The sequence below is a fragment of the Lontra canadensis genome, unplaced genomic scaffold, assembly GCF_010015895.1.
Source record: "Lontra canadensis isolate GAN:19392208 unplaced genomic scaffold, GSC_riverotter_1.0 scaffold38, whole genome shotgun sequence".
NCBI lineage: Eukaryota > Metazoa > Chordata > Mammalia > Carnivora > Mustelidae > Lontra > Lontra canadensis.
In genome coordinates, this window is record NW_022631032.1 from 3,840,277 (window position 1) to 3,970,433 (window position 130,157).

At 39.1% G+C, this 130,157-nt stretch overlaps 1 protein-coding gene across 1 annotated transcript; it reads left to right on the forward strand.

Moving 5' to 3' along the window:
- The first annotated feature begins 16,841 nt into the window (after positions 1-16,841).
- On the forward strand, positions 16,842-111,782 carry OSBPL11 (oxysterol binding protein like 11). The gene is made up of 13 exons (XM_032869437.1): positions 16,842-17,316; positions 50,600-50,668; positions 62,039-62,214; positions 63,058-63,137; positions 64,703-64,879; positions 67,900-68,101; positions 72,614-72,759; positions 79,242-79,382; positions 86,293-86,791; positions 89,821-90,007; positions 99,341-99,523; positions 106,349-106,502; positions 110,103-111,782. The coding sequence occupies exons 1-13, from the start codon at positions 17,120-17,122 to the stop codon at positions 110,166-110,168; spliced, it is 2,277 nt and encodes a 758-aa protein (XP_032725328.1). The 5' UTR covers positions 16,842-17,119; the 3' UTR covers positions 110,169-111,782.
- Positions 111,783-130,157: the final 18,375 nt, after the last annotated feature.

Consider the following 130,157-nt stretch of genomic DNA (forward strand, 5'->3'; position numbering starts at 1 on the left):
CTGGACACTGAATCTGCCAGTGCCTTGACCTTGGACTTCTAGGCTCCAGAACAGTGAGAAATAAGTGTTGTTTAAGCCACCTGGTTTATATTATTTTATCAGAGCAGCCTAAATGGATTATGACAGCTCTCATGGATACACTTGGGAAGAGAAGGCACAAGTGATGGAAATGTGATATATTTTTCCTAGGAAGGCTTGCACCTAATGAGGAATCTGGTGAGAAAGGGGAGAAATCTGGCTAAGTGGAAAAGACTTTCAGAGCAATGCAACACATGAAGCTGATGGTCCAGGCAGCATTCAGGAAGTGGTGTTCTGCCAGTTGACCACCATTGCTACTGTTGGCTGGCTGTTAAGCATTGTTCCTAGAAGGTCATTGACTTATAACAAGGCCCTCCACTTTCCCCCACTCTGTGGCAGCTCTCTTACTAGTGGTCCTTTAATCATCAAAAAACTGAAACCCTAGAGGTGCCTGGGTGACTCAGTTAAGTGTCTGACTCTTGGTATTTCAACTCAGGTCATGATGTCAGGGTTCTGGGACTGGAGCCCCATGTTGAGCCCTGCATTGGTCTCCATGCTCAGCAGGGAGTCTGCTTGAGGATTCTCTTTCCTTTTCTTCTACCCCTCCCCCGGCTCGCATGTTTGAGTTCTCTTTCTCTAAAATAAATAAATAAATCTTAAAAGAAAAGAACTGAAACCCTTACAAGGTTGAGGTCAGATTTGTTTGGGGGTCACACCTTCCTTAGGTTTTGTATCGACCCCATCTCTCACAGATTGGTGTTAATTCTCTGCCTAAGCCCTACAGGGATGACGAATTCCCAGTATCATCCTTATAGACTCATTTTAGGGTTCCCCATACTTTCATAGACAAGTATATACCCCAGTATCCCTGACCTAAAGCTGAGCTCGGTTTTCTTGGTTCAACTCTAATAGACAAGAAGTCAGTTGTGATATTAGAGTTAGAACATCACAGACTATGGAACTCAAGACTGGCATAGAAGCTTTTGAGCATTGGACTAGAATAGAACTGTCTGCAAAGCTTATATATATATATCTATAGATATAGATATATATATATAACCTGCAAAGCAGGTTAGTATATATAGATTTGGTAATGCCTAGTTCTCCTGATTAGTTAGATAATTAAAAAATTCTCTCACCTGAGAAAACAGAAGATTCTTAAGAAGTATCTTAAAACCATAGTGGGGCGATCCATGTTTGACTGTTTCAAATGACTACCAGCCCATATATAAAGAAGATATCTTTTTCTTTTAAGATTTATTTTTAAGTCATCTCTATACCCAACATGGTCTCAAACCCACAATCCTGAGATCAAGTGTTGCACGCTGCACCAACTGAGCCAGCCAGATGCCCCAGAAGATACCTTTTTCTCTAATCTGCAGAAGAGAAAAATCTTGGGAAAGGACAAAGGCATGCTCAAAGCAGATTTAGCCAAAGAGATTTTAATCCACTTGCAACTATGTTCTCATGGACAGGTCACTCTAAAACCCTCCCTTCTCGTATCCTTTTTTTCTCTCGACTGATGGAGAAGAGAAGATCCCAGTCCTCTTGCCTGTGTTCCAGTTGTCTGCCTCTCATATCTCCACATATTTGGGATATTCGGGACGGCAGAGTCTGTACTGTTTCAGCTCAACCACGGCTTTGTTGGATGAGTATTTAAAATTAAGGCTGCTAGGCCATAGGGTAGGGAAAGGCTTATAGCCTACAGCCACAGGATTTCAGCCAATCTCTAAAAACGTCCTTCTGAAATAGGTGGAGAAATACAAACCAGGTGAGAATGGAGATTATCTGCCACACCGGAGTTCTGATTGATTGGATCCATGTGAATCCAGAAAGCAGACTCGACTCGGGCTCAGTCCTGGTCAAAATTTTGCCCATGACTTAAATGAGCACAACAGTGACAACCTGATGAATCTGCAGCTGACATGACGCCAGAGGAGACGTGAATAGAGAGGATATCAGAATCCGAATCCAAAGAGAGCTCAGCAGCCTGGAGCAATGGGGAGAACCTGGCGGGATGAAGGTGGACAAGAGAAAAAAAGCCAGTTTGAGTACTCACCCAGGTACTAGGTGAGAGGATGGGCTTCTCATAGGGTACATGTGAAGGATTTAAGACTAGGTTGATATTCAAGAACAGAGAGTTGTGCTAAGATGAATAAGGCTATAATTATAGAAGCATCATATCAACAGTAAGGGAGATGATTGACCTGATCCACTTTATACTAGCATGGCCACATCTACAAATTTACTCCTCCGATTCTAGGCACACCCTGTAAGAAAACAAATATTAGGGTATATACAGGACGGTTAAAGCGCTTGAAATCATGTCTTCAAAGGAATGGTCAAAGGAATTCAATATTTTACCTAGAGCCAAGGATTTTTATCTAAAAGAAAAAATATTGATGGTGACATGATTTCTGTCTTGAAATATGGGGAACTCTGACATATGGATGAAGAATGAAGTTGGGCCATCTGGCAGGGACATTTTGGGAGGAAGGCATCCCTCAGAGAATGACAGAATAGATGATGCCCAAGGCCCCTTCCAGTTCAGAGAGGCCATGCCCTTGTCTTTCTGGCACATCACAGGACCCCTATGTGTCTTATTTCCTCATGTATAAAATGATCTCTGAGCAGAACTCTGATCTCCAAGCTCTCTTTCTGCTTGAACAGACTGTATTTCTGTATCTCTTTTTCTTTGAATTTCCCTCAAGGCTGGGTACAGATGGGAGTTAATGCATACATGTTTCGGGTCCTTGGGTGCCTTCAGTCAGTTAAGTGTCTGTCTTCCACTCAGGTCATGATCCCAGGGTCCTGGGATGGAGCCCCACTTGGGCTCACTGTTCCGTGGGAAGCCTGCTTCTCCCACTGCTTCTGCTTCTGTCCTCTCTCTTGCTCTCTCTCTGTGAAATAAATAAATAAAATCTTTTTAAAAATTAAAAAAAAAAACCAACAACAACCATACTTGTTTCCAGTTTACCTCGTTCCATTAAATGAAAACAATGGGAAAAATGCATGCCACTCCAGGAAAGGCTACGTGAGGAGAGAGAACCTGCTGTTACAGTTGGACAGTGTCCCTCCAAAATTCCTACGTTGAAGTCTTAACCTCCAGTACCTGAGGATGTCTCAGAATGTGAATATATTTGGAGATAGGGTCTTAAAAGACCCTAATTAAGTTGAAATAGATCATATGGGTGGGCTTAATCTAATACGAGTGGTGTGCTTATTAAAACAGAAAATTAGGGGGCACCTGGGTGGCTCAGGGGGTTAAGCCTCTGCCTTTGGCTCAGGTCCTGATCTCAGGGTCCTGGGATTGAGCCCCGCATAGGGCTCTCTGTTCAGCAGGGAGTGGGCTTCCTCCCCTCTGCCTACTTGTGATATCTCTCTCTCCCTGTCTGTCAAATAAATAAATAAAATCTTTAAAAAATAAAAAAGACATTTAGGATGTAGACAGGTCCGTGAAGACATAGAGAGGGGATGGCCATCCACAACCCAAGGAGAGAGGCTTCAGAAGAAACCAACCCTGCCAACACTTTGATCTCAAACTGCTAGCCTCCAGAATTGTAAGAAAATGAATTTCTGTTGTTCAAGCCACCTAGTTCACCATACTTTGTTACAGTAGCCCTAGCAGACTTGTAGACTTGTTATTTTCACATCTCTGCACACATGGCAGGGAGAAGAGGAATGGAAGGTTTTTTTGTTGTTGTTGTTTTGTTTTTTGTTTTATTTAAAGATTTTATTTATTTATTTGACAGACAGAGATCACAAGTAGGCAGCGAGGCAGGCAGAGAGAGAGGAGGAAGCAGGCTCCCTACGGAGCAAAGAGTCCAATGCGGGGCTTGATCCCAGGACACTGGGATCATGACCTGAGCTGAAGGCAGAGGCTTAACCCACTGAACTACCCAGGCGACCCAGGAATGGAAGGTTTTGTTTATGAAAACCTCTTCCAAAAGTGTCAAACTATAGGGGCTTCTGGGTGGCTCAGTTGAGCATCTGACTCTTGATTTTGGCTCAGGTCATGATCTCAGGGTTGAGAGATTAAGTGCTGCATCGGGCTCCATGCTGGTCGTGGAGCCTGCTTAAAATTCTCTCTCCAGGGCGCCTGGGTGGCTCAGTGGGTTAAAGCCTCTGCCTTCGGCTCAGGTCACGATCCCAGGGTGCTGGGATCGAGCCCTGCATCGGGGCTCTCTGCTCAGCGGGGAGCCTGCTTCTCCCTCTCTCTCTGCCTGCTTCTCTGCCTACTTGTGATCTCTCTCTGTCAAATAAATAAATAAAATCTTAAAAAAAAAATTCTCTCTCTTCTTCTCCCTCTGTCCTCCCTCCCGCCCCCACTTGCTTGCTCTCTCTCAAAAAAAAAGACACTACCAGGATTTATCCTTAGATTTCATCCATCCTTCTCAGAAATATGAAGCTTTTTCTTTAGTTGCAGATTTTTGCAATTAGAACAGACTCTAAACCACAGATCCCAAACTGGTGACCCAAACAAGTTGAATGTGGTCACAAACATGCTCTGTTTTGGTCCCCACATATTAAAATTTTTTTTTTGCCATAATGGCAAATAATTAAAACTTGAGGGGCTTTCACGCTAAAGCCCATATTTCTGGCTTCTCTCGGAAAACCGGAAGATTTAGCCTCACCGGGCCTTCCCTGTAATAGTCTGTTGGAGTGAAGTAGTGATCCTCTCTTTAGATGGGAAATGTATTCTCCCCTTACTACAGTCCCCAACTGGACGACTGCATTCATCTACCTGACCCTGTTCAGGATTTGTATCTGTGACTCTTGTCAACTAAAGAGGCCAAAAATCTGTTACTCTTTACCTTGCAGAAGGTCATCACAGAATTTCCGCTCCATAGCAAGAGATATATAATTGTAAGTGTCATACTTTCTTTGACTTCTGTTCAACCAGCAAAGTCGATACCACATTTGGCTCTTTGGATCCTGACCAAAAGTTGAGTGTGAAATTGGGAACATGCTACCATGAGAACAGGTCAGAGAAGCGGGGAAGGCTCAGGCTTAGAAAGACTGGAGACAGGAGATTGGAAGACTAGCTGACCTTGGCCTCAGCAGCCTGGTCAGATGCTCCAAGTAATTACCATCTCGGCCTGCCAACAGTACTGCATTCACAAAGGATAATTTAAATTGCCAAGAACAACAAGGAAATCGATCTTGCTTCCCACTCTCCAGGATCGAAAGCGCACAGAATCACACCTGCATGGCTGAGCACAGTCTCTTGTTGTGCTGCTTTGAGATGTAGTGATGCTGTTGAGCTACAGTCTGAATGAAATGTCTTCACCTGTTCTCTTCCTACACCATTGGAGAAGTTGGTTTAAGATCCGATGAAATTCTAAAACATTTGGAATGGCTCCAAAGAGCTAAAACAGCTTTTGTTGCAAGGGAAAGAGCTATGAACAACTACAGTAGTCATGAAAGGAACAGCTTATGACAAAGACAACATTTCCTCCAAAGATGGAAGGAAAGAGCAGAATGTCCCTTTATTCCGTGTCCGTTGTATTGAGCAACTTTTCACAAGGCTGTATGGTTGTGCCATAACACTTTAAAGATGGTAGCCATGTAGGAGGAAGAGAAGAACTCAGAGACAGTTCACCATGCCTCTTTCTGGGTGAACAGGGATCAGGAAATGGTGAAATACAAATAAATCCCACAAAAATATATCACTTACTTCTCATACAGTGTTGGAGGGAAGATTTCCTTGCTGGAAGTGTCTTTTTGTATCTTATGGCTTGCAAGACCTGGAAGTTGGACCACATGTCAACTTTCTACTTGAAATCCGGCAATGGGAAAGGGAAAATAGGGTTTCCTAAGAACCTAATTCAGAGCAAAGCTGTACTTAGGTCCAAGTAGAAGCTCAGCCTAGAAATAATGGCATTTTATATTACACAACCCAAATCTCATCATGTAACTAATTCCCTTGCTTAAAATTATTCAGTGGTTCCCCTTGTGTCCAAATTTCTTGGTCCAGTCTCTGATCTTTGACTACCTCCCTAGACTCATCTTCTACTATACACCTTTGAGCTCTGACCACCCTGACTCTAAGTTCCTCTTATATCTCTCTTCTGTTTCCTCTTAGGACACATTCTCCCCTCTACCCAGAATACTGCCTCACTGCCTTCAGCTCATCCTTTCCATTTTCAGCATGAAGGTTACTTTTTCTCAAGCAGGCCTTCTCTTATTGCTACATTAGTAAAAAGGCTGCCCACCCTCCCATTTCTTCATGGGCTCCATACTACCTACGACTTGACACTTCTCACTCTTATTTTCAATTTCTTGTTGAATGTCTGGCTTCCTGGTTCTCTGTGTAGGCTTTGAGAGCGGAGACTATGTCTTGGTTATGGTTGTATATTTTGCAATTAGCAGCAGCTGGCACGGAATCCATGTGTAATAAAGATTTGTTCAGTGACTACAGTAAAGGTTTTCAGAGAAGTAAGAACACTCGTGGGCTTTGAAAATCTGAGATCTTCTTAATCTTCTTTCTTCTGGGAAGACCTCATTTCAGCTCAGGAAGATGGGGATCTTTCTTCAACTTAAACTCCCCCAGAAAAGGAGAAACCATAACTCTCTTGATAGTTCATCTTTGGGTTCTATATAAGCAACCTTGAGATAAATCTGACTTAATTCCGTTCCATGGTGTAATCACACATCTCTCTTGTTTACCACACATGTTACCAAACCTCTAGTTCTTTGTCAATAAACTTATCATAAAGAGTTACTTTTTATACTGTTTATTATCACATGACCATGCCTCTTTGTTCCCTGCCCTAACAGACTCAGCCATCCTCTTGCTTCCACCTGGACTACAAGCAACTTGTTTTCATGCAGACACTCTACTCTACTATTTGGTATTTAGAAAAATAAATTACCCTCCATGGAGCACCGGTGGCCAATGTGAGGGAAGATGAGGGGATTTGATCCTTTGATCCTTTGTGAGTGACAATATCACAAATGCCATCATCACAGTTGGCACTGGGGCTGCTGGTGCTGAGGACAAAAGAGAGGCATGAGTCACCTCCCTCGAAAGCCAGCCCAGAAAATAACATCCAGGTGGGCACCTGTTGAATGCAGAGTCCTGGCCTGAATGCTGTGGGAAGATGCCAAGCCAGGAGGGGGAAGGTATTTTGCCTTCTGAAAGGACCCTGTCACTCCTTCAGGCCACAGACATTGACAGAGGCCTACTCTGTGCCAGGTTAGGTGTTAGGGGCGCGGCATTTAGTAATTTTCCCTCCAGGTGCTCACAGTCTGGGGTGGGGATGGGGTTGGAGGACTTCTTATCTAAAAGAAATATTTCCTGGGGCACCTGGGTGGCTCAGTGGGTTAAACCTCTGCCTTCCGCTCAGGTCATGATCCCAGCGTCCTGGGATTGAGCCCCGAATCAGGCTTTCTGCTCAGCGGGGAGCCTGTATCCCCCTCCACCCCCCGCCTGCCTCTCTGCCTACTTGTGATCTCTATCAAATAAGTAAAAATAAAATCTTAAAAAAATAAAAGAAATATTTCCTGTTCTTGTGTTATTAAAGATTCACATTAAAGATGTCACATAAATGCAAACATAACCCCACAGAGACGTTAAGCACAGAACCCACAGGAGCAGATAGTTAGCATCTTGGAAAAAAGACTAGAAAGAGGGCCTAAGACAAAACCATCCAAGAGGCAACCCACCATCCAAGTAGACCACTCCCAGTCCCCCACTGCTGTGGGCCTGTCCTCAGTGGCTCCACGTCCTGGCTCCCCTGGCTTCCTGTTGCAAGTTTTCTCCTACTTCACCGTCCTGAGTCTTCTCTCACAGGTGGGAAAGAGATTGAACCCAGTCCATCTGTACCAGGGTAGAGCAGCAAGGGAACCTTAGGACCCCCTTCCCCCAGGCAGCAAGGCATTTCCTCCCAGTGCCAGTGCTAGACTGCCTGAGGAGCAAACTGTGTGGCTGTTTAGCCCTCCAGGAAAGCACTGTCCCTCCCAAAGATTTCAAGTTTGATACACATCTCCAAACAGTCTTGCATGGAGAAAATTCAAAGTTTGTGAGCTTCTTTTACATTTGTTTCCCAGGCTGGTAATTTTTGGAAGAATAAAGCCACAGATGAGGACTGATTGATTTTTTTTTTTTTTTTTTTAAAGTAAGCTCTATGCTCAGTGTGGGGTTTGAATTCATGACCCTGAGATGGAGAGTCACATGCTCTACAGACTGAGCCAGCCAGGTGCCCTCCTGCTGGTGTTTTTTAATTTGGGATTAGCAGGAGAAGCGGCAGAGGGAGAAGCAGGCTTCCTGCTGAGCGGGGAGCCTGACATGGGTCTCAATCCCAAGACCCTGGGAATCATGGCCTGACCTGAAGGCAGATGCTTAACGACTGAGCTACCCAGGTGCCCCCATCAACATCTTTTTAATGCTTAGAGCCTTGAAGGTGAGACTCCTTCCCAGCCAGGGGCTTTATGGGCACATCTGACGTAAATTACCATCTAGGGGAATTATTATCACAGAAGGAATTCCAAGCCATACAGAAGCAGGGTGACTGGGGAGGCATAGGACACTAAAACATGCACAGTAAGGTAAACTTAACATGGATGGATTCCTTCTTAAGATGCCACTTGCTTTCTAATGATATCCTGGTCTGTGAAATCTGTGGACACTGCTTCTGGGAGATGTTTTATGTAAAGTTTTCTGTGGTCAAATAATGTTGCGAAATATTGCACCTTTTATCTCTGTCATGAAGATTCGGGACGTAGATTAGCAAATTAAATCTTCCAAGCAGGTGTGCAATAAAGGAACTAGTCTAATTTCAAAAAGCAAACAAACAAAAATCAGTGTTTTTCAAATGTGTTTAATCACAGCAGGAAAAATTTTAAATCCTGTAACCCTGAGTAATACCCTGTGATATTGTGTGGCACACAAACGGAAATGTGCTACTCTCATATTTGCTTTCTTTTGGTGATGGGATGGGTTTTTTTTCCCCCAAAGAAACATTTGTTGTATGTCCTGTCGAGTAAATCGCTGTTTTCCTGTCAATTGATTCATTTGATGGGAACAATAAATTTGTATGCTGACCCACGTGAGTTCTCCCCAGAATTCATACCCAGGTGATTTCATGCTAGAGCATTAGCTGGCTTTTCTTTATCTCCTTTCTTACGGCTTGACTCTGCATTTTTTTTTTTTTTTAGAATTTTTTTTCTTTTTAAAGATTTTATTTATTTATTTGACAGATCACAAGCAGGCAGAGAGGCAGGCAGAGAGAGAGGAGGAAGCAGGCTCCCTGCTGAGCAGAGAGCCCAATGCGGGGCTCGATCCCAGGACTCTGAGATCATGACCTGAGCCGAAGGTAGCGGCTTAACCCACTGAGCCACCCAGGCGCCCTTGACTCTGCATTTTTATGGGCTGTTGTCAGCAGAAGACTACCTGTACTAGCTTAAGGAGTCTAAAAATGGACAAGAGGAATTCGTCACTTCAAAGAAACACATATTCTCATTTTATAATACAGTTTTAAGGGCTAATTTTGCTCTGCTGGGTATTTAAGTGAAATACTTGTAGGCTCAACAAGGATTCAGGGGAGAGATGCGAAGAAGGGGAGAAATTCATTTTATCAAAATGTGAGCACAGCGACTAGTCCATTCTCTCCTCCCCACCCTTCCCTCCTGCTCTCAAACAGAAGTTCTGAGTGTGTCTATTTCTTTTACTCCCACTATCAGCTTCGAGCTGGGAAGGGGAGGGTGTCCAGTGAAATGCTTGCTCTCTGGGAGCCCTTCGCAGAGTCACCCCCACTGGAGTAGGAAATTGCTAAAGGATTTCTGCCTGAGCCCCTGAAACTCTGTTTCACCACCGCAGCAGTAGCATCTATTGTGAGTGTGAATATTTTGTCCTCCCAGAATTCTTCCTTTTCCTTCCTCCTCTCCAACCCCTGCCTTTGTTTGTTTGTTTGTTTGTTTGTTTTAATGGTGGGTCTGCAGCCTTATTCTCATAGTGCTCACCATGGGATCCTGGGATTCCGGGATCCCGGGATCAGTACTGCTCTCTACTCTCCTGCTCCCTGCTGCCCTGCACCCAGTTTCTCTGTGGCCTGTTCACAGTGGCAGGCTCACAGAGAAAGCCGGTCTCCGGTGTTTAGGAGACTAAATCACCCTCCCCTCTCCTCAGGTCAGGGTGAGAATAAGAAAATGAAAATAGCCAGCTCAGCATTGACTAGATACCGGCACTGTGCTAACAACTTTCCATGTATTTTCTTATTTCATCCCATTTCCTTTTACACATGAGAAAACGGAGGCTCACCAAGGTAACCTGCCCACAGGCAAACGCACTACATGGCACAGAGCCAAGATTTGAAGGCTGATGCCAAAGTTCATGTTATTGGCCGCTGTAGTAAATTCATTCACTCTTTCGACAAATGTATCAGGCAGTGTTCCAGTGCTAGGGATACAGGAGTGGGGACAAAGAATGAAGGCTTTCCTTATGTGGATTCCACTTCAGTGAGGAGACAGAAAATGCACAGCAAATTTCAGGTGTCATGAGGAAAGTTAAGCAGGGTAACAGGATCAAGAATGGGGGGGAGGGGCGGCTCCTCTGCCCAGACTGAGGGGTCAGGGAAGGCCTCTGTGGGATCCCACTAGAACGGGGACCATATGCTCCTGCATTTTCTCATGGACACCCGCATGCTGGTGATCCCAGCTAATACTTCTGGGGCTCTGTATTTACAGACCCTGACAGATCTCTCTGGATCAGGGTACTTCTAGAGAACTCTATTTCATTGGGAAGACAAAGCTGGCACTCTTCTACAGAAATATGTTGGACTGTGTCTTCAGAAATATGCCAGTTGGTGTGTCTTCCGAGTTGTCCAGGAGAAAGGTGCTCTCACCTTTCAACAAAAGCATTCATTTTACTTGGCAGGTGAACCCCATTCTTCTAATAACAATGGGTAAGAGTTGCCAAGCACTTGCCATGTTATGTGTCAGACGTGAGTCTAAGTGCTTTATATGTGTCATTTCATTTAATGCTGACAACCCCTCGAAAGGGAGATTGTCTGAGCTTTGGCTGCCATAACAAAATACCACAGACTGGGTGGGTTAAACAACAGATTAATTTTCTCACAGTCCTGGAGGCTAGAAGTCCAAGATCAAGGTGCTGGCATGGTTGAGTTCTCTTGAGAACTTTCTTCCTGGCTTGTGGACAGCCTCCTTCTCCCTGTGTCCTTACGTAGTAGAGAGAAAGAGAGGGAGAGGAAGGGTGTGAGCTCTATGATGTCGATTATAAGAGCACTAATTTCATCATGGAGCCTATCTTATCTCCCAACAGCCCCATCTCCAAATGCCATCACACTGGGAATTAGGAATTAAATATACAAACTTCAGGGGAACACAGTTCAATCCATAGCAGAAATGTCATTATTATTGCCATTCTACAAGTAAGGAAATAGATACAAAGAGCTCAGGGAATTTGCCCATGGTCACATGCAGTGGAATTAATATCCAATTATTGTCAGTCTGACATATCAAAAACCATCTTTGTGAGGAAGAAGAAAATGGCACAATATTATCAGCCCTGAACCAAAATCATGAATTCTGAAGGTGCTTAACAACAACAACAACAATAACAACAACAAAATATCAAAGCCCTACAACTTTTAAACCAAGGAACAAGCCTTAAAGGGAAACTTCTTTAAAAAGTCCTGTATCCTGGTATACCATGGGTGTTAAGCTCTTTTTTCTTTTCTTTTTTTGAGAAAAAGCTCTTTTTTCTTTTCTTTTCTTTTTTTTTTTTGAGAAAGAATGTGCACGAAGGGATGGGCAAAGGTGGAAGGAGAGGCAGAATCTTAAGCAGGCTCCACACCCAGCATGGAGCCCAACATGGGGCTTGATTTCATACTGAGATCATGACCTAAGCCACAATCAAGAGTCAGATACTTAACCAACGGAGTCATTCAAGTACCCCTGTGTGTAAAGCTTTTTATTTTTTAATTTTTATTATTTATTATTTTTTTTAAAGACTCTATTTATTTATTTGACAGACAGAGATCACAAGTAGGCAGAAAGGCAGGCAGAGAGAGAGGGGAAGCAGGCTCCCTGCTGAGCAGAGAGCCCGATGTGGGACTCGATCCCAGGACCCTGAGATCATGACCTGAGACAAAGGCAGAGGCTTTAACCCGCTGAGCCACCCAGGCGCCCCTGTGCAAAGCTTTTTAAACTGAATGTTGATAAAATGTTCTTGACCACTGTGCTATGCAGCTTCTTTCCATGTGGAAGGATGCACTGATCCATCATCCAGGTAGAACACTGAGGAATGCACAATAAACTCTTCACAGGGATAAACATATCCTTCTTTGAAGGCTTTCCAAAAAAGTGCATTTGTTTATTTTCTTAGTTTAAATCATATGCTCTCCTTTCTCTTTAGATATTGACTGAAACAGACTCATACCCTACTGTACAACAAAAAAAGTTTTTGCTTTAAAAAAAAAAAAAACAAAATATCCGTCAATCAACTCTCCTGGCTCTGATTTCCATGAACATTGGGTAAACTTCTGATAAAAATTTAACCTGTTGAGTGTCTTGCACAAAAAGTGTAGATACTCAAACCTGAACACTCTGGAATGCATATTTCATTATCAACACTTGTCTTTCCAGTTGCTACACAACATTTGTTGTGCATTTGATTAGCATGGGCTAGTCCCCAAGTCTTATCACCACTGGGAAAAATGAAAAAATAGTTCCTGGGTCTCTAAAATTGAAGATTTTTCCAGACTCCATGTTGTCTCTTGTCCTTGGCTTAGTAAGTTCCTCCTTCACACCTGTCATTGATCCAATGAAGGCATACCTTCACAATACTACTTTTCCTTGATTGGAGTCTGGACGATCACAGTTTCGGGTGGCTTACTTTTACAGCTAGCTGACCTTATTGATTATATAGAGATCTTTATATTGATCAGTACTGTACTCTAAAAGGATAACTCTAGATCCTGTAGCTATTACAATACCATTTTTTTTCAGAGGAGTTTGGAATTTATTCCAAACTTTTCCAAATTTTGGAATTTATTCCAAAAGTAATCAAAGATCTATGGAGGGTCCTGAGTTTCAAAGGGGAATGGCTGGAATTGTGAGGAGGAGACTGGCATTGGAAAGGTCTGTAAAAATATTACTACACCGTTTCAAATTCGATCAACTTTCAGTGCAATAGCCTTCCCACATCCATACAGTTTGGATCCATTTTCTTCCCTATCCCCACTGTTATCACCCTAGTCCAAGCCATTATCACTTCTCACTTCACTTTCTATGAAGTCTCCTAACAAGTCTCCCTGCTTCCTCTTTTTCTCCCATGAAGATCAATCCTCTACATGGTAACTAGAGAATTTCTTTTTTTTTAATTCATTTTTATATAATTCATACACCCTAAATACACCCATTTAAAGTTTACAATTAAGTGGATTTTAATATATTCACAAGATTGTGCAACCACTGCAAGTGTCTTCTTTTATTTTTAAGGGTTTATTTAATTTTATTTACTTTTAAATATTTTATTTATTATATTTGAGAGAGAGAGAGAGAGAGAACAAGCAGGGAGAGGGAGAAGCAGTCTCCCTGCCGAACCAGGAGCCCAATGTGGGGCTCAATCTCAGGACCCTGGGATCATGACCTGAGTCGAAGGCAGACACTTAACCAACTGAGCCGCCCAGGTGCCCCTTAGAGATTTTATTTTTAAGTAATCTCTACACCCAACACGGAGCTTGAATCACAACCCAGAGATCAAGAGTTGCACATTCTACTGACTAAGCCAGCCAGGCACCTGAAAATGTCTATTTTAAAACATTTTAATTATGCCTTAAAAAAACTCATACCTGTTAGCAGTAATTTCCCATTCCTCCTTCCTCCAGGCCCCTGGCAATCATGAATCTACTTTCTGCCTCTATGTATTTGCTGATTCTGGACACTTCATATAAATGAAATCACAGAATATGTGGCTTTTTGTGTCTTGCTTTTGACACGTAGTGTAATGCTTTCAAAGTCTATCTTTGTTGAAGCATGCATCAACATTTCATTTCTTTTTATGACCAAATAATATTCAATTGTATGGACATAACACATTTTACATTTCTACCAGGAGTGTGTGAGGTGCCCAGTTTCTTCACATCCCTCATCAACATTGGTTATTGTCTATCTTTTTTTATAATAGCCATCCTAATGGTTACAAAGAACCATCTCATTGTGGTTTTGATCTGTTTCCTTGATGAATAATAATGTTGAGAATCTCTCCATGTACTTACTGACTTTTGGTATATCATCTTTTTTTTTTTTTTTTAAGATTTTATTTGTTTGACACAGAGAGAGAGAGAGAGCACAAGCAGGGGGAGTGAGAGAGAGAAAAGCAGACTCTCACTGAGCAGAGAGCCTTATGTGGGGTTTGATCATGACCTGGGCTGAATGAAGGCAGACACTTAACCAACTGAGTCACCTAGGCACCGGACTTTTGGTAAATCATCTTTGTAGAAATGTCTATTCAGCTCCTTTGCCCATTTTTTAAAAAATAGGGTCATCTTTTTATTAATGAGTTACAAGAGTGCTTTACATATTGTAAGCACAACTTCCTTCTCAGATATGGTTTGCAAGTATTCTTCTCCCATTCTCTGACTTGTTTTTGATGGTATTGTTTGTAGCACCAATGTTTTTAATTTTTATGAAGCCTAATCTAGCTATTTTTTCCTTCTGTTTTTTATGCTTTGATGTCATCTCAAAGAAGGTTTACCTAACTCCAGTTCATGGAGATATACTCCTCTGTTTTCTTCCAAGAGTTTTATAGTTTCAGCTCCTATATTTATGGCTTTGATCTATTTTGAATTAATTTTTGTGTATGATTGTGGTGGGGGTCCAGTTTCATTCTTTACATAGAATAATACAGCAATATTTGTTGAAACAGCTACAGAGTTCTTTAAAAAGTATAGATCGGATCATAATCCTTCTCTGACTAAAAGTTTTAATAACTTTCCATTGCACTTACAATAAAATCCAGACTTTTCCACCTACTTCTTCACTCTCATTTTATGCCACTCTCACTCTTGCTCACCAGGCTGCAGGGTCTCTCATTTCCCAGAATAAATAAAACTTAAGTTTTTCCTTAGTTTCCTCATCTTTTTTCATTTCTCACTTTTTTTTTTTTAAGATTTTATTTATTTATTTGACAGAGAAATCACAAGCCAGGAGGCAGAGGGAGAGGGAAAAGCAGGCTCCCCACTGAGCAGGGAGCCTATGGCAGGGCTCCATCCTTAGACTCAGGGATCATGAGGTGAGCTGAAGGCAACCACTTAACCAACTGAGCCACTCAGGCGGCCCTCATTTCTTACCTTAAATGTCATCTCCTCATACATGACTTTTCTCAACTTTTCTCCTAAAGCAGATTCTCTATCCCATCCCACTTGTCTCTTATATCACCTCCTGTGATTTTCTTCATAGCTTTATCTATATATATATATATCTACATTTTTACTACTTTAGCTTTTTACTTTTGAGTAATATTTCTTCGCATTTTCCATAGTGTTTTGCATATTGTATACATTTACTTCACAGGTCATGTTGTTAGAAACTAGAGAAACTAGAATTTACAATTAGATGGGATATAAAAAAATCACCTGTCAATTACTCCTACTTTACAGACCCCAAAACCAAAGTCTAAGGAGTGTAGATGAGTTGTCTGGGGTAAAAAGAGTTGATTTTGAGAACTCTAATTTCCACACTGATTTGCCCTATTCCAACGTGATGCCTTTTTTGCAAAATCACCAAAATGAAGGGTTTTTTTGTAATTTCTTACAGAAATACTTTTCTTTTTTTAAAGATTTTATTTATTTATTTGACAGAGATCACAAGTAGGCAGAGAGGTAGGCAGAGAGAGAGAGAGAGAGGAGGAAGCAGGCTCCCCGCTGAGCAGAGAGCCCCATGTGGGGCTCGATCCCAGAATCCTGAGATCATGACCTGAGCCGAAGGCAGCGGCTTTAACCCACTGAGCCACCCAGGCGCCCCAACATTATTTTTCTAAGCCTTCTTTTTAAAAATGGCTGGAATGGGCCTTCAAATGAATGGACAGGACCCGGTTAGGAAGGCCGGAAATCACACTTCACCAGCGCACAACTTCGTACCACTTCTTTGTTTCAGCTCCTTGGCTGTCCCGCCTCCTTCTCCCTCCGTCCTTTCCCATCCTCCGGGTCAACCGCCCAAGCACCCCCTACCCCCGACGCCCCGCCCCCTTCAGGGCCGCATGCCCTGCGCCAAGATGGCGCCAGGCGCTTCTGCTCTGGGGGAAGTGAGCTCACACTACTCCGGAAGGGAAGGCGGGGAAAGAGCAGGAGGGTGGGTGACCCGCCGTGGGGCTGTGGGTGGGGCGGCGGCCGCAGCTGTGGCATTCACGTTTGGGGCTTGAGAGAGGGGGAGGAACTCGCTGGTTCCTGGGAGCCCAGTCGAGGTCCCAGGGCCGGGGGGCGGGGGTGGTTGGAGGAAGTCGCCCCGAGAGGCTCGCCACGAGCCGGAGGAGAGACGGCCCTGGGAGCCGGCGTTCCGCCCCCGGCGGCCTCCTTTCCCGTCCCTCCTCCCGGGCTGCGCGCGGGCGGCCGCGGCTCTGTCTCGGGGGCTGCGGCGGGAACCGTCGAGCAGGCTGCACGGAACCCTCCTTCAGAGGACCCGCTGGAGGAGAAGAGGGAGCGCGGTGGCTCAGGACGTCAGCTCAGAGGTCAGGCCTCGGGTCGCGGTCCGTGGTCCTCCGTCCTTCGCCCAGCCCTCTTGGCTAGAGTCCGCGACCTCCCCACGCTGCTTCAGCCTTTTTTTTTTTTTTTTTTTTGCCTTTTTTTTTTTTTTTTCCCTCAGTATGCCACCAAACCGTGTGGTAGGGTGAGCTTTTTTCCTCCCTGCTTTTGCCGGGAAGGAGATACATATTTAAAGGATCTCTGTCTTCATTGCTGCCCCTGCCCTCTTAAAAGTTTTCCTTTGGTAGGAATGCTTGTAGTCCTCCCGTGGACGATTTGATGATTCCCACTCCAGCCGCGGGCCTGTTTTAGTAACTGGAATCACCTTCAGATCAGATCTTAAAAATTACCTACAAAACTCCACTGCAGAGTTGTTCTCTCCCGTCCAAGAAGGGCAAATGGACTTCGGAGTTAAGATGCAGGGGGGTGAACCAGTGTCAACAATGAAGGTCTCAGAGAGTGAAGGGAAGCTGGAGGGCCTGGCCACAGCGGTGACCCCGAACAAGAACAGCAGCAATAGCAGCTGTGGGGGTGGAATCAGCAGCAGCAGCAGCAGCAGCAGCCGCGGTGGCAGTGCAAAAGGCTGGCAGTACAGGTATGACACTTTCTTCAAGGTGATTTCGTCACGTGGGGGTAACTGGAGTCTACATTTCTGCAGCTGTTGAAAGGTAAAGTAACCCACTGATTTCCGGAAGCAACATCTCAGTTGGACCTAGGATCTCATCTTTCATTAGCAAGGTTTTCATTCATTGATAAGTCCATTCAACAGGTTATTTATTGAAGGCCTTTTGGGGAATACATAAATGTATCCCTCAACTTCCTCTAACATCCCTAGAGTTAATCCCTTCTCTGATTTAATTTTTCTGTACTCAACTTCTGTTTTTGCCCGTGTTGCAATTTGTTCGCAGGCCTGCCTCTCCTGCTAGATTGTGAGGACAGGAACTGCTTAACTCAGCTCTCTCCAAAGGCTCGCACATGCTAGGTGCTCAAAACATTCATAGAATGATTGAATGGAATCATTTAATAAGAATATTCTCACCTCAGTTTGTGACTTAGAAGGGGAACCATGCATAAATAATTTGAATACAGGGGCGGAGGTACAGATGCTCCTGCCTTTGATTCCATACCAGGGAGCCTGAAGATGTTTCAGTTTGAGTTGGTCAGGCCATTTACAAGCTCTGTCTTGTTGAGAAATTCTACATTTGTTAATTTTTATTGATATGAAGAAAAAATTTTATGGAACAGGAGAAGAGTGCTGGAGAAGCAATGGTAGTTTTGTTTTTGTTTTTGATATGTAAAGTAGGGATATAACAAGATCCAAAATCTTTTTAATTGAGATATATTTGACATGTAACTTAATTATATTCACACATACAAATAAGGATTCCTTATTTGCATGTGTTTTGGAAAAGATCACAGTGTATCTAGAGAACATCACTAGATATAGATACATTTTTTTTTTTAAGGATTTAGTTACTTATTTTAGAGAGAGAGCAAGCGTGAGTGAGCACACGTGCCTGTGCAAGAGTGCACCAGGACTGGGCATGCAAAGGGGGAGCAGAGGGAGAGGGAGAGAATCTCAGATAGACTCCCTGCTGAGTATGGAGTTCAACTCCAGGCTCAGTATCACCACCCTGAGATCACAACCAGAGCCGAAATCAAGAGTTGGTCACCTAATTGAATGAGCTGAGCCACCCAGGCACCCCAGTAGTTACAATATTTTTTTATTGTGTTGAGAACTTCTAAGATTTCTCTCTAAGCAGCTTATAAATACACAATATAGTATCTTTTTTTTTTTAAGATTCTATTTATTTATTTATTTATACACAATATAGTATCTTTTTTTTTTTTTAAGATTTTATTTTATTTATTTATTTATTTATTTATTTGACAGAGACACAGCCAGAGAGGGAACAGAAGCAGGGGGAGGGAGAAGCAGGCTCCCCACTCAGCAAGAAGCCCCATGCGGGGCTCAATCCCAGGACTCTGGTATCGTGACCTGAGCCGAAGGCAGATGCTTAATGGCTGAGCCACCAGGCACCCCAAAATACAGTATCATTAATTACAGTCACCATGCCTTACACCCCCAGGACTTATTTTGTAACTGGGAGCTTGTACTTTTTGATTACCTTCACCCAGTTCACAGCCCAACCTTCCACTCTATGCCCCCTCTCTGGCAACCACTGATCTGTCTCTGTGACCTATGAGTTCATTTTTTTTTAATGAGTTCATTTTTATTTTGTTTTGTTTTTTAAGATTCCACATATAAGAGACCATAGAGTATTTGGTTGTTTTTGTCTAACTTACTTCATTTAACATAATGCCCTCAAGGTCCACCCATGTTGTTGCAAATGGCTGGATTTCCCCTTTTTTGTGGCTGAGTAATATTCCATTTTATGTACCACATTTTCTTTTATTTGTTCATCTGTTGTGGACACTTAGGTTGCTTCCATGGCTTAGCTATAGTAAATAATGCTACATTGAACATGGGGGTGCAGACAATCTTTTCAAGTTAATCTTTTCTTTTTTTCAGATAAATATGCAGAAATAGAATTGGCTAGATCACCAGAATCTTTAGAGTGAATGAAATCAGACTATTTTATGGTATTGAAACTAAAGGATTGAATTTTGGTTAACTGACTGCCTGTGTACCTAATTCTAGTCCTTTTCAGCCTTGTGCTGTTTGTAGTTGTGAAATTTTTGTGAAATTCGAAAGGGATTAAAACCAAGATTTTGTAAAGGGTATACATACATCATGAATAATATCCATATATGTGAAATATGCATGACTATATTAGCATACAGAAATGAAGTGTAGAAAATTATAACTTTTTATTGATAAATGACTATTGGGCAATAAAGTATATTAAGTTATTGTGAGATGCTCAGGCTCATTTTTGGAATCGGCATGACCTTTTATTTATTTATTTTTTTAAGACAAACCGTATAAAACTATCAGTTACTTGGTAGGGATATTTTGATACGACTTAAGGAAGCAAAATAAAGTAATATTCCAGGTCAGAAGTCAGTCTTCTGTTATCCTTAGCTTTTTGAAACCCAGTCTCTATTGAATTGAGAAGTGAAACAGGTTTCTTAGTCCTGGAGAAAGTTGTCATAAAACCATACACAAAGTACTTCTGTACTTTGATTCAGAATCGTAATATCCCCTATTTAGAGTATTATTTAATGGTTACATAATTTTCAAATTAAAATCTGTTGGAAACACAAGTGAAAAAGATTATCACGGGAAATGTACCAGCGAAAATGGCAACTGACAATGTAGGACAGTCCAAGAAGATTTGAAAAATTAACATGCAGACTCAGCTATATTACTTCCTAGTACAATAATCAGTCACAATGACCTAAGTCATCCAGGAAAACACTCTGTGTTTAAGGAACTCCTCCCCATGGGTGCAGATATAAATGCTTTTCTGCATTTACATACATGTTTTTATTTTAATGAGGCTTGTCCCAGGCTAATTCTTCAACCTACCCCCTAATCTAATTTGTCCCTTTGTCCTCTAGGACATTGATCAAGCAGTTTCTCTCTTGTCCTGTGTTACTCTCTTTCTGGCTTCTTCCCCTAAGACTGGGTCTCTAGACTTTAAAAACAACAACAATAATAAAATCCAGCCTAATCCTTTCCTCTTGAAAGTCATTTACACTCAGCTTTCTCCTTTTCCTTAATCCTCACTTACCGCTTGACTCAACAGTTGGCTCTATCCTCGCCAAGGATATGAGTGAAAATGATGAGTTTTTTAGATTCATATTCCCATTTATTTCTTTGTAAGTGTATTTGTTACAGCTCTTTTCTTGGTGGTGGTTTTTTTGTTTTTTAAGATTTTATTTTTAAGCAATCTCTGTACCCAACATCGAGCTAGAACTCAAAACCCCTGAGATCAAGAGTTGCATGCTCCACTGATTAAGCCAGCCGAGCGCCTCTCTTTTCTTGACTTGATTACTTTCTTTTGGTTTCTCCTTATCTCAGTTATCTTTGTTTGGCTCTTTTCCTTAAAAGGCTGGTGTGATATTCCATAATCTTCGTAAGCTGTGTGTTTTCTGTTTGTTACTGTGTTCTCTTCCATGGCCTCAGCTATTTCTGGAACTTGGGAGCCAGTATATTCAACTGTACCTGTAATTTGCTACTATCCCGCTTTAAAAATGGAGATTTTTGGTCATGTCTTACTGAGTAGTTGAGATTCAGTAAAGACCCTCTGATTCAGACCCTGGGCTTTGGCTTTGCAAACTTAGACAGTGTAATGTTTTCAAGGTTTATAAATGCTGTAACGTATATCATTACTTCATTCTTTTTTATGGTTGAATAATATTACATTATATGAATATACCACATTTCGCTTATTGATTGATCAGTTGGTGGACATTTGAGTTGTTTCCATTTTGTGGCTATTATGAATAATGCTACTTTGAACATTTGTGTTCAGGTTTTGTGTGGACACGTGTTTTCATTTCTCTCTGGTGTATATCTAGGATGGAATTGCTGGTTCGTATGGTAACTTAATGTTTAACTTTTCGAGGAACTGCCAGACTATTTTCTAAAGGGCTGCACCATTTTACATTCTTGTCAGCAGTGCATTAGGGTTTTAATTTCTTCACATCCTTATGAACACTTGTCTTAGCTATCGTAGTGACTGTGAAATGGTCTCTCATTGTGGCTTTGAATTACATTTTCCTGCTGTCTAAAAACATTGAGCATCTCTCCTGTACTTGCTGGTCATTTGTATATCTTCTTTGGTTATCTTCTTTGGAGAAATGCCTATTAGATCCTTTGCCCATTTTTAAGTTGGATTATTTATCTTTTTATTATTGAGTTGTAAGAGTTTTTTATGTATTCTGGATACATTTCCTTATCAGATATATGATTTGCAAATATTTTCTCCTATTCTGTGGAATACTTTTTCACTTTTTTCATGATATTGTTTACAGCACAAAAACTTCTACTATTCATGAAGCCCAATCATTTTTTTAAATTTTTTTGCTTATACTTGGTGTCACATCTAAGAACCATTGCTAAGTCTGGGACTGCAAAGGTTAATGCATATGTTTTTGTCTAAGAGTTTATATTTACACTTACATTTAGGTCTCTGATCCATTTTGAGTTACTTTTTTAATGATTTTATATATACATACATATGTATATATTTTTTTAAAGATTTTATTTATTTGACAGAGAGATAGGGAAAGAGCACAAGTAGGCAGAGTGGCAGGCATAGGGAGAGGGAGAAGCAAGCTCTCCGATGTGGGCTCAATTCCAGGACCCTGGGATCAAGACCGGAGCCAAAGGCAGATGCTTAAACCGACTAAGCCACCCAGGTGCCCATGGTCAATTATGTTTCTTTGTGAAGTGTCTACTTATATGTTTTATTCATTTTTCTGTTTTTTCTCAATATTTTTCTTATTAATATACTTGAAGCATATTTTAAAATATTACATGTCAATTAATATTTTTAATTTTTAATACCAATAGTACTTTAAAGATATTTTGTTGCCTTTTTCTTTTTTTAAACAGGTAAAAGAAGTACATACAGTGAAATGCTTACCTTGCATACTTGTCCTCTCTGCCTAGTTTTCCTCCCTGGAGTCAATATCTTTTACTGATTTCTTCACTATAGTTCCAGAGAAATTTATGTTAGTTCTTTATATAATAAACATATATAACATATTCAATTTTGTATAGTTAAATTACTTGCTAAACTTGGTACAAAGATTTTCCTAGCTGTGTTTTTAATTTTTACATGTTTTCAGGCATATAGAAAACTTTTATCACTTCTACCTTTTTTCCTTTCACTTCGAGTTATAGTAAGTTATTAATTATTTAATTTTTTAAGTACTTTCCATGCCCAGTGTAGGGCTTGTACTCACAATCCCGAGATCAAGGGTTGCATGTTCTACCAACTGAGCCCATAGAAATTTTTTTTTTTTTAAGATTTTATTTATTTATTTATTTGAGAGAATGAGCGTGCATGCATGTGTGCTCATGAGCTAGTGTAGAGAAGGGCGGAGAGGGAGAAGCAGACTCCCAGATAAGCAGGGGAACTCAATGCAGGGCTTGATTTCAGGACCCTGGGATCCTGGCCTGAGCCAAAGGCAGATGCTTAACTAAGGATTGAGCCACCCAGGCGCCTGAAAGTTTGTTGTGTTGTTTTTTTAAAGATTATTTATTTATTTATTTATTTGACAGAGATCACAAGTAGGCAGAGAGGCAGGCAGAGAGAGAGGGGGAAGCAGGCTCCCTGCCGGGCAGAGAGCCTGATCTGGGGCTTGATCCAAGGACCCTGGGATCATGACCTGAGCTGAAGGCAGAGGCTTTAACCCACTTAGCCACCCAGGCGCTCTTGAAAGTTATTTTTTATAAATACTTATTTTTTGTGTGGTTTTAAAATGATTTGGTAACTATATATTTATTTTGAAATATGTGAGATCGTGTATTACCTACTTTTACGTTACAAATTACCCCAAAATTTAGTGTGTTGAAACAGCAACATTTTTAATCCCACAATGTTGTGAAGCTTAGGTGGGTCCACTAGTTCTGGGTCTTTCAGAAGGCTACAGTCCTCTTGAGGCTCAACTGGGAGGAATTTGCTTCCTGGCTTACCTCGTGGCTCTTGGCACAATGCAGTTCCTTTGACCTGTTGGCCAAAGACCTCAGTTCCTCATAAACTGACCGCCAGCCACCTCCTTTGTTCCTGGCTGCATGGGCCTCTCCACAGAGCCATCTTACTACTTGGCAGCATGTTCACCAGAGAGAGGAAGTGAGAAAGCAAGAGAATGCTATCAAGTGGAAGTCAGTCTTTTGTAACTTAACCATGGAAGTAAAGTCCTGTCACTTCTCACTGTTCATTAGGTGGCTCAGTTGGTTGAGTGACTGCCTTCAGGAGTCCTGGGATCAAATCCCGCCCGCATCGGGCTCCCTGCTCAACTGGGGATTGGTGGTCTGCTTCTGCCTCTGATCTCCCCTTTCTCATGCTCACTCGCCCTCATTCTTTCTCTCAAATAAATAAATAAATAAAATCTTTATTAAAAAAAAAAGTGGTAAAGGTCAGCCCACACACGGGTGTGAAAACCGGCAGGGTAGGGATTGCTAGGATCCGGCTAAGAAGGTGCCTATTACAGATGTTAGTATAAATAGACTCTAGATTGTCATCTTCTGTTGAGATAGATTTAACAAGTAGGCAGTTGGACATTTGTTTCTAAAGCTGAGGGTTTGGGACTGAAACTGATTGTCTAGAAATAAGAGGAGCTACTGGGTGATCTGCTGGAATGATCTAGACATGAGATAATACAGAAAAGGTGTTAGTAGGCTGGAAAGGAAGGAAACTGTTAAAGAAGGAAACTGAGGAAGGTTGACAGACTTTGGTGATTGGTTGGAGGGTTGTAGTGAGGGAAGGGAGTAAAAATTGGCATCAGTCATCCAGATTTGAATCTTTGAGAAATCCACAGGAGAAACAGATTTGGGGAGTCAAATGATGCATTTGATTTTAGGTATGTTGAGCTAAAGTTGCCAGAATGCTTAAGTTACATATCTAGCTAGACCTTAGAGATGAGGGGCATTAGGAAGGTAGATAATTGCCTTTATAGTATCCAGAGTGTTTTCACTTCTGTTGTCTCATTTAACCCTCACAACAACTCTTAGAGGAAGGCAGAACATTGTTATCCCCATTTTACAGTTGGAGGTCAAAATGAATTGGCCAAGGCTACGTAGCTAGTAAGTGGAAGAACTTTTGTTTCTAAGTGGTTATTTGCATAGAGGTATTTAAAGTGGATAAACTCTCTAAAGGAATGAATAAAAATTATTATTTTTTTAAAGATTTGATTTATTTGAGAGTGCCTGAGTGGTTCAGTCAGTTGGGTGTCTTGCCTTGGGCTCAGGGTCCTGGGATCAAGTCCCGCATTGGGCTTCCTGCTTCTCGGGAGGCCTGCTTCTCCCTTCTGCCTCTGCCTACTGCTCCGCCTACTTACGCTCTCTAGCTCTCTGTCAAATAAACAAATAAAATCTTTAAAAAAAAAAAAAGGAAAGAAAAAAATCCTTTTATTTATTTGAGAGAGAGTGAGCAGGAGCTGTGGGGGACAAAGGGGGTGGGAGAAGCAGACTTCCTGCTAAGCAGAGAGGCTGATTCTGGGCTCAGTCCCAGGACCCTGGATCATGACCTGAGCTGAAGGCAGACATTTAACCCAGGTGTTCCATTAGTAATTATTATTACCGTTAAAAGATTTTTATTGAGAGAGAAAGAGCTTGAGAGCGTGTGTGTGCAAGTGGGGGAGGAGCAGAGAGAATCTCAAGCAACTCTGTGCTGAGCAGGGCTAGATCCCATGACCCTCAGACCATGACCTGAGCCAAAATCAAGAGTCGGGTGCTTAACTGACTGAGCCACGCTGGTGCCCCCAAGGAATGAAGAATTACTGATAAATTGTTTAGAAATTGTGGTTTCATCATTTGCTAGTGTTCTAACTCAGGTAGCAGATATTTTTGAGCCTCTACCATGTGTGAAGCCCTGTTAATTCCAAATTAATGTATACATTCATAACAGTGAAAAGTAAGGACTCCCAAGGCTTATCTGGGGAGGAATCTGAACAGGAATCATAAAGAGAAGAGAGGTGCCTGGCTAGCTCAGTTGGTAGAGCATGCCACTCTTGATCTTGGGGTTGTGAATTCAAGACCTGTACTGATGTAGAGATTACCTAAAAATAAAATCTTCCAAAGAAAAACAAAAAAAAGGAAAAAAAAGAAGAGCCTCAGCTGCATTTGCAACTTATATCATGATGACCCTTTTAAAAACCAAAGCTGAGAAGTAAATTTATTAGATTAGCCTTAAATATTCTTCTTTCCAAAATAATTTATATTCGTATGTTGTGGTCCTTGCTCACCGTTTAAAGGGAAAATAGATTTCTTAATTTTGGATTTTTCTTTCTTTCTTCATAATGTTTAAAGTGTATAAAATGTGCTTATTTCCATTGTTTTCATATTCTTCATGTCAGCTTTTAGAAAAATTTACAAATCTGCAAATATGCCACTTGTTTATTGAAATGAGAACTACCCAGAGGAGGAACTGAATAGCACATTGGGGTATATAACAAGCTTGCTTTTCTTATTTTGGGTTCCATGCTGGCTAAGCACCATTAACAAACAGGCAGATCCACTTTCCTCATTACCAAATAATTATGGGTTTCATTAAATGGGTAGAAGTCTACAAATACATAGTTTAGAAATAATTTTTACGGTCAGACCTGGTGTCTACCAGTATGAATATCTATTACAAGGAAGAATACCTGTTTGCAAATGGGGAAAGGAGATCTGCCTAAATACAACGTAACATTTACTGTCTTCAAGGCTTGACCACTTCTTTTGAGTTTGATTTGAAGAAGTTGTGAATATTTGCTTTTTTTCTCTGTAGGGGTTAAAGGTAAGTTGAATGTATATTTCTGTACCCTAGTTTTTGTTTGCTTCATCTGAAATTGGCTATCAATGCTAGCAAAAATAAGGGAAAGGCAACTTAGAGGCATGTATAAAATATTGTTCCAAAAATCTAGTGAGTACTCTACCAAACCTTGAGGGAAAAGGTTTGGCTTATAATGGAATACTCTTAATTTCTTAGTGTTGTATATTTTTCCTCTGTAGATCTAAATACAGTCCATTTGTTACATAGAACTTGTAGTGAATCAAAACTATACAAATAGGTTAATGTTAGGACATGCAAATTGGTCTTTTTAATCCTTTTCAAATAAATTGCATAATCTAGGTTCCAGAAGAAATGTCCATCAAATAGATTTGTTGGAAATTATGTCTTTTTAAACTCTTCTGTTTTTGCTTTTGAAAATAGTGGAGAATATTCTTGATGTAAATTATACCGTTGCAGAGAGGGAAGATCTTGGTTTCCTTTGTTTGAGGGAACATCTTCCCTAGCTGAGAATCTTCCCTTATACTGATCTTGCTTAATAAAATGATTGTGTCCAGACTTACTCAGGTTTAAGTTAAAACCAAATTGCCCGATTTAATAATTACTCTTTTGGCATTACCATCGGGGTTTAGAACAACTTAGTTTGGTGGTAAAAGAAATGATTCTCTTTTGGGTTTATTAGGTCTTGTAACAAAGCATGATTTCCCACTCCGAGTTTCCCTGTATTTGAGTTTTGGCTGTCTTTGCCATTTACTTCCGTTGCTGTTCTTGAGGTTGGTGGGAAGGGCCCTGGAGGGAAGAAACAGAAGTCTGTGGTTGCTGCCGGTTGCAGCTGGAAAACCTAGTCAAGGATGGTAGGGGGAGAGAATGAAAAGAAAGAGGGAAAATAGGGAAAGAAAAAAGGACAGACAGAGCAAAGAGATAGAGACAGGGGGAGAGGGAGAAGGTGGGAGGAAGCAAATGAGAATGGTATAAATGGTGAGATGGAACCAGTAGTTGCTTCTAAGACAGCTTTCTTATCCTTGATAGAGGCCTTTTTAAAGTGGTGCCTGAGCCTGTACCATCATTTCTAGAAATTTTTTTTAAAGATTTTTTTAAATTTATTTATACGACAGGCAGAGATTACAGGTAGGCAGAGAGGCAGGCAGAGAGAGAGGGAGAAGCAGGCTACCTGCTGAGCAGAGAGCCCAGTGTGGGGCTCGATCCCAGGACCCTGGGATCATGACCCAAGCCGAAGGCAGAGGCTTTAACCCACTGAGCCACCCAGGCGCCCCTGTACCATCATTTCTACAAAGAAAACTTCTTTATCATTTTGAAGATGTTTCACATATTTGTAACATAAATGAAAAGCATATTTTTTTAATGTAATTTTTTGGAATAGGTAGTGTGTTCAGTTTATTAAAAAAATATTTAGAAGGTGAAAAATATTTTCCCATCCTCTACTGGTTCAGGTAGGTCTCCTACCTAAAAATGGCTTCTTGCGTGGGTTTAAAAAAAAGAGTGGGTTTAAAAAAAAAAAAAAGATTTATTTATTCATTTTTATTATTTATTTATTTATTTATTTGAGTCAGGGAGGGAGAGGGAGAGAATTGGGGGAGGGTTAGAAGGAAAGAGAATCTTAAGCAGACTCCAGGCTGGGCTCAGTCTCATAACCCCAAGATCATGACCTGAGCTGAAACCAAGAGTTGGGTGTTTAACTGACTGCACCATCCAGGTATCCCTCCAGAGATTTAAAGAATTAAGCAAATACATGTTTGCCGCACTTTTAGTTTTACCACAGACGTATTTTGCTCTATGTATTAGTTCAGTTTGCCATAACAGAATATTTTGCACTGGCTGGCTTAACACAGATTTGAGAGGGAGGGAGGATACAAGAGAAAAGGGCACTAATCCCCTCATAGAGGGCCCCAGACTTGTACACATGTCATCTTGCAAGCATATAAATGTATTTGTGAGAAAAATGCCCAGTGGTGGTATTATTGAGTTAGTTTGTTTTTGATAGTTATTGTCAGATTTCTCTTCTTTGGGGTATACAGTGCTAATGCCTGAGTGCTTACCTTCCGTCAGCCTTGTCAGGGTAACATATTAATTAGAATGGAGAGAATGTAAAAGTTTGTTATGTTGAAAATGGTATTTCAGTGTAGTTTTAATTTGCTTCTATCTTATGAGTGAGGTTTTAGCTACAGTTTTGAATGAGATTTTACCCTGTTTTGCCATCATGGTATTTTTAAAATAACTAATTTTGAATATTCTGTATTAGTGTAATACTGATGTCTTAATTTTTTTTTTAATTTTATTTATTTATTTGTCAGAGAGAGAGAGCACGCGCGCGCACACACAAGCAGGCAGAGTAGCAGGCAGAGGCAGAGAGAGAGGGGCAGGCTCCCTGCTGAGCAAGGAACCTGATGTGGGACTTGATCCCAGGACCCTGGGATCATGACCTGAGCTGAAGGCAATGGCTTAACCAACTAAACCACCCAGGCGTCCCTTAAATTTTTTTTTGTTACTGTTAGATTCTTATTAATTCGGAGAGATGCTTTTTTTTTTTTTAAACTATTTATTTATTTATTTATCAGGGGTGGGGAGCACACAAGCAGGAGGGAGTGGCATGCAGAGGAAAAGCAGGCTTCCCACCAAACAGGACCCTGGATCATGTTCTGAGCCAAAGGCCATTCTTAACTGACTGAGCCACCCAGGTGTCCCAGAAAGATATGCTTTCATCCTAGAATATACAATTATATTTTAAAGTAATATTTAAAAACTTTTACAGAAGTTTGTAGCTATATAAGTTGTGGAATCTCTTGATTATATAGATATTTATAATTAGGAGGTGATCTGTTTCCTAGCAATAGGGAGTTTGAAGGTGTGTGTGTGTGTGTGTGTGTGTGTGTGTGTGTGTATTGCTACCAAACTGTTACTTAAAAGATCAAGAGACTGGGATGCCTGGGTGGCTCAGTCGGTTAAGCCACTGCCTTCGGCTCAGGTCATGATCTAGGGTCCTGGGATCGAGTACCGCATTGGACTCCTTGCTTGGTAGGGAGCCTGCTTCCCCCCACCTGCCTCTCTGCCTACTTGTGATCTGTCAAATAAATAAATAAAATCTTTAAAAAAAAATTGAGATTTTTCTTTTATTTAAATAAAAAAATGAGCCTTTTTATTTTCTGCATTTTTAAAAATAATATATATAGGTACTTTGAGGGGGGTAGCTTGAGTGTTTGAATTTGTTGTTACTTAGATCATAAATATGAAATTTTCCAAAGAAGAATTAACTCTTTTTATTCCATTAATAAATGAAGGAAAGCAAACATTGATTGTTGTATCTTGTGTGGTTGTCCCTCTTTTTTTTTTTTGTTTATTCAAATATGAAGGAAGAAAAATGCTTTTGTTTTTCTTTTTACTTTCAATTTAGAAAGAATTAGTCCAAAGGAAGAAAACATTTCTTTATACTCATTTCTTGAATTATGCTATTACAGACAAGAATGTTACTCTTGAGTGTATTTGGGAGCTAAGTATGGTTTAAAACCGGAGAGAGAGAAAAAAATAAAATAAAACCAGAGAGAGATACATGCCAAAAGGGAATGAGAGAATAGATGTAGATAGTGAGGGTGGCAGTGAGACTTCCAGTACCTCAATATTCTCTAGGTCTGTGGTGTCTTGGTCTTACTGAAATGGCTATTGTGAAGACCTTTTAGAAGTATATGAGGGATAAGTATCACTATGTGAGTAAGTTATGGTACCAGAAAAAGTTTTCTACTTAAAAAATTTTTAATTATAAATGCAATGTTGCTCTTATTTGCAAATTTTACTTTTGAAATAACAATTTCCTATTGAGAAAAACCTTTAGAGTTTCAAGAGATGAGTGATGCACACACATTTAGGTTAAGGGTTATGTAACACATGAGAAAACTGAGGCCCAGAGAGATTGATTTGACCAAGGTCACTCATGGCAGTAGTCCGTGGGAAAATCAGAACTAGATCCTGTATATCTTTTTTGAGTTTATTCCACAGTATAACATTACCTTGCACTTAAGTTTTAGAAACTTAATTTTGAACATAAGAGGTATTGAAAAGCCTACTAGTAACATCTGAAAGTCCTGTTCATAGGTAAGAGCTATACCCTATTTTTGTTGGCAAACAATGCTGCCTGCGGCTGGTGTGAGGAAATAGCTCCCTGTTCTTCATTAAAGGATGGGAGTTAAATTGGTTGTAACCTCTTTGGAGATCAAGTTGGTGAAAAGCCTAGAAACAACGCTGTTCATAAGGTGACTGGTTAACTATATGATACTGCCATAAAATAGATGACTATGCAGATGTTAAGAATGAGTTAGACCCATATGTGTCAATATGAAACCATCCCTAAGAAAACTGTGAGAAAAGAAAGGTACAGAGGTGCCTGGCTGGCTCAGTCAGTTAAGTATCTGCCTTCGGCTCCGGTGATGATCCCGAGGTCCTGGGATCGAGCCCTGCATCGGGCTCCTTGCTTAGCGGAGAGTTTGACTCTCCTCTACTGCTCCCCTCGCTTGGAGTCTCTCTCATATTAAAAAAAAAAAAAAAAGTTCAAAGCCATAAGGAAAAAAAAAAAAAAAAAGCAGGGTACAGAACTGTGCATATAATTGCAAGCATTTGTTTAAAAAATAAAGTGTGTGTGTGTGCGCGCGCGCGCGCATGTGTTCATGTGCATTTGTAGGTGCATAGAATATCTCTGAAGAAGTACACAAGAAATTGAGAGAAATCCTTGTCTCTGAGGAGGGGAACTGGTGGCTAGACGACAGGGTTGGATAATGTAATACATAGTAATGCTTGCTGGGAGACAGTTCTTCCTCTGTCCCTTACTGTTTTTTCTCCCAAAATTTGTATAGCAAACAGTCTTAGAAGATATAGTATCTTCCTTGTGAACAAAAGTCAGTTTATTTACCATCCAATATAGTAAACATAAGGTCTCCTTGCTGGAGAGGTCAGGCTGACTTACTGCCCACTGAAAGATCTGGGTTCCCTGTACACAAGGTTCCTCACCCGTATGACAGCCTCCTGCCAGTGCAGGCATCTCTGGTCCTCTTTGCGTTACCCTGTGTGATGGGAACTGTGGCTGTGGCTGCTGAAGTCTCTTGTCTCTGTCTCAGGAGTCTCATGCCTTCTGCCAGCATCCATGAAACTGGGCTAACTTGTTAGCTTGCAAGCAGGGTAACATCTCAGGCCGTTCATTGTCGACAAAATGCCTAATGGGAAATAATAGTAATAATTTCTCTTTTTTAAATTTTTTAAATTTTTAATTAACATATAATGTATTATTAGCCCCAGGGGTACAGGTCTGTGAATCTCCAGGTGTACACTTCACAGCACTCACCATAGCACATACCTTTCCCAGTGTCCATAACCCAACCATCCTCTCCCTACCCCACTCCTCCTGGCAACCCTCAGTTTGTTTTGTGAGAGTAAGAGTCTCTTATGGTTTTGTCTCCCTCCTGATCCCATCTTGTTTCATTTAACAGTAATAATTTCTTAACAGAAGTGGAAGTCTTAGAGCTTTTTAGGTCCCATTATTCTGACTTGAAGATGTCAGGTTAAGAAGATAAGACAGATCTAGAAAACTGATCTAGAAAATGAGCCTAGATCAAAGGAATTTGCCTATGGAGGAGTTGACTTCCTGCAGTGGGAGAGAACCAATATTTGTTGAGCATTAACCATATTGAAATACACTTCAAAAATATATGGGTTGAGGAGCGCCTGGGTGGGTCAGTGGATTAAAGCCTCTGCCTTGGTCTCAGGTCGTGATCTCAGGGTCTTGGGATCGAGCCCTGCATCAGGCTCTCTGCTCAGCGGGGAGCCTGCTTCCTCCTCTCTCTCTGCCTGCCTCTCTGCCTACGTGTGATCTCTGTCAAATAAATAAATAAAATATTTTTAAAAAAAGGGTTGAAATATATTAATCTCTTTCTTTCTTCATTGTAAATCGTAAAACATATTCTTATCTCCATTTACAGCTGAGGAAACTCAGGACCAGATGTTTTATCTACCCAAGGTCACGCTGGAGTTCCTACCTGTATCTTTCTGGCCCTAAGCCATGTTATTTCCATTATAAAAAACAACTTTCTAGCTTTCTTGAGATGTTAGAGGTGACTTTCTACTTTTCCCCGTGGAACTTTTTTCTGTCCCATCATCACTGAAGCTCTGGCCTTTTATCTGCATCAGGGATTTCTTAGTTGTCTCTAACAATCAGATTATGTATAGGATTCTTTTTTTTTTTTTTGTCTTTATAGGCAGACATTTTACAACTATACTTCTCAAACTTTCTTGCTGAGTAATCTCTTTTTTTTAGAGAGAGGGAGAGAGACCTCTCTCTTGTGCACATTTGCACACAAGGTGAGTGTAGCTGGGGAGAGGGGGAAGGTGAGGGCAGAGAGAATCTCAAACAGACTCCCTCCTAAGCACGGAGCTCAGCTCTTAATTTCAGCTCAGGTCATGATCTCAGGGTTGTGAGATCATGACCTGAGTTGAAATTGAGTCAGTCATTTAGGGGCACCTGGGTGGCTCAGTGGGTTAAGCCTCTGCCTTCGGCTCAGGTCGTGGTCCCAGGGTCCTGGGATCGAGCCCCGCATCGGGCTCTCTGCTCGGCGGGGAGCCTGCTTCCCCCTCTCTCTCTGCCTGCCTCTCTGCCTACTTGTGATCTCTGTCTGTCATATAAATAATTAAAAAAAAAAAAAAGTCAGTTGTTTAACCAAGTGAGCTACCCAGGTTCCCCTCTTCCTGATAGTAGGTAACTTAAGTGGATCTAGTTTGTGATTTCAAGTAGTCCATTGCTGGTGTAACTTCCATGAGAGTTTTCTGTGCTATCTTCAAAATTCATGACAATTTTATATTCTACTCTGTATCTGTTGCTTCCAGAGGTCAGTAAATAATATCCTGAGTTCAGGGCCAGCTGAGAAAGGACACAGGAATCAGACGGGACATAATCAAATTGGCAGGTTTTGTTGTTGTTGTTGTTGTTGTTGTTAATTGTGATTATATATACATATAAAATTTACCATCTATTTTTTAGGTGTGCTGTTTGTTGTCACTAAGTACATTCACATTGTTGTCCAGCTGTCACTACTATTTTTTTAAAATTTTATTTATTTATTTGAGAGAGATTGAGAGAGAACATGAGCAGGAGGGGTGGAGGGAGAGGGAGAAGCAGACTCTGTGCTGATCAGGGAACCTGACGTAGGGCTTGATCCCAGGATGCTGAGATCATGACCTGAGCGAAAGGCAGATGCTTAACACAACTGAGCCACCCAGGTGCCCCTCTCACTACAATTCATTAGAATTTTTCATCATCCCAAACTAAAACTCTGTACCCATTAAATAATAATTCCCCATCCCTCACCCCAACCTTCAGCCTCTTGGAACTGCTATTCTATCTTCTGTCTCTGATTTTGACTACTCTAGGTACCTCATATAAGTGAAATCATGCAATATTTGTCATTTTGTGTTTGGCTTATTTCACTTAGCATAATGTCCTCAAGTTTCGTCCATGTTGCAGCATGTGTCACAATTTCCTCCCTTTTTAAGACTGAATAATATTTGATTGCATGTATTTGCCACGTTTTGTTTATCCATTCATCTGTTGGTGTACGTTTGGGTTTGTTTCCATGTTCTGGCTGCTGTGAATAATGCCGCAGTGAACATTGGTATAAGAAGTATCTGTTCAAGTCCCTGCTTTCATTCTTTTGGTATATACCCAGAAGTGGAATTGCTGGGTCATAAAACAATTCGACATTTAACTTTTTGAGGACCCACCTTTGCTGTTCTCCACAGCAGCTGTACCATTTTATATTTCCACCATCCTTGCCAACTCTTGTTATTTTCTGTCTTTTGTTTGGTTTTGATAATAGACATTCTAATGGATGTTAAGAAATAGTTTTATGGGGTGCCTGGCTGGCTCAGTGGGTGAAAGCCTCTGCCTTCGGCTCAGGTCATGATCTCAGGGTCCTGGGATTGAGCCCTGCGTAGGGCTCTCTGCTCAGCGGGGAGCCTGCTTCCCTTCCTCTCTCTCTCTCTGCCTGCCTCTCTGCCTACTTGTAATCTCTGTCAAATAAATAAAATCTTTAAAAAAAAAAAAGAAAATAGTTTTATTACTGGAAAAGCTCACTGAAGGAAGCAGCAGCAGTTAATGGGGTAAGGTAGGTTTGCTGTTTCCACCCTGGAATTAGGCATGCTTATTTACCTAGTCACAGGTGTTTGGAATACTCAGGTCTTTTCTCTGTCAGAGCAGATAAGAATGTCTTCTTTGGGTAGGAGGCAGAGCCAAGGGAAAGTGCTCAGAAAGGGTGAACCATTCATGCCCAGCTGTGGAAGGTGTCAGGGTAAGAATGGGGAGGAGAGGACCGGAGCTCTCTGGAGAAGTTCTCCACATGGAAACGTGTCAGGAGGGAGCAAGGAGTTTTTTTTGTTGTTGTTTTTGTTGTTTTAACATTTATGAGAGTTTTTATATTAAAAATGTTTTTACTTCTTACAGCCAACTGAATTTGCTTTAGAATGCAGTCTGGTTTTATCCCGTTCTTCCAGCCACCCAGCCCAGTTTTGGGTATGTGTAACTTAATTTGGGAAGTAAGTACATATAGGAAGGAAATGGTCAGAAGAGCAATGGTTGTATGGCCACATTGGAAAGTTTTAAAAAATTTAATCTATGCCTAATAATAGAAATAGTTCTGTGCCTGAAAAGGTGAATTATGCCACCTATTCAAGATAATTGAACATTTAAAAACTGTTTGGTTGTAAAAATAATATGATTTTAAGTTAGAAAATGTGAAACAGTAAAGGGGCAAAGTAAAACCATCCATACTTCTTCCCATTTAGTGATAACCATAGTTACTATTTTGTGTAGTTTTATTCTGTGCATATTTTTATAGGCTATATAAAATTTGGTGGTCTGAGTTTTTAATGATCTTAAAATACTTTCCCATGTTGTTAGAAACTCAAGAACATTTTACTTGGTGAATACTATTCTGTGATACTCCCCTTTTTTTTTTTAAAGTATTAAATTCCAGTGTGTAATCTGTGATACTACTTCTTTTTTTTTTTTTTTAAGATTATTTAGTTATTTATTTGACATAGAGAAAGAGATCACAAGGAAGAGAGGCAGGCAGAGTGAGAGGGGGAGGCAGGCTTCCCGCTGAGCAGAGAGCCACATGCGGGGTTCGATCCCTGGACCTGGGGATCATGACCTGAGCCAAAGGCAGAGGCTTAACCAACTGAGCCACCTAGGCACCCCAATCTGTGATACTTCTTAATCATTCTCTTGATGCCTTCATTGAGCTTGTTTGTTTTCTTCCTCTCCACGTTTTTCTTTCTTTATTATTATTATTTTAATTATTATAAATAGTGCTACAGTGGACACAGTTGCATATTATTTTTGTCTCATTTCTAATCATCTTCTTAGACTAGATACCTGGAAGTAAATTTCTTGGGCCCAAGAGCATTAACATTTTTTTTCCTAAGATTATTTATTTATTTATTTGACAGACAGAGATCACAAGTAGGCAGAGAAGCAGGCAGAGAGAGGGGGAAGCAGGCTCCCTGAGCAGAGAGCCCCATGCGGAGCTCGATCCCAGAACCCTGGGATCATGACCTGACAAAGGCAGAGGCTTTACCCCATGAGCTACCCCAGGTGCCCCGAGCGTTAACATTTTTAAAAAATTTTAATTCCAGAATAATTAACATACAGTGTTATATGAGTTTCAGGTGTACAGTATAGTGATTCAACAATTCTGTACATTAGTGCAAAGAGCATTAACATTTTTAAGGTCTTGGCAGGAAGAGAGTACCTTTCACTTGACTTCATACTTTTGAGTATAGACTAAAACACAGTTGGAATTAGAATTTTATCTGAGTTTGATTAGGGTATATATGTGAGTTTATTTTATTTTTTATTATTTTGCCAGTGACTCAGAATTGTTTTGTGGTTTTATAGAAACATTCTGCTTCCATCTTCCCGTTGCTTAAATCATTCAGCAGAGATTTCTTAAACACCTGTTATATCCCAGGCTGTACACTAGGTGCTGCAAGGAACACTAGGATGAATAAGAAGCAGTCACTCCTCTGCAGAATATCTTTTTACAGCAGAAGGAGGTACATGTGTTGCAGTCACTCCCACCTGTTGTCAGTTGCTTTTTCCTTAGCTAAGCCGGCGGCTGTCCCCCTTCATCACGCTATTTATGCTATCAAGGGAGTGAACCGAAACTAAGCTAATTTTGGAGGACAGTTTTTGCTTCGTAGAAGATGGAAATTTTGATCTGTGGCTTGACTGACTACAGCCTGCTTAAATTCCTGACCGCAGTTAAATGTGGTAAGAAGTCTAAGACTAATTCCTCTACCTGGGTTCTGGAAGCCACCTCTCTCCCATTTTCCTCTTTCTCCTGTCTTGAGTCTGTCTTTCTATCTCCTTTACTTTGGGTACTTAGAACTACCCTGTCTGTAGGCTACGTCCTTTTAACCAGTCCTGTTTCTCCCAGCTTCTCTTAATACTGCCAGCTGGCTGTGCCTTCATCATTCCATTGATCTGTTGTGTCTTGGTTGTTAAATCTAATAGAAACTTCTTAGTCTTCATCTTATTTCTCCCCCCAGTACCTTTGAACATGCTTGACCACGAACTTACTTGAACTATTCCTTGTTTTCTTCCTGCTACTCAGCTACTTCTTACTCTTCTCTGTATACCCCTTGCCTCTAAAACTTTCCTTAGGGTTCTTTCTTAGACTCTGTTCCATCTCTTGTCATTTTATAATCCTTCTTGGGTGATTTTATTTGCTCTCATGGCTTTAAAGCCAGTTACATGTTTATATGCTGATTACTACAAAATTTTTTAAAAGATTTTATTTATTTATTTGACAGAGAGAGATCACAAATAGGCAGAGAGGCAGGCAGAGAGAGAGAGAGAGGCGGAAGCAGACTCCCTGCCCAGTGGAAAGCCTGATGTGGGACTCGATCCCAGGACCCTGAGATCATGATGTGAGCTGAAGGCAGAGGCTTAATCCACCGAGCAACCCAGGCGCCCTGATGACTACCAAATCTATATGTCCAAAGCAAATCATGCTACCTTATTGGATATCTCCCTGTGTAAGTCCCATAGATCCCTGAAATTCAACATGGGAAATTGTAACAAACCTGAAACTTCCCAGTAAAGGTATTAGTATCTGCACAGTTGTTCCAGCTGGAAATCGGGGGTGGCCCTTCCCCTTCTGTCTCACCCTTACTCTCACTGTCAATCTCTTTCTCACTTCACATCTGATCAGTCCCATGCAGTCATTTCAACCTCAGTCACTATCGACTCCTATGTCTTTGTTTAATGAATCGTATGTTTCTAGTGAAATAACCTTTCCCATTTGTGTGACAGCTAAAAACAAAGTCCCAATGTGTGTCTCCTCTAATAGGAGCCCTTGTCATTGTCTTTTTCTTCAAGGAGATGTATTTCTCTTATATTAGACTATCGTTTGGGGGATGGAAAGAATTTGCCTTTTTTATTTTCCCATCTTTTTTTTTTTTTTTTTTAAGATTTTATTCATTTATTTGAAAGAGAGCACGAAAGTGGGAGGGTCAGAGGGAGAAGCAGACTCCCCATCGAACAGGGAGCAGGGAATCCATGCAGGATTCAACCCTGGGACTCCAGGATCATATCCTTAGCCAAAGGCAGTCACCCAACCAACTGAGCCAACCAGGCGCTCCCCATCCCTTTCAGTGATTTCAGAGAGCTTTGCATTTAGAAGGTACTGAGTAATTATGCTGAAGTGAAATGAAAGGATTTAAGACTGTTAAGAAAGTAGCTTAACTTTAAAAGCTTCTACATATCTTCAGTCTGATCAAGAAGGGGTAAGAAATAAGTATGTTATAGTAATGGAAACTTAGGAATTGAAATAATCGTTATTAACATATTTTGGAGAAGATGAGGCTCACATTAACTATAATAATGCCACTTGGCATAGTTCAGTTAATCTTTTTTACAGACCATCAGCCTCTACTATTAATCCCAATTGAATGTTAACAAGTTTAGAAGATTGGAATATACCCAATTTGTTGAGCAGGGTAGTTGCTAAAGGCCTGAAAAAGAAATTAACTTTTTCATAGTTTATTTTTTAGTGTATTAGTTTTTTGGACCATCATTTCTACTTCATAGAACACAAAATAGCAGTATGATATGATCAGACTCGTGTGTTCCTAATTGAACAACTAGATTTTATTCATATTAACAGGTACATTAAAAATCTATAAAATGTCACACATCTTATTTTATTTTTTATTTTATTATTTTTAAAAAATATTTTATTTATTTGACAGAGAGAGAGGGAGACAGAGAGGGAATACAAGCAGGGGAAGTGGGAGAGGGTGAAGCAGGCTTCCCTCTGAGCAGGGAGCCCAATGTGGAGTTCCATCCTAGGACCCTGGGATCATGACCTGAGCCAAAGGCAGACGCTTAATGACTGAGTCACCCGGCACCGTCATTTTATTTTTTTAAAGATTTTTTTTATTTTAGAGAGAGTGTGCATGAGCAGGGGGAGGGAGAGGAGGAGGGAAAGAATCTCAAGCAGACTCCATGCTGAGCATGGAGCCCAACTTGGGGCTTGATCTCACAACACTACTGATCATGACCTGAGCTGAAACCAAGAATTGGACGCTTAACTAACTGAGTAGGCCACCCAGGGGCCCCTTTTTAGTTTTTTTATTTAAATTTTGCTTAGTTAACATACAGTGCAGTATTAGTTTCTGAATTGAGTGATTCATTACTCATTGATAACTGACGTACAACACCCAGTGCTCATTACAGCCCATCCCCCACCCACCTCCCTCCATCAGCCCTCAGTTCTCGTTTGAGAGTCTCTTATGGTTTGTTTCCCTCTCCCTTTTCCCCCCCCTTCCCATCTGTTCATCTGTTTTCCTTCTTAAATTCCACAGATGAGTGAGAGCATTTGCTATTTGTCTTCTCTGACTTACTTCACTTAGCATAGTGTGTTCTAGCTCTGTCTGCATTGTTGCAAATGGCAAGATTTCATTCTTTTTGATGGCCAAGTAATATTCCATTGTGTATATATTACCAGTCTTTATCCATTCATTAGTTGATGGACATTTGGGGTCTCCCCATAAGAGAGAGCTATTTGGCTATTATTGATAGTACTGCTGTAAACATAAGGGTGCTTGTTCCCCTTTGCTGTATTTTTGTATCCTTTGGGTAAATACCTAGTAGTGCAATTGCTGGATCATAGGGTAGTTCTGTTTCCTTTACTTTTTGAGGAGCCTCCATACTGATGGCACCAGATTGCATTCCCACCAACAGTGCAGGCGGGTTCCCCTTTCTCCATATCCTCGCCAGCACCTGTTTTTTCCTTGTGGTGTTCATTTTAGCCATTCTGACAGGTGTAAGGTGGTATCTCATCATGATTTTGATTTATATTTCCCTGATGATAAGTGATGATGAGCATCTTTTCATGTGTGTAAGCCATCTGTCTTTGGAAAAGTGTTTATTCATATTTTCTGCCCATTTCTTAACTGGGTTATTTATTTTTTGGGTGTTGAGTTTGATAAATTCTTTCTGGATTTTGAATACTAACACTGTTTCACATATGTCATTTACAAATACCTTCTCCCATTCTGTAGGTTGCACTTTTTTAGTTTTGTTGATTGTTTCCTTCACTGTGGAGAAGCTTTTTATCTCAAGTCCCAATAATTCACTTTTGCTTTTGTTTCCCCTCTGGCAATGTGTCTAATAGGTTGCTACGGCCAGTGTCAAAGAGGTTGCTGGCTGTGTTCTTTTCTAGGATTTTGATGGTTTCCTGTCTCACATTTAGGTCTTTCATCCATTTTGATTTTCTTTTTGTGTATGGTTTAAGAAAGTGGTCCAGTTTCATTCTTCTGCATGTCACTGTCCAGTCTTCCTAACAACATTTATTGAAGAGACTGTCTTTTTTCCATTGGATATTTTTTCCTGCTTTGTCAAAGATTAGTTGACCATGTAGTTTGGGTCCATTTCTGGGTTCTCTATTCTGTTCCATTGATCTTTGAGTCTGTTTTTGTGCCTGTACCATACTGTCTTAATGACTGTAGCTTTGTAATGTAGCTTGAAATCTGGAATCATGATGCCTCCAGTTTTGTTTTGTTTTTCAAAATTGCTTTGACTATTTGGGGTCTTTTATGGTTCCATACAAATTTTAGGATTGTTTGTTCTAGTTTTGTGAAAAATGCTGATGGCATCTTGATAGGGATTACATTAAATATGTAGCTTGCTTTGGGTAGTATAGACATTTTAACAATGTTCTTCCAATCCATGAACATGGAATGCTTTTTCATTTCTTTATTTCCTCTTCAATTTCTTTCATAAGTGTTCTGTAGTTTCCAGAGAACAGATCTTTTACTTCTTTGGTTATGTTTATTCCTAGGTATCTTGGTGCAATTGCAAATGGGATCGATTCCTCAATTTCTTTTTCTGCTGCTGCTTTATTGAATTCTGCACATTGATTTTATATCCTGCAACTTTGCTGAATTCATGTATTAGTTCTAGCAATTTTTTGGTGGAGTCTTCTGGGTTTTCTACAGAGAGTATCATGTCATCTGCAAATAGTGAAAGTTTGACTTCTTCCCTGCTGATTTGGATTCTTTTTTTTTTTGGATGCCTTTTATATCTTTTTGTTGCCTGATGGCTGAGGCTAAGGCTACCAGTACTGTTCAGTAGTAATACTGAGAGTGGACACTCTTATCTTGTTCCTGACCACAGTGGAAAAGCTCTCAGTTTTTTCCCTGGAGATGGTATTAGCTTTGGGTCTTTTGTATATGGCCTTTTTTGATGTTGAGATGTGTTCCACCTGTCTCTACTTTGTTGAGGGTTTTTATCAAAGATGGATACTATGTTTTGTCAAATGCTTTTTCTTTATCGTCAGCATCATGTGGTTCTTATCCTTTCTTGTATTAATGTGGCGTATCACATTGATTGATTTGCAAATATGGAACCACCCCTACAGTCCCAGAATAAATCCCACTTGATTGTGGTGAATAATTCTTTAACATACTGTTGAATTTGATTTACTAGTATTTTATTGAGAATTTTTGCATCCATGTTCATCGCCTATACTTTCCTTTCTAGTGGGGTCTTTGGTTTTGTAATCAAGATAATGCTGACTTTGTAGAATGAGTTTGAAAGTTTTCCTTCCATTTCTATTTTTGGAGCAGTTTGAGAGGAGTAGGTATTAACTCTTCTTTAAATGTCTGTGCCTGGGTGGCTCAGATGGTTAAATGTGTTCGACTCAGGTCATGATCTTAGGGTCTTGGAATGGAGCCCAGCATTGGGCTCCCTGCTCAGCAGGGAGTCTGCTTCTCCCTCTCCCTCTGCTAATCCTCCTGCTTGCGCTCTTGCTCTCTGGCAAATTAAAAAAAAAAAAAAAAAAAAGATTCCTTGGGAAGCCATCTGGCCCAGGACTTTAGTTTGTTGGGAGATTTTTGATAACTGATTCAATTTCTTTGCTGGTTATGGGTCTGTTCAAATTTTTCTATTCCTGTTTCAATTTTGGTAGTTTGTCCATTTTTTCTAGATAGCCCAGTTTATTGTCATACAGTGTTTTGTAGTATTCTCTTATAATTGTATTTCTGTGGTGTTGCTGGTGATCTCTCTCTTCTTTCCTTTGTGAATATATCTATTTGGGTCCTTTCTCTTTTCTGTTTGATAAGTCTGGCTAGGGGTTTATCAGTTTTATTAATTCTTTTGAGGAACCAACAATTCGTTTTTTTGGTCTATAGTACTGTTTTTGTTTTGTTTTGTTTTGTTTCTTTATCATTTATTTCACTCTAATCTATATTTCCCTTCTGCTGGCTTTAGGTTTTATTTGCTGTTCTCTTTCTAGCTCTGTTAGGTGTAAGGTAAGGTGTATTTGAGACTTTTCTTGATTATTGAAGTAGGCCTGTATTGCAATATAATTCCTTCTTAAAACTGCTTTTGCTGCATCCCAAGGGTTTTGGACTGCTGTGTTTTCATTTTCATTTTTGCTTCCATGTATTTTTTTAAATTTCTTTGATTTACTGGTTAACCCAGTCCTTCTTTAATAGGATGTTCTTTTTTTGTTGTTTATTTTTTGTTTGTCAGAGAGAGATAGAAAGAGCACAAGTGGAGTGTCAGGCAAAGGAAGAAGCAGGCTCCCTGCTGAGCAAGGAGCCTGACGTAGTACTCAATCCCAGGACCCAGGGATCATGACCCGAGCTGAAGGCAGATGCTTAACCAACTGAGCCACCCAGGGATCCCTAGTAAGGTGTTCTTTAATTTCCATGTATTTGAAGTCTTTCCAAATTTTTTCTTGTGGTTGATTTCAGGTTTCATCGTGTTTTGGTCTGAAAATATGCATGGTATGATCTCGATCTTTTTGTACCTTTGAAGGCTGATTTGTGACCCAGTATGTGATCTCTTCTGGAGAATGTTCCATGTGCATTCGAAAAGAGTATTATATATCCTGCTGCTTTAGGATGAAAAGTTCTGAATATATCTGTTAAGTCCATCTAGTCCAGTATGTCATTCAAAGTCATTGTTTCCTTGTTGATTTTCTGCTTAGATGATCTATCCATTGCTGTGGTGGGGCGGGGGCGGGGATGTGGATGTTAAAGTCCCTTACATTATTGTATTGTTATCAAGTAGTTTCTTTATTTAAAAAAAAATTTTTTTTAAAGATTTTATTTATTTGACACAGAGAGAGAGAGATCACACAAGTAGGCAGGCAGAGAGAGAGGGGGAAGCAGGCTCCCCGCTAAGCAGAGAGCTTGATGTGGGGCTCAGTCCCAGGACCCTGAAATCATGACCTGAGCTGAAGGCAGAGGCTTCACCCACTGAGCCACCCAGGCACCCCACAATGAGTTTCATTATTAATTTATAATTTGGGTGCTCCCAGGTTGGGGGCATAAGTATTTACAATTGTTAGATCTTCTTGAATGATAGACCCCTTAATTATGATATAATGACCTTCTTCATCTCTTGTTACATCTTTCTCTCTTGTTACATCTTCATCTCTTGTTACTCTTTTTTAAAATCTAGTTTGTGGGGCGCATGGGTGGCTCAGTTGTGGGGCATCTGCCTTCAGCTCAGGTCATGATCCCTGGGATTGAGCCCCGTATTGGGCTCTCTGCTCAGTGGGGAAACTGCTTCTTCCTCTCCAGCTCCCCTGTGCTTGTGTTCCCTCTCTCACTATCTCTCTCTGTTATAAATAAATAAAATTTAAAAAAAAAGAAAGCTATAGAAAAAATAAAATAAAATCTAGTTTCTCTGATATTAAGTATGGCTACCCCAGCTTTCTTTTGATGTACATTAGCATGATAGATGGTTCTCCATCCCCTCACTTTCTTCCTTTTTCTTTTTTAAGATTTTATTTACTTATTTGATACAGAGAGCAGAGAGAGAGCACATGACCAGTGTGGGGGTGGGGGCAAAAGGAAAGGGAGAAGCAGACTCCCCACTGAGCAGGGACCCTGGCAAGGAGCTTTGACCTGAGCCAAAGACAGACCTTTAACTGACTGAGCCCCCCACGATGCCCTTCTACCTTTCAGTCTGAAGGTATCTTTAGGTTTAAAATGAGTCTCTTATGGGCAACATATAGATGGATCTTTTTAAAAAAATCCATTCTGATAACCCCTATGTCTTTTGATTGGAGCATTTAGTCCATTTACATTGAGAGTAATTATTGATAGATACACATTTAGTGTCATTGTATTACCTGTAGAGTTGGTGTTTCTGGTGATGTTCTCTGGTCATTTCTAGTTTTTATTGCTTTTGGTCCTTTTCCTCCCCACTCAAAGAGTCCCCCTTAATATTTCTTGAATGGCTAGTTTAGTGGTAATGAGCTCCTTTAGTTTTTGTCTGGGAAAGTCCTTGTCCCTATCCCTTCTATTCTGAATGACAGCCCTGTTGGATAAACAATTCTTGGCTGCATGCTTTTCCCATTTAGCATGTTGAATATTTCCTGCCACTATTTCTGGCCTGTCACATTTCTGTGAAGATACGCTGCAAACCTTACCTGTCTTCCGTTTTAGGTTAAGGACTTTTTTATTCCTTGCTGTTTTCAGGACTCTTTCCTTGTCTGTGTATTTTGTGAGTTTGACTATGATATGCCTTGGTGATGGTCAGCTTTTGTTGAATTTAATGGACACTCTCTCTGTTTCTTGGGTTTCGATGTTTGTGTCCTTCCCCAGGTTAGAGAAATTTTCAACTATAATTCGTTGAAATATACCTTCCACCCCTTTTTTTCTCTCTTCATCTTCTGAAACTCCTGTGGTACAAATGTTTTTACATTTTCATAAGTCACCGAGATCCCTAGGTCTACCTCTGTGGTCCATTACCTTACTTTCCCTGTTCTTTTCAGCGTCATTATTTTCCATAATTTTATCTTCTCTATCTCTGATTTGCTCCTCTGCTTCGTCCATCCTCATTTTTGTAGCCTCCATGCATCTCAGTTACAGTATTTTAAATTTTGGCCTAACCAGATTTTAGTTCTTTTACTTCTGGAGTAAGGGATTCTCTAGTGTCTTCTATGATTTTTTCAAGTCCAGTTAGTATCTGTATAATTGTTTTAAATTCTAGTTCAGACATCTTACTTAGATCTACATTGATTAAATCTCCAGTCATCAGTTCTTCCTGTTGTTTCTTTTGAGGTTTATTCCTCTGTCTTGTCATTTTGGAGAGAGAAAAAGAGGAAAATAAAATTAAAATTTAAAAATCAAGGAAAAAGGAAAAAATACATAAAGGAAGCTAGATCCTAGGTATGTTTTGGTCTGCTTGTTACAAAAAGCTCGATTGACAAAAGATAGGGGTGCCTGAGTTGCTCAGTCGGTTGAATGGCCAACTCTTTTTTTTTTTTTTTGAAAGATTTAATTTATTTATTTGACAGACCGCAAGTAGGCAGAGAGGCAGGCAGAGAGAGGGGGGGGGAAGCAGGCTTCCCACTGAGCAGAGAGCCCAACGCGGGGCTTGGTCCCAGGACCTTGAGATCAAGGTCCTGGGATGGAGCCCCCCTGCGTTGGGCTCTGTTCTCAGCATGGAGTCTGCTTGAGGATTCTCTTTCCCTCCCCCTCTGCCCCTTCCCTGCTCATGCTCTCTCTTTCTCTCTCAAATAAATACATCTTAATTCTTTTTTTTTTAATTCTATAAGGAATCACAAGTTGACATTTTCTCATTTCCGAGGTATGAATAAATTTCCAGGTGCAGTTCAGCTTCGTTCACAGGCCATAGAGTGCACTACAGGAATATTTTTCTAGTGAAATGTCACAATTTCATTATTCTTGTACTTTGATACCGTTCCTTGGAGTTACTCCACGAAGAGCGGCAGTTCACTGGGGAACTGAGTAAAATATGGAATGCTTCATGAATTTGCATGTCATCCTTAGTATATATGCTGCTGAAGCGAGCACAAATAAATACATCTTTTAAAAAAAAGAAAAATGGTAGGTGGGGTGCCTGGGTGGCTCAGTGGGTTAAAGCCTTTGCCTTCAGCTGAGGTCTTGATCCCAGGATCCTGGGATTGTGCCTCACATCTGGGCTTTCTGCTCAGCGGGAGCCTGCTTCCTCCTCTCTCCCTGCCTGCCTTTCTGCCTACTTGTGATCTCTGTCTGTCAAATAAATAAATAAAATCTTTTAAAAAAGAAAGATGGTAGAAAGAGAGAAAAATGGTAGAAAAAAAGTAAAAATTGAGAAATATATATATATATAATAGTAAAATTAAAACTTTAAAAATTGCTTTCTGTATCCAAAAAAAAAAACAAAAACAAAGTAAAATAAGAAATAAAACCCAAAGGATGCTGGATCCTGTTTTCATTAGCAGTGAAGCTTTGCAGCACTCTGTGATCAGTAGACTTGGTGTGTGAGGGGGTTTGTGCTGGTTTTCTGGTGGCGGGCCTGCTGCTCTGATTCTAAGGTGGAACTGCCCTAGTGGGGATGCTCCTGCAGAGAGGAGTGGGGCTTGATGTAGTGTCTCGGTTCTCCACTTGGTGGCGCTGTTCAGCTCCCTGAGGTGGATTAAGCTGGCTTTGACCTGTTCTCTCCAGAGTGGGAAATGTCTGCCACCCCTCTTCAGTAAGCCTTCACAGATGCCCAAACATTGACCCTGTCTATGTTACTGGTTTCTGTCACATCCCTGCCTTCACCCTGCCTGTGCCCTAGCTGTCCTGCAAAACGGTGAGCACTCCTTTGTTTTATCTCAAGTGTAGGTGTGTTTCAAAATTCACACTTCAGAGACCTCTGGGGGAGGTCGCCCCGCCTTGTGGCCAGTGGCAGCTTGTCGCAGGAGACAGCTGCGCTATCTCTCAGCAGTTTGGCGTTTGTGGTAGATCACAGCACATGGCTCATGCCAGGGTTTGAAGCCCTCACTTGGAGTTTTTGTTCCTGTACTGGTGAGTGGGACAGTGTGACGGCGCCTGCAAGGCCCTTTGCCCACAGAGAGGCCATGTCACCTCTACCAAATGCACTCCAAGCAGGGGCACCACTTCTCCCTGTGTGACCCTGAGGATCCTCAGGCTGCCTGGTGCTGGGGCTCAGCTCTGCTCTCCCATTGGAGAACCGCTTATTTCCCCAGGTGCAAACATGGCAAGGTCTCAGACTTCAGAAACTTTGAAATCTGCACTTCACTGTGTAGAAAACTGGCAGTATTGTAACCCTCTCCTTTCTCCCCATCCATGATTTTGGGGAATAGTTTTCTTGTGCAGTCCCCTGCATATGTTTTCACTGTTTTGTTTTGTTTTTTTTTTTTTTCTTTTTTTCTTTCTTTTCTTGTGCTTTCTCTCTTCCTCCTTTCTGGATGCTCCCTCCACTGTCAGGGCGCACTCCCCTGGGCAGTGCCCATAGCTCTTTTCTCCCACTGACTGCAGCTCCTACATTCCACTTGTCGTTTTTCTGGTTTGTAGATGTGCAGCTTTGTAATATAAGACTTCCAGTCGATTTCTTGGGTATTCATAGTGCTTTTATATTTATCCAGCTGTGTTCAAGGGAGGGGGTAAGCTTAGGGTTGCCCTATTCCGCAGCTGTCTTACCTCTCCAAAATTCACACATTTTAAATGGGAGCAGAGCATAAGGGAGGTAACTACATGAGGAGTCTGTTACAAGGAGAGAAAAGGAGAAAAGGAAAAGTGAACAAAAGGCGTTCACTCACAAAGCTGTTTATACTGACCACCAGATGGCGCAGTTGTTCCATAACTGCTGCTTGCACGGCTGGGATGAGAAGCAACAGTGCCATCCAGCTGTTTTGAAGCACAGGATGTTCTTAAGTTGACTCTTTGTAGCCTCAGATGTCTATTTCATGAAGTGAAAGCAGGCTGGCATGTTATACTTAATTGCACATTTGAGTATCATAGCCATATCAATACTGCCCTGTCCCTTTTGTGAGAAAGTGAACTCTTTGGATACAAGCATGGACAAAATACTAACATTTAAAAATTGAACATAAAACATTACTGTACTGAGAAGTACAAGGATATACTTTGATTTTATTTTGGGAATGATTCTACTGGAATTGTATCATTAAAAATTCATTGGTAGGGGCGCCTGGGTGGCTTAGTGGATTGAAGCCTCTGCCTTCAGCTCAGGTCATGATCCCAGGGTCCTGGGATCGAGCTCCCCATCCGGCTCTCTGCTCAGCAGGGAGCCTGCTTCCTCCTCTCTCCTCTCTCTCTGCCTGCCTCTCTGCCTGCTTGTGATCTCTGTCTGTCAAATAAATAAATAAAAAATCTTAAAAAAAAAATTCATTGGTAGCTATTAAATGACTGATACAAATAACTTAAATGTGACCAAGATGAGGATTAGCTTTAGTAATATGAGAGACTGGACAAAAGTTATGGAGATGAGGCATTCTCTTCAGTTACTTAGAAATGAAGTTTTTACTTGTATTTTTTCAGTTGTAAATACATACTGAGGTTTTTAGAAAGATTCTTTCCACAGTTCACATACATTTAAAGAATATAACTATCTTAGAAACAGAGCAATTGAACTATAATTGAATTGTAATGTTTTTATTCTGTGCTAATAGTCATAGTATAGTTATGAAGCCTTGGTGTAGAGAAACTAGATTATAAGGGCTTGGAAAACTAAAAATGGTGAATTATGGACTATTTTGATACTTTGAAGAAATATGTAATCTAGGTTATGTGGCACCTTGGGCTTTTTGTGGATGGATGCATCATATGTATAAATAAATAAGTAAATATTCAGGTTATAAAAATATAGGTTAGAATGAACAAATAAGTTTTTTCCTAATTTATAATTGACATACAACATTATATTAGTTTCTGGTACACAGCTTAATTTGGTACACATTGATTTGTATACATTGTGAAATGATGACCACAGTGTCTAGTAAACATCTCTCACCATATATAATACTTTTTTTTTCCTTGTGATGAGAACTTTTAAGATTTCTCTTAGCAAATTTCAAATATGCAATATAGTATTTTTAATATACTCAATGTGCTGGATATTACATCTCTAAGACTTAATTATTTTATAACTGGAAGTTTGTATCTTTTGACCACTTTCATTCATGTTACTTACTACTCCACCCCTGGTAACCATCAGTCTATTCTCTGTATTTATGAGTTCTTTTTTAAAAATTATTTTTGGGGTGCCTGGCTCGCTCAGGCAATGGAGCATGCCACTCTTGATCTCAGGGTTGTGAGTTCAAGCCCCATATTTTGTGTAGAGATAACTTAAAAATTAAAAAATTCTTTTAAGAGTTATTATTATTTTTAGAGTCCACATATAAGTGAAGGAATAAGTTTTGAAGGCAAATACAGTTGAGGGAACCTGAGCTTCCCTAAAGAAGAAACAGAGGAAGAACTCTGGGAAGTTATTTTTGGGCAAAATCCATGAACACTGGGATTCCTGTGACCCCAAAGAGTTGTTTAAGACTGAAGCTTGGGAAAGATGTGGGAGCCAGACGAGAAAAATATCTTCATGCTTTTTTAAGTACCAGTGGAACTGAAAGAAAAGCTTTACTGTGACCTGGGCTGCAACTATAGGAACTCTAGCAAAAATACAAGGGCTTGGGTTTCCAGAGAATTCTTTCTTCTAGATATGGGCTCTAGAAAGTATTGAAATGAGAATTCAGCTGATACTGTCAGTTTTAACGTGACATAACATATAACAACCTTTGTCTTCTTGAGATTTAGTGACCTTTTGAAACCCAAAGGACTTGATGAGTTTCACTTAGTAGACAGTATTGCTTGCTAGCCTTAAAATGGAAGAAAAATATAGGGAAAAAAAGCATAGTCATGGGCTCAATTCTTTATTTGTAGATTTGATCTTTATTTTCAAACCCTTTGAAGAAATGAGATTAGAAAGACACTCCACATAGAGTTTATTCTTGAGGCATCCCCCTACTCACTCCCAGTAGTAGCACTAGAATGTTATATTTGGTCATTTCATTTTCTTGAGAAAGTCTTTATCTTCAGCCCTTTTTATTTGTCATTGGGATCAATTTAAATCTGTTTTGAACTTTGTTCTGTTAGTTGTGTCAGCTAGCTCTTCCTTGGTTTACCTTTAATGTATCCATGTTTTAAAGGTTGCCAGTTGCCTCACACTTCCAGTTTCCGTTACGCTGGTTAGCTGAAATTTTACCATGTATCTCTGTGATTAGGGATAGTAAAGAAAATTAATGATGAATATCCATTGCATTTTATAGTGTTAAATTAAAACTTTAGGTGAGTTTTAAAGGAATTCCAATGTAAGCCATGAAATAAAAAATGAATGTATCAACAAGATATGTCAATGTAGGTCTCCTTTACTTTTCATAAGTATAAGGGACCTTAAAATGTTGGAAAAGAAATATCAATGAGATACTGCATTTTTAAGAACCACTATAGCAGAATATATGTGTAATAAGTGAAAAAATGGGGCAGGAAATAAACAAACTCAATTGTAATAAGGCCTTTATTAAAATCTTTCCATTGACAAAACTTACAGAGAATATTTTGCCTCATACCTGTCTGAAGTGGAGTGGGAGTGAGGTGTCACAGTCTGATCGTTTTGGAAGCCCAAGGAATCAGAGACAACAGATTGGCCTCTTATGTGTCCTACCAGAGTGAGGAGCCACTATTCAATTTAGAGACCTTTTTTGGCTTTCTACAACCATAAAGCCATTTTATTTCTTTAGTAGTGAATTGTTATAAAATATTTTTATTTATAATTATATTTATAGTATATTTGTTTTGTATTTATATAATTTTACATTTATATAATGATTTCCTATTTGAAATATTATATAATAACTTATGGGAGATTATATTTGTTTTGAAGAAATCTAGTAAAATAAAGACCTATGGATATCAAATTTGGTAGATTAAATACCTCTTCGTTAATCTGTAAATCTTCTGAAGAAAGTTTGAGGCATTCGTAAAACACACATATATATATATACAGCTGTTTTTAAAGCTGTTCAGTTAACTTCCTGATATTTCTAATTTTTATTGACTTCGGTGCATTCTGATCTTTTGAAACAGTGATCACATGGAAAATGTATATGGCTACTTAATGAAGTACACCAACCTTGTCACTGGGTGGCAGTACCGGTAAGTGATTATTCTGTGTCACATCCCTCTCCTAAGAGACCAGAAATGGGGCTGATAATTTTGTATTCTGATACTACTTCTGTACAGACATGGATGGGAAACCTTTTAGAGAAGAATTTATGGTTATTTAAAGTCTGATAAGTTCTCCTTTGTAGAGGCTGAGAGGAGTTGACATCTGACCAGATGGTACCCTCCAAATGCCTCAAAAGTTAATATTTTCTTTAATCGAAGAATAATTGACATGTAGTATTGTATTAGTTTCGGGTATACAACATAGTGACTTAATATTTATGTATATCACTTCAGTAAGTCTAGTTGCCGTCTGTCACCATACCAAATTACTTTAGTATTATTGATTGTATTCCTTATGCCAGACATTGTATCCTTTTGTCTTATTTTATACCTGGAAGATTGTACCTCTTAATCCTCTTTACCTATATTGTTTATCCTCCCATCCCTTATCTCCTCTGACAATGACCAGTTTGTTCTCTATATCAATAAATCTTTCTGTTTTGTTTGTTGGTTTTGTTTTTTAGATTCCACACATAAATGAAGTCATTCATTATTTGTTTTTCTGTCTGACTTACTTCAGCTAACATAATACCCTCTAGTTCATCCAGGAAGTCATCAATGGCAAGATTTCTTTCTTTTTTATAGTATACCATTTGCGCGCGCGCGCGCGTGTGTGTGTGTGTGTATCTATATCTATATTTACACCACATCCTCTTTCTCCATCTGTCAAAGACATTTAACTACCTCTGAAACTGATAATACAGTTATGTTGATTAAATAGACTTTAGATAAATATTTTAAAAACTTGGAAAAAAAAAAGATGACATTTAGGTTGCTTCCATATCTTGGCTATCATAAATGCTGTAATGATCATAGAGTGATGTGTCTTTCCAATTTAGTGTTTTCATTTTTTTTCAGATAAATACCTAGAAGTGGAATTGTTGGATTATATGGTAGTTCTTTTTTTTTTTCTTTCTAATTTTATTTAATTTTAATTTTTTTTTTTTTTCTATTTTACCCACCCCCACACATACGTCCCCTCTGGTAACTATCAGTTTGTTCTCTGTAGTTAAGAGTTAATCTCTCTCTCTCTCTTTTGTTTTGTTTTATTTGAATGAAACCATATGGTATTTGTCTTTCTCTGACTGACTTACTTCATTTATCATTATACTCTCTAGTTCCATCCATGTTGTTGCTAATGGCAAGATTTCATTCTTATTGATGGCTGTAATATTCCTGTGTGTGTGTGTGTTTGTGTGTGTGTTGTGTGAGTGTGAGTACACCACATCTTCTTTATCCATTCATCTGTTGATGGACACTTGGGCTGCTGCCATAATTTGGCTATTGTAAATAACGCTGCAATAAACATAGGGGTGTATGTATCCCTTTGCATTGTTGTTTTTGTATTTTGGGGGTAAAAGCCCAGTGGTGCGGTTACTGGATCACAGGGTAGTTCTACTTTTAATTAATTTTCTGAGGAAACTCCATGCTGTTTCCCACAGTGACTGTACCAGTTTGCATTCCAACCAACAGTGCAAGAGCATGCCCTTTGCTCCACATCCTTGCCAACAATTTTTCTATCAGTTCTTTATATATTTTGGATACCAACCCTTTATTGGATATGTCATTTGTAAATATCTTCTCGCATTCAATAGGTTGTTTTTAGTTCTGTTGAGTGTTTCCTTGGCTCTGCAGAAGGTTTTCATTTTGATGTCGTCCCAGTGGTTGGTTTTTGCTTTTATTTCCTTTGCCTCAGGAGACATCTAGAAAAATGTTGCTATGGCCGATGTCAGAGAAATTGTGTGCTCTCTTGTAGGATTTCTGTGGTTTCAAGTCTCACATTTAAGTCTTTAATCCATTTTGAATTTATTTTTGTAGGTAGTATAAGAAAGTGGTCCAGTTTCATTCTTTTGCATATAGCTGTCCAGTCTTCCCAACACCATTGGTTGAAGGCACTTTTTCCTATTGTATGTATATTCTTTCCTCCTTCATTGAAGATTAATTGACCATATAATTGTGGGTTGGTTTCTGGGTTTTCTATTCCGTTCCATTGATCCTGTGGGTGTGTTTTTGTGCCAGCACCATACTGTTGTAGTTACTGTAGTTTTGTAATATAACTTGAAGTCTGGAGTTGTGATACCTTCAGTTTTGTTTTCCTATTTTGAATTTTTAAGTAACCTCCATACTTGTTTTCATTGTGGCTGTGAAAACAGTTTGCATCCCCCCCGTAGTGCACAAGTGTTCCCTTTTCTCCACATATTTGCCAACATGTGTTATTTCTTGTCATTTTGATTCTAGCGATTTTGACAGCTATGAGGTGTTACTACTTCATTGTGGTTTTGATGTGCATTTCCCTGAAGATTGGTAGTACTAGGATCTTTTCGTGTGCCTGTTGGCCATCTATAGGTCTTAACAAAAATAAGATTTATTTTTTTGAGGACTAGCGAGAGAGAGAGCGCACAAGCAGTGGCAAGGGGCAGAGCGAGAGGGAGAAGCAGACAGGAGCCCGATGCAGGACTCCATCCCAGAACCCTGGGATCATCACCTGAGCTGAAGGCAGATGGCTTAAGCAACTGAGCCACCCAGTTGCCCTCTGTATGTCTTTTAAATTTATTATTTATTATTATTATTATTATTTATTTTTAGATTTTATTTATTTATTTGACAGAGAGAGAGACAGCAAGAGAGGGAATACAAGCAGGAGGAGTGGGAGAAGAAGAAAGAAGTAGGCTTCCTGCTGAGCAAGGGAGCCTGATGTGGGGCTCGATCCCAGGACCCTGGCTGGGATTATGACCTAAGCTGAAGGCAGAGGCTTAACCTTGACTGTGCTACCCATGAGCCCCATATGTCTTTTTTAGAGAAATTTCTATTCAGGTTGTCTGCTCACATTTTAAGTGGATTGGTTGTTTTGGATTTTATGAATTCTTTATATATTTTAGATGTTCCCCTTATTGGATATATCATTTGCAAATATCTCCTCCCATTTAGTAGGTTGCTCTTTCATTTTGTTGATGGCTTCTTTTGCTATGCAAAAGCTTTTTTGTTTGTTCTAGTCCATTGTTTATTTTTGCTTTTTTTCTCCTTGCCTGAGGAGACATCCAAAATAATATTGCTAAGATCAGTGTCAGAGAGCTTACTGCTTATGTTTTTTTCTAGGAGTTTTATGGTTATGGGTCTTAGAGTTAAGCGTTTAGTCCATTTTGAGTTTATTTTTGTATATGGTGAAGAAAGTGATCTAGTTTCATTCTTTTCTGTGTAACTGTCCAATTTCCCCAACATTTTATCAAAGTGTCGACAATAGACAAAAGTTACTAATATACTAGGTTTATAGGTACTTGTTCACCTGCCTTGGGCTTTTAAAAATACTTGTAGTGATTGGGGCGCCTGGGTGGCTCAGTGGGATGGGCCTCTGCCTTCGGCTCAGGTCATGATCCCGGGGTCCTGGGATCGAGCCCCACATCGGGCTCTCTGCTCAGTGGGGAGCCTGCTTCCTCCTCTCTCTCTGCCTGCCTCTCTGCCTACTTGTGGTTTCTGTCTGTCAAATAAATAAATAAAATCTTAAAAAAAAAATACTTGTAGTGATTAAGCTTTTAGGATGGTTTGGAGTCAGCAAACAAATTTGTGTTTCGGGGCCTATTTTGTGCAGGATTCTCAAACTTCTCTGGGACCTTGAAGAGTTTAAATAACCAGTCCAAGGTCACACAGGCAAGCAGTAAGGAGCAAAGCCAGGGTAGAATTGGTAGTTGTGGTGCAGGGGGATTAAACTTTCATTTTCTTTTATTGTGGCAAGATATACACAAATTTATCATTTTAACCATGTATAAGTGTTCAGTTTAGTAACATTAAATGCATACATTGCTGTTCAGCCATCAGCACTATCTCTCCACAGTACTTTTTGTATCTTCTCAAGTGAAACTTTACCATTAAATAATAACTCCCATTTCTCCTTCTCCAAAGCCCTTGCAGCCAGTATTCTGCTTTCTGTGTCTATGCTTTGACTGCTCTTGGTATCTCCTGTAAGTGAAATCATACAGTGTTTGTTCTTTTGTGCCTGGCTTATTTTACTGAGCATCCTATCTTTAAGGTTCATCCATGTTGTAGCGTGTGTCAGAGTTTCCTTCCTTTCTCAGGCTGACTAATACCCTTTTTGGTTTGTTTGTTTAAGATTCTGGTATTCTATTGCATGTGTATCACATTTTATTTATCTGTTCATCTGTGAGTGATGCTTGGGTTGCTTCCACCTTTTAGCTGCTAATAGTTCTGCTGTGAATATTGTGGTACAAATACTTGTTCAAGTCTCAGCTTTCATGTCTTTTGTGTATATACCCAGAAGTGGAATTACTGGATCATATGGTAATTCTGTGTCTAATTTTTTGGGGAATTCCATATCATTTTCCATAGTGGCTACATAATTTTACATTCTTACCAGCAGTTCACAAGGGTTCTAATTTTCTCCACATCCTTACTAACACTTGTTATTTTCTGTTTTTTTTCTGTTTGTTTTTTAATAATAACCTTCCTAATAGTGTGTGAAGTGGTATCTCACTGTTGGTTTTAAATTTTTTAAAAATGATAATACTGGGACGCCTGGGTGGCTCAGTTGGTTAAGCTGCTGACTTCGGCTCAGGTCATGATCCCAGAGTCCTGGGATCGAGTCCCACATCGGTCTCCTTGCTAGGCGGGGAGCCTGCTTCTCCCTCTGCCTCTGCTTGCCATTCTGTCTGCCTGTGCTCGCACTCTCTCTCTAACAAATAAATAAAATCTTTAAAAAAAAAATGATAATACTGGAATTTGAACCTAAATAGTTTTGACTCTGAAGTCTATGGTTTTACATTATTATCATGCTGCTTCTAGTTCATGTGTCATTTGGATGCTTCTGCTTTTGGCCACAATAAAATAATGGGAGCTGAATTTGCTTTCCAACCTTAAACAACTTGAAAATGAGACATAATTTATAAAAGAATGATTTTCAGACTTTATTTTTTTATTTTATTTTATTTTATTTTATTTTTTTAAAGATTTTATTTATTTATTTGACAGACAGAGATCACAAGTAGGCAGAGAGGCAGGCAGAGAGAGGGGAGAAGCAGTCTCCCTGCTGAGCAGAGAGCCCGACGCGGGGCTCGATCCCAGGACACTGGGGTCATGACCCGAGCCAAAGGCAGAGGCTTTAACCCACTGAGCCACCCAGGCGCCCCGATTTTCAGACTTTAAAAGAAGAGGAGAAGCACTGATGAAAAGGTGATTGTTTAACAGAGAGGGCACTTTGGGCTGTGTTTAGTTGGAAGTGACATTAGGTAATCCAAATAAGAATGATACGTGGAAAGTTAGAGATCATACGGCATGAAGACTTAGAGGGGAATATGAAGACTTAGAAGGGAATCATTCCTATTGAAGTTAAAGGGGCAGTTCTCCAGGGGTCCCATCTTTTATATTAAAAAAAAAAAAAAAAACCAAGTCAAGGGAGTCTTTTCATGTTGTATTTTTCACTTTAGGTTTTTGAAAGTTTTTGAAGGCTTATATTATTCAAATGTCATACAGAATATTAATTAAAATGTTTTATTTATTTTAAAGACAGTGTGAGCAGGGGGAGGGGCAGAGGGAGAGGGAGAAAGAATCTCAAACAGACTCCCCACTGAGCACAGAGCCCATCATAGGGCTTGATCTCATGACCCTGAGATCATGACCTTGAGCTGAAACTAAGAGTCAGACACTTAACTGACTGAGCCACCCAGATGCCCCCAGAAAGTTAATTTTTTTAAAAATGTAAAAAAAAAGATTTTATTCATTTATTTGACACAGAGAGACAGCGAGAGAGGGAATACAAGCAGGGTGAGTAAATAAAGAGGGAGAAGCAGGCTCTCCACTGAGTAGGGAGGGGAGTCCAATGTGGGGCTCGATCCTAGGACCCTGGGATCATAACCTGAGCCGAAGGCAGATGCTTAACAACTGAGCCAGCCAGGTACCCCCAGAATACTAATTTTTAAAATTGTAATTTCACTTTGGTTTTAGCACTATTTTTTGTTCTCTTTCTTAAAAGAAAGATAGGTTAGCTTCCCCCCCCCATATTCAACAACTGTTGTTTATATCATATTGAATAATACTGAGAAGCTGTCAGAAGGGGAACAGAGTAAGAAAGCTCCAAAAATAGATAAACATGGGTGCCTGGGTGGCTCAGTTGGTTAAGCGACTGCCTTTGGCTCAGGTCATGATGCTGGAATCTTGGGCATCGAGTCCCTCATTGGGCTACCTGCTCAGTGGGATGTCTGCTTCTCCCTCTGACCCTCTCCCCTTTCATGCTCTCTTTCGCACTCTTGCTCTCAAATAAAGTCTTAAAAAAAAAAATACACAAACATACGAATTTAGCATAATTTCAAGATGGCATCTCAGGTGAGCAGCAGCTTGAGACCATGGGAAGAAATGGCAGGTGTTTATTATTGCATGAGGGAGCCCTCCAAAAAGATACATTGGCCATTGGTTGCCTGGAGTTAGCAGATCCAAGCAAACATTCTAGGATAGGGAGGGGTGCTGGCTCTCCGGACATGATCCCTCCAGATATGTAAGAGACCAGTTTTCAGCAGCACTAGAAAGTGCTTGTAAACTCATCCATGTTTGCTACTGAGAGAGCACAGAACGTTTTAGACTTATCCCATCAGAGAGAGGTCTCACCTTGTCAGTTTGCTGTAAGCCCACTTTCTTATTATTTTGTTAAAGATTTTATTTATTTGAGAAAGAGAGCACACACGTATGAGTTGGGGGAGGGGCAGAGGAAGAGGGAGAGGATCTCAAGCCGACTTTGGCGAGTGCAGACTGGATCCCACAACCCTGAGAACATGACCTGAGCTAAAACCAAGAGTGGCATACTTAACTGACTAAGCCACCCAGGAGCCCAACTGTAGCCCCACCTAAAAAAAAAAAACCTTCCCATTTTCCATTTTTTACTTTATGTCAGCTGGGCTAGAGGTCCTGTGGTACAGCAGAGATACTGAGTCCTCAGCATGAAACATGTACACTGATCAAAGGTGAACAGATAGGTTAAGACTATGTTTAACGTCCCTAGGCTTAGTTGCTCAGTTTCTTTGGCATGCCTAGCCACTCTTGTCCATGTGCTGCTGGTGTAGCTTAACAGAAGCACTGCACCTATGGCATATTCAAGACCCTTTCCTTCCAATCCATTTCTGTTTTGACTAAGGTCAACTTGTAGCAGCTTGGAGAAATCCACTGTGGGCATACTCTATAAATAACTACTTGCTCTGGAACATGGTAGGTTAGGAAAGTGCAGAACCCACTTCCTGCCACTTTAACTTCTAATTCCAGAGGGTGAGATTACTTCCCATCTGGCATAGAAGTCTATAGACACAGAGCATTAAATTCTTCCCAAAAATCTTCTCAAGTTTATTTTTGTCATTTTAAGATAGATTTCTAAGTCAAAATATTTTTAGATTAAAGTTACATTTTGATGATATTTCACTTTAAATTGTAGGTTATTTCAAAGATTAGTCATTTCCCAAAATTGACAGTCTTTGTTATTTTTTTTAAAGATTTTATTTATTTGGCAGATCACAAGTAGGCAGAGCAGCAGGCAGAGAGAGAGGGGCAAGCAGGCTCCCCACTGAGCAGAAAGTCCAATGGCTGCTGCGATGCTGAGATGCAGGGCTCAATCCCAGGACCCTGAGATCATGACCTGAGCCGAAGGCAGAGGCTTAACCTAGTGAGCCACCCAGGCACCCCAGTCTTTGTTATTTTGAAATTGCATAAAATAAACAATTATTTGCCAATTTTAATAGCATTTTCTTTTAACAACTTAGCTGAATTTTCTGCATACAAAGAAGGTTCATGATGAATCTTGTTTCCCTGTTACATTTAACCTGCATTTCTATATTTTCTTCGTTTATTGGCTAGGCCAACTTGCTCAGAATGTTTCCATCAAGAGTCTACTACCCTTCTGAACAAAAGGGCTTTGTTAAGTTTCCTCACTATGTGGATTTTCTTTCTCCAAACTATACGTCTTGTAAAATTTCTCTCCATAAAAGGGATAAAGGAAGAATATTAATCCGTGAATAATGAAAGATAGCCGAAAGTGCTCTCTTATTGCATTGGACCCATGGTTTCATCTTGGTATTAAAAAGATGATCGGGGCACTTGGAGACTCATTCATTAAGCATCTGCCTTTAGGTCATGATCCTAGGGTCCTGGGATCGATCCTCACATCGGGCTCCCTGCCCAGTGGGAAGCCTGCTTCTCCCTCTCCCACTCCCCCTGCTTGTATCCCCTCTCTCGCTTTCTCTCTGTCAAATAAATAAATAAATAATCTTAAAAAAAAAAAAAGATGATCAGTTATTGGCTCATTTTTTTTTAGTGAGGTATAATTGACATGTAACATTATATTAGCTTTAGGTGTACAGTGTACAACCGATTATGAAGTGATCACCACAGTAAGTCTAGCTAACATCTGTCATATGTAATTTCAAAAAATTTTTTTCTTGTCATGAGAACTTTCAAGGTCTACTCTCAGCCATTTTCCAAATGTGCAGTACAGTGTTATTAACTGTAGACACCATGCTCTTCAGTTATTGGTTATTTCTATGACTTCACCAATCTGTCCTCAACCATATTTCTGTATATTTAAGTGAGTGCCTCCTGTATTGTAAATTTGTGGAAATGCTTTTGGGATAAGAAATATGTGTTCACTCCAAACTTTAGATTTCTAAACATAGTGTTTGTCTGAATTTTGTTTGACTACTTTGAAGAGACCAGTCATTTTCCTTTGTCTGTTTGAAATGAATTATACTCAAATTTAGAACAGCGCAAAGAGATTTCTTTCCTTCCTTCCTTCCCATTTTTGTTTGTTCGTTCTTTTTCTTAACAGCTTTATTGAAATATAATGCACAGTCCATACAATTTGCCCACTTAAAGTGTACAACTCAGTGGTTTTTAGTATCTTGACAAGATTGCTTTCTTACTAACCCACCTTTTGTTTTTCTGTTTATTTGACGAATTTTTTGTAGTACCTTCATTTCTTAGTCCATTAGGGCTGCTATAACAAAATACTACAGACTGGGTGGCTAATAAACATTTCTCACAGTTTTGGAGGTTGGAAGTTCAAGAGCATGGTGCCAGCATTGTTAGGTGAGGGTCCTCTTCCTATCATAGACTTCTTGTGTGAGAACATAGCAGAAGAAGGGTCAAGGAAGAGCTCTTGGGTCTCTCTTATAAAGGCACTAATCTCATTCCTAAGGCACTAATCTCATTCCTGAGGGTCTGCCCTCATGAACTAATCACCTCACCTCCCAAAGGCCCTGTCTCTTAATACTGTTAGTTTAGGGGTTAGGATTTCAACATAATGAATTTTGCAGGGCACACAGTCAGACCATAACAGATTTGTATGTGCATTTTGTATTTTATGTTTATGTTTTAGAAACTGAAGATGATGTCGGTGACTATCTTGTGTTAATTCAAATAATCTCTTCAAATATTTTGGAAAATAAAGATAACCCTATTAATGGGCAAAATGTGATGAGCAGTTCACGAAATAGAACAATGGGTGGTCATTAAGCACATGAAAAAGTGTATAACTCTTCTAGTAATTAATGAAATGAAAGTTTAAAAGCTCTGAAAAATGCTAATTTTGAAAATTAAAATATATGAACATAATTTTAAAAGTCAGAAGCATGCTTAAAGATGAACAAGAAAAACAATAGTTCTTTGCTTTTGCATCTCCCTCTTCAGGCAACCACTTTCAAATTTTGCTTTCTGGGTTGTTTTTTTTTCTTCCCCTTGAAGAAAAGGCTGATTACATTTTCTCTCAGTTTGATATGATATGGTTGGCTGTTGCTTAAGACAGTATCTTCTAGGAGCACCTGGGTGGCTCAGTGGGTTAAAGCCTCTGCCTTCAGCTCAGGTCATGATCCCAGGATCCTGGGATCGAGCCCCACATCTGGCTCTCTGTTCAGCAGGGAGCCTGCTTTCTTCTCTCTGCCTGCCTCTCTGCCTACTTGTGATCTCTGTCTATCAAATAAATAAATAAAATCTTAAAAAAAAAACAACCCAAAACGAAATCTGTTAAAAAAAAAAAAAGACAGTATCTTCTAGGACCTTGAACTCTTATCTTATGGTCTAGTGTTGTAGAACTCAGTAACGTAGAATGCCAAATTGCTCCAAACTCAAACATTAATTTTTTTAAATCGAAACTTTTTAGACTTAAAAAAAAAAACTATTGAATTACTTAAATTGGAATCTGAATAAAGTAATTAATCTGGAACCAAATCATAACATCAAATTCTTTTCCAAAGTATATCAGTATTTCGTCATTTAGTTTCAAGTTCCTTATGTTTCTCCATCTCCAGTTGCAGCTTTTACATTTTTAAACAGGATAAGTAATCTTTAGTTGTGACCTATTTAGTGATACATTCACCAAACCTTTCTACCTTGACATTATTCTCGTTGTATATTTCACTGACTAAATCTTAAATCAGATTTATTTCTTACCCAGCATTTAGTTATCCTCAGAGTTCATGTTTTGATTTGTTTCCAGTGAATTTTAAATAAAAACTCTGAGTACCATTTGTCTTTGGGCAATTTACCTTCCCTGTTAATGAATTCTGGAGAGAAATCTTCCTCTGAGAGGATATTCTGTCTTTGTTTCCTTTTTGCATTATGTGGTATATACCTCGTCCCATTAAGTGCCTCTCCTTCAGCTGAAGGTTTTATGTCATTTATTAAATTCATTCAGTTTTTTAACTCCTAGGAAATTCAACCTCATGTTTCCAAGTTCTTCTTTTTTTTAAATTAACATATAATGTATTATTAGCCCCTGGAGTACAGGGGTACAGGCCTGTGAATCATTAGGCTTATACACTCCACAGCACTCACCACAGCACATACCCTCCCCAGTGTCCATAACCCAACTACCCTCTCCCTAACCCTCACTCCTCCCTCAACCCCCTGCCCCCTGCAACCCTCAGTTTGTTTTGTGAGATTAAGAGTCTCCTATGGTTTGTCTCCCTCCCGATTCCATCTTATTTCATTTTTTCCTTCCCTACCCCCCAACCCCCCACTTTGCCTCTCAAATTCCTCATATCAGGGTCCAAGTTCTTCTTGAACAGCTTTTGAAATTTATTTATTTATTTGAGAGGGAGAGGGTAGTGGTGGAAGAAGAGGGAGAGAAGATCTCAACCACTCTGAGATCATGACCTGAGCCAAAATCAAAAGTCAGACACTTAACAGACTGAGCCACCTAGGCACCCTATGAATTTTATTTTTTTAATAGCAAAACTATGGTGATTGATATTTAGTTTGCTTTAGTTTGACGAGCGGGAATGTTTAAAAATTATGACTTTATTTTTTGAATCATTACAGGTTTTTTGTTTTAAACAATGAAGCTGGGTTATTGGAGTACTTTGTGAATGAACAGTCTAGAAATCAAAAACCCAGAGGTACTTTGCAGCTTGCAGGAGCTGTAATATCACCTAGTGACGAGGACTCTCACACCTTCACTGTAAATGCTGCCAGTGGGGAACAGTATAAACTCAGAGGTACGATCAAGATATGAGAATTAATAGTGTGATTTTCTTCTTTCCTTGAGAAGTTGATGTACTTCCCTGCTTTCATGTGAGTTTTAGAAATAGAAACTACTATCATCAGTGATGTATCTGTGATATTCAAAATCTTAGAATTGCTTATGAATTTATGAAATCTGTTTTAATAAATAACTTTTCTCAAGTAGTACAGAGAACAACTGTTTACAATTGGCCCCTGTAAAATATTTGTGTAGATAAACCCTGATTACTGAAAAATCTAAAAACATAGCTTGCTTAAATGGTATTTTTTATGTCTGCCATGGATTTATATTTTAACCCCTTTCTTGATTTGGTTTGCATGCCCCCTTTGAAGTTTCTAGTAACTAATACACATAGCTGGGATTTATTAAAATGTTCACATTCATTTTAAAAGTATAACTTTTGCTTAGGTAAATTTAATTTGTTTTTTTATTTAATTAATATATATAAAATATAATGGTAATCCTAACTGAACATGCTATAAGAGATCTGAAAATATTGAGTACACATTAAATGCTTAATAAAGGTTATTTCTTTAAGTAAGAGCATATTTTTTATGAGAAACTTAAGACTTGTCAAGTCTTATCTTCCTGTCTAGCTGCATGTAACATATCCTTCTTCTGAAATATCCATATTCAGCTACTGTGTTACTTAACAGAGTTGGCCCTTGGCCTTTTTCCTCCCTCCCTCTAATAGGGGACATTTGCTCTAGGGAGAGTAGGGCCAATCCGTGGTTTTTAGTTATCTGTTCTCATGCTGTACACCGTTAATTTCAAAAATAAATATAAAAGTGAATAACTTTAAGATTCTTTTTATTAGCCACAGATGCTAAAGAGCGACAACATTGGGTTAGCAGACTTCAGATATGTACACAGCATCACACTGAAGCTATTGGAAAGGTATGTGGATTCGTTTATGATATTAAAGCATAAAAAGGGAAAATAATTTTTTTAATATTATTAAATTGCAAGACTGTTCATATACCATAAAGTGTCAATTCCATTGGTATTAATATATTCAGAAGATTGTGCAACAATCACAGCTCTCGAGTTCCAGAACGTTTTCATCACCCTCCAAAACACCCGTATCTGTGAGCAGTCACTGGCATACTTGCCTTTCCAAGCCCCTGGCAAGCACCAGTCCATTTTCTATTTCTATGAGTTTGTCCATTCTGGGTCTCATATAAAGAATCGTAGAATGTTTTTTTGTGTCGGGCTTTTTACACTTCACATAATTTTTTTCAGAGTTAGAAGCAAATTTTATTAAATACCCAGTTTTATTTGTTCTTTAGTCTTTTATTGACACAATACTTTGTTCACTCATGTCATTTTATGTATCATTTTATTCCTTTTTTTGGTTAGATGATATTCTATTGTATGGATACACCACATTGTTGTTTATCCATTCATCAGTTGGTGGACATTTGGGTTGTTTCCATTTTGTGGCTATTATGAATAACATTTGTGTCTAGGTTTTTGGGTGAACACATGATTTCACTGAGGTGGAGATTTAGGAGTGGAATTACTGAGTCATCTGGTGGTTCTTTGTTTAACTTTTTTGGGAGCTGCCAAACTGTCTTCCAGAGTAACCGAACCATTTCACATTCCTACCAGCAGTGTATGAGGGTTTCAGTTTTTCCACATCCTCACCAGTACCTGCTGATGCCCTTTTTTTTTTAATTGTAATAGGCATCCTGGTATATGTGGTTTTGATTTCATTTCCCTAATGACTAATAATGTTGAGGATCTTTCCATATGCTTACTGATCATTTGCATATCTTCTTTGGAATGTTTTTTTATTTTTTAAGGTGGAGAGGATGGTCTCAATACTTGAAATCTGAGGTTAGAGATACCTATAAACTAATACCTGGGCAGCATAGTAGAAGGATTCTGTACCTTGGTGTACCTAGATGATAGCTTGACTTTTAGAAAAAGGGTTTTTTTTCCCCCTTGTGCTTTTTTCCCCATAAGTAAATTTTTTAAAAAGTGGTTTGTGATTTAGGCCTGCTGCCCAGTATTCAAGAAGTTCATCACAATAGCTTTACTCCTACTGCAAGATTGTAGTCATTGGCAGTAATCAGAAAGTACTAGTTTGTTCCAAAGATACTTGCATGTTAGATTAGAAAATGTATTTTATTGAATATTTTTTTGCTTAAGTCATGGTATTTAAAAATCTGAAATTAGACTTTTCTTTTCTAGTATTTGTAAAATGTGAAAAAATATTCTCAACAGCACAAACCTATAATCAGTTTTCTAAATAAATTACTACTTTACTGTTGGATGTGTCAAATGTTTAAACTTTGAGTGTTTTGAATTTTAGCGTTTTTCAGAAATGTTCTTGTAGTCAATTCTGAGGTTAATTTATTTTTTTAAACTGTTCATGTGTAGGCGTAAAGTATATATATAATAGGTAAGGGTTAGCCAGAATTTCAGAAAACAAATGATTTTCCTTGTTTGTCTGACAGAATAATCCTCCTCTGAAATCACGAAGCTTTTCACTTGCATCTAGTGGTAATTCTCCTATATCCCAGAGGAGACCAAGTCAAAATGCCATTTCTTTTTTTAATGTTGGACATTCCAAACTACAATCAGTGAACAAAAGAGCTAACTTACCTCCAGACCATCTTGTGGAAGTCAGAGAAGTAAGTATGAATTGAAGTCAAATTAAAATGCCAAAATGATCTAACTTGCTTGGTTTCATCACAAAAAAAATTAGAAATCCTGTTTGTGTCTTCTGGGGCCCTGAAATGTTTTCTGTTTACTATGCTGAGACAATTTCAAGTCACAGAGATTCCCTGGTTATATTTTATGTGCTAAGTTTCTTTTCTGTGGTGTCCTAAGTTTCCTTGGTACACTCTCATTTTTCAGTCTGTATCTTGCATTTCTCAAGTAAAAGTACAGATTCTTTTGATGTAACATTTATGAGCAAAAGGGTTTTTTAAGCCTGTTGGGAAGACTATGTGGCCAAACAAGTAATTAAAAAAAAAAAAACCACTTATATAGACAATTTCAAACATAGACAAAAATAGAATAGTTAAATCCTCGATGTTTCCTTATCTCACCATTTCCCTGTTTCTTTTCAAACTGAGTACTAAATAATGTTACTTAATAAAGGTTGTAGTTGTTAGGCTCTAAATATTCCTGAGTTAAATTTGGTAGAGCTAGTGCTCGCTTCGGCAGCACATATACTAAATTTGGTAGAGCTAATAGATACCTATGTAGTGAGTAGCCCCACACAGGTATGTGATTGGAAAGTAGAGGAATATTTTAATTGCCTTTTAAGATAATTGTGGTTATTCTTCTTTGGTGCTGCATGAAAACTTAACAGTAATAGTTTTGTAAATGTTAGATGTAGTTGGAATCTGATATATATCCATGAACTTTTCATGTTCTGTTACATAAAAATCTATTGTCTGTCTTGCACTTGAAACTTTAACCTATGCATGATTTTGTAACACCATGCATTAGTCATTGGAAAATATCATCTCCCAGAGTTAGGCCTGTCTTGCAGATGTTGATCTGTTTTATCAGGCAACCTTGAAAATTGCCATTCATTAACGACCTCACCAATCTCATTAGAAAAGGCTTTCAGTATTGGGAAGTAATCAAGCTTATGGTAACAGATAAAGGTTTTCCAAAGTTCTTTTCATTTTAAAGCTCAGATTTTATAATTGGCAGTAAATACCGTCAGCTTTTTTTGAAGTGACAGGCTTGTTTTTTTTTATTTTTGGAATGTCTACCACATACCTCCAAGTCTCATAATCTATAGTTGCTGACAGTCATTCTGTAAAGGAAAAACACTCCTATGTTTCTCCTCTGCTCTGCTATAACACTCTACAGTTCTGTAATCTGGTCACCAACTGTTGGGGTTTTCCCACTGCCAAGCAATTTTCTATTTCTCTGTGGACACCAGCTGTGTGTCCTGCAGTTTAATTCAGTTTCAACACTGTCTCCCTGAGATCGCATCAGATCCCACAAGACTGTCTCCATTTTAGACACAAGTTGCAAGTTGGTGTTGTCACCTGTGCCTCTGACCAACCTGCTATAAAGAGCTCAGGAACAGACAGATGTAAGAGTTGCATAAGGCCAGATGGGATGGAGGGGGAGAGCATGGAGCTTCCATGCCCTTTCTGGTTATACCATCCTCCTGGTATTCCCAAGTGTTCACCAACCAGAGGCTCTGAACCTCTTCTTTTGGGGTTTTTATGGAGGCTTCATTAGGTACGCATGATTGACTGAATCATTGCCTTTTGGTGATTAATTTATCCTCCAGCCCCGTCTCCTCTCTAGAGGTTGGCAGGTGCAGTTAAACACATATCTGTTGGTTACATATCTAAAGGTGTAATTGTTCAATCAGAGATTATAAATTATTTAACTTTGTATATTTAACTCTAGTAAATATTGCCCAGCTGTTGGCAAGAGTGGTTGTACTATTCATAAATTAGGAAGTTAGTCCTAACATTTGTATCCAAAATACTTTACACACACAAAGCACACACATATATGCATGTGTACATGTGTACATATAGATATCTTTATATCCACACTTTTCATTTAGAAACATTTTTTTTTTTTTTCTGATAAAGGTGAATGTTTGATCCATTGCTATGACCTATGTTTTCAGGGACTATTTCAAGTACTACACACTTGATTTGTTTGGTAGGATATTTGTGTCTCTCTCTCACTAGCCCACTGATGAACTGTGTTAAAATTCATCTGGTACAGTGCCTCTGAAAGCTGAAAGAGTCTCTCCATTATAGAGGTTCTGTGTGAATTATAATAGTGTCTAAAAGATAGGTAATCTGAGAACTGTCTGCTCACCATTGAATAATTAAGCATAATAAATTAAGTTTTTATTTTAAAATACTGGATTGCTTATCAAGCATTGTTATTCTGTTGCTCCCTTAGGAAAAGTGGACAGAGCTCTTGATCAAAGCAGAGTGTATTAAACTCTTTTTAACCTGAAAGTTTATATCCAGTACTTGCTTCATGATCAGGCTAATGGGACCAGAAAGTTAGATTAAAGAAAGCAGGAAAACCATTGTGTTCTCAATGTAGGTTCAAACTGAGCCTGACCAGAGGTGCTGAGAAGAAAGAGGTTAAGAACCCAGATTGGGAACTAATTTTACTTTGTAATGAAATATTTAATGCTGCTATTGAAGATGATCCAGAATTTTTTTTTTTTTAAGATTTTATTTATTTATTTGGCAGAGATCACAAGTAGGCAGAGAGACAGGCAGAGAGAAAGGGGGAGGGAGGCTCCCTGCAGAGCAGAGAGCCCCATGCAGGGCTCGATCCCAGGACCCTGAGACCATGACCCGAGCCGAAGGCAGAGGCTTAAACCACTGAGCCACCCAGGCACCCCAGAATGTTTTTAATGACTTGTACAAATGTATACTGTTAATAAAAGGTTTGTCAAGGCTTTTGAGCTTTGTTGCTTCTCAGGAAAAAATACAGCTGCCAAAGATTACCATCTTTTGCACAATTGATAAGCACTATTAAATGTGCTTATTGAGAATAGCCAAATGTAAAATAGATTTCTAAGCCTAATATATCCTAAAAATGGCTCAGAAGCTGAATATGGTAATTAAAATGGAAACTGTATGTATACATGATACACAGACATCATGAGTAGGACACATGGAACTGTTGTTTTCCTTAGATGATGTCTCATGCTGAAGGACAACAGAGAGATTTAATTAGGCGAATTGAATGCCTTCCTGCTTCTGGCCATCTTAGTTCCTTGGACCAGGATCTCTTAATGCTCAAAGCTACTTCCATGGCAACTATGAACTGCTTAAACGACTGCTTTCATATTCTTCAGTTGCAGCATGCATCACATCAGAAGAGCTCACTGTCTTCAGGTAAGTTATAAATAAAAAGTAAGACTTAACATTAAGGGCCAAAACATGGAAAGATTGTGTTTGTTGTAATTCTAACTCCTAAAAAATCTTAATAAAAAGAAAAAAAAACAATGAGCCTCTTGATTTTTAATTATCACGTTAATGTTAAAGTCTTATTGTGCCTTTTTTCAAATCTAAACTGATTTTTGGCCTAATGTTTAATATAATTGAATTTGGAGACCTCAGTTCTACATGTTGAAAACTGAACTCAAAATCTACGTCTAGTACATTTCTGCTAAAATCGGTCGCATCGTTATTCATCCAGTGGACCTTAATAAAAATATTGGGACCATTTCTTAACTTTTGGTTTAGTCAGCTATTCTTTATATCCATATTGAGCCAGAGATATTCAAGTCTGTCAGTCACTTTTCAGTTTGAAAAATAAGGTATACAGTTAATACTTGAGAGCACTTAAATTCGTTGAAAATAATCTACTGGGGAAAATAAAGTTACTGCATGTGAGGACAAAATACGAGTTTTTCTTTTCTTTTTTTTTTTTTTTTAAGATTTTATTTATTCATTTGACAGACAGAGATCACAAGTAGGCAGAGAGGCAGGCAGAGAGAGAGGAGGAAGCAGGCTCCCTGCTGAGTAGAGAGCCCGATGCGGGGCTCAGTCCCAGGACCGTGGGATCATGACCTGAGCCGAAAGCAGAGGCTTTAACTCACTGAGCCACCCAGGCGCCCCGAGTTTTTCTTTTTAATGAGATGAATAAACTCTTGTTTTTCTTTATTGAGATACAGTTGACACAATATTGTGTGAGTTGAAGGTGTATGGCCTGTTGATTTCATACGTATACATGTTGCAACATGATTACCAAAGCTAACACCTCAGTCTTATCACATAATTATCACTTTTTTGTGGCAAGAATATTAGGATCTAGTCTCTTAGCAACTTTAGAGTATATATTACAGTATTGTTGACTGTATCACAATGGTGTGCATTAGATTTCCAGAATTTGTTCATCTTCTACTTGTAAGTTTGTACCCTTTAATAATTAACATCTCCTCGATTCTCCTATCCCCATTGTTTTTTGTTTCTTAAGAATTTTTTTAAGGTTTTATTTATTCATTTAACAGTGAGAGAGAGTACAAGCACAGAGAGCAGCAGGCAGAGTGGGAGGGAGAAGCAAGCTCTCTCCTGAACCAGGAGCCAGCTGTAGAACTCAATCCCAGGACTCTGGGATCACAACCTGAGCCGAAAGCAACCACTTAACAAACTGAGCCACCCAGGTGTCCCCATCCCCATTGTTTTAATAGTTCAAAACAATTCATTGTTCTCTTACCCAATTAACTCCCCTTGTGAAAGAAATTTTAGAAAGATACTGAGCCTCTGCCCAGGAAAAAGTTTATCATAGTCAGATCTCTTTTTTTTTTTTTTTTAAGATTTTATTGATTGATTTTGAGGGAGTGTGCGCACTTGAGCAAGCGGTGAGGGAGGTGGAAAGAATCCCAAGCAGACTCGTGGGGCATGATCTCATGACCCTGAGATCCTGATCTGAGCCAAAAGCAAGAGTTGGACCCTCAGTGGACTGAGCCACCCAGGCACCCCTACCACAGTCAGATCTGAGTTGATAAAGTATGGCTTCTATCCTCATGTATGCCTACCTAAATCAATATTTCAAGCTAATAAACTATGTTTAATGTCAATTATAGGTATAGGCTAGTAAGTTATGTTTCCCGGAAGGAGCTCATAGTCTACTTTGGAATGAACATGTAAATACTTAACTGTAATATGGAAAGTGGTGTTTACAATGGGAACAAAATACTTTGAGAGAATATATGAATGGACCAATACTTCTGAAAAAGGTCTGGGAAAGGCCTCGAAAAGCTGCAAAAAGCTTAGGGGTGGAGAGAGAGGTGAGGGTGTTCAGAAGAGATGCACTAGCATAAAAGCATACACCTGGGTTGCCTGGATGGCTGAGCTGGTTAAATGTCTGACTCTTGATCTCAGCTCCTGTCTTAATCTCAGGGTTGTTAGTTCAAGCTCCATGCTAGGCTCCACCTGGGCATGGAGCCTACTTAAAAAACTAAAGCAACACACACTCATAAAAAATTTAGGAACTATTATACAATTGAAAAAAGAAATCGTGCACTGTCCTTCCAACCAGAAATTGCCACTGTTAATATTAATACATACCCTGCCAGATTTTCTTTCCTTCTTAATTTTTGTTTGTTTTACCCCATAGTTACTAGAAAACATATATTTTTATCTTATACTTTTTTTTAAAAGATTTTATTTATTTATTTGACAGATAGAGATCACAAGGAGGCAGAGGCAGGCAGAGAGAGAGAGGAGGAAGCAGGCTCCCCGCTGCCGATGCGGGGCTCGATCCCAGGACCCTGAGATCATGACCTGAGCCGAAGGCAGAGGCTTTAATCCACTGAGCCACCCAGGCGCCCTATCTTATACTTTTTAATGTAATATCAAGAATATTTTCCAATTTGTGTCCTGCTTTTGACAGTTTTTGTTGGCTGCATTACATTTCTTTGAAGGGATAGTTCTTTGGTGTACTTAACTCTTCTCCTATGTTGAACATTGGATAAGTTACCTCGAGCTGTGAAATTTGGTTTAATTCTAGTGTTCATAATAATAATGTCAGGAAAATGATAGTTTGTTTTCAGTTGATGCTACTTAATTTTTATAAAGCACATCAGCTAGCACAGTGCTAGATACTAGATGCTTAATACTTGATTAATTAAATGTGTATAATTGTTTTAATTCTTAGAAATTTCATTTATGTAGCTTAATACATAATTATATATATATATTTTTTTTTTTTTAAGATTTTATTTATTTATTTGACACAGAGAGAGAGAGATCACAAGTAGGCAGAGAGGCAGGCGGCGGGGGGGGGGGCGGGGAGTGGGTGGGGGGACAGGCTCCCTGCTGATCCCTGGCTCGATCCCTGGACCCTGGGATCATGACCTAAGCTGAAGGCAGAGGCTTTAACCCACTGAACCACCCAGGTGCCCCCATAATTATATTTTTAAATGATTGCTCCATGATTAGTGAAGCAGGTACAATATAAATTTGCATTTTTTAGTTTAAAAATGCAACAAACTTAAACTCTATAGAAGTGTTTAAAAGTTCTCCCTCGTTACTATGTTTTGGAGCATGGATATTTGGTGGAATTGATAAACTGGTATTGGTGTTTCTTACATAAGTGGTCATTTTCCAAATTAGATCTGTAGAAATATATTCGTCAGTCACTTGAGAATAAAAATATAACTGTGAAAAGAAAAACTGAGTTACCTTTTCACTGAAATTTTGAGATGACACAAGAAATGAAATTTAAGTTTAAATTAGTGTTCGGTCCCATAAGGTCTTAATGTGTGTCATCCAAGGATCATTGATTTAGAGGGGTCCTGAGAGACTAGATGATTGGTTTGATAAAGAGTGTTGTGGTTTCCAGTCAATTGAGCAGTCTCTCAAAACAGATCTCATAAGAGTTAAACATTTTAAGGTAGGAACAAAACATTTTCATTTCTTTGGAATTTTGAAACTGGCCTCTTGAACCTCCCTAGGGCATTTCCTGAGAGACTGGCCTGAGTGGCAAGCCAGGAGGCTCTGGTAGCCTGGTAGGTGCTTAGTAATTTACTCCTGCACTGAAGTCTGGCATTTCAGTATAGACCGAGTAAATTTCCTACTCTTTGTAATTTTTGCTGTAGTAGTCTGAGCATCCCTTATTGTAGTACTGTAATAATCAAGCTTCTGTGAAACCTAGATCAGCCTCTGAAATCAAATGGAACATTTTCCATTATTGATTAGGCATAGAATCCACTTTGTTAAACTAGTTGAGGGTAATAAGAGACATTTGAATCATTAACTGAGAAGATGACAGGTCTCTAAATGTGACCACTTCTTTCTCTAGGTCAGCTATTATTTATTCAGTAGAAAAGCCTTTCAGTTTAAAAGTATATGGACTTTCTTTATTGGATTAAAAAACAAGAGGAAAGGACTTGTATTTGCAATACTTATATTAGATCAAGGTAACCATCTTGAATGGTTAGAAAATTGCTACTGAGAATAACGTTCAGTCCCAAAATGAAGATTTTACCATTTCAAAATCCCAGGCTCCTTCTGTAATTCTGACTCCCTAAAGCCTAATTGCATATTTTTTTATCATTAGGGAGAGGGACAGTGTTTTTTACAGAAGGGGTAGCAAATCAGCTATTTAGGGCAGGAATACATTATGATTTACAGATTTCCCAGAAGACGTTCAGTCCCATTCAGGGTTGATTTTTTTTTTAAAGGTATCTGATTTCAAGTTGCAAGTTGCTGTGTTGTAAAATACCCAATCATGGTTCTCATGCTAATGAGATACAAGTGGCTGCTTTACAGAGTCTCTTAGCAGGTTGAACTGCTTTTAGTCTTGTGGGCTCAAAACAAAATTGTTTAATAAAATCCACATCTGCTGAACTTTCCAGATTATGAGCAAGTTTCAGCGAAAGTTTTCTCTTACTTCATCAGGAACGACAATCGAGTGGTTAGAACCAAAGATACCTTTATCAAACCACTATAAAAATGGAGCTGACCAGCCTTTTGCAACTGAGCAAAGTAAACCACTGGCAGTCCCCGAAGAGCAGTGTGTTGAAGAATCTGGACCATTAGCAAGGGTACGGTAATGTGAAAATATGGTTTTGTTGTAAAAACTAGGACTCAGTAAAAAGGTTCAGTTCCCTTTTTGTTGTCAGGGCATGCTAGTCATCCTCTAACACCAGCATGACATTCTTGAGACTCTAGAAATTGTTTTTTTTATTTAAACAGTACTCGTTTTAGAAGAGATCTGCTGTATAATACTTGTACATGTTGTGTTTTGCAGGTTAAGTTATGTGCCGTTTTTAGTTTGGTCTCACTTTTGCTTGATAAAACTGTATTTAAAAGTTGCAGTTTGCATATTTTTATTTTTCTAGAGAGTTAGCTTACCTAATATAAGATTATTTGCACAGTATTTCTCTCTTACATTTCTTCTTAAATCTTAACATTATTAGATACTTACTATTAAATTTACAAGTTTAAAAATTTACTATTAAGTCTTTTTTGTTTTAAATTCTTTCCCAAACCAGTTTTTTTTGTGTGTTACCCCAATTAGCATGGTCTCAGGGTTTTATAATATTTTTGTATTATTTATTCCACATTTCTCAGAAGCTAAAGAATGTGTTATTCTAGTCATAGTTCCACCACTGTAAAAAATCATATTGATCTTTTGCCTTTTGTGTTATTTTTTAATGATAATCATAATTACATAGATAGTTTTAAGCTCTTTTTACTCGATACTTCTTATAAGTATTATGTCTGGCCCATATAATTAAAACTCTAAATGTTGAAGTAAGCTATTAAATATCTAGGCTCTTTGTTATTTTCTGTTACTATAAATATCACTATGTCATCTTGTTTACTGTTTGTTTGTTTTTTTCTCCTCTTAATTTGGATTATTTCTTTAGGTTATAGTCCCAAGTAGAATTACTGAGTCAAGAGTAATAATGCGCAGCTTATGGTTATTTATATATTAGCAGATTACTTTTTTTTTTTAAGATTTTATTTATTTGGGAGAGAACACACACATAAGCAGGGGTGGGGCAGAGAGAGAGGGACTGTCAGACTCCCCACTGAGCATGAAGCCCAATCCGGGGCTTGATCCCAGGACCCTGGGATCATGACCTGAGCCGAAGGCAGACACTTAACCTACTAAGCCACCCAGGTGTCCCATTAGCAAATTACTTCTTAAAAGTACATGGAGGCGCCTGCATGACTTAGTCGGTTGAACATCTGACTCTTGATTTCATCTCAGGTCATGATCTCAGGGTCATGAGATCAAGTCCCCTGCCTTTGTGCTTAGCCGGGAGTCTACTTGAGATTTTCTCTCTCCCTCTCCGCCCCCCAGATAAATAAATAAATCTTTAAAAAAAAAAAAAAAAGAAGAGAAAGTAGGAAGAAAAAGAAGAAGAAGTACGTGACGCTGAGACTTCCAAAACTGGCCAAGACCTTGGCTTAATGAGGCAGACAATGGCAGCAGTATGGATAGGAGAGAAGAAAAAAAAAATACGAAATGATTTTTTTTTTTTCCTGTAACTTTTTGACCAGCTCATTTCTAGAGTCAAACAGTATTTATTAAGGTGTCCAGTGTATGAGACGTCCAATGTTAGGAATTAGAGGAGACACAAAATCTTGAAGACATAGTTCTTTCACTAGAGAGACTTAACTAATCTGCCTGGAGTCACAATTATATATACCTGGAGACAATGAGAGGATAACATGAAGTAGTGATTTTTTTTTTCATCTTCATTGACATGGTTTAGGCTGTTGGGATATGGCATTCAGAGAAGGAAAGAAAGATGTATTGAGTAGGGTGGAAGAGGAATGCTTTGGAGAGAAAGTGGAATTGGAATCAGGCTTTGAAAGAAGACAGGATTTGAAGAGAAGAAGAGTAGTAGGATAATGTCTATGGAGGAATAGTAGGAGCAGGGATATGAAGGCTTATTGTGAAAACTTGCCTGATGGTTTTGAACCCGGGTCCTGTCATTTACTAACATGTGGACCAATAATTAGCCACTTAGTTTCAATTTTCTCATCTGTAAAGCAGGGATAATAATGGCTTATAAGATTGTTATGAGCATAAAGTGAATATAGCAGAGCACCTGGATTATGGAAAATTTTCATAGGGTGATTGGATTTTACAAATCCAGATGACCATTCATGCTGCATTCTCCGGGGAGTGATAATCCCTGGAGCCACTGCTCATAAAATGCAATGTAAACTGTGCCTCCAAGGAACATAAAATCATATGGAAGAATTTAATCTTACGTAATAGATGATAAAATCATGAGCATGGGGTATGTTTAAGAAGATTGGTATATGATATGACCTAGAATTGAAGTGTCGATAGAAGGCTATGGAGGTAGAAATGAAGAACAAATGAATAGATAATATGCATTTCAAATGAAAATCAGTTGGACTTGTGATTGGTTGTAGGGTTGGATGAAAGATAATTCCCAAGTTTGTGAACCTGAATGACTAGGTAAAATTGTGGTGCCAGTCACAAAGTTAGGAAAATTAGGAGGAAAGAGCCTTTTGAGAGAAAAGATTTGATATGGTTTATGAACGTGGTGACTTCTTTTAAAAGATTTTATTTATTTATTTGACAGAGAGAGACAGCGACAGCAGGAACACAAGCAGGGGGAATAGGAGAGGGAAAGCAGGCCTCCCGCCAAACAGGGAGCCCGATGTGGGGTTTGTCCCAGGAACCTGGGATCATGACCTGAGCTGAAGGCATTCACTTAAGACTGAGCCACCCAGGTGCCCCAACATGTTTACTTTTTAAAGATTGTATTTTTAAGTAATCTTTCTACCCAGTGTGGAGTTCAAACTCACAACCCCAAGATTAAGAGTCAGATGCTATGCCAACTGAGCCAGCCAGGAGCCCCTGAACATGCTGAATTTTATGTTGAGAGGAGGATATATGATTGTAAACATGGTTCATGTTTACAGTGGGTTGGGCCTCTGCCTGCAGCTCAGGTCGTAGTCTCGGGGTCCTGGGATCGAGCCCCGTGTCGGGTTCTCTGCTCAGTGGGGAGCCTGCTTCCCCCTCTATTCTCTCTGCCTGCCTCTCTGCCTACTTGTGATCTCTCTCTCTCTCTCTGTCAAATACATAAATAAAATCTTTTTTTAAAAAAAGCAATTTGCAAGTGAAAGTTACAAACTGTAAGTTAGAAACTTGAACATCTTCACTCTTCTCCATGAGAATACAAAGGATGTTGGGGGTTAGAGCCATGTAAGTTAAAGGTGGGACACAGAGATGGGAAGGAGAAGAACATTGTTATATTTCCAAATTATTTACTTATTTATTTGAGAGGGAAAATATGAGGTGGGCGGTGTCAGAGGGAGGTGCAGATTTCTAGCAGAGCAGGGAGCCCCATGTGGGACTTGATCCCGGAACTCCTGGGATCATGACCTGAGCCGAAGGCAGACACTTAACTGAATGAGCCACCCAGGCGCCCTCCCAATCTTGAAATAGTGAGTAGACCAGATACATCACTGAGTGTAAGTAGAAAGAAAGAAATGCACAGGTACTATTTTTAATTACAAAAACACTACACTCAGGCATATCAGAATAGACCTGGATTTTCTAAAAATACCACACATGACTTCTTGAAATATGAGTGTTAATGCAAGCTGGAGACAGATACCTAGTAGGGGAGATTTTGTTGCCAGGTGATGGAAAAAGTAAATCCTAGTAAGGCTAGAACGAAGCCCACAGTTCCTTTGTGCTCAAGTCAGAAATCAGAAGGACGAAGATGAGGTTAGTATGAATTTGGTGGAATACTGGGGTTTTGCTTTGCCATGCAGTGTCCATATATTATAAATTCCCAGCAACTCAACAGCTCTTGCCACTGTCTGCTAACCATTCTGGGTTTATAGGGCTATTAAACATTCATGCACATTCATTTGAATTGTGGTAATGCTTTTACAAAACTTAAGCTTTTCTTTAGGAAAGGGATGATGACCTCTAAGAAGAGACATTTCGATAAGAAAGGAGAGCTTCCAAGTTCTTCTGTTTACACCAAGATTTAGAATCAGTAATTAATAGAATTCCTCTTTTTTCTATTCCAATAAACAACAAGACTTTTTATAAAAAAAAAAAAAAAAAAGAAGAAGAACTGTACTCCCAAATATTTTTTTCTACCAGATTAGGTTTTCTTTTCTTTTTTTTTTTTTAAGATTTTATTTATTTGTCTGACAGAGATAGAGAGCACAAGTATGCAGAGCGGCAGGCATAAGGAGAAAGAGAAGGAGGCTCTCTGCTAAGCAGGGAACCTGAAGCGGAGCTTGATCCCAGGACCCTGGAACCGTGACCTGAGCTGAAGGCAGTTGCCCAACCAACTGAGCCACCCAGGCTCCCCCTATGTTTTATTTCTTTAATATTATTTCCATTAGAGGAATTCCAAAGTTCAAAGTAAACTTTGTATTAAGTAGTAATGTTAAGGTTATATTTGCATTACTAATCTGTGTCGCAAGTTCTGACTCTGTATGTAATAGTATCTCTTCAGAGGGTTAGAGAACATTATTTAATCAAGACCTAATAGGGCTTTTCTCAACATTTCTCAAATGAGTAATTTGGTATCCATATGTAGAGAGGAGGATGTTCAACTTTTCCCCATTGTATAGTGAATAAACAGTCACAAGTACACTTAAACTTCATTAGACTATATTATACAACTGATTTAGAGTAGGCAACAGAAGTACTTCTTGACAGACTTCCTAGCCTTTGAAAAGGGGGATTTAGAAAGCCTTTGGGGTCTCTCCTTCAGGTTGTAAAAACAGAAGTAATTCTGAATTACATAAACAGAAGTTGTCTGTATGGTCTTAACATGAGGAAATGAGCTAGACCATTAATTAAATTATGAGAATTTGAGCATAGTAGTTTCCTTGGTAAAACGGAAGGGAGAAAAGGAGAAAAAGACAAAAGAATGAGCAAGAACGCATTACTTTTAATGTGTTTCATATTTTGTTTTTAATATTTTTAATATTTGAGAACATTACATTCTTGATTTTATGCCTGATTAGGAATGGTTTTTGCCTAGCTGCAGAGAACAGATGGGCTTCTTATTTGATAGAATTTAATTGTATGAAGAGAAAATCAAAGTCAGAGACAAAATCATTTCCTTTTAAAAATCCTAAGTCTACTGTACTAATGCTCTCTTGCATAAAGGTTAAAAAAGAGGTACCACTGACAGGTGGGACACGACCCCCCTCCCCCATATACACATGAGAGGTGAATAAGATTCTACAGAATCTTGGAATTTGAAACTGTTACTTAAAATTATTTAAATAGAAACAAATTTTTCTTAACCAATTATCTGGAACTAAGACGCTGTTGAAATGACGGTTAAACACTTTCACTTTTTCAAGAAGTTGTTTTATTGATTAATTAAAGAGCTGTGCAGAGAACTTTTTGTGGCATTAAGATGGCATAAGCAAGTGTAGGGTTTCCATACCTGCACCTAGATTTCTCTTCAACCCTGCGGCTTCTTCCAGACATCTCCAGGAATGAGTGGATATCAAAATATAGATTATAGTAGTTAGACTTGATATGTACAGTCGCTTTTACAAATTTTACTTGTATAATTTTAGCTTTATGTTTTTTTAAGATTTTATTTATTTGTCAGAGAGAGTGAACCCAAATAGGGAGAGTGGGAGGCAGAGGGAGAAGCAGGCTCCCCGGCCTGATTCGGGGCTAGATCCAAGGACCCGGAGATCGTGACCTGAACCACAGGCAGCTGCTTAACCAACTAAGCCACCCAGGTGTCCCTAGTTTAAGCTTTTAAAAAGGGCAAACATTGGGGCACCTGGGTGGCTTAATTGGTTAAGCGTCTGCCTTCGGCTCAGGTAATGATCCCAGGGTCCTGGGATTGAGCACCGCATCGGGCTCCCTGCTCAGCAGGAGTCTGTTTGTCCCTCTCCCCCTGCTCCTCCCTGACTCGCGCGCGCGCTCTCTCTCTCTCTCTCTCTCTCTGAAATAAGTAAAATCTTTTAAAAGGTGGGGGGGCAAATATTTTATTCCGAAAGCATCTTCAACTTAAATTACAGGTGTTCGTGGTGTCCCCAAGCAGGTGGGCAGTCCTCAAAGCCTGAGATTCAGATGAGACACTTGACTCTTTTTGAAAAATCCCATGTTTACAAAATATATGTATTTTATTTATTATTTTTATGGCAAAACCACAGTATGTTCAGTGTAAATGATAATGGACTCATTGAAGGAAATCTGTTTCATGGCCAACTGATGGAAGTATATTTTTAGAAAGATTTTTTGCTCATACCCAGATTCACTTAGGCCCAGTATCAATGTTTTCAAGTCTGCTGTTTGTACTTTTCTTCTTCTTTTATTTAATGTGGCTGTGAAATCTGTCCTTTATTTAGCAACGAAGTCTGTCCTATCTGTTGTTTGCAAAGCTTGCTGTTTAATCCAATTTCTGTATTGAAAATAAAGAAAACACAAGAGTCTTCTTGAACAAAGAAACTGAGAGAAAAGAAACTTTTATTCTTAATGGGTATTAATAAGCACTTATAACACTAGACTTTTGCTTTGTTTGACTTCAAGGAACCTGAAGAAATCAGTGCAGATGATGAGGTAGAGGATACATGTGACAACAAGGAGGATGACCTAGGAGCTGTGGAAGAGCAACGTAGTGTCATCCTGCATCTCTTGTCACAGCTGAAGCTGGGCATGGATTTAACGAGAGTAAGTAACGGGATAACTGGCTATGGTGATCAGTAAGTCAGGATGACCTGTTATTATTAATATTGTCAGGTCTTTTTATTCTTTATGAATTGGTTTCTTAATCTCTCTCTTTTTAAAAAGATTTTATTAAGTAATCTCTCTACCTGCATGGAGGCTCGAACTTAACAGCCCCAAGATCCAGGAACTGAGCCAGCCAGGTGCCCCTGGTTTCTGAGTCTCTTGATCAACATTTCTTATTTGATAAAAAATGTGACAGTTATCTTGTGCAGCAGGAAGTCACATGGCAAGTAAACACCTCTAATCTTGTTTCTGTGCAAATAAAAGAGGTCGTTTGGTATACAGAACTAGAGAATCTAAAGGAAAGGATATAATCCCAGAAAATCATGAAAGACTTTGACACGTCTACTTTACTCTTCCCATGTTGTATCGTATATTTTGGGTGTTATCAATAACAGAGGTCAGCAAACATTTTCTGTAAAGGGACAGATAATAAATATTACACACAGGTCTCTGTTGGAACTACTCAGCTTTGCCTTTATAGTATGAAAGCGGCCATAGATAATATGTTGGACTGGGCATGGCTGTGTTCCAACGAAATACTATTTATAAAAACAGAGGCCAGATTTTCCCCAAAGGCCATACTTTGCAGTCCTCTGGTCTGTTGCCTTGTTTACTTTAAAAGTGTGGTCTGAATTAACTAGATACAGGAATTCTTTTACAGTGTACACATACATCAAATCACTTTAAATATCTTACAGTTTTATTTGTTGAAGACTATTTGTCGTCTGAAGACTAGTAGCATCACCATTGCTGGAGAACTTGCTAGAAGTTCAGAGTCTCAGCCCCCAACCCCCAACTTAGAGGACCAGATCTGTATTTTAATAAGATCCCCTTGTGTTCATATGTACATTAAAGTTTGAGAAACACTAGTCTATAGTTTTTAATTTTACATCAGTCTTTTCCAGTTCCAGGCTGTCTAATTAGTGCATCTTCATTTATTCTAGCAGTCAATCTATGGTGTTAATTTGAAAAGGAAATTAGGTTCAAAACCTATGTATGTCAGATATTACTAGTATGGGATTATATATACGTGGCATTAGTGAGGAATTTCAGAATTGACATCAGGACGTATATTTCAAATTAAGGGTTTTGATGTCAGTGAAGGTAGTGAAAGTGACTTAAGTAAAACGTAACTTAAATAGAAAGCATTTTGCCGTTAGCGTTTACTTTGGAGCATCTCAAAATCAAAACACATTTCTTTCTTTACTTGGACTTGCAGTGATTACAGGGGAGTTTAAAAGAAAATGGATTGAATTAAAAGCCTACTAAGAAATAGACATTTTAGGAATTATTAAAGAAACCCATTGGGACGCCTGGGTGGCTCAGTTGGTTAAGCGGCTGCCTTCGGCTCAGGTCATGATCCCAGCGTCCTGGGATCGAGTCCCACATCGGGCTCCTTGCTCGGCAGGGAGCCTGCTTCTCCCTCTGCCTCTGTCTGCCTGTGCTTGCTCGCTCTCTCTCCCTCTGTCTCTGACAAATAAATAAATAAAATCTTTAAAAAAAAAAAAACAAAACCCATTAACCTTTCCTGTTTTATCTAACCTTAATATTTCAACTGGGTGTCATTTCTGTTCTAGAAATATTTTCAATATTAGTGGTTCAGAAAAGACTGTTAGCTGTAAAATCAGTTAAAATGAATAATGGTATTAAAGGTTTGTTTGGTTATTCTGGTGTTTGCTGTCCTTTAGTAGATTTAGGTTTATGAGACATAAAAACAGTATAGGGGTTTATGAGGCATAAGAACATGTGAAAAGAATGTGCTATAATAGTAAGCCAGATGGTAAAGCTTTCTCTAGGCATGATAACTATATATAATACAGCTTCCCGACATTTGTTCTTGTTAATTAGAGATGTAAATACACATATAGTATTTATATATAAAATCATTAACTTTAACCAACCATGAATTACGAACATTCACATAACGTTAAAAAGAATGGTATTTTTTGAGCAACATTTAGAAATCTGGTGACTAAACTGCAGTCACATCTACCTTCTTTTCTAACAAAACACTGATAGAACAGATATTTTTTCAGCCCCTCTTACATTCCAGACACTGTGCTAGGTGCTGGAACTACAGCAACAAGAAAGGTAACCGTGGTCCCAGCCTGCATGTTGTGAAAAAGTAGTAACTGTTCATTTTGTTCCTTTTTAAATAATATTATGGATTCAGTATAATTATACAGTTCACAGAAAGTTTGAGGAAATAAAGGAAAAAATCTCCTACGATTTCATTATCCTAACCACACAACACTTAAGTTTTGAGAATTCCTTCTAATTTTTCTTCATATAATGTAGTTTATTTCCAGTTCTGTACATTTTCTTTTTTCAGTTAACATTCTTTCTTTGTGAAATATATTACACACAGTCTTCTGTGTGTATGAACAGTTTCAAGAACAATGGTAAAAGGTGTCCTCGCCTGTCAGGTCTTGGAACGTTGCCAGAAGGATGTGTTCTGAGGTCCCCTCCTGGTTGTAGTCCTCTGTGTTTCCTAGATCTAACCTACTACCTACCTAGATAGAGCCCTACTTTTTTTTTTTTTTAATGGTTTTGCCACCTGCATATGTACCCCCATAACAATGTTATTTAATTTAGGAAAAAGTGAATAGCCAGCACAAGTTTAGCTGTATAAGGGAAGGGCTCTGTTGCCGTTCATAGAAGAACCCTCCCAGGAGAAGATAAGCTAAACAGAGTCCCTGGCTCTAGCATCTTATAAATTATTGAGGAAGTTTAGGGAAGAGTCCTTTCTGAAGACATGAGAAGGCAAAATTCTAAATTTTGTGAAATACATGGCTCATAAAGTTAGAGCGTTTGGTGTGAGCCAGTTACTGGCCATTCAGCAGGAATGCGGACAGAGGGAAGAATCTGCTTAGTGTTTTCAGCTGAGCAAACTGTGACCTACTTCCCAGCACTCAGCAGTAGACTGAAGCCAGAACATGTCTTTGGGTGAAATGAATGTCTTCAGCCAGCCCAGACAGCAGGGCATGGAAAGGAGAGTTGGCATTTCCACAGATGCCCACCACCAGCCAAATACAGATGCAGATGGGACCAGTTTCCCTTGAGCATTCTGTCCTCAGATTTCAAAAGACGGTAGCAGTGGCAGCATGGAGGGCATGGATGACAGTCTTCCATACATCTGTCTCTTGAATCACATCACTCTGATCTGGACCAGTTTCCCTGTGTCTGCTCTACAGCTTTCTTCCTGGGAAGTCCTTTCATTGTCCTTTTGTGCTAGATCCGTCTCCTGTATTCTTTTCTTCTTTCTGGTTTCCTCTCATTTTAGTGGAGCACATCGTCCTTTAACCTCTGAGAAAGATCTGTGGGAGGCAAAATGTGAAAATGTGTGTTTGAAGTATCTTTATTTTGTCCTCATGTTTGATCGCTAGTTTGGATAGAATTTCTAACTTGCAGTTGATTTTTCCTTTAGAATATTGCCTCCTTGCTACAGCATTCTGGTGAAAAGACTGATGTCATTCCCATTCATCATCTTCTGTTTGTGACTTCTTTTGTTTGTTTATTTTTCTCTAAAACTTGGAATCTGTCCTTTGTCCCCTGAAGTCTGAAATTATCTCTGGGCACTCGGGCCTTTGCAGCAGGATAGCCATAATTTGGTTCTCTGAAATTTTCTTGAATTTCTTCACTGATGACTTTGTCTCCAGTGTTTTTTCCTGTTCTCTCTGATATCTTTATTTCATGGTCATTGGGCTCCCTGCTCTGGTCCTCTTATTTTTCACTTAATTTCTCTCTCTCTCTTCTATGTGTGGAGAGATTTTCTCAAAATTTTATCTTCTGAGCCTTCTCTTGATTTTTAATTTTTGTTACCATGTTTTAAAAGTGTTCTGAATTTTGTTTTTCAAAAAACATATTTGTCTCATATATCTAATATTGTCTCAAGTCTGAAGATATTAATTATCTTTATTTTTAAGGTTTCCCCCCCCAAAAAAAATTTTTTTTTGATCTTTTGTATTTTGGTCTTTGTAATCCTATTTAGGGATTTTCTCAGAGATCTGATATTTCTTGGATTTCTGCTCACGTTTAAGTGTAGGGAAACTAAAAACCTGACTTTAACTTTTGAACATATGGGTGGAGCCTGTGCTTCTCAGGACAAGTAATCTGGATTTGTTGGGGGAACCTGGTGTTAGTATCATTAGATTTTCCCTCTCCAGTTGGTGAAATACCCCAGAGGGAATTCTGATCTCCTGCTTGGTGGCCAAAGCAACTAGGAGCGGTAGAAGAGAAGAGAGTAAGGTGGGGGAGGATCTTAACATCTAATGTTTATTTCATGTAGAGTTACTTCATACCTGTTATCAGTATGGTATCCATTCTCTTGGAAGCCCCTGATGTTCCAAACTAGAGAATAAGCTGCCTTGTTTCAGTCTTCAGAAACAAAACCTCCAGAACTTGGCTGGGGTGCAAGAGGGGCGGTTTCCAGAAGTGTGGAGTTGGGGAGGGGATTTAAGGATTCAGTTGCTCTGCACACAGATTCCACTCAGTCATAATTTTAGCATTCCTGTAAACCCCCAGATCCAGAGATACCTGATGCTGTCAGTTCCTGAGCCCTCTCTGGAATCTGCAAACTACTGTACAAGAGTCAGCTTTCTAGTTACCTCCCAAAATGTTGTTGCTTTCGGGGGCACCTGGGTGGCTCAGTTGGTTAGGCATCTGACTCTTGATTTGGGCTCACATCATGATCTCAGGGTCACGAGATTGAGCCCCATACTGGGCTCTGCGCTGAGTGTGGAGCCTGCTTATGATTCTCCCACCCTCTCCCCCCGCACCAGCTTGTGTGCACACTCTCTTTAAAAAAGAAGTTTTTATTGCTTTGTCTACTTCCCTGGTATCTTCAGGTTTGTCTTTGTATAAAATACATTTAATATAATTTTAATGGATTTCAGTAGAAAGTGAAATTAAGATGTATGTGTTCAGTGCACCATGAAATGAATCTGAAACAGTGATATCTTTTGTATTAGTTGTATCATCTTCATAACCATCTTTTTTTTCTATAACTGTCTTTTTAAATGATAAAAAGTTTATCAGGTGGAAGTTCGGTCTTTAAGTTTGCTATAACCACAGTTTAAAAACATAGATTTTAATTTTACTTCCACATTTCTTTTTCTTTACTCATATTGTTTCCTAAGGCTAAATTTCTAGAAGAATAATTACTAGGCTAAATGGATATGAACATCTTTGGGCTCTTGAAAAATATTACGGGACTGCTTTCTTAATTTGTGGAACTGGTTTACAGTGCTTCTGCAATTCTGCTCTGAAGAAAACTAATCCACAGGGTGCTTGGGGTGACTCGGTCAGTTAAAGGTCGAACTTTGACCTTGGTTCAGGTCATGGTCTCAGGGTTGAGGGATCCGGCCCTGAGCTCAGCTCAGAGCCTACTATAGATTCTTTCTGCCTCTCCCTTTGCCCTTTCCCCTGCTCACACCATGCTCGCTCGCTCTCTGAAAATAAATAAAATCTTAAAAAAAAAAAGAAAAGAAAACTAATCTTTCTTAAACTTACCTGGCTTTAGGTGTCAAAAGTACCCTTGTTTTGTTTTGTTTTGTTTTGTTTTCAATGAAAAAAAATTAGATTTCGCCACCTGGACTTCCCTAGGTGATCCCGATTTTCTCGGCACCATCCCAAGCATTATAGCCAGGAGCCCGTCGATCATATGCTTTCCTGTCTCCATTGGGCCTGATCAGAGTGGCCACCTCCATGTCCTAGAGCTTTCTTATAGCCTGTTTGATCTTGTGCTTGAATGCAAGTGTGTTGTTGTCTTCTACATTATTCATGGCTGACTCAGTAGCCAGGAAACTTGATGATACAGCATAGTGGTGAAGTGGTGAAGCTTGTTTCTCCTGGGGGCACTCTTTCAAGGATATTTGGGCTGCCTCCAGAGATGCAGTGTCTTGATGCATGGGAAGGTGGGCAACATGTGAATTTTCTTTTTTTGTGCGTATGACTGTTGACACCTTTCAGCACTGCTTTCTTGGCCTTCAGAGCCTTTGCTTTGGGGCAGGGGGACAGGGGATTCCTTCTTCACCTTTGGTACCATCTTCACGAAAGGCAAAAAGACAAAAATTCCCTTCTTGTGGGGCTCCTGGTCTCAGGATTGTGAGTTCAAGGCCCTCATTGGGTGTGGAGCCTACTTAAAATTCCCTTCTTGGGGTTGCCTGGGTGACTCAGTCAGTTAAGCATCTACCTGTGTCTGAGGTCATGATCCCAGGGTCCTGGGATCGAGCCCTGCCTCGGGCTCCCTGTTCAGCAGGGAGTCATCTTCTCTCTACCCCAGGCTTGTGCTCGCTCGCTCTCTCACTCACATTCTTTGTCTCTCTCTCTCTCTCAAATAAATAAATATAATCTTTAATAAAAACATAAATAAAATTAAAAATTCCCTTAAAGACAGTTCTCTCGTGCTTAAAATTAAGTTGTAAGTTAAAGTATTTGCTTTGATCGGTGATCTCTTTAGTCTGTTTTCAGGGAATTAAAATTTCTCTTCTATCTTAACCAATCATCTGTAATTTATTTTTAAAGTGGGAAAGGAAAAAAGGCATGGCCAGCATTTGAGTTTTGCCATCATTTACCTGATATCCAGTCTAGGAGTTAGAAGATTTTTTTTTTTAAATATCTTCTACCTGACCCTCTTACAGTCGTGCATTGGTATTTAATCTTAACCACTTGATTTTCATTTCCTTTTAATTAAGCATGCTTATTTTTTAATAAGACCAGATACTTTTGTGACTTTGTTTTTAATACTCATCTAGAATGAAATGTTTTTTGGAAAGATAGGAATAGTTTTCTGCAGATACACACGTGGATTAAAATTTTCCTCTTTGGTTGATTTTTGTTGTTGTTTTAGGTGGTGCTTCCTACATTTATCCTAGAGAAGCGTTCCTTGCTGGAAATGTATGCAGACTTTATGTCTCATCCAGACCTATTTATAGCCATCACTAATGGAGCCACAGCTGAGGATAGAATGATTCGTTTTGTTGAGTACTACCTTACCTCATTTCACGAAGGCCGTAAAGGAGCCATTGCTAAGAAACCGTACAATCCTATCATTGGAGAAACGTTTCACTGTTCCTGGAGGATGCCAAAAAGTGAGGTGGCGTCCAGTGTTGTCAGCAGCTCTTCCACCCAGGCAGTCACAAATCACACTCCTCTGTCAGAGGAGACTTTGAGCCAGGTGGGATCAGACTGTTATACAGTCAGATTTGTTGCTGAGCAGGTTTCCCATCATCCTCCAGTCTCAGGATTTTATGCAGAATGTGCGGAAAGGAAGATGTGTGTAAATGCGCATGTCTGGACTAAGAGCAAATTCTTAGGCATGTCGATAGGTGTGACCATGGTTGGAGAAGGTAAGTAGAAAAACTGTTCTCCAATTTTTAATATCAAGCTATAATCTTAAGTTTGGGGAAGCTAGATAAATATAAATTTAAAATGTTACATGTGCCACTTTTTTCCATTTTTTAATGTGTTCCAGAATGGTGGGGAAGGGGACCTCATATTTATGGAAAAATATAAATTATCTTTAATTTTTTTTCCTGATTTTAAATAGAAAATTTTTTATTGTAGAGTATTTGGAAAACTTAGAAAAGTATCAAGGGGAGAATAAACCGTCCCTAATATCTCCATCCAGAAAAGGCTGAGTTTAGCTAGCATTTTGTACTTTTTCTGTTCTATTTATGTTCGTACTTTTATTTTTGTTTTATAAAGTTGGGATTAGGTCTCTTTATATAGTTTTGTGTCCTGCTTTTTTGCAATAAATATTCATTTTCCCATGTCATTGATAATACTTTAAAACATGTTTTGATGGACTGTATAATACCCTATGAAATGAGATATTTGCCATCTTATATTTAACCATTTCCTTTGGACATTGAAGTTGTTTCCATATTTTCATTATTGTAAAAAGCACTCAAGAAATATATTACCTAGAAATATCTTCTAGTTTGATCTTTTATAGCTCCCAAGGAAGTAATATTTTAAAACATCACCAGTCTTTAATTTCACTTCAGCAAAAGGTTATGAAAAAATAATTTAAGGTAATACCCAAAAAGTAAACAACAACAAAAAGCTTCCACAAAAACCATTGCAAAGTGAGTGAAAATATAATGGTAGAAGAAACCCTACCATCTTAATGTTAAAGGAAAACCCTTGTGCATTAAATAATATGTTCAGAATGTAAAATTACAGTGTTAATTAGGCATAATTAAGTCTATGATATATGATACTAACATTTTGAGACTGTGTTACAATACCTCTGAAGAAAATACTTTATCCCCCTTTTCAGTTTTCCCCACTGTTAAGATCTGTTGTGATATGAGTCTTAGCAATTTCCAAATAATGTTTTAAGTTAATCAAAGCTTCTGTAACTTTAGAAAGTATTAATGTTTTATTAGTTAAAATTTTGCCATCTTCACTTACAAGCTTCATAACATTAGCTCTAAGATCTTCATAAATCAGTTTGATTTTATAGATGAAAAAAACAAGTCCATAATGATGAGACATGTTCAAGGTCACAAAAGTTAAGGCATAGCGAGATTTAGAACCTCCTCCTTTAACATACTCTCCTGAGGACAGTTAGCTGTTACTGAGAATCTGATGATGGTAGCCTCTTTAAGAAGGAAATACTTCAGGGAATAAGGAAAAGCATTAATATCTTAACCTTGCATTAATCATGAGGAAGGTCTAAAATAGGTGATTTTTGGTATTTATGTGCTTATTATATATTTGTGGAATGCCTTTTAGAAATTAAATTTCTTTAGTAACCTCAATAGAAAGTAAACAAAATCAGAAAATGGGACTTAGACAATTCATTTTGTTCTAATAGGAACATGTTTTTATTTGTTAGGGGGAAATTCCATTTAATGATGATGTAAGTGAGGTTTTAGAATTCTTTGAATCTGTTGTCCTAACAAGACTATTAACATACACGTTCAAAACTGACTGATTTTAAATTATTCAGATTTTGTGTGTGATACTATGGCAAATATAGTTTTAGAATAAGAGATCAGAAATCCAGGTTATGACATATTTTTTGAAAAGTAATCAAAACATATGTTTTCTAACTTAAAATGAATCAGCAGTTACTATTAAATCCTTCAAGTATACCCGAGTATGTTGTCTGTATGACTTCTGACAGCTCCCATTACATATAAATGTATTACAGCCAGAACCAGGTTCCTTACGAAATTGCTTGATAATAATTGATTTATTATTGCCCTTTGTGAAGACTATAAAGGTTATACAAGAAAATAGTTGGTGTTCCTTTATGTAAAGTAAACTGCTTGAGAATCTCAGTTTATCTGTTTGGTTATTCTAAGAATTAACTATATTAAAATATTATAACTCTTGCCCTTCCTTATTTGCAAACATTAAGAACAGAGTAGTTAATGAGCATTCATTAAGAGAAAGATACCATTAGAGTTTAGTTCAGTATTTAGTCTGATAGTGACCCAGATAATGAGCTTGGGTTAGTGTCTCTTCTTTATCTAGTATAAGTTGATTATTCATTAATGTAATTTCTCTTCCTATAATTTTTCTTTTAAACCATCCTTAGGGGCGCCTGGGTGGCTCAGTGGGTTAAACTGCTGCTTTCGGCTCAGGTCATGATCTCGGGGTCCTGGGATCGAGTCCCGCATCTGGCTCTATGCTCAGCGGGGAGCCTGCTTCCCTCTCTCTCTGCCTGCCTCTCTACTTGTGATCTCTCTGTCAAATAAATAAATAAAATCTTAAAAAAAAAAATCCTTAATACAGCATCACTTAATATAAAATAAGTCTTATTAGAATAATATTTGTTTGAAAACTGTCACTTCCATCTCTTGTAGCCTCACACCAGATTCTTCAGAATTTTGCAAACAGAGTTATTACTATGACCATAGTTTTCATGACAGAATTAGTTTTTTTCTTCCTAATATACATAGAATGAAGAATGCTTTTTTCATTGAACTGAGACAAAGGTCTGAGACTCTACAGCATTAGATATTAATTATTCCCAACCTAAGAAAGTTGTTAGTGTTAATGATCAGACCATACCATGATGCAGTATAGCATATTCTTAAAATCTGACTTAAGGTTTTATTTTTAAGAGTCTGTTAGAGGGAAGTCTTGATCTATTTCTACTAAAACATTTTCTGGTCCCATGAACCCCAAAGGGATAGCAAAGTCATAATGAATGTAACTCAGATTCACTATTACCAGGAATGTTACAAATATAATTTTAAGTGAAATTAGTTGAATCCAAAGTTAAATGAAAATTAAGCAAAATAGTGATGTTTGTTTATTAGGCTAGAGAAAAACTAATAATGGATATTTTATAACTGTCTCTCTCTCTCTCTCTCTCTTTTTTTTAAGATGTTAACCATCTTTATGTTTTCACTTTCAGGTGTCCTCAGTCTATTGGAGCATGGAGAAGAGTATACATTTTCTCTACCGTGTGCATATGCCCGGTCAATTTTAACTGTTCCTTGGGTAGAACTGGGTGGTAAAGTCAGTGTCAACTGTGCAAAAACTGGGTATTCAGCCAGCATCACTTTTCATACTAAGCCATTTTATGGTGGCAAACTACACCGGTAAGAACATTTTAATGATACTGGCTCTTATTCTACTGTTTGTAACTCCTTATTCTTTCCTGCTTTGTTTTATGTAGATGGAGTTGGAGTTTATTTATGTCTACTTTTTTGAGACATTCTGGGCATCCTGATCTAGCTTTTTGTTGGTTTGTTGGTTTGTTTGTTTAAGATTTTATTTATTTATTTTAGAGATAGAGAGTGAGAGTGCAAGTTGCGGGGAGGAGTAAAAAGAGAGGGAGAAACAGAGCCTACTCTGAATGGAGAGCCCAGTGCCAGGCTCGATCCCATGACCTGAGATCCCGACCTAAGCCAACACCAAGAGTTGGACACTGAATTGACTAAGCCACCCAGGCGCCCCCATCCTGATCTAGTTTTTTAGAATAGTGACAGATCTATCTACTCCTACAAAATTTTCCTGGTTAAATAGGTAACGATATGTAGAGTAGAATTCCTAACAAATGAACAGTCGGTCTCTGGCCCAATTTCTGCCTTTAAAGGGGCTCAGAATCAATCCAGGCCTCAGGGAAGGCAGTTGTTGGTCCAAGGTAGCATGAAAATGTATCGAGTCATATGAAATAGTTCAGGTAGTACAGTGATGGAATAGGGCCTTTGTTCTAATCCCATCAGGAAATGGGCAGTTCCTGTACCCCCTTCTCAGCTTCTCTGTCTCTTCAGCACGGGCCAGAGCATCCAACCTACGTGAAGACAGGTTGTCTAATAGAATCTTCAAAAGGATACTGACTCCTGTCCTTAAGCCCTTCATGTCTGTTCTGACTTTCCCTAAGGTAGGGATAGTTTTCTCTGTCTGTAACTCTTCACTGAAAAATACATCTCTTGTTGATGATTTTCACAAAGTAAAAATCTGAGCACTTTGATCTAGACATGGAACATTACCAACATCCTAGAGACCCTCTTCATGCCCTGTTACAGTCACACATACACGCGCACACATGTTAACCATGTATACCCCTCCCTCTTTAGGTAGCCACTATCCTGCTTTCTAACACCATTGATTAGCTTTTTCTGTTTTTGAAATATATATTAAAATGAAATCATACACTGTGTTCTTTCAGATTTGACTTTTGCTCAATATTATGTTTTTGAGGTTCATCCATGTGTAGCATGGTTTATTCTCCTTACTGAAGACGATATTACATTGTATGGCTGTGCCACAATTCACTTATTCATTCTAATGCTGATGGGCATTTGGGTAGTTTCCAGTTTGGGGCCATTACAGATGGTGCTGCTAGAACATTGTTCGGTGAATGTCTTCCTGAATTTCTGTTGGATAGATACCTAGAAGTGGAATTACTGGGTCATAGGAAATGGAAGTTGAACTTGAATAGGTGCTGACCAACAGTTATAAGGGGTTATTACCAAAGTACTCTCCCTCCAGCCAATTGCATATAGCTGTTTTACTTTTTCACTCTTAGAAATGGGTACTTAAAAATTTTAGAAGTGGAAAGAGATTGATTGGTTCCCAGACATGAAATGGGCCTTTAAAAATACAGACTTCAGGGGTGCCTGGGTGGCTCAGTGGGTTAAAGCCTCTGTCTTCGGCTCAGGTCATGATCCCGGGGTCCTAGGATCGAGCCCCACATCAGGCTCTCTGCTCGGCAGGGAGTCTGCTTCCCTTCTCTCTCTGCCTGCCTCTCTGCCTACTTGTGATCTCTGTCAAATAAATAAAGTAAAAATCTTTAAAAATAAATAAAAATAAAAATACAGACTTCAAAACACTAATGTCAAGAATTATAATACACACACATATTACCCAAACAGAACCACTAGACATTGTCAAAATAGTCATCTCTTACCCTTAGAGAAGGTATTATTGTGGTTAACACTTCGCTTTATGTGCTTCTGCTTACTCTGTCCATTATAGTAATCAAAGGATTCACACCTTAAAACCAGCTGGGGCTTTAGACATTGTAGACCAACATTTACTAGGTGCATATATCCCTTTGCAACATGTCTGAAAACTGATAGTTCAATGTTTTCAAACATTTATTATTCACACAAAACTCACAGTCAGTGAGGGGCAGTCCATTCAGACGCCCCTTATTTATATGAAGTTAGAGCTGAAACCTATATCCCTGTAACATTCTTGCCTTGGTGAAAGTATTCCTCAGTCTCTCTATATGCTTGAGTAGAATGCTTAGGGAAAACAACCACTGTGATAAATCTTCCCAAGCCAGCACTATCTTATTATCATGACACTAAGTTATTTCTTAGTGGCCTGTTGCTTATTTTTTTCTCTCATAAGTATTATTTTCTGGATAAGGAGACATGGAGTGATTTTAGTTGTCTTTTTGCAAACTATTCCTGGTCCCTGAAACTTAATTCTGAGAGTGTATGTGTATGTGCATATGTATGTGTTACTTGAAATCCTACAGGATTCATACTACCTGTAAAAACATTTTTTTTTAATAAAGATTTTTATTTATTTATTTGACAGAGAGAGATCACAGGTAGGCAGAGAGGAAGGGCGGGGGGGGGGGAAGCAGGCTCCCTGCTGAGCAGAGAGCCGGACGCCGGACTCGATCCCAGGACCCCGAGATCATGACCTGAGCCGAAGGCAGCGGCTTAACCCACTGAGCCACCCAGGCGACCCTGTAAAAACATTTTAAAAAACATTATTTATACACAAACTTATTCTCCTGATTGAGTTGTTTTATTTCCCCCAATATGGCTATAAGTTTTTTGATAGAACTGTACTGTTTGGGGCCTTCTGTTCCATCTATACAGTGTACATAGTAAGTGATTTATAAAGTTTTGCATATTTTTCTTTGGAAATATGATTAAGAGTGAGTTTCTCTCTTCTTGGAGATAGAATCTAGTCCATCCTTTCAAACTGTACCTATTCTTTAATATATTACTCCTTTAATATATTACTGATTAATCTCTTAGATATGAACTCTTAGATCTGATTTTTTTAGAGCTTCACTGTTTTTATCCCCTTCCTCCTAGGAGAGCCCTGCAGAGGTTTGAAAACAGCTGTTGCAGGCTCTCTTCCTTTTTTTCTTCTTGCACTTAACATCTTCATTTCTTTGATAGTCATTCTTAATGACATGAAGAACTAATAGGGTAGTTTTGATATTAGTATATTCTCCTCAGTGCCAAATAGTTGATAGTAAGTGAAATGAAAATGCTAGAGCCACAGACAAGAGTAAATCAGTGCATATTAACAACATGGGTGGCAGCTGCTAGGGCAGTGAGGATCAGCCTCTCGGGGGACACTGATGCTTGTAAACACCCACATGTATAGAAAGTTGTGTTGGAATGTTTAATTGAGCTATCCTGTGAAAATCCAACCCTAGTCATAGTACCTTTTTTTTTTTTTACTTTCAAATTAAGTATGTTTATCTGTATTCCTGTTAAGTCTTTGCCATTTAATTGTATCTCTTAACTCTGATACAAGAATACAGTATACTATTTTGCTAACAATTCTGATCTCTTTTTTTAAAATATTTTATTTATTTATTTGACAGGGAGGTCACAAGTAGGCAGAGAGGCAGGCTCCCCACTGAGCAGAGAGCCTGATGCGGGGCTCGATCCCAGGACCCTGAGATCATGACCTGAGCTGAAGGCAGAGGTTTAACCCACTGAGCCACCCAGGCGCCCCAACAATTCTGATCTTAATTCCGAAGGTAGTGGGGAGCCAATTAAAATGTTAAGCATGGAATTAATATATATTATTTAATTACTTTTATCTTTTGAAGTCATTTCAAACCTCCAGAAGAGTTGTACAAACTCTCATGTATCCCTTACCTAGTTGTTAGCATTTTGCTTCATTAGCTTTATCAAAATCTTTTTCTGTTTACATATCATTATCATTATTATTGTTATTCCTGAAACATTTGAGAGTTATAGACCTGACACTTTAAAATATTTTAGTGTGGGGCACCTAAGTGGCTCAGTCAGTTAAGCAGCTGACTCTTGATTTCAATTCTGGTCATGATTCTAGGGTCCTGGGATTGAGCCCCGTGTTCGGCTCCTTGCTCATCAGTCAATCTGCTTAAGGATTCTTTCTCTCTCTCTCTCTCTCCCTCTGCACCTTCCCTCACTTGTATGCAAATGTATTCACTCCATCTCTCTCTCTCTCTCTCAAATAAATAAATAAATCTTTTTTAAAAAATAAAATATTTTAGTCTGAATTTCCTAAGAACAAGGAAATATATAGAATCACATCTCTCACACAATCACAGAATAGTTGCCAAATTCAAGAAATTCAACATTGTTATGTTAAATTAATACTATTATCTAAGTACAGTCCATATTAAATTTTGTCAGTTTTCCCAGTAATTGGCAGTATTTTTTCTCCTACCCAGGATCGTGCATTCGTATTATTGTTATGTCTCTTTAGTCTTCTGGTATATTTCCATTGCCTTTCTCTATTTCTTATGACAATGACAGGTCAATTTATAGTCTGCTGCTCAGTGTGGGTTTGTCTTTTTTTTTTTTTTTTTAAAGGTTCAGGTTATGCATTTTTGGCAAGAATACCTTAAGCAATTTTGTGCCTGGAAATTATGTTTTAAGTATTTCTAAAAAGACCTACCTGGTGGCAGGTAAAGAATGGACTGGGGGGCAGGGGAAGGGAAGAGAGATTAGAAGAAGGGAAACCGATTAGACATTCAGAGTTGACCCTTTAAGGATTAACTAACAGGATATAGAGAAGTCAGAGGGCAGCTAAGATAGCTTTGGATGACATCCTAATTATTTATTGCCAGTAATAAACTTCTCTAAAAATAAGTGTTTGAAATAGCGGTTTATTATCTTTCATAGTTTTCTGGACTGACTAGGTTCGGTTGGGTGATTGTCACATGTTGTCCATCATGTTGGTTGAAGCTTCAGCCATCTAAGGGCCTGACCCACTGGATATCCAAGGTTAGCTCACTCATGTGGGAGAAGACAGTAGATCTGGCTGTGGACCAAGAGCCCAGCTGGGACTGTCATTCAGAGGGCCCACATGTGGTCTTTCTGCATGATTGCAGCTTCTTCCACCTTGGCAGCTAGATTCCTAGAGGAAGCATCTACCAATATTCTAAAAGCTGTATTGATAAAAAACAGGTTGATATCTGGTTTTCATACTCCGATTTTTTGAAGACCCCTAATAATTTTAAATAGACATCCTCAGTTTTGTTAATGGTCAGTCATCATATTTGCTTTCTTTTTCCCCTTCATACCCTTTACCTATCCACAAGGCCACACTCACTTGATTTTTCTGTCACTTGGAAGTACTGCCCTTTTCTCTAACATGGTCTCTTTCCTTTGGATTCACATACACACACTTTCCATAACTGTTGACGGATACTTTCAGCCGACTAAAGTTTCCTCATTTTTTTCCATTCTGATCTCTCCCAGGACCAGTGGTTTCATCTGATTTCTCATTTAAAAGATTCCTATTAGAGGGGCACCTGGATGGCTCAGTGGGTTAAAGCCTCTGCCTTCAGTTCAGGTCATGGTTCTGGGGTCCTGGGATCGAGCCCTGCATCAGGCTCTCTGCTCATGGGGACCCTGCCTGCCCCCCTCTCTCTCTGCCTGCCTCTCTGCCTACTTGTGATCTCTGTCTGTCAAATAAATAAATAAAATCTTTTAAAAAAAATTCCTATTAGAAACTGTTTTTGATATCTTTTCTTTTTTGATTTTATAAGAATATTATAATGAAGGCTTTCTTTTATGCCTTTATTAATGGTGTGCCTCTCTCCTCAGACAGCCTAGTTTTTTACTGCTATCTACATCAGAGCAGACACATTATCTGCTATCTGCATTTGATATAAATATATTATCTTCCACTTGTCTTCCCTTACTCCCTCATTTTCCACAACTCTGTCCAATGCAGCCAAGTGAGCCTACTTAACTATTCCTCTTGTCCATGTCTATCTCCTGATCCATTTTCCACACTCACTTTAGGATGATGATGATTTTAAAGTCATCTTAAAGTGAGGTCAGAATTAGCAGTATAGATAAATAGCACTCTATCGTCTGTCTGTCTAGTGGAATGATACTAAGATTATGTGAACTGTCTGCCAAGTGACACACTTTCCTGCTTACTAGAGGTACAGTATAGAAAGGCTACCTCTGCCTTCAAGAAACTTTCAGTGTAGTATTAGAACCCAGCACCCTATCTTTGCAAACTGTAAGGCTTTTTGGAAAAATGTCATATATTTAAAAGGCCTATTATTATAATAATCATAGCAATGGAAGAAGGATTAGATAATTATTATACATGAAAAGAAAATTTAATTCTGACTCATGTTAAAGTAAAAAAGGAAACTTGATGCTCAACATACTAATCATTGTTTGATAAAGGAAGCCTATCACGTTTTTAATAGAGACAAACTGTTTTCCTGGTATTAAAATTTAAAGGGATTTGTTGCAGGTATCCTTATATAAGTGACATTTAGAAACACAAACAGGCAATGAATGTCTCCTTCAGTAGTTCTGCATAAAATGTAATTATCCTTCATGTGAGTATATATATATATATCAATAAAACTCAAAGTTAAAATCTTAACTTTCAGTCAGTAACAACTTTCTCTCTCTTTTTTTTTTTTTTTAAAGATTTTTTTTTTTAAGTAACCTCTTCACCTGATGTGGGGCTCAAACTCACAATCCTGAGATCAAGAGTTGCACGTTCCCCCAACTGAGCCAGCCAGGCACCGCAATCAATGAAAACTTTATATATGAAGCCAAGTTAATATATTTAGTGATTTTCTGGTATTCCAAATAGCTGTAGAGACAGTCTAGACCATCTAAAAGGCTAACTTGTTGTCATGTTTTTAGGAAGTGAAAGAATAATGCCTTATCAATTACCAAATTATTCTCACTTTAGAGATGAGTAGGATGATAGCTAGCTCTTAGTATCTTAAGGGCCACATATTCTGTTATTGGTTGGTACCAAGGTCTAGAGCTACATGCCCTTTCTCTTTTTTTACCCAACTTAGGGCTAGAACTCATGACCCTGAGATCAAGACCTGAGCTGAGATCAGAAGTCAGATGCTTAACTGATGGAGCCACCCAGCTTCCCCTAGATCTGTGTGCTTTATATGTTTAGATACTCATTTATTTACTGGCTATAATTGCTTTCATGCTACAGTGACCGAGTTAAGTAGTTGTGAGACAGTCTGGCCTGCAAATCCTGGTATTTACTTCCCAGTCCTTTACAGAAGAAGTTTGCCAGCCCTGCATTAGACTGTTAGGAACAATTACTATAAGCAGAATGAGGTGAAGCCCTTCTTCGTCCTTGCGTTGCTTTTGCATGTTCCCCATGGCACACCTCTAGTATGTGTGACTCTTGTTCCCTGCCCTAGCCCTCTTCGTGCTACTTTTGCCATGTAGCTGCACCAAGCAGCACAGACCCCACATAACTCGGCATGCATGCACAGGGACCTAGGTGTGCTCTTTTCCAGTGGGAAGGCATGTGCGGCAGATGATGACTTGAGAGATTGTTCTGTGGCAGTAAAAGATCAAGTGAGGAATATTTGATGGTCCCTTAATTCTCAGAATTTATATTTGATGGTCCCTTAATTCTCAGAATTTGGTTATGTGTGGATGGAGAAAACGGATAAAGTACTCTGTGTCATCTCCTCATTTCCTGTTTTGTTAGAAACAGATTTTCAAAGAAGGGAATAATGTTGGCAAGTGGGGTCAGAGAGGAAACATGGATATCACAAGAAACAGGCAAGAAACCCTTCACATGGAATTATTTAAGTTCATATGCTTTGAAGTATAACCGAGTTCCCATCTGTGCTGTAATCAAGCAGACTTGTAGCCATGGTGTTCTTTTGTGTCCAGTGAGCTGTCATTACGCATAGCTTTTGATTTTGGACGTTTGGTTTGCTCTTGGATTCCAAATCCCTCCTACCTCGATCTCCAGAATCTGGTTCATAGATCATTTGCTTATTGGTCCCTATATCTCTGCTTTGAGTTCTGAGTTTGCAGACCTTTAATTAACTTCTCCTGATTGAAAATGATGGATGGGCTCCTTACGTTTCGCTGTGTCCTTCTGGTTCCTAGGACCTTGGCTTATTCCTGACAAATAATGCTTCCTGTAGCCTGAACCACTGGGCTTTGGTCCTGTGGACTGCCTTTTGAATCCAGATAAACCACAATCACTGGTGCACTGATTAGACCCTAACATTTGCCCACTATTCTCTAAGTTCTGAACCTCTGTCTTACCTGACCCTGTTGTTACTTGTGTCCTATGGTGAACACAAAATACTTCATTAAAAATAATTCAACCAGGAGCTCCTAGGTGGCTCAGTCAGTTAAGTGTCTACCTTCAACTCAAGTCGTGATCCCAGGGTCCTGGGGTCGAGTCCCAAGGCTCCTTGTTCAGCAGGGAGCTTGCTTCTCCTTCTGCCTGCCACTCCCGGTTCTTGCTCTCTCTCTGACAAGTAAATAAAATCTCTAAAAAAATTTAATGAAAATAATTAGACCTGTTTATTCTGATCTTCATCTGAGCCGTATCCTATCTGCCTGTTGATAAACTAGCTGGATAACTTACTCTTCATTAAACTTTCAAGAGCAGTAGTGTTTGAGTTCTCTTGGAGTTCTCTGTTGATGATGATAATTTTTGTATACCCATACTCTTTTAATTTTTCTCTTTTGGCAAGAGATTATTAAAATTTTTATTTATTTTTTTCAAGTTTTCTGCCTCTTACTGGTTTATCTGGTGTCTATATTTAAAATTACGCTTATACCAGAACTTCAAATATAGGGACTCCAGGGGCGCCTGGGTGGCTCAGTGGGTTAAAGCCTCTGCCTTCGGCTCGGGTCATGATCTCAGGGTCCTGGGATCGAGCCCCGCATCGGGCTCTCTGCTCGGCGGGGAGCCTGCTTCCTCCTCTCTCTCTCTGCCTGCCTCTCTGTCTGTCAAATAAATAAATAAAATATTAAAAAAAAATATATAGGGACTCCAAACTTTTAAGTGAATAGGACTAGTTTTTTTAAAAAGTTAAATTGTGATACTGTAACATTTTAAAACTGTAATAAAAAGGAAATGTAAATATTTTTCATATTTCTATTTAGTTTTAGTATTTTATTTGTAGCAAGCATTTAAAGATCACACTTTGTGATCATTTATGGTAACTTGGTCTCTGGTTTGAGTCCCTCCCAGTACTCTTTCTAAAAGATTAAAGTTGACTTTATTTGAAAAAATTATCTAGTAAGCTGTCATGGGATTTACCGTCTGGCTTGGCACTGACAAACTGAAGTGAGCTATATAACCAATTTAAACAGAATTCAGAAAGTATGTCTTTAGGTTTCAGAATACTAAGAAACAAGCCTAGTTTCACTTATTAGAGCACATTTTTATTTCTTACCTGCTTCTAGGGTTACAGGTGAAGTAAAGCACAACATCACCAATACTGTGGTATGCAGAGTGCAAGGCGAATGGAATAGTGTTCTTGAGTTCACTTACAGCAATGGAGAGACAAAGTATGTGGACTTGACTAAATTGGCAGTAACAAAGAAGAGAGTAAGACCTCTGGAGAAGCAAGATCCATTTGAGTCCAGGTATGTCATCCCCACATCCATCCAGGAAAGAGTCCAGCGCTCCGTCTAAGCCTTTTCATAGTTTGCAGCCTTAGGCAGGTCACTTCACCAGTTCACAGTCAAAGGATTACTATCTTTATCGAAAAACTCTTAAATTATTCACAAAAGACAGATGCCCCAACAGAAGAGTGGGCAAAGAACATAAAGAGGCAGTTCAAAAGTAGAGGAAAAGGCCCACTAAGAATGAAAAATTACTCAGCGTATTTAGAATTCAAAGAAATAGAAATTAAACAATAAGATAAATTAGTTTTTAAAATAATACTTTTTTTTTAAAAAAAGATTTCATTTATTTATTTGACCGAGAGAGAGAGATCACAGGTAGGCAGAGAGGCAGGCAGAGACAGAGAGGGGGGAAGCAGGCTGCCCACTGAGCAGAGAGCCCGATGCGGGCCTCGATCCCGGGACCCTGGGATCATGACCTGAGCTGAAGGCAGAGGCTTTAACCCACTAAGCCACCCAGGCACCCCTAGAGCATCATTATTTATAATCCAAACTGTGGAAGCAGCCTAAGTGTCCATCAATAGATGAATGGATAAAGAAGGTGTGGTATGTATACACACACACACACACACACACACACACACACACAGGAATATTTAGCCATTAAAAGAAGAAAATGTTGCCATTTGCAATGATGTGTATAGAACTGGAGAGTATAATGCTAAGCTAAATAGGTCAGAGACAAATATCATATGATGATCTCATATATGTGGAATTTAAGAAATGAAACACATGAGCAGAGAGAAAAATAGAGACAAACCACAAAATGGACTCTTTAGCAATAGAAAACAAACTGAGGGGCACCTGAGTGGCTCAGGGGGTTAAAGCATCTGCCTTCAGCTCTGGTTATGATCCCAGGGTCCTAGGATCAAGCCCCACATCAGGCTCTCTGCTCGGCGGGGAGCCTGCTTCCCCCCCCTCTCTGCCTGCCTCTCTGCCTACTTGTGATCTCTCTCTCTCTGTCAAATAAATAAATAAAATCTTTAAAAACAAAAACAAACTCATGGTTCCAAGAGGGGAGGTAGGTGAGGGTTGGGGGAAATACTGTGATGAAGAAATAAAGTGAAAAAATTTTTTTAAAAAAGAGAAAGTGGAAAGTAAATAGGTAGATAAATAAACAGAAACAACTTGTATCTGTCAACAGATGAATGGATAAGAATATGTAGTATATATGGCGCCTGGCTGGCTGAGTTGGAAGAGCATGTAACTCTTGATCTTGGGGTTGTAAGTTTGAGCCCCATTTGGGGGGTAGAGATTATTTTTAAAAAAATTTTTTAACTTGTAAAGAAGTTGTAGTATATATACACAATGGAATTATATTCAGCCATAAAAAGAAAGGAAGTCCTGCCATTTATGACAATGTAGATGGACCTTGAGGATATTATGCTAAATGAAATAAGTCACAGAAAGACAAATACTGTATGATCTTACTTATAGGTAATCTAGGCAAAATAAAAACCTCATGGAAAATAGATCAGATTTGAGGTTACCGGAGGTGGCGGTTGGGAAGTGGAAGAATTAGATAAGGGTGATCAAAAGGTACAGACTTCCATTTGTAAGGTAAACAAGTACTGGGGGATGTCATGTACAATATGATGACTATGGTTAACATTGCCATGTGGTATATTTGAAAGCTGTTAAAAGAGTAGATCCTAGAACTCTAATCACAAAGGAAAAAAACTTTTTTATTTATATGCAATGATGAATGTTAACAAAACTCAGTGTGGTAGGTATTTCACAGTGTATATAAGTCAATTTACTATGCTGTACATCTTAAACTTAGGTAAGAGTCCTGTATGTCATTTGTATCTCAGTTAAATTGGAAAAACTATTTAAGCTTCAAGACAAAAATCAGAATTTGGAAAATTTTATCTGCCTCCTGAGTGTGAAAGCTTCCCAAGTAAAGGATTTTCTGATGAAATTGGTGGTGATAGTAATGAATGTGATTTTTTTAATACTACATAATAAAATGTCAACATCTGAAAGATAATTTTTCAAGTGAACAATGCATGATATTACAAAATTATTCAAGACCCATTCAAAAACCCAGTCAAGAAGAATGGATAAAGATGTGATATATAAAATGGAGTATTACTCAGCCAACACCAAAAAAAAAAAAAAAAAGAAATCTTGCCATTTGCAATGATGTGGATGGAGCTAGAGTGTATGATGCTAAGTGAAACAAGTCAGTGAGAGAAAGATACCATATGATCTCACTCACATGTGGAATTTAAGAAAGAAAACAGATGAACATATGAGAAGAGGGAAAAGGAAAAAAAAAGGAAAGAGGGAAACATGCCATAAGAGACTCCTAAAGATAAAGAACAAACTGAGGGTTGTTGGAAGGAGGTTGGTGGGGGATGAGCTAGATGGGTGATGGGTATTAAGGAGGGCGCTTGTTATAATGAGCACTGGATATTGTATTTAAGTGATGAATCACTGAATTCTAATTCAGAAACCAACATTGCATTGTGTGTTAGCTACCTAAAATTTAAATTAAAAAAAAAAAATCCAGTCACGATGCCAGTTAGACCAATGAGTTTCCTTGTAGCACAATATAAAAAATTAATTGACATCTTTCATTTTCCACACTGCAGGCAACCTTTATAAACTACCACCTGGGGGACCTGGGTGTCTTAGTTGGTTAAATGTTGGACTCTTGGTTTCGGCTCAGGTCACTACCTCAGGGTCGTGAGATTGAGGCCCACGTGGAGCTCTGTGCAACACAGACCCTGGTTAAGATTATGTAAATAAATACATAAATAAGAATAAAAAACTACGACCTGGTGAATTTAATACAATACCAAATAATTAAATTACTTGAGAAGTATGTTAAAATATTCTCTTTTCCAATTCTGTATCTATGTGAGGCCAGATTTCCTTAAGACTTATTTTTATTATTTTCTAGAGCGTGCCACCAGTGTTACCATTTATTCTCTGTGGATTTCCTTCGTCTGTGTTACTCTTTTTTTTCCTAAAGATTTTATTTTAGAGAGAGAGAATGCACGCACACACACTTGGGGGGGTGGGAGGAGCAAAGGGAGAGGGAGAGAGAGGATCTCAAACATACTCCACACTAAACACAGAGCCTAATGCAGGTGTTGATCCCAGGACCCTGAGATCATGACCTGAGCAGAAACCAGGAGTCAGCCACTTAACCCACTGAGCCCCCAGGCACCCCTAGATTTTTCTTTATTTAATTAAACTAAAATAATAGAACAGATTGAATGTAGAAACATTTGTAAGAATCCAGCTATTACTAAAGCAGACAAATGTTTAAGAGATACTGTCGGATTCTCTTCGCTCAAATTTTATTAAGGATTTTTTATATCTACATTCATGGGGGATATTGGTCTGTTTCTTTGAGGGAGTTTTTAACTACAATTCATTATCTTTAGAGGGATAGTGAGGTTGTCTTTCTTCTTAATTGAAGGTTGGTAGTTTGTGTCTCTTAAGGAATTGATTAATTTCACCTACATCTAGTTTGTCAAATTTATTGACATATAGTTTATAATATTCCCTTAGTTTTCTTTTAATGTGTGTAGGATCTCTAGTGATGTCCCGCTTTCATTCTTTATGTTGGTAATATTTTCTTTTCCTATCAATGGGATTAAAGATTTTTATTAAGGATTATTTATTAAAGGATTATTAATTTTACTCAAAGAACCAGTTTTTGTTCATTGCTTTTTGTCTATATTTCTATTTTGTTATTCATTGATTTCTGCTCTTTTTTTATTTCTTTTATGCTTACTTGGTACATCATTTGCTCTTCCTTTTTCTAGTTTCTTAAAGGGAAACTTAGGTCAGGGATCAGCGAACTTTTCTATAAAAGCCCAGAGAGTAAATATTTAGGCCTAGTGGGCGAGATAGTCTCTACTACAACTACTCAGCTCTGCCACTGAAGCATGAAAGCAGCCACAGACCTTGAAAGGATAGACACCACTATGTTACAATAAAAATTTGGGTAGCCAGCCATAATTTGAACCCTCATTAGGTCGATTTCTTCTTCTTTCCTAATATAAATATTTAATATATTTCTCTCTGAGCCTGCTTTAGCTATTTCAAACTTTTGATATGTGTTTTCTGATTTTCCTTTGATTTTTTTTTTGGACTCATGAAGTTATTTAGTAATGTATTATTTAATTTCCAAATATTTGGATAATTTCCAGCTATCTTCTCACTATTCATTTTTAGTTTAACTTAATTTTGGCCAAAGGATATACTTGGTATGGTTTTAGTCCTTCAGATTTTATTGAGATTTGTTTTATAACCCTGAATACATTCTGTCTTGGTAAACATTTCATGGGCACTTGACAAGAGTTTGTATTCAGTTGATGTTAGGTGACAGTACTCTGTAAATATCAATTAGCTCAAGTGGGTTGATAGTATTTTTCTAGTACTCTTTGTTTTACTAATTTTCTGTGTATTTGTTTCATCAGTTGAGGTCAGTTATTGAAATTACCAGTTATAATTGCATATTTCTCTTCATAGTTGTCTAAGTCTTTATGTTATTTGAAGCTCTGTGGTAGGGACAACACATTTGGGATTGTATGTCCTCTTAATGCACTTAACTCTGATCATTATGAAATGATCTTCTTTATCCCTGGTGATAGCTTTCTTTTCTTCTTTTTTTTTTTTAAAGATTTTATTTACTTATTTGACAGAGACACTGCGGGAGGGGGAGCACAAGCAGGGGGAGTGGGAGAGGGCCTCCCATGGAGCAGAAAGCCCGATGCGGGGCTCGATCCCAGGACCCTAGGATCATGACGCGAGCCGCAGGCAGATATCCAATGACTGAGCCACCCAGGCTCTCCCCTAGTGATAGTTCTTGCTTTGAATTCTGCTTTAATACTAAAATTGCCACTTAAAAACTTTATCAAGATATATTTTACATATTATAAAATTCACCTGTTTCAAGTTTATATTTAAGTGATTTTTAGCAACTTTCTTGAGCAATGCAGTCATCACCATAAATCAGTTTCACAGCCTTTATCATCCCATAAGACCCTTATTCCCATTTTAAGCTAATGTCCATTCCATTCCCATCCCCATTCTCAGGGAACCTACTTTTTGTCTATAGATGGTTTTTTCTGGATACTTCAGATAAATGGAATCATATAATATGTGATATCTTATGCCTGGCTTCTTTCACTTAGCATAGTGTTTTTGAGGTTCATCTAGGATACAACATGTATCAGTAGCTCATTTTTTATATTGCTGAATAGTATTCCATTATATAGAACCACATTTTGTCTATCCCTTCACCAACTGATGGACATTGTCAGTTTTGGACTATGATGATTAATACCACTATGAACATTCTTGTTTGGGTGGATATGTTTTAATTTCTCTGGATAAATATCTGAAATGGTAATTTCTGGATTGTCTGCACATTTTACATTTAACTTTTCAGGAAACTGCCAAACTATTTTCCTAAGTGGTTACACCATTTTACACTCCTGCCAGCAATGTAGAAGTGTGCCAGTTCTCCACATCCTTATCAACATTTGTTATTACCTACCTTATACCCATCATACCCCTTTTAGGTGGTGTGAAATAGTCTTATTATGGTTTTAATTTGCGTATTCCAAATGACTAATGATGTTGAACATATTTTCATGTGCTAATTAATTACACATTTGTTTATCTTGTTTGCTGAAATGTGTGATTGTCCTCTTGGGTTGCAGGAGTTCTTTGAGTTCTGAATACAAATCTTTTATTGGATATGTGTTTTAAAAATATTTTCTCCTTGTCTGTTGCTTATTTTTAAATTTTTGTAGTGAGTTTTTTTCAGTAAAAGGTTTTAATTTTTTTGAGATGAGATTGTCGATGTTTCCTTTTATGGAATATGGTTTTGGTATTGTATCTAGGAAATCTTCGCCTAACCCAGCCTCTGAGATTTTCTCCTGTGTGTTCTTGTAAAAGTTGCCTTTTGAGGTAAGGGTCTGAGGTCCTCTTTTTGCTTTTAGATATCCGTTTGTCCCAGTGCAATTTGTTGAACAGACTGTTCTTTCTCCCAGAGTTGTCTTTTGCTTGGAGTTAGTTGAGCTTTCCTTCTTCTGCTGTGCCAGTAAACTCTAGCCAGTGAGTTGGAGCACCCGTAGGACTCCCCTTATCTATTTCCTACTCTCAGGAATCACTGTCCTGTACTTGCCTTTTGCTCAATAGTTGTAGTCTCCATTGTTTCAATATATTTTGTCTGGTTTCCTAGCTGATTAAAGGCAAGAGGATTAAGTCTGGTCCCCATTATCTTATCATGTCCAGAAGTAGAAGTCTCTAAATTTTCAGCTTTTAAAAAATTTATTTATCTTTTTGCTTATTAATTCCTAAGTGTCTTTTTTTTTTAAGATTTTATTTATTTATTTGACAGAGAGATCACAAATAGGCAGAGAGACAGGCAGAGAGATGGGGGGAAGCAGGCTCCCTGCTGAGCAGAGAGCCCGATGGGCTCGATCCCAGGACCCTGGGATCATGACCTGAGCCTAAAGCAGAGGCTTTAACCCACTGAGCCACCCAGGCGCCCCTCTAAGTGTCTTAAAAATAAAAATCTATTACTTCGTATAATACAAATTATTTTTTATTTGAAAAGAAAAGCAGAAGGAGCAGCATCTTGGACATCAGTATCAGCACCATACTATTATTCCATGGTTTTATAACTCATATACATGAAACTATATATCTGATTCAGGAGCCATAATTTTTTTAAATTACTTTTAATTTCAAGGGTATCAGTTCTATTATCTTTTTAAAAGAATGCTTGTAAGATCTGTGGCTTTCTGATTTTAGGCGATTGTGGAAAAATGTGACAGACTCTCTGAGGGAATCTGAAATTGATAAAGCCACGGAGCATAAACGTACCTTGGAAGAACGCCAGAGGACTGAAGAAAGGCATCGAACCGAAACAGGCACACCCTGGAAAACCAAGTATTTTATTAAAGAGGTTTGTCCTACGTGTCTTCAGACTAAAACTCATTATCTACTTAGTGAGGACTTTAGCTTACTAGGCTTTCTCAAATTGTTCTCACTTATACATCTTTATTTCTGAAACTAGTCCAGCTTAACCAGGAGCTTTTTCATGAGCTTTTCAGTTTGCCAAGGTAAAATAGTTTAGCAGCAGTTCAAATGAGGTAGATTTCAGGATTAAATTGGTCAGAAACAAAAATGCTAATAACATAATCTCAATCACAGTAATAGATGATACAATTTATAATTTATTACCTTTTGAGCCACACTGAAACTCTTTGTTACTTCCAGAGACTACATTTTAAGGGGAGACATGAGAAACTTAAATAGCTATACAAAGGGTAGTGAAGTGGCTGGAATATTGACATTTAAGGAAAAAAGAATAAAGTGGGGTGTTTAGCCTAGAAAACTGAAAATTAGGGCCGTTTGTTGTAACCTTCTTCAGATATGTATATGCTTTATCATGTAGAAATTTTTTTACCAGTTTGTTTAGCAGTCCTGAGGTAGGTGCACCCTACCAGGAATTTTGAGTTTAGCGTAAGAAGGAATTGTACAACAATAAAAAAAATATCCAATAATAAGGGAGTACATTTTATAGTAATGCATCATTAGTCCTATATGAGACCATGGCTTACATGGAAGACTTTGATGCACTGATTTTGCAGCTGGACTAAATAATTTATGGAATCTTATCTAAATTTAAAGATCTTTGTTTTGTTTTGTCTTGTTTTGTTTATTACTTTCTGGTAGAACTCAGAGAAAGGTGAGTAGCGGACCAAAGGTGACACCAAGAAAAGTTTTCTTGTCAGGGTACCTGGCTGGCTCAGTCAGAAGAACACGCAACCCTTGATTCCAGGGTTGTGAATTCGAGCTCCACATTGGGTGAAGACAAAAAAAGGGTACCTGGATGGCTCATTCAGTTAAGCGTCTGCCTTCGGCTTGGGTCATGATCCCAGGTTCCTGGGATCGAGTCCCGCATTGGACTCTCTACTCAGCAGGGAGTCTGTTTGTCCCTCTGTCTCTCCCCACTGCTGGTGCTCTCTCTTTCTCCCTTTCTCTCTAAAAATAGATAAGTAAAATCTTTGTAAAAGAGAGAAAAAAATGTTCTCTTGTCAATAAACAAGTCTAAAGCCCACTGAATTTTAATACTGGTCCATCAGGAAGGACTTTGCCAAAAGTAATTTGATCTTGATTTTTGCATAGTTATTAACCCTAAAAATCCATAGTTTATTATTGTGGCTTCATTACCTTTATTTTTCTAATTTTTGACTGTTAAAAATACTCTCCAGGGCACCTGGGTGACTCAGTCGGTTAAACGTCTGCCTTCAGCTCAGGTCATGATCTCTGGGTCCTAGGATCGAGCCCCGCATCCGGCTCCTTGCTCAGTGGGAAGCCTGCTTCTTCCTCTCCCCCTCCCCCTACTTGTGCTCCCTTTCTTGCTGTGTCTCTCTCTGTCAGATATATAAATAAAATCCTAAAAAAAAAAAATACTGGCCATTTTCATGGATAGGAATAATAAAGGGAAAAATACTTCACATTAGTCTTTTATATGAAAAAATAAAACTTTGTTGTTTTTATTCAGTGTTACAGTCTGGTAGCTTTGGATTTTTTTTTCATTTCAAAGAAGGCAGATATACCAGGAGTAGATTCTAGGAGGAGAATTTCTAAAGGAGGACTTCTGTAAATCATTAAAAGTGAACTCTGGGGGTCGAGAGCAGGGGGCTATAATGGCTAAAAGATACAGGGGCGCCTGGCAGCTCAGTAGAGCATGCATGCTCTACCCTGATCCTCAGGGTTGTGAGTTTGAACCCTATGTTGGGTATAGAAATTCCTCAAAAATAAAAATCTTAAAAAAAAGAAAAAGATAACAACTAATGAAATTTTAAAAGATAGGCACCCTGATTCTTGCTAATAACATGACATATAAAGTTGAGACTTCTCGTTTATTCTTGAAGATACACCAGTCTGGCATTCTGTGATGTGATTAGTTGACATCTTTTTCAAAGAACAGTACTAAAGGAGTTGAGAATTACCAACCAGGTGATTTAATATAAACAATCTAATGGTTGCTATTATTTTTTTTTAAAGACTTTACTTATTTGAGAGCAAGGGAGGGAGAGAGAGAGCATGAGGGGGAGCAGCAGAGGGAAAGGGAGAAGCAGACTCCTGTCACTCAGTAGGGAGCCTGACATGGGACTTGATTCCAGGACCCCAAGATCATGACCTGAGCCAAAGGCAGAACACTTAACCTACTGAGCCACCCAAATGCCCTTAATGGTTGCTATTATTAAAGAAGAATTATTTTGATACTTATTTAAAACATCAAGAAAATCTTCATTCAGGACTATTGTAATAGAGAAGAGGGATTGAATGCAACGCTGAGTACAGGGACAAGTGGAAATGCGAGGGAGTGAGTGGAAAAGAGAATCTTGGTTAGATATGAAGGATTGGGGTGGGGAGAGAGGAACTTGATTACATATCAAGGGTAGGAAAACAAGAGTTGCAAAATCAAGGATTTGGGGTCAGGGGGATTCTTGGTTAACTGGCTTATCAGAATTCTTTGCTAAAATTGAGCTCAGTAGGCCATGGTTGAGGCCTAGTCAAGAAGAGTGCTCAAAGTAGTCCAACTGAAAAGTAGTCAAGGAGAGAATGAGTCCTTGTCACTAGAAACCAAGTAATTGCCAGCCTCAAGTCATTTTAGGAACGAAATAAAATACATGTATTTAAATTTTTAGGAAAATTTTTAATATAAATAAACTGAAGGAAGTATGCATTAAGGATGTGTTACTTCACCTAGTCCTGTGAACGTGGAACTCAGGTAATCTGTATCAAGTCCTGCACCCCCAGTATATAGCATCATGAGTTTCTTTTCCTCACTTGGTATTCCCCTGGTTTCTAGTTCATTCTCTGACTGTTAACTTTATCTCCTTGCGGTATCCTTCTGTTCACAGGAGCCAGGGAAAACTAATGGGAATAGGGTCAGGGGAGAACTAGGACACAGTACTCAGATACTAGAGATGCTGGTTGAAGTAGAACAGCATTCTACTTGATGCTGTTTGTGCTCTGCCTGCTTGGTGCCCATCAGTGTGCAGCATCTTGGCAAAATTGGCAGAATTGCTACAAATGAATTCTGTAAATAAAGTGATCATCAAGCATCAACTAGGGGCCCCCAGCAGAACTTCTCCCCTAATCCTAGCTAAACCACTGGCATCATGTAATGTCTTAAGCACAGATATTTTTCTCTGTCACAAAAATTCTTATTTTTAAAGATTTATTTATTTATTTGACAGATCACAAGCAGGCAGAGAGGCAGGCAGAGAGAGAGAGAGAGAGAGGGAAGCAGGCTCCCTGCTGAGCAGAGAGCCCGATGTGGGGCTCGATCCCAGGACCCTGAGACCATGACCTGAGCTGAAAGCAGAGGCTTTAACCCACTGAGCCACCCAGGCACCCAAAAATTCTTATTTTTAAATGTGAGAGTAGAATTCCACCTCAGGGAAGGTGTTGCTTCTAGTTTTGGTCACCGATTGTGAAACTATTAGAGGAATCGTTCTTTAATACACTTTTCTGCTTGTTTCAGGGTGACGGCTGGGTTTATCATAAACCCCTTTGGAAAATAATCCCAACAGCACAACCAGCAGAGTGACACACGCTAAGACTCCACCAAATGAACTTCTTCTCTGTTTACCCTAAACCCTCCCAGAATGGAGTCATTGCACTGAGTGACCTGCTTCCTGATCGCACAGACTGAATCTAGCTGAACACGAACGTACCTGTGAAGGCACCGTAGAATGGCAGCAAGACCAAAGTGTTGAAGAAGCACGATGGGCCTCTCACCAACCTGTTCACGTGACATGAGCAATATCATCTAAAAACCTTTCACGGGAATTGTTAGGTGATTAATCTTTTATCCAGTCCCCGCTCCTAAAGTTCAGTTCGAATCCCCTGTCTTTGCAGGGTGGCAGCAAGACACACACAACAGTGAGAACTCAGTGATTTTGATTTCTTTATAGTGAGAAGTGAAGTCTCTATCAGAGTTTGTGTGTTGCTTTCTGTCGGTAACTGAAGTATTCACTGCTCTTACAAACTCAGAGGAGGAGGAGGATGACCCAGAAGTGGATTCAGCCATTGTGCCTGAAATCAGTGTTAAAAAAATCAACCAGGTTGTAGTAACAAGGCATTCTGTTCCTTCAAAGAGACTGCGTGCCTGTGTCTGAGGAGCTTATCCATTCTCCACCTCTGTTGGAACTCTCTTTTAAAAAGTATATTTATAAATTGATTAGAATTATAACCATGGAGAATTTTTTCTTCTGAGCATTTTAATATACTTGAAAACAACACTGACTTGAAAAATTTCAGAACAGTTTTTCAGTACCTAGTTTTATTAAATACTACACTTGAGAGACAATTTTTTTAAACGTGTTCATGTCAATATGAGGTTTTGGCCTTTCTCAAGAACTGAGGCATTAAAGAACATAGCAAACATTAAAGAATAAAACTGTTACTTTTTTCCTTACCTTTTTTTCACTTGTAGGTTAATATCCAGTATTATGTGCTATCCCTCTGGATAAGTATGCTTCATCTTACCTCTGTTCACTCAAATTTAAACCAACTATTCATATTTGTCAGTAATTCAGAAGTTGTGTATGTGGCTGAGTGCATGTATGGTGTGGTTCTCTTTTCAAGGAAACTCAAATGCTGAAGAAAGAATAAGAAATAAAAAGTTATCAGGAAGTTGTATTCAGGTACAAATCTTTTTTTTTTTTTAATAAGTATTTTATTGAGGTTGAAGAATTGCTGGCAATTAAAAGGATAGTGCTAATTATGGCTTTTGTCATTCATTCAAGTATTTATTGAGCACCTACTTATGGTGCTCAACACTTGTTACTGCAAGCTACCTTAATTTTCCAAGAGTGGTGCCTTACTCTGTTTCTTCTGATGTGGTCTTCCAATCAGTGTGTGTAACATATGTGTTACTCGTCAGCCCTATTAGGTGGCTGTATCTCTTGCATCATCATAAGAAGTTTAAGCTTTGTGCTCTGATAAATTGTGTTTTATTGAAGGGGTTGATAGGATGAAAACAGCAAAACAATAATTTTTTTCAACAAACTGTAAATTATAAGAAAATAACTGGTTTATGTACAACCATTTTAATGATTCCCTTGTTCATTTTTGCTGTGAAATGCACTGAAAAATATCAAAATGAGTTATAGTTCATGTGTTGGGAAGATTGAAAAATAATAAAACTAGAGAACAATAATGCCTTTGTCTGTTTTATGAATGGAGAGAAATAGAAAGTTTGTATTTAGTAGAGTTAGCACCTTGTTCCTATGAGAGGGATATTGATTTTTCTCTTTACATTCTTATTTTCAGGAATCTCTTCAGGAGAAAAGGAAATAAATTCAATAAGAGTTTTTTAAAACTAAAATGTTTAATTTAAATATACTGGAAATAGAGCAAGAATGTAAAATTAAACTAGTGATTTTGTTTTGTTCTTTGAGCCACTTGAACACCCGTTTATTTCTTTGAATTGCTGAGCCATTTTTAGAAATACTGAAATACAATTTTAAAAATTCTTCAGGAAAACAATACATTTACGAGTAATTGAAATCTCATGATAATGGGTTGCTTCTTTGACAAGAGTGAAATACTACTACTTTTTTTTTAAATAGTGAATTTTTTTTTTTAAAGATTTTATTTATTTATTTATTGGACAGATCACAGTAGGCAGAGAGGCAGGCAGAGAGAGAGAGGGGGAAGCAGGCTCCCCACTGAGCAGAGAGCCTGATGTGGGGCTCGATCCCAGGACCCTGAGATCATGACCCGAGCCGAAGGCAGAGGCTTCAACCACTGAGCCACCCAGGCGCCCCTAAAATAGTGAATTTTTAAAAAATACTCTATTTATTTATTTGACAGAGAGAAATCACAGGTAGTCAGAGAAAGAGGGGGAAGAAGGCTCCCTGCTGAGCAGAGAGCCTGATGTGAGGCTCAATCCCAGGACCCTGAGATCATGACCTGAGCCGAAGGCAGAGGCTTAACCCACTGAGCCACCCAGGCACCCCGAAATAATACTACTTTTGGGTAATTACTTTACCTTGTCTCTATCTTCTTGACTTCCCACTGTAGCTTATCTACTAGATAGAGCTAAGAGGCCTTTTCTGTTTCATTTTTCTTTTCACACCTTTTTGACAGCTGGCCAGAGAAAGGAGTCTTTATAGCAGTAGCTACTTACTTGTATCTCTCTCTTTTAGGTCAGAGTTTTAAGTTTTATCAGACTTTTCTTCTGGCTGTTAGGAATTGTGTGTTAAGAAGTCCAAGACCAGAAGTGACAAAATGACAATCTCCTGGCCATGTATTTGAACTTCTTACTTTTTTTTTTTTTTTTTTTACTATGGTGATACCACTACCCTATACCTTCTGTCAAATATTTATATTTAAGCTCCACAATTGTATTCTAATTAATTGCATTTTGAATAGACAGTGTTTAAGCTCTGAAAAGTATTTTTAGATTATGTATTGGGTGAGATACGGCATCTATGTATCAATTCACTGTCCTTTCCAATTGTGACCAACATCGCCTCTAATGCCTGCTTGCAACCACAGATAAGATTAAAAAAAAAAAAAGTATTGGGGCACCTGGGTGGCTCAGTGGGTTAAGCCTCTGCCTTTGGCTCAGGTCATGATCCTGGGGTCCTGGGATCCAGCCCCGCATCGGGCTCTCTGCTCAGCAGGGAGCCTGCTTCCTCCTCTCTGCTTTCCTCTCTGCCTACTTGTGATCTCTGTCAAATAAATAAATAAAATCTTAAAAAAAAAAAAAAGATAAAAGTATTGAATTTCTTGCTCAGTAATCCTAGTACTAATACATTACTCTCAACTATAAATATCTGATACTTGATGAGCCAGCTTCTACAGATTAATTCTTAAAGGATTAATTAATTAATTAGATAAGCATGAAATTTTGTTTAAAATATTTCCTTGAGGGGCACCTGGGTGGCTCAGTGGGTTAAGCCTCTGCCTTTGGCACAGGTCATGATCCCAGCACTGGGATCAAGCCCCACATCAGGCTCTCTGCTCAGCAGGGGGCCTGCTTCCCCTTCCCACTCTCCATGCTTCTCTGCCTACTTGTGATCTCTCTCTCTCTGTCAAATAAATAAATAAAATCTTAAAAAAAAATTTCCCTGAGATGAAGGCCATCTTCTATTCAGTGTGCTCCCCCAGAGAAAGACAAATTGGTGTGATCACTCCAGAGCTACACTTGGGAAAGATTTCTTAGAACTACTACAGTGGCTGGAAGCTGAGTGATGATTCACCAGAGATAATGGGATAAGAAAGAGAAGATGATTCTACCAAATGAGGATATAAAAGACAAGTTCTTATACATGAAAATATTAATAAAATACATATTCTAGTAGCATAAAATCCATCCTTCGTCCAAAAACCAAGTGCACAAGAAATTCTTAAATATTACGAAGAATTTTCCTTTTTTTTAAGATTTTATTTATTTGACACAGAGAGATCACAAGTAGGCAGAGAGGCAGGCAGAGAGAGGAGGAAGCAGGCTCCCTGCTGAGCAGAGACCCCCCCCCCTGATGCTGGGCTCGATCCCAGGACCCTGAGATCATGACCTGAGCTGAAGGCAGAGGCTTAACCCACTGAGCCACCCAGGCGCCCCTTATAAAACATTTTCATATGTTTTCACTATTTGATGTTTACACAAATACCTTGAAATTACAGTCAGGATGACCATGCCAACTTCGCAGATGAGGAAATGATTGTTCAGAAAGTTTAGTGCTTATTTCAATTCACTTAGCTAGACCTTCAACAAACATCTCTTAAGTATTTGTTTGGGTCCGGTTAGTACATTGGATTCCGACATGACAAATAGTATCCCTACTGTTAGACTTAGATGAAGGAAGAAACCCAGGAATGGGTTGTTGATATGGACAAGGCTAACTGGTCTTTCCAAACCCCAGAAAGGCACCATGGTACCTAAGTGCTTTGAAAGGCAGTTGATCAATGTGGTGAACATGAGGAGTTGTAGAGGGAATGCGTCTGTGACTGGCTTAGTCAATAGAATATGTGACTCTTGATCATGGGGGTCATGAATTCAAGCCGCACATTGGATGTAGAGCTTACTTTAAAAAATAATAATAAATTTTTTAAAAGCAAGGGGTTGTGGCACCTGGGTGGCTCAGTGGGTTAAGCCTCTGCCTTTGGCTCAGGTCATGATCTCAGGGTCCTGGGATCAAGCCCCACATCGGGCTCTCTGCTCGGCGGGGAGCCTGCTTCCCCCTCTCTCTCTGCCTGCCTCTCTGCCTACTTGTGATCTCTGTCTGTCAAATAAATAAATAAAATCTTTAAAAAAAATAAAAATGAAATAAAAGCAAGGGGTTTGGCTCAAAGTCTACGTAAGAAACCCCAAATAATGCAACTAGGTGACTAACTTCTGTTCCACCCTGTAAGACTGGAGAGATTGAACCAGAGAAATTTCCAGTTCAGGAACACAAGTTGATAAACTGAAAATGAGGTACAAGTTAAAGTCTATATACTTAAGGATGAGACCTTAGCCCCTTCCCCTGTCCCATTCCCAAAATACTGGCAGTCAGGCTTATACCTTCAGGCAAGAGATTAAAATACCCTTCTTAGGCCAAGCACAACTCCAGAAAAAAGTCCTTTAGATATATTTGGAGGTTCCACCTGACAATCCTGTTAATTAAATTCAAGCCAGCAACTCCTACAACATAACCCTCTATGCTTTCCCCAGAAACTACATACACCCATCCTCCCACCAACACATTGTGTATATAGACAATTACATCTCATTTTAATAGCTAATGATCAGGCATTTGAGGAAAGATTCCAACGTTAATAAAAAAGATCAAATAGGAAAAAAATTTTGAGAAACATAATTTGGGAAATAACTTCAGAAAAAAAGTCTTCAGAGCAGATAATTTTACTTCTATAAAACATGAACAAAATGCTATATTTTTCTTTAAGATTTTATTTATTTATTTTAAGTTGGCTCCACACCCAGTGTGGAGCCCAGGGCAGGGCTTGAACTCACAAACATGAGATTGAGACCGGGCTAAGATCAAGAGTTGGAAGCTTAACCACCGAGCCGCCCAGGCACCCCTCAAAATGCTATCTTTAAAATGGACTGTTCTGGAAATAAGAACAGGTCTTGGATATTAAAAATATGATAGTTCAAATTAACCACTCAGTAGAAGTTCTACTAGATAAGAAGCCGCTCTCTGCAAACAGAACAAAAGGGAAAAGATGGACAATAGGAGAGAGATGAAAATCAGAGCAGTCTAGGAAATCTAACATAGAGCTCGTGACTAGGATTCAAGGAATTAAAAACCAGTGGAAGGAAAAACAGTGAAAAATACATACATGTATATGTAGAAGACAGTTTCCCAGAACGGGATAACATGAATCCAAATGAAAATGCCATGAGTATCCTACACAGTAAGGGAAAAATAAAAGCCCAGGGGTGTCGGATTGACTCAGTTGATAGAGCAGGTGACTCTATCTCAAGGTTGTGAGTTCAAGCCCCATGTTGGGCATGGAGCCTACTGGGGAAAAGAAAAAGGCCCAAACCAAAGCACATCATTATGAAATTCCTTAAAACTAAAGATAAAGAGAAAATTCTAAAAACAATAGCATCAGCCTTCTCAACATCCCTGAAAGCTAAAAGGCAAAAGGGAAATACTTCCAATTTTGCCTAGAATTTTATCCCCAGCCAAAAGACAAATCTGACGTGCAAAATTTTAAAACAATTTTGTCCTAACTGTTCCTTTTCTGGAAGCTATTAAAAAGCACATGCTCCAGCAATACATCCAAGGAGAGAGAAAAGCAAGAATTGGAAAAGATGAGAAATCAAGAAAAACAGAGGCTCTGACAGAGGGAAGAGTCAGAGAGAGGCACCCACCTACAATACCTGGGTAGTTTCCCAGGAACTAGCTCCTCCAACAGCTGTTTTATCTGTGGACGACACTGACTTTAGCAAGTTCTTTGTACCAAAATCTGTCCCTATTCTTTTTTGTTTTTTTCTTTAAAGATTTTATTTATTTATTTGACAGAGAGAGAGATCACAAGTAAGCAGAGAGGCAGTCAGAGAGAGAGGAGGAAGCAGGCTCCCTGCCGAGCAGAGCGCCCGATGCGGGCCTCGATCCAGGACCCTGAGATCATGACTTGAGCCGAAGGCAGAGGCTTCAACCCACTGAGCCACCCAGGCGCCCAAATCTGTCCCTATTCTAATGGAGCTCCTGTAAGATGAGAATGTTTTTCCTTGCATATAGCAATACTAAATATTTCTGAGTATCAGTTCTCCCAGTTGTCCTATTCCAAGTTTACTAAGCTGTGCTTCATATGGTGGGTCTCCGTCTTATGATCAGTTTCCTGAGAATGTACCCTGTGTCGGTGTTAACGTGGACTGCTCAGAAAAGGCCAGAATATTACAAGCGGAGTCTTGTTTCAGACCCTTTATGTCTTTTTTCCCCCTTTTTAATAGCTTTGTTAATGTGCAATGGACTTAAACTACACATTTTTAAGTATACAATTTTATAAGTTTTGATGTGTGTAGTCCCATGAAACATAACCACTATCGTGACAATGAGACTATTCAACATTCTCAAGAGTTTACTCTTGCTTCTTTGTAATCTCTCCTTTCTGGTTTTCTCTCTCTCCACTCCTGTCCCATATCCAGGGAATATTGATATCCTGAGGCTGCCATAATGATTATACAAACTGAATCACTTAAAACGACAGAAATTTATTCTCTCACAGTTCTGGGGGCCAGAAGTCTGAAATTGAGATGTCAGCATAGCCATGCTCTCTAGAGGCTCTAGAGGATAATCCATTCTTTGCTTCTGCCAGCTTCTGGTATCTTTTGGCGATCTTTGATTTGTGGACAGTTACTCCAACCTCTGCCTCTGTGGTCACATTTTGTCCTCTTAGGGTCTGCCTCTCTTCTCTCTGTCTCAAATCTTCCTCTGCCTTCCTCTTACAAGGACACTTGACATTAAATTTAAATCCCACCCGGATAATCCAGAATGATCTCGTCATCTCAAGATCCTTAATTATGGGGCGCCTGGGTGGCTCAGTGGGTTAAAGCCTCTGCCTTCGGCTCAGGTCATGGTCCCAGGGTCCTGGGATCAAGCCCCGCATCAGGCTCTCTGCTTAGTAGAGAGCCTGCCTCTCCCTCTCTCTGCCTGCCTCTGTGCCTACTTGTGATCTCTGTCTGCCAAATAAGTAAATAAAATCTTTTTTAAAAATCCTTAATTATATCTGCAAAGACCCTTTTTCCAAGCAAATAACATTCATGGCTTCTGGGAATTGGGATGTAAACCTATCTTTTGGAGGCCACCATCATTTAATCCACTCCACCACTAATCTACTTTATGTCATAGATTAGTTTGCATTCTCTAGAATAAATGGAATCAAAGAGGATGGTCTGTTTTGGCTTATTTCACTCAGTCTAACTATTTTGCTTCTTATTCATGTTGTTTCATGTATGAGTAATTCATTCCTTTCTGTTGCTCAACAGTCATTCATTGTTTGGATTATACCACAATTTGTTTATTCATTCAGCAGTTGATAGACATTTGGGTCATTCTCAGTCTTGGCCTAGTACATACATATACAGCTGCTATGAAATTCTCATACAAGGTCTTGTATGAACATACACTTTCATTTATCTTGGGTAAATACATAGGAGTGGAATGCTAAGCATATGTTTTTAACTTTTTAAGAAATTGGAAGTGGGGGACGCCTGAGTGGCTCAGTCGGTTAAGCATCTGCCTTCAGCTCAGGTCATGATCCCAGGGTCCTGGGATCGAGTCCCACATCGGGCTACTTCCTACGTGGGGAGCCTGCTTCTCTCTCTCTGACAAATAAATAAATAAATAAAATCTTAAAAAAAAAAAGAAAAACTGGAAGTGGGTTTTTCAAAGTGGTTGTACCACTTGACACTCCCACCAGCAGTGCATAAGAGTTGTAGGTGCGTCATGTCACTGGCAATACTTGATATGGACAGTCTTTCTGATTTTTGCTATTCTATTTTTTTTTAAAGATTTATTTATTCATTTGACAGACAGAAATCACAAGGAGGCAGAGAGGCAGGCAGAGAGAGGAGGAAGCAGGCTCCCCACTGAGCAGAGAGCTCAATGCGGGGCTCGATCCCAGGACCCTGGGATCATGACCTGAGCCGAAGGCAGAGGCCTCAACCCACTGAGCCACCCAGGCGCCCCTGCTTTTTGCTATTCTAATAGGTGTGTCATGGGAGTCCCTTGTGGTGTTAATTTGTACAACCCTAATGATTAGTGATGCAGAACATCTTTCCATGTGATTATACGCCATCTGTATACTTTCTTTGATGGCATGTCTGTTCACATCTTTTCCCCATATTTTCATTAGGTTATTTTCTTATTGAGGTTTGAGATTTCTTTATATATTCCGGAAAAAAGGCTTTTACATTTGGTTTGTAATTTCTCCTGTCTGTGGCTTCTCTTCATTCTTTGAACAGTGTCTTTCAAAGAACAGATGTTCTTAATTTTGATAAAGTCTAATTTATCTAGTTTTTTTTTAATGGATCATGGTTTTGGTGTCATCTTTAAGATCTGTCTAACCCAACATCACAAATATTTTCTCCTATATTTTCTCAGAAGTTTCATAGTTTAAGCTCCTCTATGTAGGCATATAATCCATTTTGAGTTAGTTTTTGATTGAATATGGTACAAAATATTTCTCAAAATTTTTTTGGTTTTGTTTTGTTTTTCTGCAGTGGATATCCAGTTCTTTCCAACACCTTTTATTTAAAAGGCTATCCTTTACACTAAAAAGATACATACACCCCTGTGCTCACTGCACCATTATTTATAATAGCGAAAATATGGAAGAAACCTAAGTGTCCATCTCTAGTTGAATATATAAAGGTCAGACAGAAAAAGACAAATATCATATGATTTTACTTACATGTGGAATCTAAGAAACAAAACAAATGAACAAACAAAACAGAAACAGACTCATAGAAACGGGAAACTCACTGGTGGTTGCCAGAAGGAGAAAGGGTTGGGAGGTGGGTGAAGTACGTGAAGGGGATTAAGAGACATAAACTTCTAGTTATCAAATAAATAAGTTGTGGGGTGAAATACACACCATAGGGAATATAGTCAATAATATTGTAATATCTTTGTATGGAGACAGATGGTAATGACTTATTGTGAGGATAATTTCATAATGTATAAAAATAATCAGTAAATTTTTAAAAAGATTTAAAAAAAACACTATTTGCAAAATCATTAAAGTGATGACAATACAAAGCTTAATTAAATAACCTCGGTAAAAAACAAAAAAAAATAAGGGTGCCTGGGTGACTCAGTCGTTAAACATCTGTCTTTGGCTTGGGTTATGATCCCAGGATCCTGGGATCGAGCCACACATCGGGCTCCCTACTCAGCAGGAAGCCTGCTTCTTCCTCTCCCACTCCCCCTGCTTGTATTCCCTCTCTCACTGTCTCTCTTTCTCTGTCAAATAAAATCTTTTTTTAAAAAATTACATAACAAAAAAATAATAAATCAGGGGATGCCTGGGTGGCTCAGTCACTCAGGCATCTGCCTTCAGCTCAGGTCATGATCCCAGGGTCCTGGGATCAAGTCCCACATCAGTCTCCTTGCTCTGCAGGGAGCCTAGTTCTCCCTCTGCCTGTCACTCCCTCTGCTTGTTCTCTCTCTCTCTGATAATAAATAAATAAATAAATAAATAAATAAATAAATAAATAAAATAATGAATCAGTATTATGAACACCTGAAATTAGTAGGATATATGCTTCAATAAAAATAAAAATGGGGTGCCTGGGTGGCTCAGTGGGTTAAGCCGCTGCTTTTGGCTCAGGTCATGATCTCAGGGTCCTGGGATCCAGTCCCACATCGGGCTCTCTGCTCAGCAGGGACCCTGCTTCCCTCCCTCTCTCTGCCTGCCTCTCTGTCTACTTGTGATCTCTCTCTGTCAAATAAATAAAATCTTAAAAAAAAAATAAAAATAAAAATAAATAAAAGACTAGTCTTTGTCTATTGAATTGCCTTTACACCTTTGTCTAAAATCAACTGATCATAAACATATGGTTCTACTATGGACCCTATTCTGTTACATCAGATTGGTTTGTCTCTTTATACCAACACTGCACTGTCTCAATTATTGTAACTTCATAATCTTAGAGTCAGATAGTGTAAGTCTTCCAACTTTGTTATTTTTCAAACTTGTTTTGGCTATCCTAATTTGCTTTTCCATATAAATCTTAGGATAAGTTTGTCAATTTCTACAAAAAAGCCTCCTGGGATTTTGTTGAATTTAATTGAATCCATAGGTCGATTAGGGGAGAATGACATCTTACCAGTATTATGTCTTCTTAGCCATGAACACAGGTCCACTTATTTCAGTCTTCTTTAATTCCTCTCAGCAATAGCTTGTCATTTTTATTATATAGGTTTACATATCTTGTATCAGAGCTATTTCTAAGTGTTTCATATTTTTTATTTTATTTTATTTTATTTTTTAAAGATTTTATTTATTTATTTGACAGAGATCACAAGTAGGCAGAGAGGAAGGCAGAGACAGAGAGGGGGCAGCAGGCTCCCCGCTGAGTAGAGAGCCCGACGCAGGGCTCGATTCCAGGACCCTGGGATCATGACCTGAGCGAAGGCATAGAGATTAACCCGCTGAGCCACCCAGGAGCCCCAATATTTTTTATTTTATAAATGACATTGTAAAACATTTTCAGTTTTTGTTTCTTGATAATATATATAAGAAGAAATTTATTTTTGTATACTGGGCTTGTATCCTACAGCCTTGCTCAACTCATTCATTTATTATCCCTTGTAACTTTTCTGTAGATTCCTTATGATTTTCTACATAGAAGTTCTTATCATCTTCAAATAAAGACAGTTTTATTCTTCTTTTCCAATCTGAATGCCTTATTTCTTTTTCTTGCTTTATTGCATTGGTTAGCACCTCCAGTGCAAAATGAAATAGAAGTGGAAAGAGCAGACATCTTGTCTTGTTTCTGATCTTAGGGCAAAGTAGTCTCATTAAAGTATGATGTTAGCTGTAGGTTTTTCATAGCAACGCTATCAATTTGAGGAAGGTCCTTTCAGTTCCTACTTTGCTGAGAGTTTTTAATCTGAAATCGTTGGACGGTTACTGTTGTTTAAGTTTGCAAATGGAAGCCATTTGGCCAAAAGTTTATTAAATGTACAATTAAAAACCTTGTGGTCTTAATCCTCCTTATGGCTAAACACAAAGCATTATTGAAGAGTAGGCTTAGTAGAATTTGAAGCCTGAAACCCCTTCTTAGTTTTTGGTTCTGCTATTTATTGTTTGTGAGACATTAGTCATCTACCCCACCTCTAAGATTCAGTTTTCTTATATTTAAATTAGTAATAACAAGGTAATGTTAGAAACCATGCAGGATTGGCACTTGCCTGAACCTGGGAGAGCACCTCCTTAAATTTTGTGCCCTAAGTACCTTGTTTGCTTTATCCTAGTTCTGGCCCTACATTATGATATTTAATTCACTGTGTTCCTGGAAGTCACAGTATTCTCCAGTACTGTCATTCTGAACCCAGGTCTCACTCTGAGAGGCCTGGATTTTTCTGAAATGACATACTGGGAAAAATTCTACATATATATATATATATATATATATATGTATATATATATACACATAAGTATATGTATATATATACACACATATATAATTTCAAATTCCTTGTACCTGAATTGACATTTTAGCTCTGTCTTTTAATAGCTGTGGAGAATAAAAACAAACAAAAAACAGTATTTTGAATTAAGAAAAATAATAGCTGTGGGATCTTGAGCAAATTATTTAACTTTTCTGCACCTTACTTTCACAAACTATAAAATGAATAATTTTATTCATTTTTACCTGCCTTATATAAGGTGTTTTGAAGCTTAACATGATGATGAATGAACAAACACTCTCACTGCAAATCATCTCTCAAATATATAAAGTATAGCATGCCAACTGTGAGAGCATTTCACTGGTAAAAGCTTGATGAATTCCTGCAAAGCCCAGACATGCTGAAGAAATGACACAGAAATGTTCCAAGTCTCTAAAGTTATTGAGCCCTTTTCCTTCCTTTGGTGCATAATGAATCACAGGTGAATCACTCAGTCAATCACAAACGTATTCAAAGGACTAAAGTAGACAACTGGTTGGCTCTGTCTTAGGCCAAAAATTGCGTCTCGAAGTGAGAAACCTTCACTTGATTTTCAAAGGAATTTCATTTCATTCAAATTGTCTTTAATCAAAGTTTAATTTATCAGCAGTGAGGTGTATGTACCTTAAGTGTACACTTCAGTGAGTTTTGACAATTATATATATCCACGTAATACCCACATCAAATCAGGATATAGAACTTTTCCCTTAATTCAGAAAGTTCCCTCAGGCCCCTCTAGAGTCAAATCTTCCACCGTCCCAGGGGTAACTGTTCTCATTTCTACCACAGAATATTAGTTCTTCTTGTCTTGGACTTCATACAATGGAATCATACACAATGTACTCTTTGAAAAACTTTTTATTTTTGTTATATTAAGATTCGAGTTAAAGAGGACTCAGAGCTAGGGTATCCATGTTTCCTTGGCTTTTTAAAAGCATAGGTAACTTGAGATTTTTATTTCTATTCACAGTTATAACAGTTACTCTCCTTGATTTTACAATTCATTTATTTATTTTAGAGAAAGGGACCTCGAGAGCTGGGGTAGAGACAAACGGAGAGTGAGAGAAGCAAACTTCCTACTGAGCATGAAGCCTGAGGGTTTGATCTCACAGCCCCAAGATCATGCATGACCTGAGCCCTGAGCGAAAATCAAGACCAACTGAGCCACCCAGGCGACTCACAGTTACTTTCCTATTGTCTAGGAAATAGTTACAGTAACTCACAGTTACTTTTCCTATTGAAAACCTATTCTGGTTTTCAGAATCACCCTGAAGTGCAATAAAAGAGTGAGTACTTAAGCAGGGAGTCAGGAATCTTGGGTTTCAATCTTTACTTCATCACTTTGGGCAAGCTCTTAGCTGTGAGGTCTGGCCCATAATAATTTTTAACATTTTATAATTTTAGTCAAGTTTACTGTTAAAAGTAGGAATATTTCTCTTAAACATTTGGAACCGAATTTCCTGGTTAGGTGAGCTTTGGGGAAAGTTATACTCATTCCCTTTAGACCTGCTCTGCTGAGCTCAAGACATTTAGATCATCTGCATTGTATGTAGCTTCTTCCAAATTGGGATGATATTGTGCAGCCCAGATATTGGGCTGAAACAGTTCTAAAAACAAGTAATTTCAATTCTGGAAAAATCCTATCATGGTTGATTCAAGGTAGGAAAGCAAGGGACTGGAGATGGGAAGCTGAAGGCTGACTTACTTTTTACTGTGTACCTGTTTGTGGTTGGTTTAATTTCTGTACTAAGTACATGTATTAATTTTTCAAAAAAAATTTTTTTAGAGAGGGAGGGAGGGGGGAGGGCCAGAAGGAGAGGGAAAGAGAATATTAAGCAGGCTGTGCACCCAGCACTCGATGTCGGGCTCCATATTACGAACCTGAGATCATGATCTGAGCCCAAATCAAGAGTCAGACACAACTGACTGAACCACTCAGTCCGCCCATAATCTTGCAAAAATTTTATTTACTTTTATTATTTTTTTAAAAGATTTTATTTATTTGTCAGAGAGAGAGAAAGCATATAGGCAGAGGGAGAAGCAGGCTCCCTGCTGAGTAGGGAGCCGGATGTGGGGCTTGATCCCAGAATCCTGGGATCATGACCTGAGCCACAGGCAGCTGCTTAACCGGCTGAGCCACCCAGGTGTCCCAAAATTTTTAAATAAAATTAAGAAGTGGAGGTGAACTGAAGTGTACAGCTGAATATGAATTTTGAGGCCAAAAGGAGAGACATGTCCTTTATAATTCAGTTAATATTATTTGCTAAACATTTAATAACCAGTGAGCCTGGACCATGCCTGATGGCTGAGCTTAAATGGATCATTTCCTGCCATCCCTTTTCTGCCCCTACCCAACTCTCCATCATTTTCCAGTATGACTCACTCTCATACTCTAGGACATGATAATGTCATGTTTGCCCAAAATATATCTGTTTTGTGCCTTAGTGCTTCTCTCCACAGTGCTTCCGTGGCCTTTAACCCCCCACGCCCTCCATCTCTTGAGCTGGGTAAATTCTTCCCTTTTCCTTCTCTCACTACCATTCTTGTTTGGCTGAAGTCTCCTCCCCTGTGTTTCTGTGCTTATGACTTAATATCGTGATTTCTTTTTTTTCTTTCGAATAGCTTGTTTTTTAATTGTAAAAGTAACTGATACTCATTTCACATGATAGGGGTGTGTATATATAAAAAGAACTTTCCTCCTGCCAACCCCCATTGCCACTTGGAAGAGTACCAAAGGGTGACTTTCCGTACTTATGTAAAAATGATTTAAGCAGTACTTGAATTTATTTCCTTTATAAAAGATTCAGATCACAGGAGTTTATAAAGGAACACTCCCCTTGGATGCTGCCTTCACTTTCCTTCCCCAAATCGTTAACGGCGTGCTGTGTAACCCTTCAGCCCCTCTTTCTATCCATATCATATAAATGCACATGGGTATGGGTGGCAGATACTAAAACACCAAAACTCAGAGTGCTCTCATTACCAGATCTTCCCTTCCTTTTCCTCTGTGCCCTGCTTTAAGGGGGATTCTTTGCTGTTCAGAGCAAAGTTATGGGCAGAGATATCCATCAAAGAAGACAAGAGAAGCAAAAGATTTCTCTGCATGAGAAAGATCTTGGAGCCATCCTGAGAAGGAAAGAAAAGATCTGAAGGTGGGGAGGCGAGGGGGAAACCTGAATGAGCAGGGTGTTTTGAGGGAAAGGGCAGGGGGAAATGTGCTTTGAGGACTAGGACACTGGGGAGATGTAGACATGTAAAGAGAATTTTTAGCAAGTTTTAATATAATTTATCAATTCTTCACTTACTATCTCAAGAGACTTTCAGTAAGGTTTTAAGTAGGTTTTAAGGCTCTAGGGAGTCACATGTGTGTTTCTCATGAAGTATCTATAGATCCACACCCGATCTGGGGCTGGAGGGGATCTCCCTTGAAGCACCTGGGCTGCATGGAGGAAGTTTGTGGAAAATCAAGGAACGAATTCAGGATACAGTATGGAAGGGAAGGAGAAATAGGAATAAAAGCTGGGAATGCAGCCAATATGCCTTCGATGTATTGGCCTTAGGGGCCATGCCTGCTAATACCCAACTCCCATTACCTCAGCCTTAACAAAGTTTGCCAGTTGAAGGAGCCTGCCCACATATATGGAGCTTTTTCAAAATTCTAAATTTAAGCGGTACCTGGGCGGCTCATTCAGTTGAGTGTCTGACTCTTGATTTCTGCCCAGGTCATGGTCTCAGGGTGGGAAGATCAAGCCCCATGTCAGGCTCTGCACTCAGTGTGGTGTCTGCTTGAGATTCTCTCTCTCTCTCTCTCTCTCTGCTCCTCTCCCAGCTCACCTGTGTGCTCTCTCTGTCTCAAAATAAATAAAAATATTAAGAAAAAAGGGGTGCCTGAGTGGCTCAGTGGGTTAAGCCTCTGCCTTTGACTCAGGTCATGATCTCAGGGTCCTGGGATCGAGCCCCGTACCGGGTTCTCTGCTCAGCAGGGAGCCTGCTTCCCCCTTTCTCTCTGCCTGCCTCTCTGCCTATTTGTGATTGCTATCTGTCAAATAAATAAAATAAAATCTTTTTAAAAAATGTTAAAAAAAAAGAAGAAAAAAGCCCAACCAAAATTCTAGATTTTAAATTATTGAAATATTAATGAATAACTAAGGATCATCAAACAGCTTCCAAAAACTCCAAAATGAAAGTAACAAACTTAAAAACAATGACCCAGGAGGAAACAGGAAGAACAAAGAGGGGAAAAGGCAAAGAGGTAAAAAGATTCTGGCTGGTAACCTTGGAGATCCAAAACGATATTGCATACATAAAACATGAACAGGATGGTATGTATAAAAAAGAAACCATCAGATAATAAGAAAGAACTTTTGCTCAAGCCGGAGGCCTGCAAATCTCTGAGACTCCTTCTGTCTTACCTCTCGTGTCCAATGTGACAAGTCCTACCAGCTCTGCCTTAGGAATGGCCCCATCAGTTCTTGTCCAGACTCCTATTCTATCCTCTACAGTACAGTCCTAATAATCTTTAAAAAATCTCTCCCCTCTAGAAACCTCTGGTGGCTCCCGATTTCCCATGGGATAAAATCCAGACTCCATAGTCAGGTTTATAAAACTCATTATACCCAGCCTTCCCCTCTAGACTCACTGCTCCATCATCTTCTCCCAGAAGCCTGGGTTTCTTCACAAGGAATGCCTGCCTCCCAGTTCTCAGAACAAGACTTGCCCTTTCTGGCCCCTAGAGCATGAAGTAGAAAGCTCTTCTGGCTTCCCTGCCAGGCAATCTCCTGCTCAGGGGTCAGCACCCAGCCCAGACTTCCCTGTAATCTCAAGCAGGATTCTGTCCCCATGGGGCCCTCATTTGCAAAACCTCTGTTCCAGGACCGGGTGGGTGCTCCATGCAGTTACTCAGGATAATTGAACATGGCCTCCAGCTGATTGGTCAGGTCCCCAGTCACCTCATCCCTCCTCAAGTGGAAAAGAAAAAATTCTTCATTCCACACTTCCTCCAGAAGGAAATGCCTTCTTTGATGAGTTTACGCTGGCCTTCAGAAGAAGCTGAGTCAGGCACTCTATGCCTCTTATTAAAAAACAGGCCCCCCCTCTTGAGCACCTGGGTGGCTCAGACAGTTAACAGTCTGTCTTTGGCTCAGGTCATGATCCCAGGGTCCTGGGACTGACCCCCACATCAGGCTCCTTGCTCAGCAGGGAGCCTGTTTCTCCTTCTGCTTGCCTCTCTCCCTGCTTGTGCGTGCATGCTCTCTCTCTCCCCCCCCCATTAAATAAATAAAATCTTAAAACAAATAAACAAACAAAAAACAGGCCCCAAATGGAGTCACTTGTCCTAAGCCCCTATCAGCAAACCAAGACTTTTACCTAACCTAACTGCAGTTTAGTCTCTCCCAGGAATGTGACCTTTAACCAGTCAGTCTGGAATTCTCTGGTCAGCACTAGTAGCCATTTTGTCTAGCCCTTTGGCTTTCCTTTCTGTTTGCGATATGGGATGCTGCCTGATTCATGAATCATTGAATAAAGCCAATTTGATCTTTAAATTTACTCAGTTTGAATTTTGTTTTTAATACCCTCAGTCCAAGTTTGCAGGGGGAGAGGTCTGTCCTGACCACTGCTCTGCTACTAACCAGTTGTTAGTAGTAACTGTGGCCAAGTTATCAGCCTCGCTAGGCTCCACTGCCTTTATCAGGAAAATGAAGGCATTGGATGAGAGGACCTCTGAGGTAATACCTCACCTGTGATCTCCAGTTTTGGTTATTTACAAAGGGAAAAATCTCAAGAGTGGAAAAGTGCCCTCCATTTCCCATTCACCTCAGGGCTGATGGCCCAAGTTTGTGGCTTCTGGAATTAATCAGCCCACTCAGACCTTTGCAGCTTCCACACTTTTCCTACCTAACCAAAGGGAGGGGCAAGTAGTGAGGTGGCTCAGAGCTGCCAGCTCTGACCCGTCAGCTAGGCCTGGCTGCAGAAAGGGACATGGTGACTGCCCGCCTCTTGCCTCTCCCAAGGGCTGCCTCTTTTTCCTGGAAGAACTGATTGGCACACGGGGACCAAGCTGGGTCCTCATGGTACCAAGACTACTGAGGAGGGGGGAGGGGAGGAGGGTCCCTCTTGGCTTTCACCCATTCTCCCCTACCCTCTCCCATGCAGTTTTGGGGAGAATTCAGGTTGAGGAGATGTCTGTGGAGGCTGGAGGGGAGCTACCATGGGCAGGAGACCAGGCATCTGACTGGCTTTAATAAGTAAAAATGCAGCTGGTTATTATATCTTTGCTTGTTTTCTTCTGTACACCCCTCCCATCCCCCCGACACATTCGTTCATTCAGTAGCTGAGTGCTGAATACCCCCTCCAGCCCAGAGGGCCCAGAGCATCCGGTTGCAAAGAGGAGTGAGACAGGGCCCTGCTCTTACTGAGTTCATTGGCCTAGAGCGGGAGATAGACATGTAGGGTTAGTAAACAAGTGAGTGGTGCTGGAACAGAGAAAAGTCAGCTTTCAATGGAGGGGTGGATGAGTGTGTGGGAAGGAGGGCGCAGAAAGTCCCCAAGTCTGGGGAAAACAGAGCTAGCCCCAACACAGGGCAACAGAGTATACATTTATTTACTCGAAATTACTTCTGGTATTCAGAACAATCGCACCAATGGAGAAGATCTCCAAAGATGATCAGTCACTACAGCCCGTCTCTTGCCTGTTTCTTGCTCACTTTTCTGATATGTATTAAATAGGCCACTCATTGGGCAGATAGATAAGACTGTGGGTGCTGCTTCCTGCCCTCACTTCAGTCCTGCTGAGTGTCCTCCCCTTTCAGTGATGCCCCGGCAATCACCACTCCCTGAGGGATGGATGGCCGAAGTAGGATCCCCTTGGGAGGACCATGCCTCTGACAAGTGACAGCCAATGCGTTCTACGGTAGCAGGCAGCATAGCATGGGGCAAATGGTAGCAGAAGTTCTGAATAGAAGATTCCATCTGAAATATGAATGCTTAAAACTGATATAAATTTAGTTTTCTCACACAAGCAGCTGCCCCACGACTAATAATCTTAGTCAGGGTGGCAGCTCTGAGCCACCTCACTACTTGCCCCTTCGTTTGGTTAGGTAGGAAAAGTGGGGAAGCCGCAAAGGTCTGAGTGAGATGATTAATTCCAGAAACCACTAACCTGGGCCATCATCCCTGAGGTGAGTGGGAAATGGAGGGCATTTTTCCACTCTTGAGATTTTTCCCTTTGTAAATAACCAAAACTGGAGATCACAGGTAAGGTATTACCTCAGAGGTCCTCTCAGACTAAGATTATTCTGGAAAATGATCAATGTAGCTCAGAGAATCAATAGTTTACAAAATGTACTAAACATTGTGAAGTGTCAGGACACTTGGGTAGCTGCTCCATTGGTTCTGCATTTGGCTTCTGCTTGGGTCATGATCCAGAGGTCTTGGGATGGAGCCCTGCCCTGCATCAGGCTCCTGCTCAGTGAGGAGTCTGAACAGACTGCTTCTCCCTCTTCCTCTCCCTCTCTCCCCTGCTCGTGTTCTCTCTGCCTCAATTAAGTAAGATAAAATCTCTAAAAAAGTTAAAATCTTAAAAAATATTAAAAAAATAAAAAATATAACCATAACCGATTATAAGATTAAATAAATTATAGTAATTTTTTAAAGTTTATTTATTTATTTATTTATTTATTTATTTATTTATTTATTTATTTTAGTAATCTCTGCACCTGAGGTGGGATTCAAATTTACAGCCCTGAGATCAAGAGTTGCATGCTCTTCCAACTGAGCCAGATGGTTGCCCCAAATTATAGTATTTTTTTAAAAAAGATTTTTATTCACTTGACACAGAGGACAAAAGTGAGGGGTGAGGGTGGGGAATAACAGGCAGAGGGAGAGGGACAAGCAGAATC

Coding starts and splice junctions, on each gene's coding strand:
- OSBPL11 (XM_032869437.1), top strand. CDS start 17,120: ATGGACTTCGGAGTTAAGATGCAGGGGGGTGAACCAGTGTCAACAATG. Junction 86,792..89,820: donor TGTGACCATGGTTGGAGAAG/GTAAGTAGAAAA, acceptor TTTCACTTTCAG/GTGTCCTCAGTCTATTGGAG. Junction 99,524..106,348: donor CAAGATCCATTTGAGTCCAG/GTATGTCATCCC, acceptor TTCTGATTTTAG/GCGATTGTGGAAAAATGTGA.